The sequence below is a fragment of the Halichoeres trimaculatus genome, unplaced genomic scaffold, assembly GCF_033239565.1.
Source record: "Halichoeres trimaculatus isolate MK-OKI-2021-1 unplaced genomic scaffold, fHalTri1.1 fHalTri1_scaffold_3, whole genome shotgun sequence".
Lineage (NCBI taxonomy): Eukaryota > Metazoa > Chordata > Actinopteri > Labriformes > Labridae > Halichoeres > Halichoeres trimaculatus.
This window is the reverse complement of record NW_027437181.1, coordinates 33342889-33486160: the sequence shown is the minus strand read 5'-3', so window position 1 is coordinate 33486160 and position 143272 is coordinate 33342889. Positions and strand designations below refer to the sequence as shown.

The 143272-nt window shown below is 42.4% G+C and overlaps 5 protein-coding genes and 1 long non-coding RNA gene across 15 annotated transcripts; 3 read left to right on the top strand and 3 right to left on the bottom strand.

Annotated features, from left to right (window-relative positions):
• Positions 1-33048: 33048 nt before the first annotated feature.
• LOC141788155 (lactoylglutathione lyase-like) lies at positions 33049-49948 on the bottom strand. The gene is made up of 6 exons (XM_074667007.1): positions 49798-49948; positions 45312-45394; positions 45041-45181; positions 44049-44116; positions 35360-35449; positions 33049-34111 (listed from the first exon to the last, which is right to left on the bottom strand). Exons 1-6 carry the CDS (start codon positions 49864-49866, stop codon positions 34020-34022), a joined length of 543 nt encoding a protein of 180 aa, XP_074523108.1. The 5' UTR covers positions 49867-49948; the 3' UTR covers positions 33049-34019.
• A 1567-nt stretch (positions 49949-51515) lies between these two features.
• eprs1 (glutamyl-prolyl-tRNA synthetase 1) lies at positions 51516-76945 on the bottom strand. Of its 3 annotated transcripts, XM_074665874.1 has the most exons (36): positions 76722-76945; positions 74555-74639; positions 74334-74433; positions 74094-74250; positions 73661-73797; positions 73197-73291; positions 72981-73107; positions 72644-72836; positions 72374-72545; positions 72052-72285; positions 71814-71898; positions 71128-71187; positions 69251-69271; positions 67327-67437; positions 67087-67223; positions 65611-65818; positions 65411-65523; positions 65113-65230; positions 63900-64073; positions 63133-63300; positions 62575-62817; positions 61522-61743; positions 60861-61091; positions 60503-60777; positions 59069-59120; positions 58740-58949; positions 58559-58631; positions 58376-58455; positions 58127-58228; positions 57813-57968; positions 57153-57350; positions 56826-56999; positions 54892-55052; positions 54054-54132; positions 53896-53960; positions 51516-52528 (listed from the first exon to the last, which is right to left on the bottom strand). In XM_074665874.1, exons 1-36 carry the CDS (start codon positions 76762-76764, stop codon positions 52378-52380), a joined length of 5010 nt encoding a protein of 1669 aa, XP_074521975.1. In that variant the 5' UTR covers positions 76765-76945; the 3' UTR covers positions 51516-52377. The 3 variants fall into 3 exon arrangements, with proteins under 3 accessions (XP_074521975.1, XP_074521976.1, XP_074521977.1); XM_074665875.1 differs by lacking the exon at positions 69251-69271; XM_074665876.1 differs by lacking the exon at positions 62575-62817 and having other exon boundaries at positions 76722-76944.
• An 80-nt stretch (positions 76946-77025) lies between these two features.
• Positions 77026-88157, top strand: tdp1 (tyrosyl-DNA phosphodiesterase 1). 2 transcript variants are annotated; one of them, XM_074665878.1, is made up of 16 exons: positions 77026-77172; positions 77955-78566; positions 79556-79599; positions 81310-81365; positions 81572-81668; positions 81792-81826; positions 82423-82515; positions 82740-82910; positions 83025-83103; positions 85550-85726; positions 85876-85924; positions 86136-86202; positions 86660-86767; positions 87305-87407; positions 87532-87640; positions 87928-88157. In XM_074665878.1, exons 2-16 carry the CDS (start codon positions 77957-77959, stop codon positions 87999-88001), a joined length of 1872 nt encoding a protein of 623 aa, XP_074521979.1. In that variant the 5' UTR covers positions 77026-77172; positions 77955-77956; the 3' UTR covers positions 88002-88157. The 2 variants fall into 2 exon arrangements, with proteins under 2 accessions (XP_074521979.1, XP_074521978.1); XM_074665877.1 differs by having other exon boundaries at positions 77026-77219.
• Positions 88158-93040: 4883 nt separating this feature from the next.
• Positions 93041-126178, top strand: LOC141787694 (homeobox-containing protein 1-like). 7 transcript variants are annotated; one of them, XM_074666321.1, is made up of 10 exons: positions 93041-93260; positions 102443-102946; positions 105615-105700; positions 105812-105922; positions 110628-110784; positions 110944-111026; positions 114700-114795; positions 115656-115744; positions 116662-116745; positions 117432-126178. In XM_074666321.1, exons 2-10 carry the CDS (start codon positions 102444-102446, stop codon positions 117735-117737), a joined length of 1515 nt encoding a protein of 504 aa, XP_074522422.1. In that variant the 5' UTR covers positions 93041-93260; position 102443; the 3' UTR covers positions 117738-126178. The 7 variants fall into 7 exon arrangements, with proteins under 7 accessions (XP_074522422.1, XP_074522419.1, XP_074522421.1 ...); XM_074666318.1 differs by having other exon boundaries at positions 115656-115753; XM_074666320.1 differs by having other exon boundaries at positions 115653-115744.
• Positions 126179-131181: 5003 nt separating this feature from the next.
• Positions 131182-133202, bottom strand: LOC141787866 (uncharacterized; the record flags this gene model as incomplete). Its single annotated transcript, XM_074666560.1, has 4 exons — positions 132954-133202; positions 132492-132560; positions 131362-132276; positions 131182-131280 (listed from the first exon to the last, which is right to left on the bottom strand). Coding segments are annotated over exons 1-4 (1332 nt in total), but the record flags the coding sequence as incomplete, so codon positions are not given.
• Positions 133203-139068: 5866 nt separating this feature from the next.
• Positions 139069-140914, top strand: LOC141788153 (uncharacterized). Its single transcript, XR_012598111.1, has 2 exons — positions 139069-139395; positions 140039-140914. It is a non-coding gene; the product is annotated as an uncharacterized LOC141788153 (long non-coding RNA).
• The last annotated feature ends 2358 nt before the right edge of the window (positions 140915-143272 follow it).

Here is a 143272-nt window from a genome sequence, read left to right as displayed (position 1 = left end):
CGCTCCTAGTGACCTGACGGACGCACCCAAGAAGTTTCAGAGCCCTCGGGCTACGTTTTGTGGAGTTACGGCCAGTTAAATGAGAGGCTAAATACAGGCTTAATTTCCTATGAAAACATGCCCGCGGAAAATCGCGATTTTCCAAAAATCGGACCCCGAACCCGATTCTGAGATAACCCACTGGGGACGCTCCTAGTGACCTGACGGACGCACCCAAGAAGTTTGGGAGCCCTCGGGCTACGTTTTGTGGAGTTACGGCCAGTTAAATGAGAGGCTAAATACAGGCTTAATTTCCTATGAAAACATGCCCGCGGAAATTCGCGATTTTCCGAAAATCGGACCCCGAACCCGATTCTGAGATTACCCACTGGGGACGCTCCTAGTGACCTGACGGACGCACCCTAGAAGTTTCAGAGCCCTCGGGCTACGTTTTGTGGAGTTACGGCCAGTTTAATGAGAGGCTAAATACAGGCTTAATTTCCTATGAAAACATGCCCGCGGAAATTCGCGATTTTCCGAAAATCGGACCCCGAACCCGATTCTGAGATTACCCACTGGGGACGCTCCTAGTGACCTGACGGACGCACCCTAGAAGTTTCAGAGCCCTCGGGCTACGTTTTGTGGAGTTACGGCCAGTTAAATGAGAGGCTAAATACAGGCTTAATTTCCTATGAAAACATGCCCGCGGAAATTCGCGATTTTCCGAAAATCTGACCCCAAACCCGATTCTGAGATTACCCACTGGGGACGCTCCTAGTGACCTGACGGACGCACCCTAGAAGTTTCAGAGCCCTCGGGCTACGTTTTGTGGAGTTACGGCCAGTTTAATGAGAGGCTAAATACAGGCTTAATTTCCTATGAAAACATGCCCGCGGAAAATCGCGATTTTCCAAAAATCGGACCCCGAACCCGATTCTGAGATAACCCACTGGGGACGCTCCTAGTGACCTGACGGACGCACCCAAGAAGTTTGGGAGCCCTCGGGCTACGTTTTGTGGAGTTACGGCCAGTTAAATGAGAGGCTAAATACAGGCTTAATTTCCTATGAAAACATGCCCGCGGAAATTCGCGATTTTCCGAAAATCGGACCCCGAACCCGATTCTGAGATAACCCACTGGGGACGCTCCTAGTGACCTGACGGACGCACCCAAGAAGTTTGGGAGCCCTCGGGCTACGTTTTGTGGAGTTACGGCCAGTTAAATAACGGCTAAATACAGGCTTAATTTCCTATGAAAACATGCCCGCGGAAAATCGCGATTTTCCGAAAATCGGACCCCGAACCCGATTCTGAGATTACCCACTGGGGACGCTCCTAGTGACCTGACGGACGCACCCTAGAAGTTTCAGAGCCCTCGGGCTACGTTTTGTGGAGTTACGGCCAGTTTAATGAGAGGCTAAATACAGGCTTAATTTCCTATGAAAACATGCCCGCGGAAAATGGCGATTTTCCGAAAATCGGACCCCGAACCCGATTCTGAGATAACCCACTGGGGACGCTCCTAGTGACCTGACGGACGCACCCAAGAAGTTTGGGAGCCCTCGGGCTACGTTTTGTGGAGTTACGGCCAGTTAAATAACGGCTAAATACAGGCTTAATTTCCTAGAAAAACATGCCCGCGCAAAATCGCGATTTTCCGAAAATCGGACCCCGAACCCGATTCTGAGATTACCCACTGGGGACGCTCCTAGTGACCTGACGGACGCACCCTAGAAGTTTCAGAGCCCTCGGGCTACGTTTTGTGGAGTTACGGCCAGTTTAATGAGAGGCTAAATACAGGCTAAATTTCCTATGAAAACATGCCCGCGGAAAATCGTGATTTTCTGAAAATCGGACCCCGAACCCGATTCTGAGATAACCCACTGGGGACGCTCCTAGTGACCTGACCGACGCACCCAAGAAGTTTGGGAGCCCTCGGGCTACGTTTTGTGGAGTTACGGCCAGTTAAATGAGAGGCTAAATACAGGCTTAATTTCCTATGAAAACATGCCCGCGGAAAATCGCGATTTTCCGAAAATCGGACCCCGAACCCGATTCTGAGATAACCCACTGGGGACGCTCCTAGTGACCTGACGGACGCACCCTAGAAGTTTCAGAGCCCTCGGGCTACGTTTTGTGGAGTTACGGCCAGTTTAATGAGAGGCTAAATACAGGCTTAATTTCCTATGAAAACATGCCCGCGGAAAATCGCCATTTTCTGAAAATCTGACCCCAAACCCGATTCTGAGATAACCCACTGGGGGCGCTCCTAGTGACCTGACGGACGCACCCTAGAAGTTTCAGAGCCCTCGGGCTACGTTTTGTGGAGTTACGGCCAGTTAAATGAGAGGCTAAATACAGGCTTAATTTCCTATGAAAACATGCCCGCGGAAAATCGCGATTTTCCAAAAATCGGACCCCGAACCCGATTCTGAGATAACCCACTGGGGACGCTCCTAGTGACCTGACGGACGCACCCAAGAAGTTTGGGAGCCCTCGGGCTACGTTTTGTGGAGTTACGGCCAGTTAAATGAGAGGCTAAATACAGGCTTAATTTCCTATGAAAACATGCCCGCGGAAAATCGCGATTTTCCGAAAATCGGACCCCGAACCCGATTCTGAGATAACCCACTGGGGACGCTCCTAGTGACCTGACGGACGCACCCTAGAATTTTCAGAGCCCTCGGGCTACGTTTTGTGGAGTTACGGCCAGTTTAATGAGAGGCTAAATACAGGCTTAATTTCCTATGAAAACATGCCCGCGGAAATTCGCGATTTTCCGAAAATCGGACCCCGAACCCGATTCTGAGATAACCCACTGGGGACACTCCTAGTGACCTGACGGATGCACCCTAGAAGTTTCAGAGCCCTCGGGCTACGTTTTGTGGAGTTACGGCCAGTTAAATGAGAGGCTAAATACAGGCTTAATTTCCTATGAAAACATGCCCGCGGAAATTCGCGATTTTCCGAAAATCGGACCCCGAACCCGATTCTGAGATAACCCACTGGGGACGCTCCTAGTGACCTGACGGACGCACCCAAGAAGTTTCAGAGCCCTCGGGCTACGTTTTGTGGAGTTACGGCCAGTTAAATGAGAGGCTAAATACAGGCTTAATTTCCTATGAAAACATGCCCGCGGAAAATGGCGATTTTCCGAAAATCGGACCCCGAACCCGATTCTGAGATAACCCACTGGGGACGCTCCTAGTGACCTGACGGACGCACCCAAGAAGTTTCAGAGCCCTCGGGCTACGTTTTGTGGAGTTACGGCCAGTTAAATGAGAGGCTAAATACAGGCTTAATTTCCCATGAAAACATGCCCGCGGAAAATCGCGATTTTCCGACAATCGGACCCCGAACCCGATTCTGAGATTACCCACTGGGGACGCTCCTAGTGACCTGACGGACGCACCCTAGAAGTTTTAGAGCCCTCGGGCTACGTTTTGTGGAGTTACGGCCAGTTTAATGAGAGGCTAAATACAGGCTTAATTTCCTATGAAAACATGCCCGCGGAAAATCGCGATTTTCTGAAAATCGGACCCCGAACCCGATTCTGAGATAACCCACTGGGGACGCTCCTAGTGACCTGACGGACGCACCCTAGAAGTTTCAGAGCCCTCGGGCTACGTTTTGTGGAGTTACGGCCAGTTAAATGAGAGGCTAAATACAGGCTTAATTTCCTATGAAAACATGCCCGCGGAAAATCGCGATTTTCCAAAAATCGGACCCCGAACCCGATTCTGAGATAACCCACTGGGGACGCTCCTAGTGACCTGACGGACGCACCCAAGAAGTTTGGGAGCCCTCGGGCTACGTTTTGTGGAGTTACGGCCAGTTAAATGAGAGGCTAAATACAGGCTTAATTTCCTATGAAAACATGCCCGCGGAAAATCGCGATTTTCCGAAAATCGGACCCAAAACCCGATTCTGAGATAACCCACTGGGGACGCTCCTAGTGACCTGACGGACGCACCCTAGAAGTTTCAGAGCCCTCGGGCTACGTTTTGTGGAGTTACGGCCAGTTTAATGAGAGGCTAAATACAGGCTTAATTTCCTATGAAAACATGCCCGCGGAAAATCGCGATTTTCCGAAAATCGGACTCCGAACCCGATTCTGAGATAACCCACTGGGGACGCTCCTAGTGACCTGACGGACGCACCCAAGAAGTTTCAGAGCCCTCGGGCTACGTTTTGTGGAGTTACGGCCAGTTAAATGAGAGGCTAAATACAGGCTTAATTTCCTATGAAAACATGCCCGCGGAAATTCGCGATTTTCCGAAAATCGGACCCCGAACCCGATTCTGAGATTACCCACTGGGGACGCTCCTAGTGACCTGACGGACGCACCCTAGAAGTTTCAGAGCCCTCGGGCTACGTTTTGTGGAGTTACGGCCAGTTTAATGAGAGGCTAAATACAGGCTTAATTTCCTATGAAAACATGCCCGCGGAAAATCGCGATTTTCTGAAAATCGGACCCCGAACCCGATTCTGAGATAACCCACTGGGGACGCTCCTAGTGACCTGACGGACGCACCCAAGAAGTTTCAGAGCCCTCGGGCTACGTTTTGTGGAGTTACGGCCAGTTTAATGAGAGGCTAAATACAGGCTCAATTTCCTATGAAAACATGCCCGCGGAAAATCGTGATTTTCTGAAAATCGGACCCCGAACCCGATTCTGAGATAACCCACTGGGGACGCTCCTAGTGACCTGACCGACGCACCCAAGAAGTTTCAGAGCCCTCGGGCTACGTTTTGTGGAGTTACGGCCAGTTAAATGAGAGGCTAAATACAGGCTTAATTTCCTATGAAAACATGCCCGCGGAAAATCGCGATTTTCCGAAAATCGGACCCCGAACCCGATTCTGAGATAACCCACTGGGGACGCTCCTAGTGACCTGACGGACGCACCCTAGAAGTTTCAGAGCCCTCGGGCTACGTTTTGTGGAGTTACGGCCAGTTTAATGAGAGGCTAAATACAGGCTTAATTTCCTATGAAAACATGCCCGCGGAAAATCGCGATTTTCTGAAAATCGGACCCCGAACCCGATTCTGAGATAACCCACTGGGGACGCTCCTAGTGACCTGACGGACGCACCCTAGAAGTTTCAGAGCCCTCGGGATACGTTTTGTGGAGTTACGGCCAGTTAAATGAGAGGCTAAATACAGGCTTAATTTCCTATGAAAACATGCCCGCGGAAAATCGCGATTTTCCAAAAATCGGACCCCGAACCCGATTCTGAGATAACCCACTGGGGACGCTCCTAGTGACCTGACGGACGCACCCAAGAAGTTTGGGAGCCCTCGGGCTACGTTTTGTGGAGTTACGGCCAGTTAAATGAGAGGCTAAATACAGGCTTAATTTCCTATGAAAACATGCCCGCGGAAAATCGCGATTTTCCGAAAATCGGACCCCGAACCCGATTCTGAGATTACCCACTGGGGACGCTCCTAGTGACCTGACGGACGCACCCTAGAAGTTTCAGAGCCCTCGGGCTACGTTTTGTGGAGTTACGGCCAGTTAAATGAGAGGCTAAATACAGGCTTAATTTCCTATGAAAACATGCCCGCGGAAAATCGCGATTTTCCGAAAATCGGACCCCGAACCCAATTCTGAGATAACCCACTGGGGACGCTCCTAGTGACCTGACGGACGCACCCAAGAAGTTTCAGAGCCCTCGGGCTACGTTTTGTGGAGTTACCGCCAGTTAAATGAGAGGCTAAATACAGGCTTAATTTCCTATGAAAACATGCCCGCGGAAATTCGCGATTTTCCGAAAATCGGACCCCGAACCCGATTCTGAGATTACCCACTGGGGACGCTCCTAGTGACCTGACGGACGCACCCAAGAAGTTTCAGAGCCCTCGGGCTACGTTTTGTGGAGTTACGGCCAGTTTAATGAGAGGCTAAATACAGGCTCAATTTCCTATGAAAACATGCCCGCGGAAAATCGTGATTTTCTGAAAATCGGACCCCGAACCCGATTCTGAGATAACCCACTGGGGACGCTCCTAGTGACCTGACCGACGCACCCAAGAAGTTTCAGAGCCCTCGGGCTACGTTTTGTGGAGTTACGGCCAGTTAAATGAGAGGCTAAATACAGGCTTAATTTCCTATGAAAACATGCCCGCGGAAAATCGCGATTTTCCGAAAATCGGACCCCGAACCCGATTCTGAGATAACCCACTGGGGACGCTCCTAGTGACCTGACGGACGCACCCTAGAAGTTTCAGAGCCCTCGGGCTACGTTTTGTGGAGTTACAGCCAGTTTAATGAGAGGCTAAATACAGGCTTAATTTCCTATGAAAACATGCCCGCGGAAAATCGCGATTTTCCGAAAATCGGACCCCGAACCCGATTCTGAGATAACCCACTGGGGACGCTCCTAGTGACCTGACGGACGCACCCAAGAAGTTTCAGAGCCCTCGGGCTACGTTTTGTGGAGTTACGGCCAGTTTAATGAGAGGCTAAATACAGGCTTAATTTCCTATGAAAACATGCCCGCGGAAAATGGCGATTTTCCGAAAATCGGACCCCGAACCCGATTCTGAGATAACCCACTGGGGACGCTCCTAGTGACCTGACGGACGCACCCAAGAAGTTTGGGAGCCCTCGGGCTACGTTTTGTGGAGTTACGGCCAGTTAAATAACGGCTAAATACAGGCTTAATTTCCTATGAAAACATGCCCGCGGAAAATCGCGATTTTCCGAAAATCGGACCCCGAACCCGATTCTGAGATTACCCACTGGGGACGCTCCTAGTGACCTGACGGACGCACCCTAGAAGTTTCAGAGCCCTCGGGCTACGTTTTGTGGAGTTACGGCCAGTTAAATGAGAGGCTAAATACAGGCTTAATTTCCTATGAAAACATGCCCGCGGAAAATCGCGATTTTCCGAAAATCGGACCCCGAACCCGATTCTGAGATAACCCACTGGGGACGCTCCTAGTGACCTGACGGACGCACCCAAGAAGTTTCAGAGCCCTCGGGCTACGTTTTGTGGAGTTACCGCCAGTTAAATGAGAGGCTAAATACAGGCTTAATTTCCTATGAAAACATGCCCGCGGAAAATGGAGATTTTCCGAAAATCGGACCCCGAACCCGATTCTGAGATAACCCACTGGGGACGCTCCTAGTGACCTGACGGACGCACCCAAGAAGTTTCAGAGCCCTCGGGCTACGTTTTGTGGAGTTACGGCCAGTTAAATGAGAGGCTAAATACAGGCTTAATTTCCTATGAAAACATGCCCGCGGAAAATCGCGATTTTCCGACAATCGGACCCCGAACCCGATTCTGAGATTACCCACTGGGGACGCTCCTAGTGACCTGACGGACGCACCCTAGAAGTTTCAGAGCCCTCGGGCTACGTTTTGTGGAGTTACGGCCAGTTTAATGAGAGGCTAAATACAGGCTTAATTTCCTATGAAAACATGCCCGCGGAAATTCGCGATTTTCTGAAAATCGGACCCCGAACCCGATTCTGAGATAACCCACTGGGGACACTCCTAGTGACCTGACGGACGCACCCTAGAAGTTTCAGAGCCCTCGGGCTACGTTTTGTGGAGTTACGGCCAGTTAAATGAGAGGCTAAATACAGGCTTAATTTCCTATGAAAACATGCCCGCGGAAAATGGCGATTTTCCGAAAATCGGACCCCGAACCCGATTCTGAGATAACCCACTGGGGACGCTCCTAGTGACCTGACGGACGCACCCAAGAAGTTTCAGAGCCCTCGGGCTACGTTTTGTGGAGTTACGGCCAGTTAAATGAGAGGCTAAATACAGGCTTAATTTCCTATGAAAACATGCCCGCGGAAAATGGCGATTTTCCGAAAATCGGACCCCGAACCCGATTCTGAGATAACCCACTGGGGACGCTCCTAGTGACCTGACGGACGCACCCTAGAAGTTTCAGAGCCCTCGGGCTACGTTTTGTGGAGTTACGGCCAGTTTAATGAGAGGCTAAATACAGGCTTAATTTCCTAGTAAAACATGCCCGCGGAAAATCGCGATTTTCCGAAAATTGGACTCCGAACCCGATTCTGAGATAACCCACTGGGGACGCTCCTAGTGACCTGACGGACGCACCCAAGAAGTTTCAGAGCCCTCGGGCTACGTTTTGTGGAGTTACGGCCAGTTAAATGAGAGGCTAAATACAGGCTTAATTTCCTATGAAAACATGCCCGCGGAAATTCGCGATTTTCCGAAAATCGGACCCCGAACCCGATTCTGAGATTACCCACTGGGGACGCTCCTAGTGACCTGACGGACGCACCCTAGAAGTTTCAGAGCCCTCGGGCTACGTTTTGTGGAGTTACGGCCAGTTTAATGAGAGGCTAAATACAGGCTTAATTTCCTATGAAAACATGCCCGCGGAAAATCGCGATTTTCTGAAAATCGGACCCCGAACCCGATTCTGAGATAACCCACTGGGGACGCTCCTAGTGACCTGACGGACGCACCCAAGAAGTTTCAGAGCCCTCGGGCTACGTTTTGTGGAGTTACGGCCAGTTTAATGAGAGGCTAAATACAGGCTTAATTTCCTATGAAAACATGCCCGCGGAAAATCGCGATTTCCGAAAATCGGACCCCGAACCCGATTCTGAGATAACCCACTGGGGACGCTCCTAGTGACCTGATGGACGCACCCCAGAAGTTTCAGAGCCCTCGGGCTACATTTTGTGGAGTTACGGCCAGTTTAATGAGAGGCTAAATACAGGCTTAATTTCCTATGAAAACATGCCCGCGGAAAATCGTGATTTTCTGAAAATCGGACCCCGAACCCGATTCTGAGATAACCCACTGGGGACGCTCCTAGTGACCTGACGGACGCACCCAAGAAGTTTCAGAGCCCTCGGGCTACATTTTGTGGAGTTACGGCCAGTTAAATGAGAGGCTAAATACAGGCTTAATTTCCTATGAAAACATGCCCGCGGAAAATCGCGATTTTCCGAAAATCGGACCCCGAACCCGTTTCTGAGATAACCCACTGGGGACGCTCCTAGTGACCTGACCGACGCACCCTAGAAGTTTCAGAGCCCTCGGGCTACGTTTTGTGGAGTTACGGCCAGTTTAATGAGAGGCTAAATACAGGCTTAATTTCCTATGAAAACATGCCCGCGGAAATTCGCGATTTTCCGAAAATCGGACCCCGAACCCGATTCTGAGATTACCCACTGGGGACGCTCCTAGTGACCTGACGGACGCACCCTAGAAGTTTCAGAGCCCTCGGGCTACGTTTTGTGGAGTTACGGCCAGTTTAATGAGAGGCTAAATACAGGCTTAATTTCCTATGAAAACATGCCCGCGGAAAATCGCGATTTTCCGAAAATCGGACTCCAAACCGGATTCTGAGATAACCCACTGGGGACGCTCCTAGTGACCTGACGGACGCACCCAAGAAGTTTGGGAGCCCTCGGGCTACGTTTTGTGGAGTTACGGCCAGTTAAATGAGAGGCTAAATACAGGCTTAATTTCCTATGAAAACATGCCCGCGGAAATTCGCGATTTTCCGAAAATCGGACCCCGAACCCGATTCTGAGATTACCCACTGGGGACGCTCCTAGTGACCTGACGGACGCACCCTAGAAGTTTCAGAGCCCTCGGGCTACGTTTTGTGGAGTTACGGCCAGTTTAATGAGAGGCTAAATACAGGCTTAATTTCCTATGAAAACATGCCCGCGGAAAATCGCGATTTTCTGAAAATCGGACCCCGAACCCGATTCTGAGATAACCCACTGGGGACGCTCCTAGTGACCTGACGGACGCACCCAAGAAGTTTCAGAGCCCTCGGGCTACGTTTTGTGGAGTTACGGCCAGTTTAATGAGAGGCTAAATACAGGCTTAATTTCCTATGAAAACATGCCCGCGGAAAATCGCGATTTTCCGAAAATCGGACCCCGAACCCGATTCTGAGATAACCCACTGGGGACGCTCCTAGTGACCTGACGGACGCACCCAAGAAGTTTCAGAGCCCTCGGGCTACGTTTTGTGGAGTTACGGCCAGTTTAATGAGAGGCTAAATACAGGCTTAATTTCCTATGAAAACATGCCCGCGGAAAATGGCGATTTTCCGAAAATCGGACCCCGAACCCGATTCTGAGATAACCCACTGGGGACGCTCCTAGTGACCTGACGGACGCACCCAAGAAGTTTGGGAGCCCTCGGGCTACGTTTTGTGGAGTTACGGCCAGTTAAATAACGGCTAAATACAGGCTTAATTTCCTATGAAAACATGCCCGCGGAAAATCGCGATTTTCCGAAAATCGGACCCCGAACCCGATTCTGAGATTACCCACTGGGGACGCTCCTAGTGACCTGACGGACGCACCCTAGAAGTTTCAGAGCCCTCGGGCTACGTTTTGTGGAGTTACGGCCAGTTTAATGAGAGGCTAAATACAGGCTTAATTTCCTATGAAAACATGCCCGCGGAAAACCGTGATTTTCTAAAAATAGGACCCCGAACCCGATTCTGAGATAACCCACTGGGGACGCTCCTAGTGACCTGACGGACGCACCCAAGAAGTTTGGGAGCCCTCGGGCTACGTTTTGTGGAGTTACGGCCAGTTAAATGAGAGGCTAAATACAGGCTTAATTTCCTAGAAAAACATGCCCGCGCAAAATCGCGATTTTCCGAAAATCGGACCCCGAACCCGATTCTGAGATTACCCACTGGGGACGCTCCTAGTGACCTGACGGACGCACCCTAGAAGTTTCAGAGCCCTCGGGCTACGTTTTGTGGAGTTACGGCCAGTTTAATGAGAGGCTAAATACAGGCTAAATTTCCTATGAAAACATGCCCGCGGAAAATCGCGATTTTCTGAAAATTGGACCCCGAACCCGATTCTGAGATAACCCACTGGGGACGCTCCTAGTGACCTGACGGACGCACCCAAGAAGTTTCAGAGCCCTCGGGCTACGTTTTGTGGAGTTACGGCCAGTTAAATGAGAGGCTAAATACAGGCTTAATTTCCTATGAAAACATGCCCGCGGAAAATCGCGATTTTCCAAAAATCGGACCCCGAACCCGATTCTGAGATAACCCACTGGGGACGCTCCTAGTGACCTGACGGACGCACCCAAGAAGTTTGGGAGCCCTCGGGCTACGTTTTGTGGAGTTACGGCCAGTTAAATGAGAGGCTAAATACAGGCTTAATTTCCTATGAAAACATGCCCGCGGAAATTCGCGATTTTCCGAAAATCGGACCCTGAACCCGATTCTGAGATTACCCACTGGGGACGCTCCTAGTGACCTGACGGACGCACCCTAGAAGTTTCAGAGCCCTCGGGCTACGTTTTGTGGAGTTACGGCCAGTTTAATGAGAGGCTAAATACAGGCTTAATTTCCTATGAAAACATGCCCGCGGAAAATCGCGATTTTCCGAAAATCGGACTCCAAACCCGATTCTGAGATAACCCACTGGGGACGCTCCTAGTGACCTGACGGACGCACCCAAGAAGTTTGGGAGCCCTCGGGCTACGTTTTGTGGAGTTACGGCCAGTTAAATGAGAGGCTAAATACAGGCTTAATTTCCTATGAAAACATGCCCGCGGAAATTCGCGATTTTCCGAAAATCGGACCCCGAACCCGATTCTGAGATTACCCACTGGGGACGCTCCTAGTGACCTGACGGACGCACCCTAGAAGTTTCAGAGCCCTCGGGCTACGTTTTGTGGAGTTACGGCCAGTTTAATGAGAGGCTAAATACAGGCTTAATTTCCTATGAAAACATGCCCGCGGAAAATCGCGATTTTCTGAAAATCGGACCCCGAACCCGATTCTGAGATAACCCACTGGGGACGCTCCTAGTGACCTGACGGACGCACCCAAGAAGTTTCAGAGCCCTCGGGCTACGTTTTGTGGAGTTACGGCCAGTTTAATGAGAGGCTAAATACAGGCTCAATTTCCTATGAAAACATGCCCGCGGAAAATCGTGATTTTCTGAAAATCGGACCCCGAACCCGATTCTGAGATAACCCACTGGGGACGCTCCTAGTGACCTGACCGACGCACCCAAGAAGTTTCAGAGCCCTCGGGCTACGTTTTGTGGAGTTACGGCCAGTTAAATGAGAGGCTAAATACAGGCTTAATTTCCTATGAAAACATGCCCGCGCAAAATCGCGATTTTCCGAAAATCGGACCCCGAACCCGATTCTGAGATAACCCACTGGGGACGCTCCTAGTGACCTGACGGACGCACCCTAGAAGTTTCAGAGCCCTCGGGCTACGTTTTGTGGAGTTACGGCCAGTTTAATGAGAGGCTAAATACAGGCTTAATTTCCTATGAAAACATGCCCGCGGAAAATCGCGATTTTCTGAAAATCTGACCCCAAACCCGATTCTGAGATAACCCACTGGGGACGCTCCTAGTGACCTGACGGACGCACCCTAGAAGTTTCAGAGCCCTCGGGCTACGTTTTGTGGAGTTACGGCCAGTTAAATGAGAGGCTAAATACAGGCTTAATTTCCTATGAAAACATGCCCGCGGAAAATCGCGATTTTCCAAAAATCGGACCCCGAACCCGATTCTGAGATAACCCACTGGGGACGCTCCTAGTGACCTGACGGACGCACCCAAGAAGTTTGGGAGCCCTCGGGCTACGTTTTGTGGAGTTACGGCCAGTTAAATGAGAGGCTAAATACAGGCTTAATTTCCTATGAAAACATGCCCGCGGAAAATCGCGATTTTCCGAAAATCGGACCCCGAACCCGATTCTGAGATAACCCACTGGGGACGCTCCTAGTGACCTGACGGACGCACCCTAGAATTTTCAGAGCCCTCGGGCTACGTTTTGTGGAGTTACGGCCAGTTTAATGAGAGGCTAAATACAGGCTTAATTTCCTATGAAAACATGCCCGCGGAAATTCGCGATTTTCCGAAAATCGGACCCCGAACCCGATTCTGAGATAACCCACTGGGGACACTCCTAGTGACCTGACGGATGCACCCTAGAAGTTTCAGAGCCCTCGGGCTACGTTTTGTGGAGTTACGGCCAGTTAAATGAGAGGCTAAATACAGGCTTAATTTCCTATGAAAACATGCCCGCGGAAAATCGCGATTTTCCGAAAATCGGACCCCGAACCCGATTCTGAGATAACCCACTGGGGACGCTCCTAGTGACCTGACGGACGCACCCAAGAAGTTTCAGAGCCCTCGGGCTACGTTTTGTGGAGTTACGGCCAGTTAAATGAGAGGCTAAATACAGGCTTAATTTCCTATGAAAACATGCCCGCGGAAAATGGCGATTTTCCGAAAATCGGACCCCGAACCCGATTCTGAGATAACCCACTGGGGACGCTCCTAGTGACCTGACGGACGCACCCAAGAAGTTTCAGAGCCCTCGGGCTACGTTTTGTGGAGTTACGGCCAGTTAAATGAGAGGCTAAATACAGGCTTAATTTCCCATGAAAACATGCCCGCGGAAAATCGCGATTTTCCGACAATCGGACCCCGAACCCGATTCTGAGATTACCCACTGGGGACGCTCCTAGTGACCTGACGGACGCACCCTAGAAGTTTTAGAGCCCTCGGGCTACGTTTTGTGGAGTTACGGCCAGTTTAATGAGAGGCTAAATACAGGCTTAATTTCCTATGAAAACATGCCCGCGGAAAATCGCGATTTTCTGAAAATCGGACCCCGAACCCGATTCTGAGATAACCCACTGGGGACGCTCCTAGTGACCTGACGGACGCACCCTAGAAGTTTCAGAGCCCTCGGGCTACGTTTTGTGGAGTTACGGCCAGTTAAATGAGAGGCTAAATACAGGCTTAATTTCCTATGAAAACATGCCCGCGGAAAATCGCGATTTTCCAAAAATCGGACCCCGAACCCGATTCTGAGATAACCCACTGGGGACGCTCCTAGTGACCTGACGGACGCACCCAAGAAGTTTGGGAGCCCTCGGGCTACGTTTTGTGGAGTTACGGCCAGTTAAATGAGAGGCTAAATACAGGCTTAATTTCCTATGAAAACATGCCCGCGGAAAATCGCGTTTTTCCCGAAAATCGGACCCCGAACCCGATTCTGAGATAACCCACTGGGGACGCTCCTAGTGACCTGACGGACGCACCCTAGAAGTTTCAGAGCCCTCGGGCTACGTTTTGTGGAGTTACGGCCAGTTTAATGAGAGGCTAAATACAGGCTTAATTTCCTATGAAAACATGCCCGCGGAAAATCGCGATTTTCTGAAAATCGGACCCCGAACCCGATTCTGAGATAACCCACTGGGGACGCTCCTAGTGACCTGACGGACGCACCCTAGAAGTTTCAGAGCCCTCGGGATACGTTTTGTGGAGTTACGGCCAGTTAAATGAGAGGCTAAATACAGGCTTAATTTCCTATGAAAACATGCCCGCGGAAAATCGCGATTTTCCAAAAATCGGACCCCGAACCCGATTCTGAGATAACCCACTGGGGACGCTCCTAGTGACCTGACGGACGCACCCAAGAAGTTTGGGAGCCCTCGGGCTACGTTTTGTGGAGTTACGGCCAGTTAAATGAGAGGCTAAATACAGGCTTAATTTCCTATGAAAACATGCCCGCGGAAAATCGCTATTTTCCGAAAATCGGACCCCGAACCCGATTCTGAGATTACCCACTGGGGACGCTCCTAGTGACCTGACGGACGCACCCTAGAAGTTTCAGAGCCCTCGGGCTACGTTTTGTGGAGTTACGGCCAGTTAAATGAGAGGCTAAATACAGGCTTAATTTCCTATGAAAACATGCCCGCGGAAAATCGCGATTTTCCGAAAATTGGACCCCGAACCCAATTCTGAGATAACCCACTGGGGACGCTCCTAGTGACCTGACGGACGCACCCAAGAAGTTTCAGAGCCCTCGGGCTACGTTTTGTGGAGTTACCGCCAGTTAAATGAGAGGCTAAATACAGGCTTAATTTCCTATGAAAACATGCCCGCGGAAATTCGCGATTTTCCGAAAATCGGACCCCGAACCCGATTCTGAGATTACCCACTGGGGACGCTCCTAGTGACCTGACGGACGCACCCAAGAAGTTTCAGAGCCCTCGGGCTACGTTTTGTGGAGTTACGGCCAGTTTAATGAGAGGCTAAATACAGGCTCAATTTCCTATGAAAACATGCCCGCGGAAAATCGTGATTTTCTGAAAATCGGACCCCGAACCCGATTCTGAGATAACCCACTGGGGACGCTCCTAGTGACCTGACGGACGCACCCTAGAAGTTTCAGAGCCCTCGGGCTACGTTTTGTGGAGTTACGGCCAGTTAAATGAGAGGCTAAATACAGGCTTAATTTCCTATGAAAACATGCCCGCGGAAAATCGCGATTTTCCGAAAATCGGACCCCGAACCCGATTCTGAGATAACCCACTGGGGACGCTCCTAGTGACCTGACGGACGCACCCTAGAAGTTTCAGAGCCCTCGGGCTACGTTTTGTGGAGTTACGGCCAGTTTAATGAGAGGCTAAATACAGGCTTAATTTCCTATGAAAACATGCCCGCGGAAAATCGCGATTTTCCGAAAATCGGACCCCGAACCCGATTCTGAGATAACCCACTGGGGACGCTCCTAGTGACCTGACGGACGCACCCAAGAAGTTTCAGAGCCCTCGGGCTACGTTTTGTGGAGTTACGGCCAGTTTAATGAGAGGCTAAATACAGGCTTAATTTCCTATGAAAACATGCCCGCGGAAAATGGCGATTTTCCGAAAATCGGACCCCGAACCCGATTCTGAGATAACCCACTGGGGACGCTCCTAGTGACCTGACGGACGCACCCAAGAAGTTTGGGAGCCCTCGGGCTACGTTTTGTGGAGTTACGGCCAGTTAAATAACGGCTAAATACAGGCTTAATTTCCTATGAAAACATGCCCGCGGAAATTCGCGATTTTCCGAAAATCGGACCCCGAACCCGATTCTGAGATTACCCACTGGGGACGCTCCTAGTGACCTGACGGACGCACCCTAGAAGTTTCAGAGCCCTCGGGCTACGTTTTGTGGAGTTACGGCCAGTTAAATGAGAGGCTAAATACAGGCTTAATTTCCTATGAAAACATGCCCGCGGAAAATCGCGATTTTCCGAAAATCGGACCCCGAACCCGATTCTGAGATAACCCACTGGGGACGCTCCTAGTGACCTGACGGACGCACCCAAGAAGTTTCAGAGCCCTCGGGCTACGTTTTGTGGAGTTACCGCCAGTTAAATGAGAGGCTAAATACAGGCTTAATTTCCTATGAAAACATGCCCGCGGAAAATGGCGATTTTCCGAAAATCGGACCCCGAACCCGATTCTGAGATAACCCACTGGGGACGCTCCTAGTGACCTGACGGACGCACCCAAGAAGTTTCAGAGCCCTCGGGCTACGTTTTGTGGAGTTGGTCAGTTAAATGAGAGGCTAAATACAGGCTTAATTTCCTATGAAAACATGCCCGCGGAAAATCGCAATTTTCCGACAATCGGACCCCGAACCCGATTCTGAGATTACCCACTGGGGACGCTCCTAGTGACCTGACGGACGCACCCTAGAAGTTTCAGAGCCCTCGGGCTACGTTTTGTGGAGTTACGGCCAGTTTAATGAGAGGCTAAATACAGGCTTAATTTCCTATGAAAACATGCCCGCGGAAATTCGCGATTTTCTGAAAATCGGACCCCGAACCCGATTCTGAGATAACCCACTGGGGACACTCCTAGTGACCTGACGGACGCACCCTAGAAGTTTCAGAGCCCTCGGGCTACGTTTTGTGGAGTTACGGCCAGTTAAATGAGAGGCTAAATACAGGCTTAATTTCCTATGAAAACATGCCCGCGGAAAATGGCGATTTTCCGAAAATCGGACCCCGAACCCGATTCTGAGATAACCCACTGGGGACGCTCCTAGTGACCTGACGGACGCACCCAAGAAGTTTCAGAGCCCTCGGGCTACGTTTTGTGGAGTTACGGCCAGTTAAATGAGAGGCTAAATACAGGCTTAATTTCCTATGAAAACATGCCCGCGGAAAATCGCGATTTTCTGAAAATCGGACCCCGAACCCGATTCTGAGATAACCCACTGGGGACGCTCCTAGTGACCTGACGGACGCACCCAAGAAGTTTCAGAGCCCTCGGGCTACGTTTTGTGGAGTTACGGCCAGTTAAATGAGAGGCTAAATACAGGCTTAATTTCCTATGAAAACATGCCCACGGAAAATCGCGATTTTCCGAAAATCGGACCCCGAACCCGATTCTGAGATAACCCACTGGGGACGCTCCTAGTGACCTGACGGACGCACCCTAGAAGTTTCAGAGCCCTCGGGCTACGTTTTGTGGAGTTACGGCCAGTTTAATGAGAGGCTAAATACAGGCCTAATTTCCTATGAAAACATGCCCACGGAAAATCGCGATTTTCCGAAAATCGGACCCCGAACCCGATTCTGAGATTACCCACTCGGGACGCTCCTAGTGACCTGACGGACGCACCCTAGAAGTTTCAGAGCCCTCGGGCTACGTTTTGTGGAGTTACGGCCAGTTTAATGAGAGGCTAAATACAGGCTTAATTTCCTATGAAAACATGCCCGCGGAAAATCGTGATTTTCTGAAAATCGGACCCCGAACCCGATTCTGAGATAACCCACTGGGGACGCTCCTAGTGACCTGACAGACTCACCCTAGAAGTTTCAGAGCCCTCGGGCTACGTTTTGTGGAGTTACGGCCAGTTAAATGAGAGGCTAAATACAGGCTTAATTTCCTATGAAAACATGCCCGCGGAAAATCGCGATTTTCAAAAAATCGGACCCCGAACCCGATTCTGAGATAACCCACTGGGGACGCTCCTAGTGACCTGACGGACGCACCCAAGAAGTTTCAGAGCCCTCGGGCTACGTTTTGTGGAGTTACGGCCAGTTTAATGAGAGGCTAAATACAGGCTTAATTTTCTATGAAAACATGCCCGCGGAAAATCGCGATTTTCTGAAAATCGGACCCCGAACCCGATTCTGAGATAACCCACTGGGGACGCTCCTAGTGACCTGACGGACGCACCCTAGAAGTTTCAGAGCCCTCAGGCTACGTTTTGTGGAGTTACGGCCAGTTTAATGAGAGGCTAAATACAGGCTTAATTTCCTATGAAAACATGCCCGCGGAAAATCGCAATTTTCCGAAAATCGGACCCCGAACCCGATTCTGAGATAACCCACTGGGGACGCTCCTAGTGACCTGACGGACGCACCCAAGAAGTTTCAGAGCCCTCGGGCTACGTTTTGTGGAGTTACGGCCAGTTAAATGAGAGGCTAAATACAGGCTTAATTTCCTATGAAATAAATGCCCACGCAGAACGCTGATTTTCCAAAAATCGGACCCCGAACCCGGTTCTGAGAAAACCCACTGGGGACGCTCCTAGTGACCAGACGGACGCACCCTCGAAGTTTCAGAGCCCTCGGGCTACATTATGTGGAGTTACGGCCAGTTTAATGAGAGGCCAAATACAGGCCTGATTTCCTATAAAAAAAATGCCTGTGCAGAACGTTGATTTCCCAAAAATCGGACCCCGAACTAAGTTCTTAGAAAACCTTCTGGGGACGCTCCTAGTGACCTGAAGGATGCACCCTAGAAGTTTTGGAGCCCTCAGACTACGTTTCTTGGAGTTACGGCCCTTATTATGAGAGGCTAAATACAGGCCTTATAACCCTGGTGAAATGGCCCGCACAAAATGCTGATTTTCCGAAAATCGAACCCCAAACCCGGTTCTGAGAAAACCCACTGGGACGACCCTAGGGACCTGACGGATGCACCCTAGAAGTTTTGAAACCCTCGGACTACGTTTCTTGGAGTTACGGCCCTTTTTATGAGAGGCTAAATACAGGCCTTATAACCCTGGTGAAATAGCCCGCACAAAAATGCAATTTTAACAAAAATCGGACCCCAAACCCGGTTCTGAGAAAACCCACTGGGGACGACCCTAGGGACCAGACGGACGCACCCTAGAAGTTTTTAAGCCCTCCGGACTACGTTAAATACAGGCATAATTTCCTATGAAAAATACAGGCCTAATTTCCTATGAAAAAATGCCTGCGCAAAATCGTGATTTTCCGAAAATCGGACCCCGAACCCAGTTTTGAGAAAACCCACTGGGGACGACCCTAGGGACCTGACAGTCGACCCTAGAAGTTTTGGAGCCCTCCGACTACGTTTCTTGGAGTTACAGCCACTTTAATGAGAGGCTAAATACAGGCCTTATAACCCTGGTGAAATAGCCCGCACAAAAATGCAATTTTTACAAAAATTGGACCCCAAACCCGGTTCTGAGAAAACCCACTGGGGACGACCCTAGGGACCTGACGGACGCACCCCAGAAGTTTCAGAGCCCTCCGACTACGTTTCTTGGAGTTACAGCCCCTTTAATGAGAGGCTAAATACAGGCCTTATAACCCTGGTGAAATAGCCCGCACAAAAATGCAATTTTTACAAAAATCGGACCCCAAACCCAGTTCTGAGAAAACCCACTGAGGACGCTCCTAGTGACCAGACGGACGCACCCTAGAAGTTTTGGAGCCCTCCGACTACGTTTCTTGGAGTTACAGCCACTTTAATGAGAGGCTAAATACAGGCCTTATAACCCTGGTGAAATAGCCCGCACAAAAATGCAATTTTTACAAAAATCGGACCCAAAACCCGGTTCTGAGAAAACCAATGGGGACGACCCTAGGGACCAGACAGACACACCCTAGAAGTTTTGGAGCCCTCCGACTACGTTTCTTGGAGTTACAGCCACTTTAATGAGAGGCTAAATACAGGCCTTATAACCCTGGTGAAATAGCCCGCACAAAAATGCAATTTTTTACAAAAATTGGACCCCAAAACTGGTTCTGAGAAAAACCACTGGGGACGACCCTAGGGACGTGACGGACGCACCCCAGAAGTTTCAGAGCCCTCGGACTACGTTTCTTGGAGTTACAGCCCCTTTAATGAGAGGCTAAATACAGGCCTTATAACCCTGGTGAAAAAGCCCGCACAAAAATGCTATTTTTACAAAAATTGGACCCCAAACCCGGTTCTGAGAAAACCCACTGGGGACGCTCCTAGTGACCAGATGGACGCACCCTAGAAGTTTTGGAGCCCTCCGACTACGTTTCTTGGAGTTACAGCCCCTTTAATGAGAGGCTAAATACAGGCCTTATAACCCTGGTGAAATAGCCCGCACAAAAATGCAATTTTTACAAAAATCGGACCCCAAACCCGGTTCTGAGAAAACCCACTGGGGACAACCCTAGTGACCTGACGGACGCACCCTAGAAGTTTTGGAGCCCTCCGACTACATTTCTTGGAGTTACAGCCACTTTAATGAGAGGCTAAATACAGGCCTTATAACCCTGGTGAAAAAGCCCGCACAAAAATGCTATTTTTACAAAAATCAGACCCCAAACCCGGTTCTGAGAAAACCACTGGGGACGACCCTAGGGACCTGACGGACGCACCCTAGAAGTTTTGGAGCCCTCCGACTACGTTTCTTGGAGTTACAGCCCCTTTAATGAGAGGCTAAATACAGGCCTTATAACCCTGGTGAAATAGCCCGCACAAAAATGCAATTTTTACAAAAATCGGACCCCAAACCCGGTTCTGAGAAAACCCACTGGGGACAACCCTAGTGACCTGACGGACGCACCCTAGAAGTTTTGGAGCCCTCTGACTACGTTTCTTGGAGTAACAGCCACTTTAATGAGAGGCTAAATACAGGCCTTATAACCCTGGTGAAATAGCCCGCACAAAAATGCAATTTTTACAAAATTCGGACCCCAAACCCGGTTCTGAGAAAACCCACTGGGGACAACCCTAGTGACCTGACGGACGCACCCTAGAAGTTTTGGAGCCCTCCGACTACGTTTCTTGGAGTTACAGCCACTTTAATGAGAGGCTAAATACAGGCCTTATAACCCTGGTGAAAAAGCCCGCACAAAAATGCTATTTTTACAAAAATTGGACCCCAAACCCGGTTCTGAGAAAACCCACTGGGGACGCTCCTAGTGACCAGATGGACGCACCCTAGAAGTTTTGGAGCCCTCCGACTACGTTTCTTGGAGTTACAGCCCCTTTAATGAGAGGCTAAATACAGACCTTATAACCCTGGTGAAATAGCCCGCACAAAAATGCTATTTTTACAAAAATGGGACCCCAAACCTGGTTCTGAGAAAACCCACTGGGGACGACCCTAGGGACCTGACGGACGCACCCCAGAAGTTTCAGAGCCCTCCGACTACGTTTCTTGGAGTTACAGCCCCTTTAATGAGAGGCTAAATACAGGCCTTATAACCCTGGTGAAATAGCCCGCACAAAAATGCAATTTTTACAAAAATCGGACCCCAAACCCGGTTCTGAGAAAACCCACTGAGGACGCTCCTAGTGACCAGACGGACGCACCCTAGAAGTTTTGGAGCCCTCCGACTACATTTCTTGGAGTTACAGCCACTTTAATGAGAGGCTAAATACAGGCCTTATAACCCTGGTGAAATAGCCCGCACAAAAATGCAATTTTTTACAAAAATTGGACCCCAAAACTGGTTCTGAGAAAAACCACTGGGGACGACCCTAGGGACGTGACGGACGCACCCCAGAAGTTTCAGAGCCCTCGGACTACGTTTCTTGGAGTTACAGCCCCTTTAATGAGAGGCTAAATACAGGCCTTATAACCCTGGTGAAAAAGCCCGCACAAAAATGCTATTTTTACAAAAATTGGACCCCAAACCCGGTTCTGAGAAAACCCACTGGGGACGCTCCTAGTGACCAGATGGACGCACCCTAGAAGTTTTGGAGCCCTCCGACTACGTTTCTTGGAGTTACAGCCCCTTTAATGAGAGGCTAAATACAGGCCTTATAACCCTGGTGAAATAGCCCGCACAAAAATGCAATTTTTACAAAAATCGGACCCCAAACCCGGTTCTGAGAAAACCCACTGGGGACAACCCTAGTGACCTGACGGACGCACCCTAGAAGTTTTGGAGCCCTCCGACTACATTTCTTGGAGTTACAGCCACTTTAATGAGAGGCTAAATACAGGCCTTATAACCCTGGTGAAAAAGCCCGCACAAAAATGCTATTTTTACAAAAATCAGACCCCAAACCCGGTTCTGAGAAAACCACTGGGGACGACCCTAGGGACCTGACGGACGCACCCTAGAAGTTTTGGAGCCCTCTGACTACGTTTCTTGGAGTTACAGCCCCTTTAATGAGAGGCTAAATACAGGCCTTATAACCCTGGTGAAATAGCCCGCACAAAAATGCAATTTTTACAAAAATCGGACCCAAAACCCGGTTCTGAGAAAACCCACTGGGGACAACCCTAGTGACCTGACGGACGCACCCTAGAAGTTTTGGAGCCCTCTGACTACGTTTCTTGGAGTAACAGCCACTTTAATGAGAGGCTAAATACAGGCCTTATAACCCTGGTGAAATAGCCCGCACAAAAATGCAATTTTTACAAAAATCGGACCCAAAACCCGGTTCTGAGAAAACCCACTGGGGACAACCCTAGTGACCTGACGGACGCACCCTAGAAGTTTTGGAGCCCTCCGACTACGTTTCTTGGAGTTACAGCCACTTTAATGAGAGGCTAAATACAGGCCTTATAACCCTGGTGAAAAAGCCCGCACAAAAATGCTATTTTTACAAAAATCGGACCCCAAACCCGGTTCTGAGAAAACCCACTGGGGACCACCCTAGGGAACTGACGGACGCACCCTAGAAGTTTTGGAGCCCTCCGACTACGTTTCTTGGAGTTACGGCAGCTTTAATGAGAGGCTAAATACAGACCTTATAACCCTGGTGAAATAGCCCGCACAAAAATGCAATTTTTACAAAAATGGGACCCCAAACCTGGTTCTGAGAAAACCCACTGGGGACGACCCTAGGGACCTGACGGACGCACCCCAGAAGTTTCAGAGCCCTCCGACTACGTTTCTTGGAGTTACAGCCCCTTTAATGAGAGGCTAAATACAGGCCTTATAACCCTGGTGAAATAGCCCGCACAAAAATGCAATTTTTACAAAAATCGGACCCCAAACCCGGTTCTGAGAAAACCCACTGAGGACGCTCCTAGTGACCAGACGGACGCACCCTAGAAGTTTTGGAGCCCTCCGACTACGTTTCTTGGAGTTACAGCCACTTTAATGAGAGGCTAAATACAGGCCTTATAACCCTGGTGAAATAGCCCGCACAAAAATGCAATTTTTTACAAAAATTGGACCCCAAAACTGGTTCTGAGAAAAACCACTGGGGACGACCCTAGGGACGTGACGGACGCACCCCAGAAGTTTCAGAGCCCTCGGACTACGTTTCTTGGAGTTACAGCCCCTTTAATGAGAGGCTAAATACAGGCCTTATAACCCTGGTGAAAAAGCCCGCACAAAAATGCTATTTTTACAAAAATTGGACCCCAAACCCGGTTCTGAGAAAACCCACTGGGGACGCTCCTAGTGACCAGATGGACGCACCCTAGAAGTTTTGGAGCCCTCCGACTACGTTTCTTGGAGTTACAGCCCCTTTAATGAGAGGCTAAATACAGGCCTTATAACCCTGGTGAAATAGCCCGCACAAAAATGCAATTTTTACAAAAATCGGACCCCAAACCCGGTTCTGAGAAAACCCACTGGGGACAACCCTAGTGACCTGACGGACGCACCCTAGAAGTTTTGGAGCCCTCCGACTACATTTCTTGGAGTTACAGCCACTTTAATGAGAGGCTAAATACAGGCCTTATAACCCTGGTGAAAAAGCCCGCACAAAAATGCTATTTTTACAAAAATCAGACCCCAAACCCGGTTCTGAGAAAACCACTGGGGACGACCCTAGGGACCTGACGGACGCACCCTAGAAGTTTTGGAGCCCTCTGACTACGTTTCTTGGAGTTACAGCCCCTTTAATGAGAGGCTAAATACAGGCCTTATAACCCTGGTGAAATAGCCCGCACAAAAATGCAATTTTTACAAAAATCGGACCCAAAACCCGGTTCTGAGAAAACCCACTGGGGACAACCCTAGTGACCTGACGGACGCACCCTAGAAGTTTTGGAGCCCTCTGACTACGTTTCTTGGAGTAACAGCCACTTTAATGAGAGGCTAAATACAGGCCTTATAACCCTGGTGAAATAGCCCGCACAAAAATGCAATTTTTACAAAAATCGGACCCAAAACCCGGTTCTGAGAAAACCCACTGGGGACAACCCTAGTGACCTGACGGACGCACCCTAGAAGTTTTGGAGCCCTCCGACTACGTTTCTTGGAGTAACAGCCACTTTAATGAGAGGCTAAATACAGGCCTTATAACCCTGGTGAAAAAGCCCGCACAAAAATGCTATTTTTACAAAAATCGGACCCCAAACCCGGTTCTGAGAAAACCCACTGGGGACCACCCTAGGGAACTGACGGACGCACCCTAGAAGTTTTGGAGCCCTCCGACTACGTTTCTTGGAGTTACGGCAGCTTTAATGAGAGGCTAAATACAGACCTTATAACCCTGGTGAAATAGCCCGCACAAAAATGCAATTTTTACAAAAATGGGACCCCAAACCTGGTTCTGAGAAAACCCACTGGGGACGACCCTAGGGACCTGACGGACGCACCCCAGAAGTTTCAGAGCCCTCCGACTACGTTTCTTGGAGTTACAGCCCCTTTAATGAGAGGCTAAATACAGGCCTTATAACCCTGGTGAAATAGCCCGCACAAAAATGCAATTTTTACAAAAATCGGACCCCAAACCCGGTTCTGAGAAAACCCACTGAGGACGCTCCTAGTGACCAGACGGACGCACCCTAGAAGTTTTGGAGCCCTCCGACTACGTTTCTTGGAGTTACAGCCACTTTAATGAGAGGCTAAATACAGGCCTTATAACCCTGGTGAAATAGCCCGCACATAAATGCAATTTTTACAAAAATCGGACCCAAAACCCGGTTCTGAGAAAACCAATGGGGACGACCCTAGGGACCAGACAGACACACCCTAGAAGTTTTGGAGCCCTCTGACTACGTTTCTTGGAGTAACAGCCACTTTAATGAGAGGCTAAATACAGGCCTTATCACCCTGGTGAAAAAGCCCGCACAAAAATGCAATTTTTTCAAAAATCGGACCCTAAACCCGGTTCTGAGAAAACCACTGGGGACGACCCTTGGGACCTGACGGACGCACCCTAGAAGTTTTGGAGCCCTCCGACTACGTTTCTTGGAGTTACAGCCACTTTAATGAGAGGCTAAATACAGGCCTTATAACCCTGGTGAAATAGCCCGCACAAAAATGCAATTTTTACAAAAATGGGACCCCAAACCCGGTTCCGAGAAAACCCACTGGGGACGACCCTAGGGACCAGATGGACTCACCCTAGAAGTTTTGGAGCCCTCCGACTACGTTTCTTGGAGTTACAGCCACTTTTATGAGAGGCTAAATACAGGCCTTATAACCCTGGTGAAATAGCCCGCACAAAAATGCAATTTTTACAAAAATTGGACCCCAGACCTGTTTCTGAGAAAACCCACTGGGGACGCTCCTAGTGACCAGATGGACGCACCCTAGAAGTTTTGGAGCCCTCCGACTACGTTTCTTGGAGTTACAGCCACTTTAATGAGAGGCTAAATACAGGCCTTATAACCCTGGTGAAATAGCCCGCACAACAATGCAATTTTTACAAAAATTGGACCCCAAACCCGGTTCTGAGAAAACCCACTGGGGACGCTCCTAGTGACCAGATGGACGCACCCTAGAAGTTTTGGAGCCCTCCGACTACGTTTCTTGGAGTTACAGCCCCTTTAATGAGAGGCTAAATACAGGCCTTATAACCCTGGTGAAATAGCCCGCACAAAAATGCAATTTTTACAAAAATCGGACCCCAAACCCGGTTCTGAGAAAACCCACTGGGGACAACCCTAGTGACCTGACGGACGCACCCTAGAAGTTTTGGAGCCCTCCGACTACGTTTCTTGGAGTTACAGCCACTTTAATGAGAGGCTAAATACAGGCCTTATAACCCTGGTGAAAAAGCCCGCACAAAAATGCTATTTTTACAAAAATCAGACCCCAAACCCGGTTCTGAGAAAACCACTGGGGACGACCCTAGGGACCTGACGGACGCACCCTAGAAGTTTTGGAGCCCTCCGACTACGTTTCTTGGAGTTACAGCCCCTTTAATGAGAGGCTAAATACAGGCCTTATAACCCTGGTGAAATAGCCCGCACAAAAATGCAATTTTTACAAAAATCGGACCCCAAACCCGGTTCTGAGAAAACCCACTGGGGACAACCCTAGTGACCAGACGGACGCACCCTAGAAGTTTTGGAGCCCTCTGACTACGTTTCTTGGAGTAACAGCCACTTTAATGAGAGGCTAAATACAGGCCTTATAACCCTGGTGAAATAGCCCGCACAAAAATGCAATTTTTACAAAAATCGGACCCCAAACCCGGTTCTGAGAAAACCCACTGGGGACAACCCTAGTGACCTGACGGACGCACCCTAGAAGTTTTGGAGCCCTCCGACTACGTTTCTTGGAGTTACAGCCACTTTAATGAGAGGCTAAATACAGGCCTTATAACCCTGGTGAAAAAGCCCGCACAAAAATGCAATTTTTACAAAAATCGGACCCCAAACCCGGTTCTGAGAAAACCCACTGGGGACGACCCTAGGGACCTGACGGACGCACCCTAGAAGTTTTGGAGCCCTCCGACTACGTTTCTTGGAGTTACGGCAGCTTTAATGAGAGGCTAAATACAGACCTTATAACCCTGGTGAAATAGCCCGCACAAAAATGCAATTTTTACAAAAATGGGACCCCAAACCTGGTTCTGAGAAAACCCACTGGGGACGACCCTAGGGACCTGACGGACGCACCCCAGAAGTTTCAGAGCCCTCCGACTACGTTTCTTGGAGTTACAGCCCCTTTAATGAGAGGCTAAATACAGGCCTTATAACCCTGGTGAAATAGCCCGCACAAAAATGCAATTTTTACAAAAATCGGACCCCAAACCCGGTTCTGAGAAAACCCACTGAGGACGCTCCTAGTGACCAGACGGACGCACCCTAGAAGTTTTGGAGCCCTCCGACTACGTTTCTTGGAGTTACAGCCACTTTAATGAGAGGCTAAATACAGGCCTTATAACCCTGGTGAAATAGCCCGCACAAAAATGCAATTTTTACAAAAATCGGACCCAAAACCCGGTTCTGAGAAAACCAATGGGGACGACCCTAGGGACCAGACAGACACACCCTAGAAGTTTTGGAGCCCTCTGACTACGTTTCTTGGAGTAACAGCCACTTTAATGAGAGGCTAAATACAGGCCTTATCACCCTGGTGAAAAAGCCCGCACAAAAATGCAATTTTTACAAAAATCGGACCCTAAACACGGTTCTGAGAAAACCACTGGGGACGACCCTAGGGACCTGACGGACGCACCCTAGAAGTTTTGGAGCCCTCCGACTACGTTTCTTGGAGTTACAGCCACTTTAATGAGAGGCTAAATACAGGCCTTATAACCCTGGTGAAATAGCCCGCACAAAAATGCAATTTTTACAAAAATCGGACCCCAAACCCGGTTCTGAGAAAACCCACTGGGGACAACCCTAGTGACCTGACGGACGCACCCTAGAAGTTTTGGAGCCCTCCGACTACGTTTCTTGGAGTTACAGCCACTTTAATGAGAGGCTAAATACAGGCCTTATAACCCTGGTGAAATAGCCCGCACAAAAATGCTATTTTTACAAAAATCAGACCCCAAACCCGGTTCTGAGAAAACCACTGGGGACGACCCTAGGGACCTGACGGACGCACCCTAGAAGTTTTGGAGCCCTCCGACTACGTTTCTTGGAGTTACAGCCCCTTTAATGAGAGGCTAAATACAGGCCTTATAACCCTGGTGAAATAGCCCGCACAAAAATGCAATTTTTACAAAAATCGGACCCCAAACCCGGTTCTGAGAAAACCCACTGGGGACAACCCTAGTGACCAGACGGACGCACCCTAGAAGTTTTGGAGCCCTCTGACTACGTTTCTTGGAGTAACAGCCACTTTAATGAGAGGCTAAATACAGGCCTTATAACCCTGGTGAAATAGCCCGCACAAAAATGCAATTTTTACAAAAATCGGACCCCAAACCCGGTTCTGAGAAAACCCACTGGGGACAACCCTAGTGACCTGACGGACGCACCCTAGAAGTTTTGGAGCCCTCCGACTACGTTTCTTGGAGTTACAGCCACTTTAATGAGAGGCTAAATACAGGCCTTATAACCCTGGTGAAAAAGCCCGCACAAAAATGCAATTTTTACAAAAATCGGACCCCAAACCCGGTTCTGAGAAAACCCACTGGGGACGACCCTAGGGACCTGACGGACGCACCCTAGAAGTTTTGGAGCCCTCCGACTACGTTTCTTGGAGTTACGGCAGCTTTAATGAGAGGCTAAATACAGACCTTATAACCCTGGTGAAATAGCCCGCACAAAAATGCAATTTTTACAAAAATGGGACCCCAAACCTGGTTCTGAGAAAACCCACTGGGGACGACCCTAGGGACCTGACGGACGCACCCCAGAAGTTTCAGAGCCCTCCGACTACGTTTCTTGGAGTTACAGCCCCTTTAATGAGAGGCTAAATACAGGCCTTATAACCCTGGTGAAATAGCCCGCACAAAAATGCAATTTTTACAAAAATCGGACCCCAAACCCGGTTCTGAGAAAACCCACTGAGGACGCTCCTAGTGACCAGACGGACGCACCCTAGAAGTTTTGGAGCCCTCCGACTACGTTTCTTGGAGTTACAGCCACTTTAATGAGAGGCTAAATACAGGCCTTATAACCCTGGTGAAATAGCCCGCACAAAAATGCAATTTTTACAAAAATCGGACCCAAAACCCGGTTCTGAGAAAACCAATGGGGACGACCCTAGGGACCAGACAGACACACCCTAGAAGTTTTGGAGCCCTCTGACTACGTTTCTTGGAGTAACAGCCACTTTAATGAGAGGCTAAATACAGGCCTTATCACCCTGGTGAAAAAGCCCGCACAAAAATGCAATTTTTACAAAAATCGGACCCTAAACACGGTTCTGAGAAAACCACTGGGGACGACCCTAGGGACCTGACGGACGCACCCTAGAAGTTTTGGAGCCCTCCGACTACGTTTCTTGGAGTTACAGCCACTTTAATGAGAGGCTAAATACAGGCCTTATAACCCTGGTGAAAAAGCCCGCACAAAAATGCAATTTTTACAAAAATGGGACCCCAAACCCGGTTCCGAGAAAACCCACTGGGGACGACCCTAGGGACCAGATGGACTCACCCTAGAAGTTTTGGAGCCCTCCGACTACGTTTCTTGGAGTTACAGCCACTTTTATGAGAGGCTAAATACAGGCCTTATAACCCTGGTGAAATAGCCCGCACAAAAATGCAATTTTTACAAAAATTGGACCCCAGACCTGTTTCTGAGAAAACCCACTGGGGACAACCCTAGGGACCTGACAGACGCACCCTAAAAGTTTTGGAGCCCTCCGACTATGTTTCTTGGAGTTACACTCACTTTTATGAGAGGCTAAAAACAGGCCTTATAACCCTGGTGAAATAGCCCGCACAAAAATGCAATTTTTACAAAAATCGGACCCCAAAACTGGTTCTAAAAAAAACCACTGGGGACAACCCTAGGGACCTGACGGACGCACCCTAGAAGTTTTGGAGCCCTCCGACTACGTTTCTTGGAGTTACAGCCACTTTTATGAGAGGCTAAATACAGGCCTTATAACCCTGGTGAAATAGCCCGCACAAAAATGCAATTTTTACAAAAATTGGACCCCAGACCTGTTTCTGAGAAAACCCACTGGGGACAACCCTAGGGACCTGACAGACGCACCCTAAAAGTTTTGGAGCCCTCCGACTATGTTTCTTGGAGTTACACTCACTTTTATGAGAGGCTAAAAACAGGCCTTATAACCCTGGTGAAATAGCCCGCACAAAAATGCAATTTTTACAAAAATCGGACCCCAAAACTGGTTCTAAAAAAAACCACTGGGGACAACCCTAGGGACCTGACGGACGCACCCTAGAAGTTTTGGAGCCCTCCGACTACGTTTCTTGGAGTTACAGCCACTTTAATGAGAGGCTAAATACAGGCCTTATAACCCTGGTGAAATAGCCCGCAAAAAAATGCTATTTTTACAAAAATGGGACCCCAAACCCGGTTCTGAGAAAACCCACTGGGGACGACCCTAGGGACCTGACGGACGCAACCTAGATTTTTGGAGCCCTCCGACTACGTTTCTTCGAGTTACAGCCCCTTTAATGAGAGGCTAAATACAGGCATTATAACCCTGGTGAAATAGCCTGCACAAAAATGCAATTTTTACAAAAATCGGACCCCAAACCCAGTTATGAGAAAACCCACTAGGGACGACCCTAGGGACCTGACGGACGCACCCTAGAAGTTTTGGAGCCCTCGGACTATGTTTCTTGGAGTTACAGCCCCTTAATGAAAGGCTAAATACAGGCCTTATAACCCTGGTTTAGCCCGCACAAAAATGCAATTTTTACAAAAATTGGACCCCAAACTCGGTTCTGAGAAAACCCACTGGGGACGACCCTAGGGACCTAACGGACGCACCCCAGAAGTTTCAGAGCCCTTGCTTTACGTTTTGTGGAGTTACAGCCAGTTGAATGAGAGGCTAAATACAGGCCTAAGTTTCTGAGATAAACAGCCCGCACAAAACGCTGAATTTCCAAAAAATCTTCTTAGAAAACCCACTGAGGACGCTCCTCGGAAACTAACAGACGCACCTTAGAAGTTTCGGAGCCCTTGGGCTACGTTTTGTGGAGTTACGGACCATTTGGTGAAAGGCTAAAACCAGGGCTAATTTCACCAAAAAAATGTGTTTTTCTGCCTTTGGGGCCACGTGCTTTTGTGAATCATACCTGACTTCAGTTTTCTCCACTTGAAGGCATGAGCATGAGAAATGGATGTATAAACTGACAGCACATGGCTGGCATAACTAAAGAAGAGGATTTTTATCACTGAGGCTACAGCTAAGAAAAGAAAATGAAGCACTGAACAATGCCAAAAGATAGCTGAATATTTTGAAGTCTAAATGAAGTTTCTATGTGAATGTATGACTGAATGAGAAGAGTTTGAAGCAGGCCGAAAAAATGTCCAGAAGGGAGAAAAATCTGAAAATTACGCATTCATCCCTATGGGATCAAAAATGCGTCAATGCAGGAAATGCCTGAAACATCTCTGAAAGTATACGTGAACAAGATGTGAAAAGTAAATGGACCAGTACTTATATAGCGCTTTTCTAGTCTCTCCACCCACTCAAAGTGCTTTACACTGCTAGTCTCATTCACCCATTCACACTGATGGTGGAGGATTTCCTATTGGAAATATTTAATACATTCACACCCATCATCACACCACCAACAGTGGGAGCAATTTGGGGTTCAGTGTCTTGCTCAAGGACACTTCGGCATGTGACTGCAGGAGCTGGAATCAAACCCCCGACCTTCCAATTGAGAGGCGACCACTCTACCACTGAGCCACGCCGCTATGACAAAAGTATGTCAAAAGTCATAGTAGAGTGGTCCTAAAGGAGACATACGTTTTGAAATTTGAACGCTGACTATCAGCTTAAATGTCAATGTCTGGAAAGATTATTTTAAAATAGGGAAATGTACAAAAAGGGGAATGTACAAAAAAAAGTCTTACACTTTGCTCCTAAATCAACTAAAAATGCCATTCCTTTGAGCAGAATTCAATGAAATTACTACTGGCAAAATGTTATTACGTTTTATATAAAATTTTACACCCCTATGAAGAAATAAGGTGCGTAGTCCTAAGTACAAATGCATACAGATGTAGTTTGTTAATTTTTGGAGTGAGCTGAATTTCTGCATAAAGTGGTCATAAAATGTGTTCTGCTCTTCATCTAAGTCACATTAACACACAAGCACAGTCTGCTTAAACGGAAACAATATAAACAGTTACATATGTACATGTCTTATTAAATACACAAGGTAAACATTCTCAGTGCAGTGTGGAGAAAGTATGTGAACCCTTTAGATGTAATCATTCGTGGACCCTCCTTTGGCAGCACTAACCTCAACCAAACGTCCATGTAGATGCAGATTAGACCCTCACAATGATCCACAGGACTTCTGGACCATTCCTCTTGACCAAACTGTTTCAGTTCTGTGATATTCTTGGGATGTCTGGTCTGAATTGGTCTCTACTCTCAGCATCTCATTCAGGTTGAGGTTAGGATTCTCACCGGGCCGCTCCAGATGGTGTATTTTCTTCTGCTGCTGATTTACTTTTGTGCTTTGGGTCATCATCCTGATAAATCATACATCTACTGTTGAGCTTCAGTTAATTGACATATGACATGAGGTTCTGCAAAATGTCTAAAACTGAGGATTCATTTTTCTGTTGATGATAGCAATCTGATCAGTCCCTGAGGCAGCAGCGCAGCCCAACCACAATGAGCACCATAAAATAAACAACCATACTTAACAGTTGGGAGGAGGTTTTGATTTTGGTGTCCTCAGTCGTTTTTTTCCTCACACAGTGTTGTTTGCTCTGTCCAAACAACTCAACTTTGGTTTCTTCTACCCACAAAACCTTTTTCCAGTAGTGCTGTGAAACATCCATGTGCTCGGTGGCAAACTTCAAATGTGCTAGAAATGTTTCATTTGGGCAGCAGTGGCTTCCCGAGTGGACTCCTCTCATGAACTCCATTCTTTGTTTGACGAATCATAAATTCCTAAACAGAGATGTTAGCATGTGTCAGAGATTTATGTACGTCTTGAGATGAGGTTTGAGGATTTTTCTTCACCTCATTGAGCATTCTGCACTGTGCTCATCTTTACAGGACAACCACTCCTAGGGGAGCAGTACCAGTGCTGAATTTTCTCCATCTATCGACAGCCTGTCTGACTGTGGACTTATGAACATCAAGGCTGGTCTCATTGGCTGGGCTCTAGGTCAGCTGACTCCTGACTCAAATAATGTCCTGGAGAAGTCATAGTCTCAGGGTTCATATACTTTTCCCACTCTGCTCTGTGAATGTTTTCATGGTTTGTTCAATAAAAAACATAAAAACAAATGATTGATTGTGTGGTTTTATTTCAAGCCGACTGTTAATTGTTGAGACTTAGATTAAGATTAGAACACATTTTATGCACATTTTATGACCAGTTTATGCAGAAACCCAGGTAAATCCAAAGGGTTCACATACTTTTTCTTACAACTTTATTTACCACAAAATCAGGATTAAATGTATTAATTTTATGACTCAGATTCTTTAAACGCTTTTTGCACATATTCTTTAGCTCTAATGAAATCTGATTGTTTGGTTTGATGCTCCAGTCCCTTCACATTAAGCAGGATGTTTTAAAAAATGTATCATTGTGAATTTTTCAAATATAACTTCTCTTACAATGATTCACCAAAACAGAAGTACATTCAAAGAAAAATACAGCTTGTGACTTATTTGAGAACAATCATATTTTATTTTTCAGCATGAACGTCAGAATTTCTTTGTAAACTAAGTCAGAAAAAGTTTTCTGATGGAAAATGTGAATGTTAAAAATACACTTTGGAAAACCATGCATAGTTGTTGTCCCATGTTTCGCAGTCATGGCCGAATAGAAATTAAGACACATTTCATTATCACTTCCTTTATAGTCATTGTGATTTATTGACCTTGATTAGTTGAAAAAAAAAAACTTTTTATGTTTTTACTTTATTTTTCCAAACCAAAAGAAAATACAAATTCCTATAAACGGCGGGTTCCACATGTATTACAGTCATACAGCTTTGTTTTAGCATCACTTTGTGAGACAAACTGAAGATGATGGTGAGGACAAACTTGAAAGCCACAGGAGCTGACATCCGCAGCGACAGCTCAGGTTTCTAATTTATCTGCTCTTTAACTGTCCAATAACAGTCCAGCACATGCCTGGGCAAACAAGTCACTGCTCTCTGTTTTCCCTCAGCTCTCAAGTTCATGTTGCTAAATTTGTTACACTAAACCTTGACATTCTGCTCTCCAGGTCAAGCCAAAGCAGCAGGCAGCATGTTGTCCAAGTTTTAGGAGGTTATGGAGACCATGTTGTTGGGACTCAGGATCTCGATCCAGTAACCATCAGGGTCTTGGATAAAGGCCAAACCTTTCATTTTACCTAAGGAGAAAAAAAGAGTGGGGTGCAAGATTTAGAAGCCGTGTGCAGTGATGTGCAGCCTGTAAGTTCTGTAAGGTCAAGAGTTTGTCCTGTGCACTCAGGTTATTAACTTCTGCACATTCAGCAGCAGTAATAATCTCACATCCCTGAAAGGCAAACTGACAGGGAAAGATTTTTCATATGTGACATAAGCGCCCCCTGCTGGACAGAGTTGAAGGTGCGTCCGGCAGATGTGATGGTTTGCAATAAGGACAGAAAAACATGTTCAATCCAACCTTTTTTGTCTTATGGTGAAAGAGCAATTAATCCAAGGGGTATGTTTGAGAGACTTTCTTTCAACACGTCAGTGTTCATAGGGATTTGCTGTAGAGTGTCTGTGGCTCAACGGGTTATGATTTTGTTTGCTACATGATATTTCCATTATTTATCCCTGCAGTGTAACAATGCTCACCAACAGTGAGTATCAGGTTTTTTCTATTCAAGCGTTTATTTTAGCATATTACCAATAAAGTGATTGTGAAAGACCAAATATCTGGTGGAGCCAGACTAGAATGCTTATGCCTCGCTCATCACTCATGGCAAAGGACAACATACACAGAATGACTCTTATCTTTTCAAGGATCAGTTTCTAATAACTAGAAGATATTTACCTGTGTGCACAAGAAAAAATGATCCCCTTCATATCAATTTTTAAAATACATGAAAAAAAAACTAAAGTACCAATCAGTCCATTGACTTAAATGAATATAGTAACAGAAATTATTTCATAATACAATACTGTCTGTGGAAAAGCACAATTAATACAATGCAACACCTTTTCAGCACCTGTCTCAATGAGCCACATCTAACAGGTGAAAGAATAGATGTGTGTGCTTTCACATTTAAGTCATTGGGGAGTACGAGTAGTAGAAATGACGAGCCAGATCTTAGTCCAATCAGAATCTGTGAGATGTGCTCATCAGAAAAATCTGATCCATGGAGGCCCCACCGAGCAACTTAAAGACTCTACTGCTAACATATTGGTGCTAGATACCACAGCACACCTTCAGAGATCTACAAGAGTGACTGACCTGATGGAAAATGTACACAATATGAAGCAGGAGGGCATAATGTTGGGATGTGTAGAAAACAAAAGTTAGCTTTGCTTTGGCCTACAATTTTCATCAGTAACCTCAAGTTTTCCTATCCCTTAAAAAATGTATTCACAGTAAAAGGAACTGCTGTAGTAATAAAGACAAAACCTCTCACCGTCGTCTGGCTTCTTGACAAACGTGACCCCTTGCTCCTCAAACAGCTTGCATGCTGCATAGACGTCAGGAACGGCAATTCCAATGTGTCCTGTTGAATGGCAGAGGAAGAGATACTGTTCACTATTAAAACTATAATCATTCAGTTGGCAAACAATATGTTTGTAATGGCCATTTTACTGTTCCATGTCTTTTGATGGGTGTGACCCCCAGTATATCCACTAGAGGGTGCTATGGCACTGGGGGGCCATAATTGTAATTGTATATAGGTAGGAACCTTTGGTGGGAGCGTGTGTTGCTAGGCGGTAGGAGCACTGACGATTTCTGACTGCAGCACCGCGAGGCCAGTGCTCTGTAATGCCTTACATGTAAGACGGATTTAAAAACTGTGTGAAACTGATTGTATAGTGGACTATTATTCGGCATTATTCATACACAGTAAAGGTGTGGAGGGCACAGCGCGTCAGTTACCAAGCCTTTTATTTGCCGCCAAGGTAGCTAAGCATTGGGCTTTAGCTATTACACAAAGTCAGAAATCTGCTCTTGGAGGCTGAAGTTAACCACGTCATGGAAAAGTTTGACCGCGGTAGGATCCTGAAGAGTGGAGACGTGAGTTTTATACACATTCACCGGAGCTCACCTGCAGCCAGCCGGTTGGTCATCAGCAGCGAGGACTGGCGAGAGGACGCTGACGTTTGCTTCCAGTATGGCCTTATGGGTGTGTGCTTCTTGGAGGACAACTCCTCCAGCGTAAGGACAACAGGATTTACGACTCGACATCCACTGAGGAGGATCTGATATCCACTCAAAGGATCGGGATCTATGGCGCCCAACGAGAGGTATGTGTAGCGCTACAAATCAATAATGGCCATTGGTTTGTGTGCACACTTTGGCGTAAATCCAATGCATTGGTGGTTGAGGGTAGATGACAATTGACTTAAAGGTCGATGTTTTCTATTGCGATTGTTAGCGTTTGTATGAACTGAACAATGGATACGAGTGAGTTAAAGGACCAGCCCGTGGAGTTTATTGCGCAATCGACCGGCGAGCATGCTACTTCTGCTATTAATGACACTGACTCTCAAGCTGTAAAATCAAAGCGTGTTGTAAAATTAACTGCTAAAGCACTCACTGAAAAAATTCAAAGGTTGCAGTATGAAAGAAAAGCTAAGCTAAATAAGACCAGTGATGTAAGAAAAAGGTTAAGAGAGTTAATACAAGAGGGTAAAAACACAGAGGTTCAATGTTCTCTTGATTGTCTTGTTAAACTGTGTGATGAAGCCACATGTGTTCATAATTCTTTGATGGGTTTGTTGGATGAGGTTGGAAAGGAAAAACATGACATTTAGTTTAAAGCCAAAATGATCAGTAATATTGAATGCATTTCTGAGGTCAAAAATTGGGTAACAGGTGTTGAACATAAAACAGAAATGGGTATTGATGATGATCATGATGTTAAAGATGGTGTTGATGATGAAAATGATGGGGTAAATCCAGAAGATAGTGTGTCTAATGTTTCAAAAACACATGAATGTAAAAGGAGTGCATGCAGTGGACACTCAAGTACCACCTCTTCTGCCAGAGTTAAAGCAGAGGCTGAGAACGCTGCTCTGATGGCACGAGCAGCTGCCTTAAAGAAACTACATGCTTTGGAGGAGCAAAAGCAAAAGCTAAAAATGCAAAAGGAACAACTGCTGGAGGCTGCAAAGCTGGAGGCTTTGCTTGCAGAATCAACAGCCAAATTATCAGTTCTGCAGGCTGCTTATTTTCAAAGTGTCACAAAAACGTCAACAAACGGAATGAATTCTTACCTATCTAAGGAAAGAAAAGGACAAATCAAACCTGTTACAAAAAGTGAACCACAACCAAAGGCAAGCTGGTCATATTCACCATCAAAGAACCCAGCGGAATCAAAACCACTGCTACAGGAGGATATTCTGCCACAATCAACCAGACCAAGCATACAGACAAATTCAAGAACTGAAGAACAAACTCTCAATTCACAAAGGAACATTAATGCACAGTCACAGCTCTTGGAAACTTCATGGCTCCCAGCCCCGTCTGTTGAGGAGACCAACCACCATTTTGAATGCCCAGTCACTGGATGGCAACCATTTTGGAGACATATGTGACATCATGCAAAAACAAAATGAAATCACAGCAGCACTTGTTCAACAGCAGCCCTTAATGATTTTGCCGGCAAGAGAGATCCCCATATTTGATGGAGATCCCCTCCAGTATATCTCATTTAAAAGAGCTTTTGAACAATGTGTGGAGCAGAAGGTTAACAATAGCGATTGCTTGTACTACCTGGGGCAGTTTACCAGAGGCCAGCCGTTGGAATTAATATGCAGCTGCCAGCATATGGAACCTGGTCAAGGGTATGTTCATGCAAAGAGGCTGCTTCATGAGCATTTTGGCAACAAATATAAGATTGCTCCTGCATATTTGGAAAAGGCTCTAGCTTGGCCCTCAATAAAATCAGAAGATGTAACTGCTTTACAGGCCTACTCTCTTTTTCTACGCTCATGTTGTAATGTCATGGAAAGACTGCAGTACATGCAAGAGTTGGACATGCCCAGCAATATGAGAGCTATCTTGTCAAAGTTACCATTTAAGTTGAGAGAGCGATGGAGAACAACTGCACATGATATATTGGAAACCCACAATCGCAGGGCGGTGTTTAAGGATCTGGTTTTGTTTATTGAGAGACATGTCAAAATTCTGTCAGACCCTTTATTTGGCGACATTAAAGATGCACCAACAGGAAGTTCGCAGTTGAGATCTTTTAACAGGACAAAGTCACAAACAGGAATCAAGTTTAAAGGAAACAGTTTTTCCACCACTGTTGCTTCTGTGTCACCAGCTACAAAAATTGGAGATATAGTGAAACCCATACACCTTCACAACTGAAAGGGGGGATTGACTTGTGTTTGTTGTGCTCGAAGTCACTCATTGGAGGATTGTCAACAGTTCCAAAGGAAAAAGCAAAGAGACAAGATAAGCTTTCTAAAGGAAAAGAAGCTTTGCTTTGGCTGCTTACGTGCTGGGCACATGAGCCTTAGCTGCTTTAAACGGTTGACCTGCAGGACTTGTGGTGAAACGCATCCAAGTTCACTTCATATTGACAAAGATGACAAAGCCAACACCAACACAGAACCACCCAAGAAGCATGTTGCATGTAACACCTCAGCACCTCATGAAACTTGTGGTCAAACAGGGGCCGGTAGAGATTGTTGTTTTCTTTCTATCTTGCCTGTTCAAGTTAAATCAATCAAAGCAGACCAGATAATACAGACATATGCCTTCCTGGATCCTGGTAGTACTGTCACCTTCTGTTCCGAGCATCTCATAAGAAAACTCAATTTGGTTGAAAGAAAAACTCACTTTCTACTGCAAACTATGGGGCAGGAAAGAGTTGTTCCCTCATACGAGTGTGCAGATTTGGAAGTGTCTGGTTTGGAGACAAACATGTTTTACAAGTTGCCAGAAGTTCTCACACAGAAAAGGATGCCTGAGTGCAGACAACATAGTGACTGATGTAGATATTGAAAAGTGGCCGGATCTGTCAAAGGTGCGCATGCCTCATATACAGGCTTAAGTGGATCTGCTTATTGGGAGCAATGCACCAAAGAAGTTGGAGCCGTGGGATGTCATCAACAGCCGTGAAGATGGTCCATATGCTATAAGGACAGCATTAGGATGGGTCATAAATGGACCTCTGCACACTTCTGACAGCACTGTGGCATCAGATTTTCCTTCTGCTTCGGTCAATAGGATTTCTACGACAAGGTTGGAAAAGTTGTTGTGTGAGCAGTACAACCATGATTTTAATGAGAGAGCTTCAGAGGAAAAGGGCTTTTCAAGGGAGGATGAACAGTTTATGGAAATAATGGAAAATTCTGCAACATTGGAGGATGGTCACTACGGTTTAAAACTGCCCTTTAAGAAGGAAAATGTGTCCATGCCAAACAACCTCTCTGTGGCAAAACAAAGGTTGCTAAGCCTAAAGAAAACATTTCTCAGTAAGAAGAAATTTTTTGAGGAGTACAAAGCTTGTCTCAACAAGTTGATTGCTAAAGGTTATGCAGAGCCGGTACCTACAGAGCAGCTGGATTGTTGCACTGGGAAAGTTTGGTACATCCCACATCACGATGTATATCACCCAAAGAAGAGGACGCTGAAGGTGGTATTTGATTGTGGTGCGACATTCAAGGGAACATCTTTGAATGAGCAGCTGTTGCAAGGGCCCAATCTCACCAGCACTTTACTGGGAGTCCTCCTCAGATTCAGACAGGAATCATTTGCAGTCATGGGAGACGTAAAGTCAATGTTTCATCAGGTGAAAGTGCCCAAGGATGACAAAGATTTCTTACGGTTTCTATGGTGGCCAGAAGGAAATCTGACCAAGGAGGTGTCTGAATTTCGAATGACTGTTCACTTGTTTGGTGCTGTATCCTCTCCAAGTTGTTCTAGCTTTGCTCCGAGGAAAACCACGGAGGACAATCAGTCCAGTTTTTCATCTGAAGTGGTTCAAACCATCAAGGAAAGCTTCTATGTGGATGATTGTTTAAGGAGTACAGGCTTGGAAAAGGAGGCGTCACTCTTGGTCAAAGATCTCACTGCTCTTTGTTAGAAAGGAGGATTTGTTCCGACCAAATGGATGAGCAAAAGTCGCCATGTGCTGCAAACTGTTTCTGAAGCACATCGAACTAAAGATCTGAGACAGCTCAATCTTGATCGTGACAATCTTCCTGTGGAACGAGCTCTAGGTTTGCTGTGGTGTGTTGAATCTGACAGTTTCAGATTCAAGATGGACATTCCTCAGAGGTCTTGTACAAGACTTGGAATGTTATCAGTTTCAAGCTCTGTTTATGATCCCCTTGGGTTTCTTGCCCCAGTTGTGCTGCCTGCTATAGGATGCTATAGGAGCTATGCAGGAGAAGCATTGGATGGGATGAAATCATACCTCGGGACATGCTGCATCAATGGAACAGGTGGTTTAAGGACCTGGAGGTTCTTTTTGAGTTTAAGGTGGCAAGATGTATTAAGCCTAAAGGATTTGGTGACTTGAAGCATGCTCAACTGCATCACTTCTCAGAGGCTAGTGAAGCAGGATATGGAGCTGGGACCTACCTCAGGATGCAGAATGACAAAGGGGACGCCCATGTTGCATTCCTAATGGGCAAGGCCTGAGTTACACCTCTTAAGGCCATTACCATTCCTCGTTTGGAGCTCACTGCTGCTGTGCTGGCTGTTCATGTCGACTTAATGTTGAAAAATGAGCTAAGGCTTCATCTGCAGGAGTCTGTCTTTTGGACCGATAGCACTTCAGTGCTGAAGTACATCTGGAACAAAGACAAGCGTTTTCATACATTTGTGGCGAACAGGCTCACGACAATCAGAGAAGCCACCATACCTTCCCAGTGGCGTTATGTTAGCTCAAAAGAAAATCCAGCAGATGATGAGGAGTAAGGGCTGGAAATTTCCTCCAAAACTGCCGATGAATTGAGGGTCCCAAGTTTTTGATTGGAAAAGAGGAAAGCTGGCCAATGAATGTTGTAGAGACTGCTCTCAGGAAAGATGACCTGGAGGTCAAAAAGGAAGCCTTGGTAAATGTCACCATTGCCGACAGCTTATTGAATGCAACCAGTCAACTAATGGCTTACTTTTCAGATTGGAGGAAGCTGAAAGTAACAGTTGCTTGGTTTCTCAAGCTAAAAAAGACTCTATTGGAGAGGAGTCCCAGAAGAGGTGCATCAGTGGCTCAGGTGGAGCAACAAAGGCAAGAGCCAAAGGGCCAATCTTTGACAGTGGAGGATCTTGTGGAGGCTGAGCTTGCTATTATCCAGTACTGTCAGCAGCAAAGGTTTCCTGAAGAAATTGCTGCATTGAAATCTGGGACAGGTTCAGTTAACAAGCAGAGCTCAATTTACAGGTTGGATCCATATTTGGATAATGGACTTTTGAGAGTTGGAGGACGCCTGACTAAAGGTTCACTGCCAGAAGAAGTGAAACACTCCCTCATTCTCTCAAAAGATCAGAATGTAGCTACACTCATTCTCAAGCAAATTCACCAACAGCTTGCTCACAGTGGTCGTAACCACATGTTGTCGTATGGTGAGGAGGATTCTTAATTCACTGCTTCAGCAACAGGTTTTGGATGACGATGGTCTTCATACTTCATACAGTCATATGTGAAGCAGAAGCAATTTTGAATGATCGACCAATCACTAAACTGTCGAATGATCCAAACGACTTGGAACCCCTCACTCCCAATCACATTCTTCTAATGAAGGGAAAGCCTGCACTGCCACCTGGATTGTTTGAGCCCCACGATCTATATGTCAAGTGTCAATGGAGACAAGCTCAATACATACCAGATATATTCTGGAAGCGATGGATTCATGAGTATCTGCCTCTGCTGCAAGAAAGGCAAAAATGGAACCAAAAAAGGAAAAATCTTAAAGTTGGAGATGTTGTCATCATCATGGACTCCTCTGCTCCTCGAGGCTCTTGGTTGCTTGGGAAGGTCTTGGAGGTTTTTCATGATAAAAAAGGATTTGTTCGCTCAGTGCAGCTGCAGACAAAGTCAGATGACATTGAGCGGCCTGTCGCAAAACTTTGCTTAATACAGGAGGCTGCTGTTTAGCAGATCATTAAAATGTTGAGTGGTACAAAAAAAAGGGTGGTATATGGCATTTGTCATTCTGAAAATGGCCACTTGTTTGTAAATATTGGAATTGTTATGCCTGTTTGTCATCACAATTAGGGGCCTGTGTGTAATGGCCATTTTACTGGTCCATGTCTTTTGATGGGTGTGACCCCAGTATATCCACTAGAGGGTGTTATGGCACTGGGGGGCCATAAATGTAATTGTATATAGGTAGGAACCTTTGGTGGGAGGGTGTGTTGCTAGGCAGTAGGTGCACTTATGATTTCTGACCGCAGCACTGCGAGGCCACTGCTCCGTAACGCCGTACTCATAAGACGGATTTAAAAACTGTGTGAAACTGATTGTATAGTGGACTATTGTGAATGTTTGTGGAATCCACTGGGTGAGACAATAAATCTGAAGAAATACAAGTCATAAAGTCGGGCATTATTCATACACAGTACAGAGGCCTATATCACGCAGCAGTCAACTTATCTATCTTATCTTAACTCACATCTATCCAGGATTGAGCAACCGTAACAATGGCAATCAGGATAACCGATAGCACGACGCAAGTTATCAACACGGTAACTCAACCCAGGATTGTCTCATCAAGAGCCGTGAACGCGCACGTAAAAGAGGAGGGCTCAGAGGCAGCTGACCAATCACAATCATGAGCGACAAAGAAAGTTCTGTACTTCACCGCTGAAGAGCAGCGGCTGATAATGCAGCAATACGGGGAGGACAGAAGCAATAACTCGGTAAGGGAGAACACGGTAGCAGCGGCCAACCACAGGCAAAATGCATGGCATTCTCCCAGATGTAATCCCTCTGGAGTCAGAAGAACATGGGAGCAGATAAAAAACAAGAACATCATCACGTCTGATAAGTCTGTTTCCAGCAGTGGTGATTGCTCAAAGACTACAAGGAAAGCTCAGCTTCCCCTAAAATGTTCCTAAAAAGTTGTGATATGTACTGCTGTGTGTACATTTCATTGACAAAATATGCGCTAGAATTTCTTCATCTTTTGTTCAGAATCAGCTACCTATCACAGGTAACTGGCTCCACCTCCTTCTCATTCATCCTGGGAACGCTATGAATTAATCCCTAAGTTACGTGAGGGCAGCAGCCAACATGGGATGCCGTAAACTTGCTCAGCCGCTCCTCATCCCCGACAGAGTACATGTAACTGCCCGTGGCAAAGAATGGCAGGGCGATGCACAATGTCTGTGGGACAGTCAGTGCACTGCTCCTGTGGGTTGCACGGGCAATGTACGGCTCTAATATTTCACAGAGGTAGAGTAGTCCGGGCCGTCAGAACCTATAACTCTCATACAGGGAATCGTTGCTTTGATCGAGTGGATCTGATCGATCTTTAAACAAACTTTCTCTTCGTAAAGCTCTTCTTACAACTTGTGTGCCTCTCTCCACCGGGTTTGGGAGTAAAGGGCAGGCCATCGTTTCGGAGAAGCCGATTGGCCAGTGGGAGGGGCTTTTTAAAGGATCTGATTCAACCTCCAACTTATCCTGCTCCAGAGCAGGATAGCCGTTCAGAGTAGGTCACCATGGTGATCTACTCTGATGAAAAAGGAACCGGCTTCGTGCTATCGGTAATCGAGAGTTAACCCTGAAGTTACCTCGCTCAGACACTAATCCTGCTTCGTGATATAGGCCTCAGGTGTGGAGGGCGCAGCGCGTCAGTTACCAAGCCTTTTATTTGCCGCCAAGGTAGCTAAGCATTGGGCTTTAGCTATTACAATGTTTAATCTCTGTATGAGCCAAGAACCAAACTGCTGGAGGTGTGAAAGAAGCAGTAGATTTATGTGCGAAGGAGGAACAAATGTGTTCGTAAGGGTTTTGAAAATTTCTTGTAATGCATACACAGTTGAACAACATCTCTGTTAGTTTCTGTACACAGAGCTGAAACAATCATATCTGTTCATTCGAGTAAGGGAGAAACTTTTCTGATGGGATGACAAAATGTCTTCTTCTATGTGCCTGTCAGACCAGTATGTAAGCAGAAAACGAATCTTACCAAAACCTCGTGGATCTGAGTTTCCATTGTGATAAGACTGACTCTCATCAGACTCTGAGCCCCAGTTACTGAAAGACAAAAGGAGGAATCTAAGAGGAAAGATGTCAGATGAGTTAAGAAGAAAAAAAAGAACTTATACCATACCAACTGAAATCAAGTCTTTTTTCTATTAAGAGTCTCAGTCTGAAATTTCTTATTTTAGCTGCTGTCTCTTCAATCACAATCTGAAATACTTGACTGATCCCTAAGGGGGAATTTCTTTTTGCTAACAGCTACTCCCATTCAAAAAATGTTAAGATATAGGGGAAATACAAAACATATGCATCAGTTTCATATAAAAAATTACATATAATCATGTATGTTGCAATCATAATGTGTAGGGAAATGTATTTAAGGTTCCCACTCCACAAAACCCCTACCCTCCGATTGGTCAGCCCTCTGGAGGCCTGCTGAGGACAGAGCAATGGGCAGACCTTGATGTTTGAGGCCCACTCCTCCAACATGTCATGAATCAGTTAGGAGATCCTTATGGGATCATTTAAGCAAGATCTCATGCTTGGTGATTTTTAAAATTCTGCTTACTGTCAATTTGCTTGTATGACTTATTCATATTGTTCATATTTTCCTGTTTTTTCTTAAGGTGTTTTTTTTTTAACCTAAAGACAGAAATGACATTCTACATTTAAATAGAACTACTGAAATGACAAAGAAGCCAATTAAAAAGTGGAAAAGAATTAGAACTTGTACAGTGCACTGTTTCTGAGTGGATTCCAGTCATATATAGGACAGTTATCAATTCCTTTCAAGTTGGGAAACTGCACGGTCAAAGACAAACTTGACATACTTTTACTTCTCTACCTTTTCCCAAATAGAAAAGGTAGGGAAGTAAAATTTCATGATGTGAGATTAAAACCTCAGGAAGAAAAATAAAATGTGTCAGTGGTAATAACTCTTCTCTGTGATTAAGCTGATCCAAGGATCTGGAGTCTTACTGCGTCAGCTCTATGGTTGCTCTCCTAGAAAAGGTCCACGCAGTCTTTTCCTTCACGTCTGTAGGAATCTCCTTCTTGTCCTCGTATCCCAAAAAGAAGAGAGAGAAACGCATGGAGGGGAAGTCAAACTTTTGTAGGAGCCTGAAAGATTTAGCACACCAGAGAGGAAAATCCAGATTTGTCGTCAAGTCAAAGTAATGAATGAGAAGCAGCCTCAAAACACACAGACAAAGGTTTACAGGTCATCAACCTAAAGCACAGTAATACTCACGTCATGCCAAGGATTCTGGTGTAAAAATCCAAAGATTTAACTGGATCTTTAACCCGCAGCATCGTCTGCTGCATCATGAAATCCTAAGAGACACAGACATAAATACACAAGTCAAGCACCTAATGAGACAGTTTAAAGTCAGGACACAGGGACAACACAGAAATCAGTGAGATACAAAACAAATAGATATCCTGTTTGAACAGCAGAGGGCGCTTTTTTCATTTCATAGAGATCACAAACTTCTATCAAAAAAACTGTTCACAGTCTGTCCCCCCCTTTCCCACACATATGGAGTACCCGTTCTTTACTGTTTTCAGAGGATTATGTTTGTGTCCTGACTAAATAAAAGCATCCAAAATACTGTTTCATGAAGCAAGCATGAGTGCGAAAGAATTCAATTGCAATATTGCAATTGTGATTTAGCATGCAATTTTTTTATTATTATTATTATGTTTCATTCTATAGTATGACCAACACGAGGAGGATACTGTCAACATTTAAACAACTCTGTCCTGTAAGCCAGGCCTTATTATAATGAAATGAATCGATGAGATGAATTGATGCACAAATTGATATGAATAACACATCTTCATTTTACGATTACAATCATAGTAAAATGTGGACTGACTGATTTAACCTCAAGCCTTTTAGATGTGTAATATTTTGCCAGAAAAAAACAGGACATCGACTTTTGCTGGTTTTGAGGAAGAACAAGTACAAGTTACTATATTCCCTCCAGGTCTGTGTTCATGAAACTTTTTCTTTTTTTTTTTTTAAATGAGATTCTCTTTTACATTGCGATGTTGGTTTCAATACAATTAATTGTTCATCCCTAAAAATTGCTGGTGTACTTAAAGACTTTGTGCTCGGAGAAGTCTTGTCAACTTGTTTCTTCGCAGGGTGAAAGCTCTTCTCTGAACTGTCTGAACTCCAGCTGGAGAAAATGTGTATCCTGGTACTTGCCTGTGAAAAAATGTTTGAGCCAAGTGCAGCTCTGTGAAACTTTGAACTGAGTAATCATCACAAAGCTGTGAGAAGTGTACAGGTCACAGTTACCGTGGAGCAACATGAAGGCCTGCTTGGGATTGTTTTGTTTATCTCTAGTTTTACACAGCTCACAAACTCTTGTGTCCAATAATAAACTTTTTCTGCTCAAAAGCTCTTTCTGTTGACTGATTGGTGAGCTTTACTTACTGGCATGTGACTTGCCGCTCTTGCTCTTGCTTGGGCTGGCAGTATGGTATGTATTCACCACATATGGGGCCCAGTGCAAATTCACTAACAGGAAGAGAAATGTCTTTTTCTGTTGCAGAAGCTGGCCCCTAGTTTCCACCACAACCAAGATATTTTTCCAAGTGTGTGACAACCCAACTTTTCCTGAGTGTGTGTGTTTCACAGTACAGCGTTATCTCTGTGACGAGCGACTGTCCCCTTTTTCCTGCAGCCTTCCTCTAACTGTGTCAAGTCGTCAAGGCTCACTGTGATGCAGCATCTCCTATTCCACCGGCGCTCACGACTCAAACATTTCAGGATAAGTTTATTTTTTCCATCAGAGCCTCAACCCAAACTTTATTTTCAGTTCTTGAACTTGTTTTTCTTAATCACTGTGATAAATGTGATGCTTGACTAAAAAGCTGTAAACATGATGTGTAAATTAGAGCTGCGAGAAAATAAAAAGATGTATCATATCAGGATTTTTTGTTAAACAATTTGAAGTTGAGATATTTTGTTCAATTTTTTTTTCAAAATTTAAGTCCTTAACTTTAGTCTTAGTTTATAAACTTGACTGAAAAAAAGTTGAGATGTCAGATCCCCTGAATAAACCCTAAAAACTGACTGAAATAATTCAACTTTTTCCATTGGTCTGATGTTCAGAAAAGCAAACCAAAAATCAGAAATAGAGGAGAATCACAATTTCAATAGAATTATCTCACAAAAATTGTAAAAGAATCTAATCAGAGAAAAGCATATCGTCCGCGCCCTGGTATAAATGTTGGAATCAGAACCAGAAAACTTTATTGATCCCCGCGGGGGAATTACATTTCAGTTACATTCCATCCAGGACATATAGGACCTGGCTGGGACAGTATGCTTTCTACCGATTCTTTTACAATTTTGGGGGTGCCGATTCTATTTAAATTGTGATTCCTTGATATTCTTGGTTCTTGCAATTTTTAGTTCACTTTTTGAACACCAAGTAAAAAAGTTATATGCTGATGTCTACAGACTATATCAGGAGCCATATTTTCCCCAAAAATGCTCATCACATATGAGCCAGGTTTTAGAATTATTCAGGGGATCTGACGGCTCAACTTTTTTAAAATCAAGTTTTTGAACAAAGACTAAAATTAAGGACTCAAATTTGGATTAAAAAAAAGATTTTTTTTTTTCGAAAATCATGATTAAAATTCCTGATACTACCATACAACTAATTTTTTACTCCCACCCCTAGTAAATATGTATATCAAGTTTCATACGTCTATCCGAGCATACTTTAACTTTGTTCACCAGAATTCTGTATTACATATAAAGTTAGTCATATCCGTCAGTTGTGTGCCCCCTATAAATTCCACTTATTTTCATTTGGAAAGTCCATCAGAAATTTTCTTCCTCTCGTTTAGAGCTCACATTAAGGCCCGTTGGACTGTGGTGTGTGGTGAATCTATGATGATGTGGTGAACTCTCAGACACAAAAAAACAGGAAACAGTTCATGTTGCTGGAAAAGAGGAACTGATTAAAGGTGCAGTGTGGCGAAATTCGGATTAGTAGCCAGTGAAGACCAGTTTTCCTCCAGTGGCTGATACCAGAGCCAAAACTTAGACTCTAACAATAACGCTAACATCAAGTCGTTGCTGTTGATACATAGCCAGAATCATCTTTCAGACTGATTCTTATTCATTCACAAAGTGAAATTACATTAGGTTATGCCATGGGTGTGAGAAAATGACTGATTTGGACACCAGAATAAATATTAAACTGCATCACTTGAAACAGGATACTTTCTAAACAGCAGTCAGTTACTGTTCTGGATTTGATCTGCTGCTGTTTAGGAAGGAGTAACCCTGTCATAGTGTGGACAATAACACTAGGGAGGCTGCCTGCAGTGTCTGCAGACGTTTTGCTTTAGATATACCAATTTGTCCCTTCTGTACTTCTGTAGAATCATGATGCTATAAACAGAGATAAATGGCTATGCTAATGCACTTTCTAGGCTAATAAAAATACAACAGTTCTCTATGGTCCACTTCTTCCAAGTCTGTTGTGTTTGCGGTTAAATACTGCACGCTGTATCTGAGGGGTCTGAACTGGATGTTTTCCCAGTATCATGAAGTGTCTTTTATTACTTTCATTAAATTTAAGTACAATGTGCACTTTGATCAAGAATCCAATCCAGTGTCCTTTGTTTAACATGGTCACAGTGACGGAAGTGATCTATAGTGCGGGTAAATCCTTAGACTTTACTAATTTCACATTTTCTCATGTTTTTCAGTTTTTAAATGTCAAAAAAGACACAAAAATTAGGAATGTACCAAACCAATACATATTCAGATATCAAAGTTTAATATATTTGTATTACAGATTAGTGTGCTAAGGTAGAAAAGCCTCAAGTTACCAAAACCAAATCCTCAGTCTCATCCTCAGATTAAAGAATAGAGATTGTGAAATTAAAACTGTTTTAGGATTGGATAAATATCAGAAACAGCCAATACTTTAGCTAAGGTATCTGTATCAGGACTTTTAACAAAGTAAGTACTTGTAGAAAATGCTTGAAATTGACCCAGATATCAGATTTATGAACAAAAGCCTGCAGAATAAAGAGAATACCTGGCGCCATGCCTTTTTGGGAGGGTTGGTCAAATTGGCCTGGTTGTTTTTTTGTCTGATATTACTGTAGGATACTATGACTTGACCTGAACGGCAGCTGTAAAGGTGTAAATGTTCTCACAAATCTATTTGATTTAATAGTTATATTAATTAAAGTAAGTAGCATACTAAATCAAACTAAAGCAAAACTGGAGCACGACTCAACAGCACTAATTTCATTCTTGTCCCAAATAAATACATAAAATAATAATTTTAAAAACTTGAACAATTAGTATGTCCGGCTTTTATCATTGCCAACTTTAGCCATTCCCAGTCTGCAGCTTATTGACTCAGCAAGTGTAGCCCCGTAAATTCAGGTCTGGCCGCGCCTTGATACCAACTTTACATGTGTATGAGCAGACTTTGTACACATGCTTTGACAAACTTTTACTCTGCTACCCCGTTAAGTTTACAATGAACGAGCATTGGCAGTCCTTAAGACTCAACTTAACTATTTATTTGACCAAAGTACATTTTGGCGAAGACGTGCCCCAGTCCGATAATGGGCGCATTACGTTTAGCGGGTTAACCTGTGAGTGAGCCGCTGGCCTGTTGGGTTAGCATGTGTGGACAGTTTAAAGAAGATTATCTTAGCTTTTAGAGTTTAAACAGTTATCTTACCTTTGTTATTGGGTCTCCATCCTTGCAAGCCGTTTCTGCTGCCTCGTCTGACAGACCTTTGTCGCTCATTTTGGCTAACAGACGGTACTATGCTGGACCGTAGCTCGGCGGACTGCCACACAGGGAGAGGATGGGTCGGCTGTCAGAGTCAACTTCCGGCAACAGTTTTCAAAATAAAAGCTGCACGGCAAAAGAAAAAACAACTTTTCTTAAAGGTAGTAACTTAAATCCATCTTTTTGACCCTCTTCTTTCATAAAAATGCATTTACACCCTCATTTTGACGGGATAGCTCAATGACTGTATTATTATTATTATTATTATTATTATTATTATTATTATTATTATTATTATTATTATTATTATATCTAAGTAATAAAATGCTTCACATAAAGTGCAAGACAGGTAAAGTGTAAATGTGGGACTAGAAGTCACTTGTCATAGGCTTTCTTAAAAAAAAAAAGTGAGTCCGTGGTTGATTTCTAAATGAGGTAAGATAGTCAGAGATGTGGATGACTGGAGCAGCCAAGTTTTGACCATATGTAGTTTGTAGAGGTCAGTAGAGGGAAGCCATAGTGGATGATGTAACAGTCCAGTATGGAAATTATGAAGGTGTTGATGAGTGTTTATACTTCAGGCCATTTATGTTACAGCATCTGTTGTGCTTGTGTTTTAGTCTGCTTACAAATCAAATTGACCTGAGAAGATGGCAACAGTGGCTGACATATTGAACATATCTGGTCAATCTTACTTTTTGTCATCAGACACACAAGCAAAGATGAGAAGCCAAAGCAGACTTAGCCCCCAGGGAAACAACCACACCTACCACTGAACTCAGTTATTCTCATTTTTGCAAATTTTATGCATTTAATTTTCTCAAAGGTTTCATTGCGAAAAAAAAAAAAAAAAAAAAAAACTCATCCCCAAAAACAATTTATAAAGTTAAAAGAAAAAAAGCAAGAGATCAATCTATGAAGATGGGACTCAAGTGGGTGTCCTCAGCTCTTGCAACCTGCCTTGAGTGGATAGTGAAGGAGCTAGACTTGTAAAAATAAACCGGCAGAGCCTGTCTTAAACAAATGCTAAGGAAATATTCAGATCATTTGACTCATGAAATGCCCAGCAAAAACAGTAAGACTTTGTCCGTACTTTAGTCCTGTAACCAATTATTGCAATTATATATTATTATTATTATTATTATTGTTGTTATTGGTCATCTTTAAGGCAGCTGCGAGAAAGCAAATTGGCCTATGGTCTTACTTTGAAAATATAGACAGGATGTGTTGGTCTTTATCTATTGGCTGCACAAGGCACACTATTACATAACCTACAAAGCCTTCAGTTCAATGCAGTCAAGCCTATTGTTACCCTGCATATTTTAAAACACTGACAGTCATCAGCATACTATATGCACCTGCATGATTTAATGTATTTTAGTAGAATAACTCTGAAATGTTTCAACATTTTACAGCCCTTAAGTCCAACATGGTGCCTGATTTTTTGCAAGTGAAAATGCTTTGAAAAGACTTAATGAATATCACTATCAGCCAGAATTACTCCCTGACTCTCTTGTGTTCTGATGTAATGCATAACATTTTTTTCTGTCACATAGTTATCTCATACTTTAGTCCTGCATAAATAATAAATGATCCATTAAGTAACTTCCACATTCCCAATCCATTTTGGCACTTAATCAAAACAACACAGGACAATTTGCCATGGAAATTACTTTATTATTGACAAATTTAGAGTCTTTCAACCGGAGGGAAGAAACAATGGGTTTCATTTTAATATCTTAAACCCACACAGCTTATTAGAGCTGTCAACAGTTAAGCTCTGAGGTATTTGAATTAGCTGTGAACAACAAGCCACATAATGTAACCACTCTTACAAAGAGAGGAGGGCTGAGGAAGCAGTGAGAACAATGAGACAACTACAAGCCTGAGTATCTGCAGAGGTCCTGAGACAGTATGGCTGCATGAGATGAGACTGCTGACAAACACACAGTACACTTCCTCAGGTGGCAGGAGACACTTTGGCTCTCAGAAGATTTATCATGATTTTCTATGGGTTTAATTCAATAAATACATGAATGAGAAACATCAATAGAAGGAAACAAAAGCTGTTTTTTAACTCAACATTGGGTGGATATAAAAAAAAAGTCAATTCAAAAGTGGCTTTGAGAACAGGTGAGCTAGAGTTGTCATTTTAAGTGCCATGTTTCAAAGACCTGTAAAGACCACTCATAAGGTGTGCTCCTTGTCTGGTGGTTTTCCCTTTCCATCAGGAAGCACTTACAGACAATAAGTTCATTTTACGAGCTGATGACAGAGTAGACAGCCATGTGGTCACAGAATGATGCCACAAATATTTTCACTCTCACCCCAGCTTTTTCTTCTCAGTTACCAAGATAACAATGATATCACTCGTTAAAAAAAAGAACAAAAACAACATATTCTCATTTGAATCCCACAGTCAAGTCACCTAAATACCCCCAAACAACAAGAGGAAAAGATGTAAATAAGATAGGAGAGCCCTTTTTGACTACAATGGTCATCCGTGTGGTCCAGCTCAGCAGCTCTTTAGTAGCTGCGTCCAAACAGGGTGTAGTACTTGGCAGCTTCCTTGCCGCTAACGCACATCTGGCCGGGCTGCAGTGTCTTCAAGGGGGAGAAGGGGATACAAAGACTCTTTGCCCCCATGGATGGAGCACCAGGCTCTAGGTCCTGGTCCCTACAGGGAACAAAGAACAAAGAAGTTTTAACTTTTTGAAAAAAACCTGTAAACTTTTTTGATGGAAATCAACCCTAACCAGGGATGTGTGCATCAAGCTGAGTACACAATAATTCGGGCAGGCTACTATTGCTAGTTGGTTAAAAATGAAAGTCAGGTCATATTTTTGTTGTGGTAGGTTCAAAACAATAATGGTCTGATTAACTCTTCGCTGCCATTGATGTATATAGACGTCATTTCGACGCCGAATGTCTTTAGATGTAAATAATGTTTGACGGCTGGCAGTATGAAGCTCTCTGCTCTGAAAACGGCTGGCAGTGAATGAGTTAAGCTGGCATATCATCCACCAGAGCAATGTGTAACCAGTTCAGGCACATTGACCTGTCAGAAGGACTGGAGGTTGGAGCACTGGTAGAGGCTAGTGGTCTAGGCAAAGCCCTCGAGCAGGTGGCCTTGATTTGAATCAAGCCTTCCCGGATGTCAATCCTCACTCTCACCTGTTTCCTGCACTATCCACTGTCCAAACCTTGCTGATTCAAGGCATAAAGCCCCAAAAATAACTTTAAAAATCATGGTAGAATGGCTGAAACTGTCATACAGTTTATTTTAAACTTGAAGGTAAGGAAAAGTTTGTTATTCATTCATAATCTATTTTTTATTGTACTAGCTGTGCAGTTCCATAGCCAGATTACTGCACTATACTATGTTTACTGTAGCAAAAACTGCTCAAAAATCTACCCTCCGGCTGAACTTTATCACACAGAGTGACTGGATATGAAGAATAATGATGGGAGGCACTCCGCTGCCTTTTGCCTTCTCAAAGACTAGAAAAGCACTCAGAGCGCAGACCTCCGTCAAGCATATTGTGATTGTCACCAACACTTGAGTCCTACTTTAATGCTATACTCCCTTCAGCAGACTGTCTGCTACAATTTGGTGCTAGTTGCAGGTTTGTATGATAATTTGTTACCTAACAGTGTTGAAAATGATGATGACCCAGTACATATTTCATATTCCAGATCTTAGTATCCAGAATGAGCCTTGTCTTGTATTGTTTTTCAAAGCAAACCGACCATTTATTGTGGAGTTATATACACATATGGTGAAAACGGCCCTATCTCACAATGATAAAGAATTCTTTAAAAAAGTCCTGGATTCAGACGGTGATCCAGATCAGCTCAGTGTTTAATAACTACATCCTTATCCCATTTTGAACATTTCCTGAAAATTTCATTGAGATCTGTTCGTCACTTTTTGAGTTATGTTGTTCACAGACAAACAGACAAACTCCTCCAAAAACATGTCCTCCTTGGCAGAGGTAATAAACAGCTCTAGTATATAGTAAGACAGCAGCATGTCAGACGTACTTGGCAGTGGTTTTCTTGATCCAATCCTCGCACTCGATCTCTCCACAAAATGGGATCTGAACAATCTATGACGTGATAGAAAGGTATCAGAAAGAAAGGTATTTCTTGAGGCAAGCACAAACACTGATATTCTCAGGGAATGCTGGGAAGTTTCTCACCCTGCCCTGATCCAAATCTTTCTGGAACTGTTCCATTGTGTCTGCAGCCACCATGTTTGAGTTCAGGTCATCTGAAGCTCTGAAAAACACAAACACACAACTCATTTCAACACATGCTCTTACGTTGAAGACATCTTTTGGTTCACTATTATTGAGGATTTCCCAGTTCTAAACACAGACTAGGAGACAAAACCCACTGCAGCCATTTTGCGAGATTTGATTGGAAATTGGACCAAACTTTTTCTTGCTCTTACATCCTCTCAGCGATGTCACTGTTTTTCTGGGTTTTTTTTCATTACTATAGTGATGAACCACGGCCAAACTATCAGTAACCACCCTTCACCATTGAATTGAATCTTATTCTAAACATGCTTATCTGGCTGGAACACGTTGGAAAAGGCTTTTCTAAGAGACACTTTACCTCTTACTGTTTGATTCCTGGGAAAATGAACCATTGGACCTTACCTAACATCCTTTTGGGTCAGGCCGACTAAGTGTAAACTTCTAAAGCCTTTTTCAGTGTCACTTCAAGACAATCTGAGCAAACACTTGTTTCCTGTTAATTGATCATTCCTCTTCAACAGCATTGCCTCCTCATAGAACATTGTTTCTGTCCCAATGTCGCCCTCTACTGGTGGTATTGACTCCAAGCCTGCAGATTCAGTTTCAGTTACTAATTGGATGCTGTGAAAAAGGGGTACAGCATTTTGATTGACAGCTCTGTGGACAAATTGTGAACTGGATTAGCAGAATACAGGAAGATTTTCATTCTTCTTTGTGATTTTTTTTGTACAAAGTCTTGCACGGTGTGTCCCTGCTGCTTTGTGCTGTCTCTTACTTCTTGAACAGGTTGTTCTGGATATCCTCCAGCATGGTCAACAGATTCTTGTCCACGTCAGCCTCTGGAATCGTTGCCTTCACTCCGGTGTCTCTCCTGACAGCGACACACTGACGCTGCTGCATATCCTTAGGACCAACCTCCAAACGGATAGGAACCCCCTGAATAAGAGGAAAAAAGAAAGAAACAGGTTAGTATCACTGCTTCTCCCAACTGTTCCCTTTCTTATTCAGAACAAGAGGGCATTTCTGTACATTGTGTTGGAGTATTAATCGGTCAGATGGGTCTGGTTCAAATTTTACATCTCCAAAGTTTGTGTTGGTGATTAATTTTGAGCACTGAATCTGTAAAATCCTGGATGTAACTCACGCTGGTATATAAAATTCAGTCTCTCTGAGGAGCTCTCAGTCTGGCTGTCTCTCCAGCATGCTTAACTATACACTGAATGATACATGGATGTAATCTCCATTAGGGTTGCATGATACATTTTGACTCAGGCAAATTTTGAGTCTGCAGCCACTGAGCTGGGTCCTCTCTCCTCTCTGAGGAGTGGGCGGAGACTTGTTCTCTTTCCAAAGTACGTGTGTTGTTGTGAAGTTAGACAGTGAGCCTGTATCAGCTTCACGTGTCAATGCTTGGCTGTTTTCAGTGTGACAAAGTTAACGTGCATCTTAATCATCCGATCTCATGCTGACTACCTCACAGTTTGATTTCTTAACTTGCAAACGTATAAACGGAGATACAGACATTAGCTTTAAGTTCCAGCGCTCCTATGAACCATATTGAACCATAATTTTGGTATCTTGACAACACTAGTCTCCATGAGGTCACCCATTTGTTTCTGAAACATAGTTTGGAAGCACATAGTTGGCAGGGGCTCTTCTGAAAATGCTGAACTGGCCAGGCTTTGTTCAAGTTTGGATGAGGTGAAGAGGCAGGTCTCTAGAGTCTTTGCTGACAGCTGTCAACAAGGAAAAGAGGTACTCAGACCCAAAAAGTTTTCTTAAACCAGGCTGGAAACATGTTGGCAAGTCTAAAAATTGTCTTTTTGGTCTTGCAGTTTTTATCAACTCCGCCTAGGCTTCATATTTTATGACCAGAGGTTGCAGTTGTGCTGATCATTGATTTTTATGTTCTTATATAATACTGGCTATTCTCCTGTGCATTTTATATCCATAAGGTAACTATTTTTACTAGGGCTGTCACTTTAATGCGTTAATTAGATCAATTAATTACACCACAAATCAATGTGTTATAATTTTTTTTTCTATGACTATGTAAATGCCAAAACTACCTAAGAAGAGTGGACTCTCTTCTTTTATGTCTCTCCTCCCGTTTTTGATCCAAGAAAACAGACACGCTCTGAGACGTTCATCTCGTTCATCCTCTACATGATCTCTGTTGTCTTACCTCATGATTGCACCGTTCTTTCTCTCTGAACTTCCGCAACACATCCTCAGTTGGAGCGTGAGCTGAATGAACTTTTCTGACTTGCAGCGTCTCGCTGTGTCCCTGTCATCTCACATCCTCTCCTCATATCCATGCTGATTTCTCATTCAAAGAGTGCACCACTCTCACCCACAGTAGTTTATGAGCATGATTTTGATTGACAAGCTCCACCAGACCCCACCTCCCCCCACTGGAAAACATAATTAACTACTAAAGAAGCAGTCAACAGTTGCATTTGAATTGGGAAAAAAAAATGCAGGTTCACAAATTTTCTCTTCTTCGTGTATTCACTTGAGTAGTCATGAACTACAATTTTGTAATGTCCTTGAGTTCAAATTCTTTATTTGGTGACCTTGAGCAGATATGAGATTAAAATGTGTTTGAGTTAATTAATTAAAAATCCTGTAATTAGATTAATTTTTTGTAATTGTTAGACAGCACCAATTTTTACCTCTTATGATCATTGCAGTAAAACAAAAACTGACCTTGAGCTCCCAGTGGTTGAACTTCCACCCAGGTGAGTAGTTGTCTCGGAGGTCAGTCTTCACCCTGATTCCAGCATCCAGCAGCCTGCTCTGATATTTGGAGCACTGAGCCAACAGAGCTTCCTTGTCCTGCTCTGGCAGTGAGGCAGTGATGCCACATGGGATGATGACAACCTAGAGAACGAAGAAATGAAAACAGTTGGTGTTTTTTCCCTGCAGGTATCAGTGCCACTCATTTGTACGTTTTCTTCTATATTCACAGCACATAATATGGTGTAATATCACAGGGCCCTTCAAATATCAAGAATATTTTTGGGGGGTCTGTACCTGCAGGCAGGCCACCCTGGGAGGCAACACTAATCCCATGTTGTCTCCATGCACCATGGTGAGGACTCCAATGGTCCTGGTGGTGATTCCCCAGGAGTTCTGGAAAGCCAGCTGCTTCTCTCCTGGCCTCTTTGGATCTTCAAACACAATCTCAAACATCTTGGAGAAGTTCTGCCCCAGGTGGTGGGATGTAGCACCCTGAGATAGCACAGAGAAGTAAAGCAAGTGAAGCAATGAAAACTTTGCTCTTTAACATCAACTCCATTTGCATGAGGAATAAAAGTGAGTAATAAAAAACATCTTTAAGAAAAATTGACTTGACTTCTTTTAAATGTCCAAAAAATGTCAGAAAACTAAAAAATACTGGCACAGCACTGACTGAGGGCACACTCAGCAGATACCATCAACCCCACACACTTCTCTTGGACTATAAGAGGAAGTGTTGAATTTTGGGTTCCTTAAGAAAAAAAATCTTCGGGATTTGTTCAGTGACTTTTTGTCCAGCATGATGTACAAGTCACTTACAAACCCTGCTGGGGGTGAAGACCAACTTGACAACCGAAACAGGAGTTAATACTGCTTGATTTTAGTTGTAGTTGCATAGTTCTTGTATGAATCCTCCTCAGGATTCAGAGTAAACAGATTTAGTATCCTCAGTACCTGAATGGCTCGGCCGCTGGCAGAGATGAAAGCCTCCACAGTGGTGGTATAATCTCCACCTGCAAACTTCTCCTTCTCCGTCTTCCTTCCCTTCACAACAGGGATGGCCATCAGCTCTTCATACACCCTGGCGTACAGATCCAGGATCTGAAGCACCTATCGAGCACACACAAAAAAATTGTTTTGTTTCTTTCACACACGCTAAAGTCACTGCTACCCATGAGTAGTTTTAATGCATTACTTTTAGATAGCATTAATATAAACTTAAAGGAGTGATTGTGGTAGTTTCAAAGCAGCATTTCCTCATCTGTTACCTCCTCAGCTGCCTCCTCTTTGGTGGCAAAGGCTGTGTGTCCCTCCTGCCATAAGAACTCTCTGGTCCTGAGGAAAGGCTGAGGATGTTTGAACTCCCATCTCTAGAGAAACAATGAGAGGGAGAGGTGAGAGCAGAGAAAGTAATGGTGGCAATGAACTGCATCTAAGTTTCCTCTTATAAAGTTCATCATCACCGTGTGAAGACGTTTGTAGGTGAAAAGAAATGAAAGTAGGGCGAGGATACTTACCACAACATTACACCACTGGTTGAGTTTGATTGGAAGGTCTCTGTGGGACTGGACCCATTTAGCATAGGCAGGGTACATCACTGAGGAAAAACAAACAGACCACATTTTTTTTACAGTGAAAAGCAGCTTTAAAAAAGGTGACTGCACTGAAGTCATATGGGGCCAAAGAGCTTTGGTTCACACCTGTCTCACTGGTGGGTCTCACAGCGATGGGCTCAGCCAGCTCTGTCTTTCCTGACCGAGTCACCCAGGCAACCTGAAGGAGCCAACAAACACCAAAAGATAACTACCCACATCTTACAAAACATATTTCAGTTTAAATAATCAGTGAGAGTGTGAAATAGGAGGAAAACCTGTCTTTTACCTCTGGGGCAAAGTCTTCGATGTGGGACTTTTCCTTTTCCAGAGCAGCCTGAGACACAAACATGGGGAAGTAGCAGTTCTCCACACCCAGTTTCTTGATCTCCCGGTCAAAGAATTCTTTGATGGACTCCCAGATGGAGTAGGACCAGGGACGCAGCACATAACAGCCGCTGACATCGTAATACTCGATCATCTCTGCTTTAGTGATAACCTGGAGGGGAGGAGCGGATTAAAAAAGGACAGACTCTTGTGAAAGCTGTCCTTCAGGTTCTAAGAAACGGTATATTGGGAAGTGAAGTGATCAGTTTAGTTTGTTTGCGTCAGACTCACCTGAGAGTACCAGTCAGCCAGGTTCTCCTCTTTTTTGGCCTCTAAGCCCAACCTGTCAGGACAAATACAGCAAAGTTAGTGTGATGCACACCATGGTATCTCATTATAAACTGTGCAAATGTATGCTCTGGTATCTTATTTTTTTCAAACATAGGTTCAAAGTGTAATATTTATTTTGGAACCAAATCTAGAAAAGTAGCAAAGGGATCCTTTAAAAAACAACACAAACGGGAGCAAGTTACTGGTTAGTTTGTCTTGGTATAGAAACAAAATCGTCACAACAACACACACTTGTCACACACAGCAGTCTGCAGTTCAGACAACCATGCAACTCAAAGCCAACATCTACAGCCATAAAACCAGAGTCCTGATGACTGACATAACAGAGAAATTTAGTCATACTGTGATGGCAGAAACGTAATCTCAGCTATTGTGTTGATTTCATGATCTGTTCATCCAGTAAAGATGAGTGATCTCAAGAAGTTCTTATTTTACATTTTGCATCTTTTCTCAAAAACTTCAGCAGGACCTCAGGCTTAAGAGCAGACCCCATGCTAACACACAGCATTACTGCATCATGCAGTATAGATCCGTACATGTATTAGTGATGCAGCACTTTTAAATTCAATCTTTAAAGCTGACAGCAGGACACAAACACTGATCAAGCTGATGAAAAACCCACCAACCATTTCAAACTCACCAACTCTCTGTATAAAATCAAAACGCTGTTGTTTAACTACAGCAGCAGACAGCTTGGATGTACAGACGATCCATCTTCAGAGTCCAAGTAACAAATCCAAGTCTTCATCATGCTCCAGACCAAAGACCAAAACCTAAAACTAACCTCCTTGTACTTTAACAGAGAACGAGTGAGTGACTAAAACCCTGCACCCTGAGTACTGAGGCTTTAGCCCTGAGAGCATGCAGCCCTTTACCACATGTCATTCCCTCACCTTTCCTCTCAGTTCAGCTCTATCAACTGTCCTCCCCACATGAAGGCATAAAAGCCTAAAAACATACTTGTTTTTTTTATTCTTATCTGAAAGTAGTCAGCATAGTGCTGTAAAAAATGTCCTGCGTTTTGTTCCCACTTCAGGTCTTTTAACAACCTCATCACCACCAACACCTTTCCCTCCATGTGCCTATTGAAGATTTCTTTATGCCTTAGAGTCAAGTTGACATTATGAAAATCCTGAATTGAGGTTCAATCCGAGCTTAAAAACAAACTGTAAATCAGTAATGTGAATTTTTAGATGCAAAAAGTAAAACAAAATGTTTCTCCTTGACATCACAAAATCTGTGAACTTTGTTATGAGGTCAACAGTGATCTTTTTTATTTCAGGTCAAATGTTTTTTTTTTTTAACTCTGATGTCTGAGGACATTTCAAACATCTAAATCGTCCTGTCTTCTTTCATTTGTCTCCAGTCTCTCACCGAGTTTGTTTCTTCGGTCCTTGACCCTCTCCTGCTCCTCCTGCTCCTCCGGATGCCTCCTTGCCCTGGTTGCCTTTTTCTCCTTTACCCTTTTTCCCTCCTCCTGCACCTCCTCCTCCTCCCTGTTTCTCAGACTTGTTCTCTCTTTCTTTACGGTTTTTGTCTTCTCCTCCACTGGCTCCAGCAGCAGCCACTGGTTTGTAGTCCTCTCCAGTAAGCGTCTTGTACTGGCTCTTTAGGTTCAGAAGGGATTTCACAGCTTCATCCACCTGGTCCTGGAATGGAGAGACAGCAGATGCTTTCAAGCCCTTTGAAGGGCTGGCTGTGTTTCATCCCTCAGGTGTGGTGGGTACCTTACCTTGGGGGCTTTCTCAGTCTTTAACTTCCTCACCAGCTCCCCCTGCTGGGCCACTTGGGAGAACAGTTCCTGGGCCTGTGGAGACATGCTGGACTTGGTTGTTGGAGAGCTGGACTGGGTCTGGGCAGGGCTAGCTGGGGCTTGTAATCCTGGCTTGTACTCCTGTCCAGTCTGCTGTTTGAACTCTGCTTTCAGGGCCAACAGCTGCTTCACTGCTGCATCCACCTGATCCTGAAGAGCAACAATGTAGAGAATATTACAGCAGCAATAACAGTTTCAGGAAATATTCTACTAAAAAATATACTCTTAATAAACCCAGGACCCAACAGCACCTGGTTTAGATTTCACTACATTTCCCAGGAGAGCGGTATCAAACATGAAAAATGAACAGGTCGTTTCATATTTTATGCAAGGGCCATGATAAAGTAATTAATACATTGATCTTAATCTACCACTCAAAGAAATATCAACATGATAGAACAGATTTACACAGAGTATTGTCATTTACCTTTGTTTTTTAAAAGAGAGCTTATCGTTTACAATTAGACTAAAAAAAAACATCCTCTACTAATGTGATGGTTTTCAGTGAATTAAAAATTTGAGGAACTCATCTGGGGTCTGGTGATTTAGCCATGTTTAAATCAAGAACATGTTTTCTCACCTTGGGAGCTTTCTCAGCCTTCAGTTTCCTCACTACCTCTCCCTGCTCAGACACCTTTTCATAGAGGCCAGAGGCAGCAGGAGCTGGAGCTGGAGCAGGAGCAGGAGCGGGAGCAGGGCTGTTCTGGACAGGGGCAGCTCCAGGCTTATAGTCCTGCCCTGTGACCTGTTTGTACTCTGCCTTCAGGGCCAGCAGCTGTTTCACTGCTGCGTCAACCTGGTCCTGGAAACACACCAACAAGGACACTTGTATTTAATTATGTTTCAAAGAAAGTGTGATCTTCTGTTAAACAGTGTTTGAAGAAAACAAGGGGATAACACAATGGCATTTAATTAGATAATCAATATTGGAGTCCATTATATCAGTGAATTTCTTGATACTGTCAAAAGAATCACTTTTTGGGAATTGCATTAACTTTTTACACCCTTGCTCGGCAAATATATACCACCTGGTGTGTTCTCAGTGGTTCAAACCAGCTGCTGTTGATTCACACAAGATCTTATTTCAACCTTGCGCCATAAAAAATAATAATTTGTGATTAGTGCTTCAATTTTTTATTATCCTAACTACATGAACTCATTCAGGATTTCTTTTCCTGATTGCCTACAGAGACACAACTTTTGTATTAAATTTCAAAGGTAAGACTAGAAACATCACTCTGTGCTGGTTAGGTTTGACCACCTCAGTAAATCAGATGCTATCCTTTCCAAGCTGCAGCAGCTGGAGGAAAATATAAGTTTACAAGAAACATTAGAAATAGTCTGGGGCATGAAAGTGATCAGCCGGATGTTGAAATCAGCTCAGGAGTATGAAAGAGAAATTACTGGATCCAACTGATCAGTTCAGCAGCTCGTCCCAAAAACATGCCGTTACAACTTCAATGATTCTCCAACAATTTCAATATTCCTCACTAAAATTTCAATGATAAAAGTCAATGTCATTTAGTTATCTTAGTGGTTTTACCCTTCATATCTGCTGGGTGTGATAAAATTACCAACAGTCACTAAATTGAATTGCAAAGGTTTTCAAAGCCTGATTAATGCACAAAAATACCTTTGGGGCTTTTTCAGACTTCAGTTTCCTCACAACCTCTCCCTGTTGTGCAACACGCTCATACAAGGCTGAAGAAGAGGAGGAAGAAGAGGAAGATGCAGAGGAGGAGGAATTGGTAGCAGGAGAAGGAGCAGAGGAGGCAGGAGTGGGAGGGGCCATCCCAGGTTTGTAATCCTGACCGGTCAGCTTCTTGAACTCCGCCTTCAGAGCCAAGAGCTGCTTCACTGCTACGTCAATCTGGTCCTGGTGCAATCAATAATCCAGTTTATTGTCGTGACTGATTGAACAAATTTTGGCATGCAACTGACATGTAAATATGACCAACAAATGGAAGTGACAGCTGGACAGTTTACTCATTTTGGAAAATGAGCAATGAGAGATGGGACAGTTTGGACGCAGGAACTTTAGAGACAAAAAAAGAGAACAGCTGAAAGGCCTTGAAGTGACAGACTGGTGATGTGGGAGGAGTTTAGTGAACAGTCAAGCGATGTGGGAGGTGAGTGATGACTGGACCAACAGATGTAGGTGTGGCTCATCCATAGGTAAATGTTAGAGTACCTTAGGCGCTTGCTCTGCTTTGAGTTTCCTGACCAGCTCCCCCTGCTGGGCAACCCGGGTGAACGGACATGCACCAGGGTCCACTGATGTGGCAGGTGGGGCTGGAGACGAGGTGGGAGGAGCCATGCCTGGCTTGTAGTCTACACCTGTCTGCTGCTTAAACTGTGCCTGTAGTAAAGAGAAAAAGGGAGATCATATGTGGGTTAAATGGCTTGGGTTCCTGAAAAATAAACATGCAAATCATTTGCCTGGAGGACCAAAAATTTCAGTCAAACATCTTATTTGCATGTCTTTTGCATGCTTTTTTGTTGGAAACAAAACAATGGAGGAGACACAGCAAGGCGGGGGATCAAATTAACAAAGTAGGAAAAACAACCTTTAATGATCATTCCTTTTACAAGAAGCTTAATCAGTCTCAAAATTCCCTCCCTCTGCAAAGGAACATACATGAGGGTAAAAAAGCTTAGCTTAGTTTTGGCCAGAGATTTTTACTAAGAGCCAAAAAAACACAAAGGTTTCTGTTACTCTCAAAAAGCCCAAATAATCAAAACTTGGTAATAAATGTAGCAACAGTTGGACAGTTTCAAATTAAAAAACAGATAAACTCATCTGGACCTTGGTGGGATGGGAGCCAACCTGCTCTTAACTTAAAATCAGGTTGTTCGGGGTTTTGTTCCCCCTGAGACCTGATGACTTAAATCCTCGTTCTAGTTGAATAACAAACAAAAATGATCCTGTTGCATAATCTTTAACAATATGGGACATACCTTCAGAGACAGCAGCTGCTGAACTGCTTTGTCCACCTCTTCTTTGGGGGCCTTGGCGGTCTTAAGCTGACGCACAGCTTCACCTTGTGCTACAATACTGGTGAATAAATCTCCGGCTGAGGCTGAGGCAGGGGCTGAGGTAGAGGATGGGGCAGCCCTTGAAGAGGCGGCAGGCTAAGAGCAGAAGGAGAGCAGATATGAACACAAAGAAAGAGAGCAGAAAACTGACATCAAGGATCAACTGGTGCCTATAAAAGAGACCTGCAGCTTTCTCTTTGCCTTTCTTTGAAACCACTTCCCTTCTTATAAAGCCCCAATGCTCCTTTACCATCTGGGCTCAAAGTCAATCTATACTAAGACTATCTTACATTTGGCCGACCTTTGTATTATTAGTCAGAGTAAATTATCTCTATCTAAACTTTTTGTTTCAGTTTTGATGTTTATTGTGGCTTCACCTTAGATGTAATGAGGATGAAAGCAGTCACTATACTTGGCCAGAGCCTTCACACCTTTATTGGAGGGAACTTTGGACCCATCATGTGCTTGAACTTCCTCTTTAATCAGATCAAAGTGGTTTACGCATTTCTTTTCACTCTCAAAATGAGTGGATGTAAGAAACAAACCATAAAGGGGAATTAATCTTTGAACAATCCACAGATTGACCTGAAGGATGGGGAAGGTTTACAGGTCAGGTTCTGGTTTATGGCTGAGTGCTGCTGTTAGTTTCAGTGTCCAGTGTCCAGGGTCTCAGCAACTAATCATTACTGTCCATCTTAACCTTTTTTTTATCCTTAAGTAGGTGACGGAGATTAAACATAACTTTGAACACTGGCTGAAATGGTTGCTGACATTTTAATAACTTAGCAATAAAAAAGTAACTCTGTTCTCTCTCCTCCTCTTGTGTTTCTACTTTCCATGCAGGTGTTTACAGCCTCTTCAGCAGCATAACAAAAAGAAAATCTGACTTATGGAATCAGAGGATTTCAGGTGGATGATCACATGCCTACAAAGGAAGGTGAAAATATTATTTTTTGACACTGCTAACCAGAGAACTCTTTCCTTCAACCAGCACAATAAAATCCGTCTGATTTCAAAAACAAATCATGATCACAACCATGGCACAGAAGAACAGACCAACATTACCATAACATGCAGCAGCAGTCCCTAACAGAGGCTTGAAACATCTAGACATGTTTTCTTGAGGGTCACTCACTGCATTGTTGGAGGCCTGGTTCTTGCTCTTGTCCTTGGATCCAGCAGTCGGCATCTCTTTGACGTGTCCATCAGGAATGTAGAGCAGGACACACGGACTCTCCTTACAGCTGTTGGGACTGCAAACATTAACAGGAGTCAGTCAGAGATAGTGCGATTTCCGACATGTTCAGACACACAGACGGGATACAAGTCGTGGACATAGCTACACAGAGAGGTTTTGCAGAGTATGACTTCCTTTGCACAGTCTGTGGTTGTACTCGGTCAATTAAAACAAACTAACTGGTCCAGTTTCTCACCTAATTGGCTCGTAAGGCTGGTCACAGATGTAGAAGCCTCGTCTCTGGAGCTGGATGATGTCTCCTTTCTTCAGGTTCTTCAGACAGGGATCTCCAAGCATCTTCTCCTCCAGCTGAGAGACAGAGACAATCAGACTGTTAAAAGAATACAAACATGTAACAAGAGATAAATATACAAAGTCACAAGTTGCAGAGCAGACCTTGCTGTTTTTGTTGATGTAGTCTTTAAAGTCGTCATCTTTAGTGATAACAGGTTTGGAGATGAGAGGCTGGTAGTTGATGCAGATGGTGGGCAGCAAGGGGGCGCTAATTGTCTCAGCAAGCCATGTGATCTTTGCAGTCTTCTTGAAGTCTTTGTTGTCCAGGTTCAAGCGAGCCTCCATGGACACTACCTTCCCATCAGACCCTCTGAGAAAAGAGAGAGGATATGAATAAGAATCATTTTACTTTTACCCACTTGTGAATTGTGAAGTGTCCAGTGAATATGATTGCTGAGCATTAGGAAGGACACGTCTAGACAAAGGGGCAACATCCAGTTTGGAAAATGAGGCCAGTGTGGAAGTGCTAAAAGTTGCAGAATCTATTTTGCCATTGGCACAAACTGTGTGACTCCAGATGGGTAAATTTCTTTCGAACTCAGTGATTCAGAAGATGGAAGGATCACCTGGTTGTCCAATCAGAGACACAGCTCAGCTCACGTGACTGACAGGTGCCCTATAGCCGTTAGAAAGAAAGCTCAAAGCCTGCATCATAGCCAACATGACCCCGTCCAACAATCAGCTTCATTTCACTGTATCATTTACAGACGTGACGTTATTCAGGTTTAACAGTCCTTTATTTTCAGGTTTTATGAAAAAATGTCAAAGTCTGAGTCAGGGAATCTGTATTTTCAAAGTGAGTGTCCTGATTTTTGTTTGTAGTATGCTTATACCCAGTAGCACTGACCAGTCAGGTGCCAACGGGCTCTGGTGCTGATGGTACCGATGTCTTGAGTCTTGTCTGAGGCAACCTGGCTACAGTTTATGTCTCTCTGCAGCGATATATCTAGATCTGAGTGTAGGCAACGATCTAGATCTAAAATTTTGAACTTGGTGTGCCAGTTTGGCCACGTTGTAAAAGTGTGTACCATAATTACAGCGGTTACAGTCCTCTTCGCAGCAGTCAATGGTTAGACTTCAAACCATAACCCTTTGCTGCAAGTCATCCCCTGCTTCCCGTATTTCCTGTATCTCGTGATCTGTCCTGGCTAAAACAGGCAAAAATGCCCTTAAAAGTAACTTTAAACAAATAATTGTTTCAGTTTGAGCGATAAATCTGCTGCCCACTGTGGGGTTAGAGATCAAACACTGTAAAGATATCCCAGCTTCCATGAAGGCATCAGAAATCAATGACCAGACCTCTGTTCATGAAAGAGCCAAGACCCCTCTCTGTCGACTGCTGAACGGACAAACAGATACCGACAGAAACTGAAGTGACAGAGTTGATGCTGCAGTCATAAAAGCTGCATGGAAAAGAGGTCAAAGAATTATTTAACACTTAATGCTAGCTTCAATGAGATTGCAGAAAAATTGGCTTCTGATCTCCTTCTTTTCTTGTAAAAGACTGAAAAGAACTTTGCCAGATGACACAAAGAACAAGAAGATCACGAGGAGGAGCTTGGTGGTTATTCTACATACTTGTTGATTTTGGTGATGACAAGGTTGCCCCAGTTGATGAAGGTGACCATTTCTCCCTCTGAAAATGTCTCAGCATCGGCTCCCTCAACCAGAACACGAGGTCCGTACCAGACTTCCTTCATGCCAACCTCTGCGTTCTGAAAACAGGTTTAAAACGTGTGATTTCCTTTATTACAGGAGGAGAAATTATACAAATGGTAGAAAAAACAAATAAACTTATAAAAGTTAAAAGGCTCCTACCTTTGGGTGTTTTGCCACTTCCTTCATCTCCTCTATAGCCTCTGCCACAGAAACAGGAACCACGTAGGAACTGGACAGAGCCGTGTACCTGGGAGCCACTGGGTCAATAACCTACCACACACACACACAGGTGAAAATAGACACACAGATAAACACCAACACAGAGAAAAAGTGTTCAGTAAAGGCAGCTGGAAGTGTTCGCATCAGTCTCAACAAAGGCTGAGTAATGACAGGACAAAGCTGTGAATGGTGCAAATCAATTTAAAAACAGACTTTTTGATAAAAAGAGAAAAGCAAAGAAAACAGCCCGGCTCAGTGTGAGATAAGGAGAAATAAAGATAAAAATGAAGCATGGGGAAAGAAAAGCTGTTTTTTAGTGGATGAGTCATGATTAAATGCAGGTGAGGACTTGGTTGCTTTTTTTAGACACCCTTACTGTCACCATGTCTTCTTAAGACTTTTTGGACTTTACCCCACAGTACACTGAATTTCTTTTTCCTCTGCTGCATCAATGGCAGTTACCTGAAAATCTGCATCACAGCATCTCCCCAGTTGTTGAATAACTTGGCCTACTTTGAAACCTCTTTGTTCAAGACAACAATTGTGTTTCTCTCTATAATCCCTCTGAGTCTATCCCTGTGATTGACGGCTGGCCTCAGTCTACAAGAGTGCACTTGCTTTAAAAATAAGAGGCACCATCCGCTGATGTCAAAAAGACCATAAGCCGAACTTTTGTTAACTGACACCAAGTTGTTATATAATTTTTCTTTTTGCTGTAACCTCATTGAAAAGCGAATAAAATATAAGTATTAAAAAAAGACTATGAGCCATTACTTACTGAGACACTTTTCAAAGATGTATTTCAAGGGGGAAAAAGTTTCATATTCTCTGGAATATTTAAAAGCCACAGCGAAGTATTGTTCAACTCTTCATCACAATTTGGTTCAAAGTGAAACTGAGATATTAATCTTTTGCAGGGCACAATGGAAACAAAAACCCTCATCAGCTCAGTTTCCACAAACTGTCCACAAAACCAGTAACCAGTTATTTCCTTGTTATTTTGACCAACAGGCAGGATAAAAAAAAAAAGGTAAATTACCTTTTCCCTCTGCAACTACGTGCACTCGCATGTAACAAACTTTGAAGTCTGACACAAATGGGTAATGGTGTGATTTTAAGTGAATATTCTCAATAATTGAAGAGGAAACGTTTTACTGCTCATTAAAATGCTGTAATGGACTAAATGATGAGGGAAAGAGATGAAGGAGAAGACTGAAGGGAGAGCAGTTTGACTCTGGATATGAACGCCTGTCAAAAAGTGAAACCCGAGAGATGTGATTTGATTTGATATTTTCTCTGGTGAAAGATTTTTAACTTGCAGTTTAATGAGACCAGCCTGTCCTGAGGAGCTTTTAAAGAATCATTTAAAGATGCTCCCTGTAACGTGCGACCCTCTTTAGTCCTAAACAGACTGTTCACCACACGACCTCCAGCTAAATGAGAGCATGGTGATCATCTCCCACTGTGTGGTCAGTTAAGATATTATAAGAAGTCAGATTTAAAATTTACATGATCAGAGGTGTTGCTACTTCAATTGACAATTAAAAGCTCACCTCAGTTTCACTTCTGTGTCTGTTTCAAGGTTAGGAGAAAGTCAGGCTGAGTCAGCATGTCATTTTGGATTTCAGAACATCCTCTCAGGAACCAATGAAAAGACAGAGACTATATTCATGTTTTCTACACACTTCATTTCTTTAACCGCTTCAACACAACCCTGCTTCTCTTCACTTTCAGCTCATAAGAATGAAAAAAGAGGTAAATTAGTGAGCACTGTTGGTGGACGCTGAGATAAAACAGCTTTGGGTGTAAGCAGGGAGTGGGTGAAAATGAGCAGGAGGGGGTGGAGGAGGTGGAGGAGGAGTACCTTCAGACAGCTAATTGGCAGCTTGGAAACAGAGGAGTGAGATGCTGTTTTAATGTCAGATACAACGAGGGAGGAAGAGAGAGAGAATAGAAAGGTAGAGACACATTTACAGAGAGAATGGAAACTTTGCAAAATTTACCTGGAAGGCTTTTTTTTATTTATATGTCTGTCTGTCTGTAAATACACTTCATCCTAAGCTAATCAAACGTCTTATTTCTTTGGTGTTTGTCCTTTAGAGCATTTTTCAATGCTAAGTGCACCTGTGGCTTTTTGATGACTTCTTTGTGAAGTTATTGATCAAACAGGTTTTAACAGTTTAAATAAAGTAGTTTGGTGAGTCACAGGTAGGTACATGACTGCTCATACTTACAATGAAAATATACCCACTGACTGAGATATGTTGCCCTGAAGCCACTGGTGGAGGAAACACGTCTTTTTCTCTTCTGTCAAACTTCTCTGTTCGCCCTGGATTCTTCTCAGTTATCAGTGGTACTGACTAACATGACTAAAAAACATCTGTGAACACATTAAAAGTATGAGTTGCTCTAAAAGCAATTTAAATTCTGTAAGCTAAAGTAAAAGGAGCCTTGGGACCTGAAACTGCCTGAAGAGGGCAGGGAGGAGGAGTTAGTAGATCATGCACATGACGCTCTTTGCATTAACAGAGGTGGATGTTTGCTCCTGATTTGGGTCTGATGTACATTGACAGTCTTGTGAGGGCAGCCTTTGAATAAAAAGGCACTATTTAAGTCCAAACTTTATTCTGACACTGATTAATTGCACTTTGTAATATCAGCTTTAATATGTTTGTCCTGACAAACCACCTACTTTTGAATTATTAATCTTGACACCAAACTGACCTGGGGATGAAGCAGCCAGTGCCAGCAAGAAAAACCACACAGAGGAAGCAACACTTGGGTCCAGACGGATGGAAAAGGGTAAAACAATGAACACAGGCAAGCTTATGACGTGAAATGATGCGGCTGGTTTAGCTTTTTGAAGCTTGAGGGTTATTGGGATGTCAAAAGAAGGCAAGGGCAGGGTGAGACTAGAAAAAGTGGATGATGAAAGTGTTAAACAGAATGAGAACAAGCAAAGCAGGAAGAAGCCATGCCAGCAGTGAACCACAGGCAGCTCTGTCAGGTACAGGCTGAAACCTGCAGGTCCTTTTTCCTCACACATACTTCACAGAGCTAAAATACGTCCTTACCCCTCTATGACACATTTCACTCATGTTGGCACATCAAAATGGACTTAAGTTGTATCCTGTGAGATACAGCTCTACATCCTGATTCTAAGCAGTGAAGCATCCATCTCATATCTCATCTGAAAACACTCCAACACAGAGGCACAGAGCTGCATCAGGGCTTGTGAAGTCTAATGCACGCAAAGAAATGGTCTCTGTCTCTAACAGTGTTATTATATTTGTGTCAATATACACAAACCAGTTTTTGTAAACAGGCTTAAAGGGATAGTTTGTGTTTTTAAAGTGGAGGTGCTGCAATTGCCTGACAAAATTCTGATAGCAGTGAGAAAAAAATTCCCATTATAGCAGAATAGATTAGCATTTCTATCTGACTCTCTTTAAATCAGATAATAAACTACAAACCTCTAAACTTCAAAAAGAAAAGGGAGTAATCAATTCCTTTAAAATCAGATTGTTAGAATCTTCTTCAATGTTATATATCCAAGGTGGGGTTACATCAGCTCTTTGGTCAAAACTTTGATATAGATAACATCCTACAGAAGAAAACTGTGGGAGTATTTCCAACTATTTCCTCTTCTTTACATTATGATGGGAACAATTTAATGTCAGAAACATTTGTATTCACTTGTAAACAGCTTGGTTATTTCAGCCATATAGGAGAAATATTCACCTTCTTATTAAAGGCCCAGATCTTGTCCCACTCCATGTTCACCACTGATCTTGATCCACCCTGGAGGAAGCCAGAAAAAAAAAATTCAAGAAACATTAAAGCTTTTTTAATGCAATGCATTTCACAGGGAGCTATGATCACATCATTCTAACAAAGCTGGTATTTGGAGCGCAGACTGTGGCACCTTGTACCAAACCAAACTGGACAATTTAAACTTGTAAAGATCTGAAATGTGCTACATTTGTTCTTAAGCCCTGATTTTTATTTTCCCCCAAAACCGTTTTTTGGACGGAGCTCTTGGTAACCTGTTGAGTGAGCTGCTAATTTTTCCCCTCTGCCTAGTCATCAAATTTCTAAGAAAAGAACAACGAAGCTATCCGCACATCCATCCATTAAATGGAAACATTGCACGGTGGCTTGATAGCGTGCTTTTGATATTATACCCTGCCCCCTAAAACTCATACCTACTTACTCCTCGTCTTACAGAGAAAGCTTTGAAATGTTTGAAATACATGAGCAGGTACATTTGAATCCTTCAGAGGCAGATTCAGACAAATTCCAGGGGTGCAACTATCTCCAAGAGGATGATCTTATCAATTTAACATCTGTGATAATCAACTCTTGACTTAATTAAAAAAAATCCAGACTAGTCCCCCTCAGGCCCTCTCTAGCTACAACAGATGTACCTGTGCTGCTATGAACTGTTTCAGACCCTCGACTGTCATTCCTCTCCTCAGGACTCCTCTGACAGTAGGGAAGCGAGGGTCATCCCTGAAAAACAACATGAAAAAAGACAAATAGGATCAAAAACAGATAAAGTAGAGAGACCAAAGAGGCTTTAAGACACTGAAGTGTAGTTGACCTCTTTACTCCTGACTGATACAATACTATAATAAATCATCTGACATATCAAACTAAACCCACCATCCATCTACGTAGCCCTGGTCGACAAACCAGGTGAGCTTTCTCTTGGACAGCACTGTGTTGTTAAGGTTGAGTCGGGCGTACTCCCAGATGTAAGGCTTTCTGAGACGCAGGGCATCAATGAACCAGTAGAACTGCTCATCCCGATCGTGGTACTCTGTGGTCCTCAGAGCATGAGTAACTCCCTCCAAACTGTCCACGATTGGGCAGGCAAAGTCGTATGTTGGATAGACCCTGGGAGGAAGAAGGAGTACGTTTTAGAGCAGTTTTTGCTTTCTCTAATCTATGATCAAAAATCTAGTTGTCCATCAAACTCAAGTACTTGTAGGTGTTTCCGGTGCGAGGGTGGGGGGTGTTCTTGCAGCGGTACAGGGTGGGGTCTCTCATGCAGCCGTTGTTAGAGCTCATGTCAATCTTTGCTCTCATGCAGCATGTCTGACCGAACTCTGTCCCAGCTTTCATCTCTGCCCACATCTTCATGTTCTGTTCCACCGCTACAGGAGAGAGTGAGGGGCGTCAGATGAGAAATCTTCACAGTGTTGCTCTGAAAGTCACTTTGCCTGGTTGTCATTTGGTGTTTCCTAAGGCTTACTGTTATTTCTGCATTTGGAGTCAGCGCGTTGGTCCCTCTCCTGCTTCATCTGCTCAGGAGGAGTGTTATCGATGTAGGCTTTGCCCTCAGAGAGCAGCTGTTCGGCAAATTTCATGATGGTGGGGAAATGGTCGCTGGTGTAGGTGAACTGGTCTGGGTGGATCTGGAGCATGGCAACATCTTCCAGGATAACCTGAGCACAAAATGCTATTATCAACTTTTTTTTTAAATATTCAGACTGGACTTTTTTGGAGTCTTATGGGAGGTTTATATAGAACAACTTCTCCACCTTGAAGATTCATTATTCCTCATTTGCTCTGACACCTGAATGTTTTACCTTCTCAAAGTCCTCCTTTTCCTTCTCTGGGTTGGTGTCATCAAAGCGCATGATGAGCTTTCCTTTAAATGAGACCTGGTAGTGCTGGTTGAGCAGAGCAGCCTTGGCGTGACCGATGTGCAGGTATCTGGTCAGAGACAGACATAAAATGATCCCTCTTAACTCTGCAAAACCATGAATTGGCTAAACATTACCTAAACTTGGATGAAGCCTTACCCACTGGCCTCAGGAGGAAATCTAACCACAACCTTGCCCATCTCAGCTCCAGGCAAATCCACAAACTTTCCGACATCCTGCTTCTTCTCATCTGACTGTGAAACGCAGAGACAATCGGTTAGGGAACAACATTTTAAAATGTCCTGCACACATAAAGACTCCATACTCAGGACTCCTAACATACTCATAACCATGTTTAAAGAAGATCTCATCTTTGAACTTAACACCTTGTTACACGTGTTTTAGTCTGCTTGACAGCTGTTTAAAATAAAATCTCTGCCTCAGTTGTTGGTTCTTGTCATTCTTTTTAACTTCTTCGTTACCACACAATCCATGTACCTCTCCATCTTTTATCCCCCTGGCACTGTAGTTGTGAGTAATAGCTAGCCTCAGTCATACTGCTTTACAGATAAGGGGACCATCTACTGTTATCATGAGTGTAGGTATTTTGTTACTGCACTTACATTAGATTTGCTCATTGGAGGGTTCTTCTTGGCATACTTGTTTCCCACAGCCGTGAAGGGAACCTGAGAGCTCAGGAAAGAAAACCAGCGAGTGACATGGGGGAAGGATTTCCCCTGGCCTGGCCATTCACCATGACCTAAAGATAAACAACAACCTATTTAAACCACAGACATTACACAAAAAACTCTACAACATGATGTTAGATACCAAAAGTGGAGCAATGATATAATGGCATGTTTTCTTCATAGGAAAAGCACTGATTGCAAACAGTTTGATTAACAAAACATTCAGTCACAGTTGTAGTTTGTTTGGGTAACAACTATGGGTTTTGGTTAACCGAAACATTTGCTAATACCTACCAGGTGGTAATAATAACACTGGTATCTTAATTGGCACCATTCTACCATATCCTTGAACTCCAAAACTTCTAACCTTTAAGTGAAGCCCAGACAGAGAGGTCAGCAAGAGTGACGGCATGTCCAACCAGGAAGGTCCGGAGGGAAAGAGCCTTATCCAGATCAGCCAGTGCTGCAGCCAAACCAGGCTGACCACACAGGCGGCGAACGCTGAATTCCAACCAGTGGTCAACCTGCAGACACCAGGCAGCAGCTCAAATGATGCAAAATAACAATCTGTGAAGATTCTTGTTTCTAAATATTGACAAACACACACCTCAGTCTGCTCCATCATGTTAGCTCCATAGAGACCCAGAGCGGGAGCCACCCGAGCCAGGTATCGGCTGATGGAGTTAGCATCACTGAACTGGATCATACTGAGGGAAGGAGAGAGAACCCAGAAATGAGATACACTGAAACATTTTTAAAAATCCTGCACCTTCAAAAAGTGTATTTGTACACTGCGGTTCAAGGTTATTATGTAATGCGTTCACATACTCTGAGACATGAAGCCGGGTGTCTTTGCCCTCCTCCACTGAAACCTGCACACTGTCTTTCACATGTTCGGCTGCCAGAAGTGCTCCTGCGGGACAGAGGAAAATAATTATTTTGTGTAAAAAAAACAGGCCTAACATCATCTAATACCCTCAGTAAACTTCAAAGATGTTGGTCTAGCTTTACATTCAGAAACAAACATTGCTTTCATAGTTTGAAACAACCATGACCTAAATAATTGGTAATCTTTACAGGCCTGTTTGCTAGAAAACCAGTTGAGCCAGACCTGAGATAAAACATCTGCATACACTTCTTGGCATACAGCTTTAGAGATTTTTCTTCCTGCTTTAACAGCTAAATCCTCTGGAGAAGTACAGCTTGCCCTTTGCATCGTTTTTTTCCATATCCATGCTTTGGTGTAGGCTTTGCATAGCTTTGCTAAGAATACCATGGATTTGCTTTGAATTACAAGATGAGTTGGGTGAAAAAACGGCTTTGTCAACTAACACATATTTTGCTTTAGGAAGTTTTTAAAAATGAAAATCTAGATTTTCTCTTCTATTTCATTTGCTCCTCTCCCCTTATTTTAGTGACACACAGAAACAACAGCATGGCTGCCAGCACAAATAAAGAGTTGTCTCAAATATTTAAAGAAACTATCTCATCAATCAGTTATTTTGGACTGTTTTGGTTTTGTTATGTCAGACCATGAACCAACCACAGTATGCTGACAAGCTTGTTCGACTGCTGTTGCATCTCACTGTTCCTCAAAGCAAGTTATTCAGATATTCTGTTCTGGATCATATTTTTTATCACTTGCAGTATTTTTCTTTTTTTAAGACTGCAAAAAGTGCACTTAATATAACTTCAGTTTGGTGGATAGAAGGATGTTTTATTTTAAGGCCATACTGATCTTGCCCTTATAATGCGTATGTTACATCAGCACGAAGAAAACAAAAAACAAGATCTATCTTTCATAATTGATGGTTCATTTATCAATGTGAAGTGAGTGGATGGTTTTTGCAGTCCAAACCACTGACTACAATGCCCAGCAACAAACATTCAAGGGCTGGGGCCGATAAAAAGAACAAAACCATGGTTCATAAAAACGATTTGCCCTCCACAAAAATTTGGTACAATTTCAGCAAGCTTGCATCAGCCTCTTGTACCAATGCAAACACAGAAAGGCGCTGTTTAGCTAGTGTCACAGCTAGAGACGTTGTTAAAAACAATTGGCACGATAACCCTAGAAAAACCCTGTCAACGGTGTGCTGAAACGTCACAGTATTACATGTCAGCCTGTCAAACATTTTGCAATTAAAGTCTCAGACTTAATCCCCCAGCTAGGCTAACCCGTTGTAGCCTGCCTGTGTCAGCTCCACATGTTGTGGTGTAGAGCCGTGCCACGACGACACGCTAGCTAAAGTTAGCTTACAGGCGACGGTGTTCTGTCGAGATGTGCCGCCTTGTCGAAACTAACGCCTGCCCAAACAATCACGTTCGTTTACAAGGACTAGTCTCTCCTTTGCTCTGTGAGAAATAGGATGCATGTTTGGATACGCCATTATGAAATATTGTAATATACTTTGAGGAAGAGAGCCTTTATTAGTGACAGAAGTGACCCCGTGGCTATGCACATTAAATGCAAATGTGCCGTATGGGAGCACATCCCGAGAGGATGCACAAGTGAGCAGAACACCAGGCTAGCTTGTAGCGCCAATGCTAGCTGCCTAAACACGCCCCATTTTTACTTATATGGACATAGCATCATACCAATTTTAATACAAATGTGGGTCAAATTACTTACGTTTGTTAAGCGCAAAACTAATTCACCGGGAATTTTTTTTTATCTCGGTCATTAGACAATGAAGCTCATTAATACACCAAATGATTTACTGTTACACTATAACAGAAAAATGAAACTTAAGTATTGTCTTTGCAAAGGAAAGCGGTGAGCTTTGATACATCCGTCAAAAAAACTATATGATCAGACCAATATCTTTAAATCCTATTAGTAAAATTACAAATAGGTCAACAAGCTTTAAAGGTGACACTCTCAGACAGTTAGTCTTATTTGTGAGGACGACACGTAACAATGCTAACAGCTCACGATAGCTCCCCAGCTGTCACTTCATGCACACGACTCACTAAAGAAGATATATTTACTCACCTAGAGGAGGGTTGCTCGAGTTAATGGTAAGGTTCAGAGCCATACTGTTAAATCCTTCTTCCACACAGGTAGGGAAGCGTTTCCAACTCTTTAAATACTCAGCACAACAGTTTGACAACAGCCAAGGCTACTGTCCACACCGAGCACCCGGCGAGAGGAAAGCAACGTGAAGACGAGAAGACACACCACAGGAGAGGACTTCTTCTGTTTTTATCACTGCTGAGTAATAACTCAGTCTAGTATTACTGCCACCAAGTGTACAGCGGCATGAACTGGTGGAAGTAAAAGAAAAACAATTCGGAAAAGTAGTTTCCACCCGGACCCGTTTTCCTCCTGCACCGCATGCACTGTGCATCTTTTCGTTGGAGGTGTGTGAAATCAACTTTGTGCAGCACACGAGTCAGCGTTTACAACATCTGTATCCTGAGCGGCTGCCCATTTTTCTGACTCGGTAAACAAAACATCACGACAACAATTGCAACATTGTTGTCTTAACGAGTAAGAGTTTCTGTATTGCTTCCATGTCATAAAACTGCATGGTCCGGTTGACCGATTTCCGTGTGCTATACTCAAATATTCAATACACACATTTTTAAACGGCTGTTAAACACATTTTTTATAATTTTCTACCATTTAATCTAAACATGCCCGCTGTTGTTGCGCATGCATGTTGCACGTTTGTGGATATTTAGCCTGTAAAGTTTCCTTGTGAATGAACTTGTTTACTCTGTTTCTTGTCTCACTTGAACCAAAACCCCTTCAACAATTCACGTCCACGATGTTCCTTATTAGAAACAATGTAAAATGAACCAGAACCATTACAAGCTATAATAATAGACTTCAAAGGTTGGAGTCCAGGTCTTATCTTATCTCTCATTGTCTGTAGAGAAAGTGTTTCCATTCAATATGTTGTTTATGAATATGTAAAAAAATATGCTCACAAAAAAATAAGGTAGCATTGAAAAGAAAGTGTAAAACTGAATAAAAATATTTCATTTCCATGGTTTCATTTGACATAACTATTTTTTAGGATAAAAATTGAAATACATAAAAAAAGAGAGAAAATGCAATTTCTAAGAATAAAAACTTTTACTTTTGGGAGCCTTTCATGGAAGGTCCTATAGTGTGAACGGCTGAGTCAGTACCTTGGAAGTTTGTCATGCCCTTAAATTTCTGTCAGTACAGTTTACATTCAGATTGACTGGTATTTTTCCCCCCTGTATCTGTGATCAGGCATGTCTCAAGACAGTCAACACGGCAAGTGGACTGTCTCCAGCAGCGATGATGATGATGGCGAGCTTCCTCCCTCTGGGACTTCAGCATCCCAGCCCAACCCACCTGCTGTACCTAGTGAGAGCTCCATTCGGTCTGCCTCTCCTCCTGGTCCCAAACAGGAACCAGAAGAACCCTCTGTCGAATTCAAACCAGAGCAGGACAACACCCCAGTAACCTCGCTTGCTATTGGCTCTGAAGCTAGACGGTCAGCAGCAATGAGCCAGTTAAACCCTGTTAAATATGAAAACACTCCATCATTAGCTGGGAAGAGGAAGATGGAAGTGTCTGAAAGCTCAGGCTGGGCCCTTTCAGATAGTGACGATGATGAAGATGTGAAGGGGAAGAGTCTTGCTAACCCGCCAAAAAAAGCACCCCCGAGCCCAAAAACAAAGAAAGCAAAGGTGACAAACGAGCGCCCTCCGAGTCCTCATGGAAGAGTTTACTACATTGATGAGCCTGAGGATTTCTTTGAGTCCAGTATTCCTTGTTCTAATGACCCCTTCAGGTTTTACCTCAACAAAGTGACAGGCCTGGACCGGAAGTACAACACTGGAGCTCTGCACATCAGAGGTGAGGAGGGTTTAATTCACTAACAGGTGGTGCAGACAGTTTTCTACATTTGACCTGATAAAACTATGAATTTATCAAAAAGTTTGCCATCCCAGATCAGAATGGGGCAGTCAAAACAGAACCTTGAATATCTGCCTTAATTTCCTTTAGATCTTCTATGTAATACAACAACACAATGTGTAAGAGCCAAAGAGAAACACTGTGGGTCCTTTGAAGGTATTGAACTTTAATTTGTGTAAAAACTGAGATTAGTTTTATGAATAATTTTAACGACGATCAAGTGTGGCTGTGTGTCCACAGTGACTTAAAGGTTTAATATAGTAGTGAGACGTGTTTGGCAGCATTTATCATGTTGGAAATGGGTTATAATTTTCCTTAGTGTGTATAATCAAGTGCTAAATCAACCGAAAATAAAAAAAATCGTTCATTTTTTTGTGTAGATTGAACCTTTTGTAGCAGAGGGGCCCCTCAATGGAGGCTGCATTGCCAGGTTTCTACAGTAGCTCAGACAAATTTAGTCAACTATAAACAACTATGTTTAATTAGTTTTTATGTCTTTGCACAATTAGACCTTAGACCTTGTCTTTGCACAATTAGACCTTATTGATGGTAAATCTGGAAAATAGAGGATCATATACATCATGCATCACAGGAGCCTCTTGTCCTCTAAGGCTAAGGCCATCATTGCCTCTGGCAGAGGGCTAAGGAAGGGAGTGTTTCTATAATCTGACTTCTACACACTTTACCTTTACCCCTCAGACACATTAATATTGATGTTAAACTACTTCAGAGCACATCATTCTTAGGATTGAATGTACATATACAAAGTTAATAAAGTCTTGTTTCTTTCCCTAATACCCCACTGGAAGCTCTTCTACCTACAGCTTCCCCTCTTTGAAATCAGTACAGTTTAGTTCCCACCTCAAATTGATTTTTCATAGAATATTGCAGAATTGTACATTCACCTTTAACTGTTTTCTTTCATCTAGACATTCTCTCTCCATTATTTGGGACCCTGAAAGAGTCTGTTCAGGTCAGTAATGATCTTTTTTCTGTCCCATTAGCAGCATGGCCCTTGTGATGGCAGTGTTGGTCCATCAGTTGGCCTTAACACTTTAATGCAGACTTTGATTTATTGAGGAACTATGGCGTGGACCAGGGCCAGCCAGGGAACAAAACAAGTGCCTTGACATTTTCCTCAAAACTACCCCACATTGACACACCTTCAAATCTTTCTTTTTGCCATAAACGCTGCAACAAATGATTCATAGACTGCTGGTGTGATGTTTATTACTGAAACTAGACTGATTTGGGTCTTTTTGATGTATGTTTGTACGAGGCACTTCAACAGTCAGTGTATCATCCAAAGGGGGTTCTGGTCACCCTGGGCCCTTTGATGAGAAACAGACACAAATGCTGCTGACTGTGTTAACTCTACCTTAAAATAAATCTAATTTTGGAGAGCTCAACACTAATGTTATAAGAATGTGCTCAGTTTGGAAAGGTATTAGCACTTTACTTTGTTGTCTGGAGGTACCTTGGTTTTATATATTGCCAGAATCTATTGTCCACATGCCATGTTTGCTTTATCTATATCCACTGAGTTAGCTTGGTAATGTTCAGCATTTGCTGCTTAAAATCGTGTTATCTGTGTCCTGGAGCCAAAGTCAAGTAAATAGATCAGATTTTCTTGAGAGTATTAGATAGATTGGGTGATTGTTTATTAGATTTTAGAGGTACCTGTATCTAAATTCTCGATATTTTTCTTGTTTTTGAGGTCTTAAATTGGCTAGCTCCCCCCCACCAGGAACAAATATATCCAGAAAAAAAAAGTTGATAAATGGTATAGCACAAATCAGATGACACTGTGATATATCAGATGTAAAACTTGCCTGTAAGATATACATATTCCTGGAACAAGAGAACTACTTAACCATTAATGTTGGTTAAAAACAAACAAGTCATGCACAAATGAATCATAACCAGTTCCTCCTTTGATGCCCATTCCTGGGTGCTTTGGGCTCACTTCTCATTATTTGTGGATCTAATTTTTATTTTGCAACCAAAGTCTATATTTGTGATTTCCTAGTGAAGGGTACATTTAACATTTGAACCGATATGGTACCAATGCCTGATACCTGGCAATCGGTATTGGTACTCAATGGTACCAAATTTTGGTACTCTTGTGTGTTTATATGGTAATAAATATATATTTTTAATGATAAAATCTCAAAGTTTTCAATGTTCAGCATGGAAAATCACCTACTCTTGCACTTCCTCACAGTCGCAAGGGTGGGTTTTTATGTATCCAAACAAGGTGCTGTTTGCTTTTTCGTGAAGTAGTACTTCATAGTATAGACAGACTTCAATTGGTACCTATAAAAGTACCTAATTCAGTACCCAACCATATCCCTTAGCCAGAGTGCTTATTCCAGTATATTTACATTGCTGTGTACTACTGAAATGTTCATTAATGTGCATAAATCTAAAGTTAACTAAATAAGGCATCAGAGCTGTACCAACTACAGTGGACAGGGGCCTTGCTGTCATGTTGGCTGTGTAGATGTTTTTTTAACAAAGAGGCAGAACTGATCAGTATGTCCGGTGGCTAATACACTTAAAACCCCCTCTTGAAATACACCACCCCCTTTAAGAGCTTTCTTTTAAACCATAGCATGCTGTATTGAAGACATATAAATTCAGGAACAACTAACATATATCAGTTTACTCTCTCTCTCTTTAGTTTAATTACTGCTTTGATATTCCCTGGATGGTACAGCAGTACCCACCTGAGTTTAGGTAAGTTCTGCCTCCTATTTTCTCCTAAGACATCCTAATATGTCATTGTCCTCATCACACTATCAGGGCTCTAACTTGCATGACCACCTGTTCACTAAACACTGTACCTTAACTCACTGTTTCCTTTCCTTTAGAATTAACAATGTCTGTTTCAGTCCACTGACTCATGCTCAGTCTCCTTATTTGTTTGGTGGTTTTGGTTACAGGGATCGTCCGGTTTTGATTGTGCACGGTGATAAGAGGGAGGCCAAGGCCCGGCTGCTTCAGCAGGCCAAGCCTTTCCCACATGTTCGATTCTGCCAGGTACACTCTCACCAACAAAGATAACTCTTTGTTTAAATTACAGTTATAGTGTAACTCTACTGATGGTATGAACACTCAGGATGTCCTCTCAAATGAGCTTTCTATATGTTGTTATCCATACAGGCTAAGCTGGAAATTACTTTTGGGACTCACCACACGTAAGCATCTCTTCCCTCGTTAATATCATTTATTGTTTATTTTTCAGTTCTTGATGTTATTTTACCCCCCATGCCAAGCTGCACTGTCCAACTCTGTAGTCCAGAACAACACACTGTCACTATTAAATATATCAGTTTGAAAAAATGTAGATTCCAGGTCCAAGAAGATGACTTCTAATTTAATCTCTCTAATTTTAAGACACTTTAACCTATACCAGGCGGGGTGGGCTGGATATGGTACAAGGAGACATCATATATTGCTTGGTTGTATGAAGATTCAGCATTGTAATAATGATAATAAGGTCAAATTCAACCTGTGTGCCTACATTTCAGTTTTTATACCTTTCAGTACATTTCAGTAAACTACAATGATTAGAAAAGTCATTGATGTTGAAAATTAAATTAAGAAACATAAATATTTCCAAATATGTCCAGTTGTGATTCACTTACAACTACCGTAATTATTTTTTTAATTCTCTTTATTTTCTAAATTAACAAAGTCTTACTTCGGTATCTGGATGAAGATATTACAGCACTTTTTTTATATTTGCGGTTGATCAAAGCAGTTTATAGAGCTGATCTGTGCTAACTTGCAGGAAGATGATGTTGCTGTGGTATGAGGAAGGCTTTAGGGTCATCATTCTGACTTCTAACCTCATCAGAGCTGACTGGTACCAGAAATCACAGGGGTGAGTCTGTCTGCTGTGTAACGCACAACCCCAGTCTCATATGATTTGGGATGTTGTGTAAAATATAGGATAAAACATGTTGATCCCATGCAGTGATTTCCACTACAGAGTCATGTATGTTGTAAATGGTGTGCCACCATTACATTTAAAAAAAGAGTCTAAGCTGAGACGGACAGAAGTTTGTGTCTGTTTATGTCAGTAGATATTTTTTGTTCCCAAACCAGGATGTGGATGAGCCCACTGTTCCCACGGTTACCAAAAGGCAGCAGCGAAACTGCAGGTGAGTCCCCCACCTTCTTTAAGAGGGACCTGCTGGAATACCTGGCTTCATACAAAGCACCAGAGCTGGAGGAGTGGATCGAACGCATCAAAGAGCACGACCTGTCAGAGACCAGGTAAACATGAGACACACGCACACGCACACATGCTCACACACAAAAAGTGCTAAAGTCTAATTTATTCAAACTTAAATTAGACATAACCCTTAAAGTCATGTCTTTTGTCATCAGAGTCTATTTGGTCGGCTCAACACCGGGGAGATATGTTGGTTCAGACATGGAGCGCTGGGGCCACCTGAGGCTGAGGAAGGTAAAAGTTTGCTTTCTCCCAAGTCAAAGCTTTTGTATGCAGTGTCTACTTTTAATGCCAAGACACGACAGGCAGGGTTATTTTTATAGATGTATAAAATATTTAATCTCTTGTCCCTAACAGTGGTGGTTTTGCTACTCATTTAGCTTTGAGAAACAGACAAAATCCATATATTTCAGACCTGTTTCATGGTCTTATAGTGTTGCATTGAAAGGAAATAGTCAAATTGAAAACTCACTTGCTTCAAACAAAAGCACCAACATCTGTAATGTTTGCATTCATAAGCATTGTTGGAACTTGAGTGTCAGAAACAAAGAGGAAATATTTGAGGAGCGTTTTTACATACATGCCTGTAAATCACCCCTGTCATCACATCACAGGAGCAAACTTTAAGCACATCTTTAAATCTCTGTTTCTTCTGTTAGTTGGCTCCAAAATCAGTGCAGAGACTTTTTTGCTTTTAAATTCTCAGAGTTGCGAGTCTGAAGATGACTTCAGTATCTATGTATAGGCAAGGTAACACTTCTTTATTCAAGGTATAGGACCTTTGAAGAAAAGTAAACTCCTAATTGCTAAAATTAGAAAATAAAAGAGGATAACCAAAAAGGACAAAGACCCAGCTTAAGTGAACGAGAGATGTGAAGGTGCTGTGTCAAACCTCTAGCACCTCCCTCTTCAAATTCATTCATTCATTTTATTATTTTGTCCCTTGAAGGGCAATTTGGTTTGCAGCAAATTCACATTTGGACATAAAAACATAGAAAACATGCATGATAATATGAGCAGTATAGAAATTGGTGCATGGTTAGTTCAATTACAGGAAAGTAGATTAACAAGGTGGACTAATAAAACCAAGCTGTGCTCCTAATCAAGAAGAAGGATGGGAAATGACAGACTACTGGTCAGCAAATATACAGTAGCTGCATAACAAGGTGCACGGTTTACAGTACAAACACAATTACCTCCCCTTCTCCTCCATGTTTAAAGCGCGGATGGAGAGAAGCACAAAGGAAAACTTATATCTATTTTTAGTAGCTGGAGGAACAGTAAAGGGGAGGCCGGATGGAAGAAGCTTATACTCCTGGTTCAGAGGGTGAGTTTCATCTCTACGAATGGACTTTCCTTTCTTAAGCACCTGAGTGTTGTAAATTTCCTCCAGGCTGCTGAAATTCACCCCAGCTACTTTGGAAGCAATGCTCAATCCTGGAATTTGGTGAGCTTCCTCAGACGAAAGAGGCGTTGTTGACCTTTTTTACAGAGCATATCACAGTTCACATCGAACTTGAGCAAGTTATCTATTATAGTGCCGAGATATTTGTAGCTGCTCACCAGTTCAACTCGCTGATTTTGGGCGATACTACAATGAGGAACCTGGGACGTACATCTAAAATCAATACACACTTCCTTTGTTTTAGGAACATTAATTTGTAAGAAAAATGTATCGCACCAGGATACAAAATCATCAAGTACCTGGCCGTGACTAACCTCCTCATCTGCCTGCTCTTTATTATTGATGAATAGAAAACTAACTTGAATGAAAGGCCAATACCTAGACCACATGTGGTCCCATGGCCAAACAATAACCTAAAATTTTAAACCAAATTCAGAATTTTGACCTTCAACCCCTATCAGATCACACAAAGCTGTTTGTATATAAAGGAGAGAAGCATCAGATTTGTTGCCTCATCTCCAGGAGAAGATCTCGAGTTCTTCAAGTTCATCTCCACTATCTAGGGACAGCACTTTTGTAGTGCTTGATGCAGTGAATACAACTTTCTTGCCATTTTAGTAGAGAAAAATGATCTGGGAGCTGCCAGGCCTCTTTACAACCTAACCCGTAACCTAAGCCCTGGCTGCACCTGAATAAACATGTTTATAAACAGTGCCAGAGATTTTTTTTCTCTTTCCTCAGTTGCTTTATCTTTGACAAAAGAACAAAGCATCTTGTGTTCTTTCAACATGTACATCAAAGCCAATTTGTCTCAGAAACTGAAAAAAATCAAAAGACCTGCATGTTTAACAAAAAAATACCAGTCACTCTGCATTATAATACACATTTGTGCTGCAATTTCACATGAAAAATGCAAAATCATTGCTTGGCATCCATCAGATCACACCTAGGTCAAAATTGTGCCATTGATTTTCTTCATTGAAGTGCAGCAAGCCACTAACACCCCCTACTGGAACCTAACGGTATTACATGACCTTGCTCCTTTAACCAAAAATGAATTAATGACATGAGCTGGAAAAATACTATAGAACCCACAATTTTCAAGTGTTGAGTTTATAATAAAAGAAATGTATTAGAGTTACCTGTCTGTCATTCAGAATTAAGTCTCTGTTACCTGTCTGGTTATAAGGTTAAATCATATTTATAGCTACATCATGAAAAATATAATTATTATCACTTAAAACCCTTCTCTCTTCTGCTTCTTCTCTCTGTCAGCTGTTGTATGACCACACAGATCCTGTCCCAGACGAGGAGAGGTGGCCTGTGATTGGTCAGTTCTCCAGTATCGGCTCCATGGGGCTGGATAAGACCAAATGGTTGACAGGGGAGTTTCAGCGCACCATGACTACACTGGGGAAATCGTCTCTTCGTCCAGACCCCCCCATGCACCTGGTACAGCCCTTCAACACACACTCTCTACCTCTGCACTTCAGATTCTGTGGAGGAGATACAAACAATAAGATACAAATATAATTTTCCACTGATATTCTTATGATCCTGTAATATCTGAAACAGGTCACTTATGTTTGAATGTTTTGTAGTTGTATCCATCAGTTGACGATGTAAGGACGAGTTTAGAGGGCTATCCAGGTGAGTATGATCGGAGAATTACATGTTTTAAAAGCCATGTTTTGTTGAATTAAAAACAACCTGGACTAAATAAAAGTAAAAAAAGAAATGTCTCCAGCAATATGAGCTTTATTTTGACTCTTGCAGTATTCATAATCCATAATCTCTCCCAGTGTGAGTGTGTAGTTGATTCCTTTTTTTGATTATTTAATGACTGCTGTGTATGTTGCAGCGGGGGGTTCCCTACCTTACAGCATCCAGACGGCTCAAAAACAACTCTGGCTCCATTCTTACTTCCAGTAAGTTCATGTTTGTTTACCAAAAGTTACACAGATAGTATAACTACAGCTCTGTGACAGAGATTTACTGATCAGTCTCTAAAAACTTCTGTATCTGTTCACACCGTAAACCAACATATGTGCATTTGCATGTGAGATCTGGCTGTGGAGCAGAAGGACAAAAGATCACTTAATCTTGATTTTCAGTATGAATACGGACCATGAAAGCTGAGCCTCACAATCCCTCTGGCTTTTTGGGTTTTAAGCAGGAGGTGTCAGAAAAGGTACCACAGGGATAACTGGCTTGTGGCGGTTTTCAACGTTCATAGTGACATCGCTTTTTGATCCTATGATGTCGGCTTTTCCTCTCATTGTGAAGCAGAATTCACCAAGCATTGGATTGTTCTGTAATTAGGGAGGTTAGTTATATGTGCCTAAGTTTAATGCTATGTTTTATTTGTGTGTTGTGTTTATGCAGCCGTTGGAAGGCGGATACAACAGGAAGAAGTCATGCCATGCCACACATCAAGACCTACATGAGGGTGTCACCAGATTTCACCAAGCTCGCCTGGTTCCTCGTTACTAGGTGCGTGTATTAGCCAAGAGTGTAGAATACAGTAGAATAGAATAGAATAGAATAGAATAGAATAGAATAGAATAGAATAGAATAGAATTACTATTGACCCCAAACTGGAAAATTGTGAAGTTACTACAGTAATTGTCAGAGTCAGTAGAACAATATAAAAAAGATACATGAGCACTCAAAACATAAAAAATAGAATTGGAAGAAATATATACACCAACCTGTGTATAAGCACACAAAAATCCCAAAATGTCAGATCTTAATTGTGGCACCATTAAGTGTTAAACATGGCAGCCCTTATTTTGGTGCTGCACGGTCAGTGTGTTACTGTGAACAGAGGCTCCAGACTGCAGTTCATTTTTTGTTCTTTGTTATAAACAGAAGAGTAATAAAGAGCTACACCACACCTGATCAACAGACTGACTGTCCCGACAGACTGAAAACTAAACCTGAAAATCTGATATAATCGTTTCGGATCTTAAATTGTCAAAACTTAAACGCACACAGCTGAATTGAAATATAAAAATGTCTGTGTTTCAGCGCCAACCTGTCCAAAGCAGCCTGGGGGGCACTGGAAAAGAACAACACTCAGCTAATGGTTCGGTCATACGAGCTGGGAGTCCTCTATGTGCCCTCTGCCTTTGTAAGAGCTTCTCTTGATGTTTTTTATTGTTCAAAAGGTGTAGAAACAAAGTTTGACGTGTGTTTATGAACAGCAAATTGTGTATTTACAGAGGTGGTTTGGAGTAACGCTTGTCTCCTTACAGAACATGAAGACTTTTACTGTTCAAAGAAATCCATTCCCAGTCTCCCCCTCCTCCTCTTCTGGTTTTCCTGTGCCCTTTGACCTGCCCCCTACAGGCTACTCCCCTAAAGGTACAGCACTGTGTGTGTGTTTATAAAGTCTCTTTCTTGGTGTTTGAAACTTGCATTAAATAAATCTTTTTAAAGTGGAAAGCTGGTTAAAAAACTCTCATAGGTTCTGCTGACAACAAGGTTGGGGTCTCTGAAACATATTAATCACAGCTGAAGTGTGTTTTCATTTTAAGACGACAGCATATTAGACATTAATGTGAACATTTGTTTCATGTAGCCCCTCGTGTATTTATGTTAAGTCAGCGTTGATCGTTTATTTTTACTGACTGCTTGTTCTTTATGCTCAGATCAGCCATGGATCTGGAACATACCATACAGCCAGGCTCCTGACACACACGGCAACATCTGGGTTCCCTCCTGAACACACACACACACACACACACACACCTGACATAAGACTACGTTCAACCTTATTTTGTTTTTAGTTTTTGGTGTTGTGTCTAGATGTTAGTGTCAGTAGTATATATTTTTATATTTTATACCATACTGTTAACTTTTGTTACTAACTAATAAATAAGCTGCTAAATCTGTTAAACATTTGTTGTGCATTTTTCTTGTTAAATTTGCTGCACCATAAAAAATAGAAAGGACATTTAATTAGTTTTAGTTCAACCTTGATAAGACTTGTTCAACAATAGAAAAAAAGACAATTTTTTTTCAGAAATGCTTGCATCACAGATTTAATCATAATTGTAAATCTGCTGAGTCAGAAGTCAGCGTTTGTCCCTGAACATCCTCCTGCTCTTGGTTCCCTCCTGAAGAAAACTAATTTACATCCACCTGTGAATGCCTCTTTATGAAAACAGCTCAGGACATGCAGACACTTCCTGTTTTCTGTTGCAGTTACAGCATCTCCCTGTCAAAGAGCTCTGTGGCCTCTACAGGTTTCTAATCTGCCAGGTTGATAATTGTGTCTCTCCCATGTGTTAATCAATCACTGTTCACTCCCATAGAAAGCAAACAAACAAGTCTGTGTAATGACCACAAGGAGTACTGGCCAACCATGCTTGGGTTTGCTCGGTTTCACATCTGAGGAAAAACAAAGAGTTGATAGATAATTGTCATCACAGGTATTGACATTACATTACCGTTGTCCTGGCTTTTCCTAGTTTCCTCGGCTTGTTCTGAACCAAAATCCTAAATGAGAGGAGCTTCACTTCATTGATTTGTGTAAATATCCTAAAATGAATATTTGGAGTTATCAAGTGGTCACATTCTATGTCAAAACTCTCATGCTTCCCCCTCCTGTTAATGAAGCGCTGAGTAAGTATGATCCTCTATTTATCTCTTTTGAATAATCAAAAGCAACTGTAACTATAAGTTGTTCTGCACACAACAACAGCTACTCCTTTCTTTGTCTTCCAATCAGTGCATATCTCACATCAACTCACTTTTGTCTATTTCCCAACAAGACATTCTGAAGAGCTTTTGGGTTTGTCTCTATGTCTTTTGTAAAAACCAAACAAAACTCAAAACAGCTGCACACATCTATGCATATTTGGAGGAGGAGGTGTCGGGGGGCGTACAATGAAAATGTATTTTTTGTAAACCACATCCAAGTCATTTTAAGGGGATTGTGTTAGGATTTTTTTTTTTTTTTTACAAATACAAGTGCGGTAAAATGACTTACCTTCAATGTATCATGAACAAGTTAGGAGATCCTCATGTGATTACCTCATCATTTCAGCAAGTCACATGAAGATCTCATAATAGTTTTTAAATGGACCTTTTTTGATCAATTTACAGCCAGATTAAGGGATTTATACGACATATGAATGTGTAGTGGTTTGGAACATCTGGTATTGTTACTTTTTTGGCTATGTTTAAAATATGGAGAAGCAGAATTCCCCTCCTTGAGCTCATTTTCAGAGTTTTATGAAGAGCTATGATTTGGTCCCAGAGCTGATTCTTGGTCATTTTTGCAGTTTGATATACTGTTAGAAGGTTTAGGGACTTTCTCCAATATTTTTATCGTCTCAGCATTTCAACTGTATTAACAAAATTTTATTTCAGTTTCACTTTTTTTTTCTCTTAAAGTAATGAAAATAATTCTTCCTTCTCTATTTTTACTCTCATCCATGGCCCATGCATTGCTCTATACCTTGATTTCCATGTCTGTTGACATTTTAAATTAGTCTCCATTTCCTCCATTGAACAGTGAATGAATCTTTGTCTGCTATTTGTTTAACAACTATAAATGTTATACAAGAAAGTTACTCCTCAACAGCACAATAATGGTTTTTATTTTCCAAGCCTTCTGAGCTGTTTAGACCACATGATTTTGGCAAAAAAAAATAAAAAAAACTTGTGAACATAATTTTTGGATAACTGTAAAACAAGTAATAGCAGAATTTCTGGGAGATGAGTCCTTAAATAATATGTCATAAAGGCCATAGTTGGATATTTCTGGTTAGTGGTAAGTAACTAAAAGGTCTTGGAACATTAAAATATCAGCTTGGCCTCACCCAACATCTCTGAAGTATTTAAACAACATGCACTCAGACCACTCCTAGTGTCACCCAAAAATTCTAAAGGCTTAGCAAATGCTTTCATTTGTGTGAACATGATAGTGATAAAACAGGGGTGTACATTAAAACAGACTCTGTCTCCTGTCATTAACCCTTTTCAGGCTCAAATAAAGTTTTAATAAGAGAAAAAAAATCAGATATTTGGGAAAAAATATCCTGACTTTTTTTGAGCGAGACCTTCACATGCTATGCATTCTGGGATGTTGCAACATTGTAATAAAGCTACCCCAGAGGAGATAAAATCTACTAATTGGCGTGTACTGTATCCGTTCATATTCAGGATTCATCTAATGCTGTTTTGGTTTCAAATTAATGGAGGTTGGTAGTGAAACTTACATGAAATTGATGCCTTGAAAATCTGTTTCGGTGAAACCAAGGAGGCAGCCATGTTAAAAGTGACACAGCTCTACCAATTGGTGGGGTAGTGGGAAATTTTTTGTTGCTAATGCACAACTAAGTTCTGTAGTGGTAATTCTCATAAAATGTGGATTTAGAGTAATTAGGTAACTAGCAATTAGCTGTTGCAAATCTGTAACGCCTGCCTTGAGAGGGTTAAGAGCTGAAGAGATATGATGCCAAAACGCTGCCTGGCAGGGTGCTGCTAAATGACAGTGTATGATGACATATGTCTCTCTGGTGGGTAAAATCCACAGCTAAACAACAGAGTGATGATATGAAGAAGACATTCATGCTTGTGAAAAGCTCAGTATCTCTTGTGCTGATGTTTGTCATGCACTCTCTCATCATACCTCCGTTCTAATAATCTGTCAACACAGCTGCCTATCAATCATCTTTGACACCAAAAAAAAGATTAACTTAACCTTATCAGTAAAAAAAAATAAATAAATGCAGCACGCTGAGCTCTGACTGAAATGAAATAAACCACATTTCAGGGTAAATGTATGTTTTCTAATTTTCTAGTCTAGTGTTTCTTAAAGAGGGGATCACAAAATACTGATAGAAGATCACAAAGTGTCTTCCAAAACAATCAAAAAAAGCCACCATTATAATAATAATATATAATAAATAATAATTGGATGTTACATCCATTACTGATAAACCAAATTAGAGGGTAACTTTTATATAAACTCATGAAAACAAAAAATGTGTGATCTGTTTGTCACAATTTTTTGTTGTTGCAAGACCCCAAATGTGGGTCTAACCAGGGCAAAAACTCTATCAGTGGGGTAGATGAATTTAGCAAACACAGCATTATGTGCACCGAGGTTGTCTGATTTCTGCTGATGAGCTAAAACAAGACCTTTTCTAACTCACGTTTCATTTGATATGATGATGGAAAAAAGTTTTATGACCCATGTGACAGCCTGTCACCAGAGGAATTTTAACAATTTTGCTCTCACACAGGATTTATTTTATTGTGTCTTGAGTTTTCATTTAAGTCTTAAAGACTTTGAGCTTGGAGCATTTGTATGTTTGTGTTGTGCTTCGTTGTACTTTTAAGTTAAAAGATTAAAAAACAAAGTCACAAGAATTAAAAAATCTGCAAAACTTAGATTATAGTATTACAGTGTTTATGATCATAGGAAAGATAAAAAAGAACTTAAGTATGCACCTCAACACCCTTACCCTAACCCAGCTCTTTTGTCCCTAACTTAACATCTAAAGAAGACATGAGAGCAATAAACAGAGACAGTGTTGAAATTTCACACCTCCTCTTCACATCTCTCTCCGTGGTACACTGCATGTTTTGAAATGGAATTCAGGGTACTTTTACATAGCTGCCTTATTTTTCAGCCTTTAACCTCTTTGAAAAATTATTCTTGAATATGATCATTCATATCTCAAACTGGTGCAGAGTAATTAGTCCACACCTTTATTTTGATAAGGTTAGATTACTGTACCACCCTGTACTCAGAGATATCCAAACAATCTGCAGGACAGCCTCAAGATAGATAGAGCAGCCAGGGTCCTGACAAGCAGAAGTAAATTTGAGCACAGCAAAAAAACCCTTCAATGGCTCCTGGTTTCATACAGAATCAGTTTCAAAATTATATTATTAGTCCATAAAGCACTCAATAGTTCAGCCCCTCACCACAATTCTGACCTGTTCACACACTACAGCCCAACCAGACCCCCGAGGAAAACTTTTTCCCTTTACCCTCAGTCAGAAAGAAGTCCTTTGAGGAGGTCTTGAGCTAATGAGGTTCAACCGCTAGCTGACATTAGATCCATCACAACTATTTCTCCTTTTTGTAGGACAAACGTAAGATTCCCCTCCCACCCCTATTAACACCCACACTTATCTTTTTAAACTTTTACTTCAACAAAAAGTTCAACCAAATCAGTTTTCAGTGCCCTAATCCTGCTTCTGGGATCTACTACAATTCCCTTGAAGTATCCTACAGTGGCATTTCAATCACAGGAGCTCTATCCACATTTAATCATCTCACTATTACATTTCATCAATCATTTAATCACTACAATGTTTAGCTTCCCCCCACCCCACCCACCCTCACACACAGACACACACACACACACATACAATTATTCATTATTATTTTTTTTTATTCTATTTTATTTTATTTTTATTTTTATTTTTTTCTCTGTTTCTGTTCGAAGTCTAAAGTACCTTGAGCTTACCTTCAATGAAATGTGCTTTATAAATAAAAAGTGCTCTTCCTATTTTTAATGCTCGAACAATTCTGTGTGATATCATTTTTAAAAAACACTGTTTGTCACAAAAAAAACAGTTTTAGAATTAAAGTTTTATGCGATCAATGATTTTGACACAGACTGAGCTCCAGACGCAGCTCAGCCCCCCCTCGTAAGAAAGGTGTGGACACGCCCCTGGATGCACCTTTCAAACTGGCACCATTTACTGAATCCTGGCATTTCTTTGAGTACAGTAAGTTCTGTAAACTGCGTCTCCCGTCGTTCCTTGCGTCATTGTGTCAACATGGCGCCTGTCTGCCGGACAAAAGGCGAATCTGTCTGACGGAGGATAGAAACCCAATTAGAAACAGAGAAGACATTTTGGGAAAACTGTCAGTGTCCGTGTGTCCCGGTGGTCCAAGGCTGAAGATATATGGTCAAATAAACACCAGCGGAGGCTCGTAGACTGGGATATTAAGGTAATCCAAGTCCTGCAGCTGCAACTACTGCTGCCTTAAAGCGGTCCTCCTAGTCCGATCCGTTTCCTTTTCTCTGCCTGCTGATAACTGAAAACTCCTTAAAAATTTCGGCAATGCTGCGACGTTGTACGAGGTGGTTACGGTTCACAGCAGCTCAACTATTGTAGACGGTGTAGTCAGAAAACTAGAAAGTCCGCCTTTAATTCGGCACACACATCGTCTACTTGGAAACACTTAATGGAAGACAACATTAACTTTTCTTGGTGTACTGTGGTTTGAACCGCCAAGCGCGATGTTTTCACCACAATCTCGCATTAAGGCTGAACGACAGTCAAACATGCACTGTTTGTTGTTCGTGGAAGGTTTAGTTTACACAGAAATACCCGCCGAATCAAAGCATTTTTAATCATTATCCATTCAAACTCTTCAAAAACCACTTATTGTGCATGTCAGTCCTCATAGGACCAAAGAAGTACTGAAATCGTGTTTTTTCCAATGAGATCCGGTGCGTCAGGCGATCATTTTTTAAGGGGACGCTCCAGGGTAGGTGTACGCAAATTTTGGATTACAACTCTCCAAGTGTGAGAGGAAGCAGCGATTTTTGGTGAAGTTTCAACTCCCAATGGTGGTTAAAAAGTGTCCAGCTGTAATTAAAGGACTTTGTCTGCATGCTCTACTGGCTCATGTCTGCAGCAGGCGTCACTTCATGTGCCACGACGTCTGGTTAGGATCACAGGCAGGTCACTGGGTTCAGGGATGTGAGCACAGTGAGTATATATAAACTTTTATTAGAAGTAGGCCGCCAAGCACAGGAAACATGAAAGATATATGAAAAAAAACAGATGATAAACTGAACCTCAGTCTATAGATAGTTCTTGATGTTACACAGAGGAATCCTCAGAGAAGAGGTCAGAGGTCAAGCTCAGATTGACAGCAGCACCTGAAACACTAAGATAATCAGTGTCTGGCTGTTTTGTGTGAAACCTTGAAGGCACATTACTTCAGAGGTAGACAGTATCCTCCTGTTTGAGACTGTGTGTGCACTCTCATGTGTGTGTACATACTTTGTCTTGCTGCTCTGCAGAGATCCCTTCAGCTGAGCTGAGCTGTGCCAGTCAGCACTATTTGATTACTAGTTCCATCCCTGCTTGCACACGTGCTGTATTCCTGCACTGTCACATAATCATAGACACTGTAACACACAACACACACCCGTCTAATGCTTTTCACATCTAAAACTATCAGAGCTGCTGGCATGAGTTAATTTTGCTGTTTTGGTTCTAAAAACTAGGCTGTGTGTTTGGAGTATCTGGGCAGATGGCATCTTTAAGACAAAATGTGTGTGTCTGTTAGGAGAGATGTATTCTGTCTTCTCAGATATGATGCTGAAACATCTGATTATTATCTAAGAGCAGAAAATAGAAGTCTAGTTTCCATCCTTTGAAATGGCATCATTGAGCTGCAGTGCTGCAGTGTGTTATTGGAATGGTTGTATCCTTGAGTTACTAGTTAACTTGACAGATGGTTACACCTCTGTGTTTGTGTTTGTCCTGAAGACTGGTTTCATCATTAGCTAGAACGTATCTTAATCTTCTTTGCATCTTGCTATGCCTCAGTTTACATGTTATCTGTATTATTCCGTCTCTTAAGGTGTCTAAATTTTCACATGTTGCTGCTGGTGCTGGTGGAATACTACTGTATAAAATCAGGTCCAGTGTTGTCAGCCCCTTTTCTGTTTCTCCTCACTGAGCTTAAATCAGGCAGGGCTCCAGTATATGATCTTACAAGACTGCCTCTGTGTATCAGTCCAACAAAAATTGTGAGTTGATGTCATCAGGAAAAAAGGTTCCAAAAAATGCAGACAAACACACGAGCTGCTCTCACCAAGCACATGACCCAAGAAACCCCCCTTCAGACCCTCTGGGCCTCGTCGTTGTAACAAGTGAAGAACACTCCTGATAAAAGTATCATGGTTTTTCAGACAGCGGCATGAATGATAAGGGAAATATGAGGTCAAAGAAAGCAGCTTTGATAAATGTATTTGGTTTGGTGCCTCGGTAACCTTTATTCAAAGAGGTCAAGCATGAAGGATTCACAGTTTGGATATAGATAATGACCACTGCTGCATGTTACAAATTCCAAGAAGCAAAAGCAGATTTAGAAACTAAGAAGCAACTTCCGATGCTGATAAATAAAGAAGTTGTTTATCAGCACCAATGGGAAGAAAAACACAACTTGGGTCCACTTGGGGCTGACCCAAAAACCCAAGGATCCCCTTTAGGCTCTCGCTTCAGTTCAGCAGAAATAAACATGCTACAGCTACAAAAAAGTTTTTAGTATGAGCTGGTGTACTTTGTGTGTTTGTGTGTGTTAGCAGACAGGCAGTGCCAGCATTTCAAACATGGCACCTGCCATTATTGAGCTTCAAAACATCTCTCTAGAAAGCAGTGAAGAATGTTACAGAGGCTAAGTCCAAGTTTTCTACAGTGTCCGGTACAGACAAGTTATTGCCTTTGTGTTGCAGCTCTGATGGAGTCAAAGCAATCATTGCACAATCTATTGCAACATAATCAGTGTGAATGCATGTGAGGAATCCAAACACAAAGAACTCTTTGTTTCCTGCACGAAAAATCAAAAATATTGTTTATCCTCTGTATCCTTTAATCTCTATCTGTGGATCCTTTCACTCAAGGTCTATAAAAAACAATGTCTGCAGCCACTGCAGGCAGCTTCATCAGCCTGGCTGCTATATCATCGAATTCTCTTGAGCACGTTTTGCTGATCTGTCTTTTGTGATAAATTACCTCAGTTACCATCCTCATCTTCATCTGGAATGACCAAGCTCAGATCAGAGCAGATAAAACTTGAGACAGTTTTTCGCAAGAGTTTAATACAACCATGTTATGGTGGATAAAATAAAGGAGTTTGATATTCTTTCTGGCATATAATCTCAGTCTCTCTCTGAAAATCTGAAACAAAACCTAATGTATTTTTCGAATTCATAAGCTGGTTAAGAAAAAACACACATTATATTAAAATATACACGAAATGATGGGCGTAATCACAACATTTCTGTAAAAGAAAAATGCAAAAAGCATAAAGCAAATGGCACTATAGCTTGGCTATTGGCTGACCATGATTATAATCAGCAGTCAATGAGGGTTCAGCCAGGGCCAGCTGAGATTATATGTAAGAGTTCATTCATGATGAATACCTCAGTACAGCGATGAATACAAGCCCGGTCTACAACTGATATTTGGTAATCTCTACTTTGCAGTGACAACAACGCTCACGCTTTAGCGGTCAAAGCCCATTGTCCTGCCAGGATCACACACACCTGACTCAGACTGAGGACTTCCGGCTATTTATACCTCAGCTTTAGCAGCACCGCGACCCGAGGGATTGCATAAGAAACTCCACATTTGACTCTTTGATGTAGTCATTTTGGATTCAGGAGGGACAGGCTGTAAGCAGAGGCACAGGCATTGTGAGTTTCAGCTGGTGTGCACTCTTTCATTCTTGTTTTTTTCATTGTGCTTGTATTGCCATTGCAAAGCTGGACAATACAGTTGCACATCACATTTTGCATATTGTGTCGTTTTTTATATAAAACAGTGCTGCAAAGAGAAGCAAAAGCAGAAAACTTAAATAAAGAAAATGCATAAAGATGAGTCACAAAGAACAGTTTGTTTGCCTGTCAGTCAAAAACTTTAATCTCTTTTACCGGGTATGAACTGTTTGATCCCTGTATGGATGTCATGTATCTGTCTAACTTTGCACGGTGTGACTCATCCTCTGCAGCACAAAGTATAGAGCTTGGCTGCTTGTGATGTAAATTTTTCTTGGCATTTTTCCCAAGACGCTTGCACAGACACACACTTATACACACACACACACACACACACACACACACACACATACACTCGCCCTCACCCTCCCTCCCCGTTGAAGTGTTGACATGTCTGCTGACTTTGAGTCTCTGGCTGTGGCCTGTTTTTCTTCTCAGCATCAGACAGAAAAGCTTAGAGACAGATGTGTTATCTCAGTTCTCTGTTTATCTCCCTTTCTTGGTCACCCCCCCTCTCCTTCTTCAATGCAGTGTCTATTTTTGTGACTGTATTTTTTTTTTCAAATGGCACACAATCAAAGCTTGAGCAAAATACAGGGCACGTCAAAGGGAAAGAGTCGCGCTGAAGTGAGCATGTTTCTGCTTTGAGAACACACCATACATTACATGGGAACATATACGCAGTAATACAAGGGTTATTTAATCTAGAGGAATGCACTTCATGTCTGGAGAGCAGCTGCTGGGCTCTGATGTCTTACTGTGTGTGTATATGTGTGTGTATATGTGTGTGTATAGTGCTGTAAATCTGCAAGCAGGAAGGTCACAGATGTGTCTGTTCTTCCATTTTGTTCTGTGATTGTCTCATTGTTGTTTTTTTCTCTGAATGCGAGGCTTAGTACGAGTACAAAGGTCACTAATGAGCTAAAACCATATCGCTTGTTCTCAAGAAGATAATGTAGATCTATATCAGACAGCGTTTATGACCATTTTTGTTTGGTTTAATACCCGCTCAATGTGTTTGCATCCTATAATTGCCTTTCTCCTGTATGTTTTCCTGCACACTGGCATTCATATAGCACATTTATGCTTGAGGGAGTTAAAAAAAGCACTGCATGCGCATAGGGGACGTGATATGGAAGATTAAAATCTAGTGTATGCCTGCTTTTCCTTTAGTGCAGACGAGCAATGTGGAGTGGAAGAGCAATGCAGCCCTGTTGGACTGTAACATTTCTGTCTCCTCTTAAAAACGATTTAATGTAATGATGAAACTTTCAGCTTTATTTCCACCCCAGGTTGTTGATTCATTTTGTGCAAATAGTATTCTTTAAACAGTCTACAAATGTCTACAAACCTGTGGGAAATGTAAATGAAGATGGACAATACTCCCAATTTTTACAAACAGGTTTGAATACAGAATTTTGTTGTGTAAAAGTGTAATCATATTGCCATTTGGTCTGTTGGTCAACAATATATCTACTTGATTAACACAGTCAGCCATGTTTGCTGGAGGGAATCCTCCAGTGTTGAAATAGGAGCCCAAAGCAGAAGTGTAAAAATGTGCTGTTCCTCAAATGTGCTTTTGAGGCTGGCCGCAAAAGCCACACCCATATTGAAATTTCCATTTGAACCGCAGAAACAAACATGTTTACAGATTTGGGTCTGAATAGCCCGTTTCTGTCTTTATACACACTGTACAAGAGGTTGTTTCTGAGACTCAAAGGTTTTAGAGATATTTAGGCTTCAGGTCTTTCCTAATCAGACGTGATATGAAGTGTGGCTGATTTCTCAAATCAAATAAAGCAGATTTTGTTGCACCATAAATAAGCTTGGTAACACATCCTGGTAGAAAAAAAACTGTTTTGTTCTGAACAGCTCATTTCCCTTACTGCAAACATTGTTTCTTGTGATGGCCAAAATATACCAGATGTGTATCTGATCCAGCTTTGCTCCATCACTGATCAAATAAGTTTCTGTTCAAGTCAATGTGTCAAGTCACACTGGATCCACTCCATTGTGGTCCAGCTGTGTTCCTGCACCTGCAAGTTGTAGCAGATACACAATTTTTTCAGAATGCCGAAGCAGGGACGTGTCAATTCAGAAAAGCAGGTCAAGTGGGACAAGGAAGTCGTGCACGGAAGCCACTAGGGCTGGGACGGCATGCCATTCTCGTGATTCGATTCTTACGTGATTTTTGGAGGGATGATTCGATTTAAATTACGAATCTTTGAAATTTATAATTTTTGCGATTTTTAGTTTGCTTTTTAACACAAGAGCATGTGAAAAAGTAAAATGATGATGATAATGTCTATAGACTACACCAGGAACCATATTTTCCCATATAATGCTCATCACGTGAGTCAGAGAGAAACATTTCACCCTGTGCTGGAGAAAAGTGGTAACTTTTTTTCCAATCCAGTTTATTAACAAATACTGAAATGAAAAATTAGATTTGAGAAAAAAAATGTTTTTTTTTTGACAAAGAATCCCGATTATAATATTGTCAACAGAAAAAAATCCCAATATATCAATTTTCAATTTTTACTCCCACCCATGAAAGCCACCCAGAAACACCCAGTGACTTCCAAAATAATTACGAGTGCAGCCAGGTTTCACAGCTCAACCTCATCATTTGGATGGGAAGTGTGGGAACTCTTTGGTCTCCTGACCAGCTGTCTGGTGTCCTGCAAGTAGTCAGTGTGTAACAGAGCAAAGCTGGACCGACCATGCATCTGGTGTATTCCAGGCGTAACTCAGCATTTGAAAATATATCAGGATTATGAGTTGTGCACAATCAAAGGCACGGTGTAGCTGTTAGCAAAGAGGCTCAAAGCACACCTCAACGCTAGTTTGGTTGGTCACTATTTCAGTATGACATACAATGGCGAAAGTCTTCAAAAACTCAAAGTTAAAGATGTTAATAGGAATATTGGATACCACTTTTTTTCAGAGCGATACCAGTACAAGTACTCCCTCTTAAGTGCCCATCGATACCGAGCACCGATACCACTAGTTCTTTTGATACATAAAATTACAATGAACAGTGAAGGATAATTTCTAACACAGCACAGTCACACTGCCATAAAGTTCAAAATAAAATACAAAAAAATCTCTTTGAGTAAATGATTTGTTTATATTTGTTAATTAATTAACAAAAGGTGCAAAACAAAAGAAAAAATTAACAATTGTCAAAGTTTTAGTTTTTTTTTTTAACGAACTAAAGTGAAAAATAATACAGTTGGTGGTTCCACTTTGGTGGAATATTGGGTGGTTATAATTAAAAAATAATACAGTTAAACTTTTAACTCTCTTTTGTTCATTCATGTTGTCTAAACAGGACCTGGCGCCGATTACTGGCAAGGAGGGCTTACTCAACGCAAGATTTTTTTGCTTTGAGTAGCGGCTGCTGGTACTGGCAGTCTTTATGAGTACTGATACCTTGAAATAAGGCTGGTGTCAGCCCGATACAGATACCTGGTATTGGTACTTGCCCACCCCTAGTTGTAAACTAGCAGCTAGCAAGATTAGCAGTTTTAATAAAACCTGCTACCAACCAACCGTCAGTTACAGCGCTACCTGTGGACAAAGTGATGTCTCTTATCTATTGGGGTTTTTTTTGACAAGAAACAAAATTACAATTTAGCCACGAAACAAGAAATCTGTGTGTCCCGACATACCACTTGTTTCAATCAGCCATACTTACGTCACTAATAAACAGGATGCCAGTGAGAGAGGGGGTCACAGCGGTGGTTATAATTGAGCTCCATCTGACTGATACCATCCAAAATCACTCAAACAATGAAGATCTTAAACAATTCATACAGTGTTGACTGCGTCATCAATGAAGAGAGGCTTTGGACCTTCCAGCTTCACTTACTCAGTGTCATAATGACACCAGTGTGTACAGACACAATGCAAAACTCACGCCCAGAATGATGCACAGCTGGTGTATGAATGTCTGTACAAGAGGCTGCTGAGCACTGTGCTCCACGGTCAGACAGCTGCTGATTTACTGCAGAAAGGTGGACTTTAAAGCTCAATAACTGTAGAGTATCCTGCACTAACGCTTGTTAGACTTCTGGTGAGGTAAATGTCTTAGGCCAGCCATCAACAGACAGATGAATACAGTTCTGACAGATTATTGACATGAAAATCCTTCAAACAAGAATCTACCCCTACACAGATCAGATCAAGAATCAGAATCAGAAATACTTTTAATTCCAGGGGGGAAATTTGGTACACCACATGCCTGTGGCACTAGTTCCATTGAGATGAGATATCACAGAAACTTGCAGAGGACATTCAGTGTCATTAGCTGGTCATCCTTAACATTAGCAGTGATCTGTGATCCAGAAACAAAAAAATCAGGAAGAATTACGGATAATTGATAATGTTTTATTTTGTTTGCATTCACTGCCAATACTTGTGAGCTGTAACATCTAGTTGTCTGCTTCACTCTCATTGGTTAGTCCATCGAGGGCAGTCTGACCAGGAACCCTAAATATATTTAAAAATCTTAATACTTACTATTCGTGATCAGTAAGGCTCTGACATGGTCAGGAGCAGTAAACTAGTCACATTGACACCAAACTCTTGTGGATTATATGGACAAACTATCGCTTATGACAAGCAAGTGTGGCTTCCTTAAAGTCTTCCAGTGCGTTGCCATCCTCCTATGCTCTCTTTTTTAGAATGGGATGTCTGTAAAGTTAATATCACTGAAAAACAGTAAAAGCTGTGTCCTGCGTCCAGAGCAGCCAAAAGGGTTTTTTTCTCCATTCTCTGATGTATCTCGACTAGTGCTGCACGATTTGGGGAAAAGGTGCGATTTGTGATTAGGTGGACAATATTGCGATTGTGCTTGCGATTCAATGAAAAAAGTTGTGTCATGATGAGTCTACAGACTTGCTTGGTTATCATGGAGAAAAATCTGAATTGCATGTGCTGATATTTGCGATTGCGATAACCTCTTTTGCGATTACGTAATTGCATGTGCTGACATTGCGATTGCGATAATCGTGCAGCCCAAATCTAGACCAAAGGTTTTCTGCGACTGAACTAATGAAGGAAGGATCAATTCCACCGATAATACTTTTAAAGCATACACAAAGTGTTTTTTCAGAGAAAGGAATCAGATCCAGTGTCATGATTGAGACAAAAATATTAACATTTTTGTGAGTGATGCTGTTTGGTGTGGCAAAAGAAAACAGAACACCCAGAAGTGACTTCTTTTCCAGTGTTGTGTTTTTGTATCAGTGTGTAGCCCTGTCTCTTTGCAGAGTAACACTGTGTTAGGTGTAGTGCGTCTAACTGCTGCTGTACTGTCTGAAACACATCAGCTTCTCTGTGAGAGAAAATCGAGCCAAATGTGATCATAGACACAATGAGTATTTAATGCTCCACCTCATCTAATCCCATTTCTTCCACAGCAGGCTGCATGTAATGCTGTAAAGATGATATGAAATGTGCTGAGACTTCATGTTGAATCCTTTCAGCGGTAACTTTTATCTGCTGCTGTCAAACAGCCGTGGTCATTAAGAACTACATTTCCCTCTGAAATCTGGAGACGTAGAAGGTTTCTTGTAACTTTTCTCATTTTTGTTCTGCTCCCCTGCAGGATGTTCCAGCAGGGTGAGGAGCCTCGTTTCACCATCGAGCAGATTGACCTCCTCCAGAGGCTGAGGAGGACCGGGATCACACAGGTGGAGGTCCTCCACGCCCTGGACACACTGGACCACCTGGACCGGAAACATGGACACAAGCTGACCCACAAACCCTCCTACATGCCTCCCTCGTCTTCCTTATCTTCTTCCAGCGCCGTCACAGCCTCTTCCTCCATGACGTCCACTGCAACACAGACAACTTTCCCCGACAACCGACTGTCGCTGTCCCCTAGCAACAACTTTGACAACAACTCTCCACTTCTGCCCATTCCAGTCGCCTCACCTGTGGCCATGGCAGCGGTAGCCCAGAACGGGTTGGTTGCAGTGACAAACGGGAAGCTGTCACCACCCCGGTTTCCTCTGGGTGTGGTTAGTGGTGGTGTGACAGCGCCGGGCTACGGGTTTGAGACCACTGAGGAAGACATGGACGTTGATGACAAAGTGGAGGACTTGATGAGGTAAGACAGTAATCCACAGAGCGAGTTTATCATCACATTACACTGTTTGGACAAAGCCTGAAGCCCCAGTCAGAAACATCTGGTTTCATTAAACTGGTTCTGAGCTGTTGTCGCACATGAAAAGGAGCTTTACTGAGTCGTTTGACACTTCTCTTTATTTTTATGCACCAGATGCAAATAATATCATTGACTTCAGTAAGAGAAATAACTCGCTCATCAAACAAGGCTGAGCATCATTACACTCTAATTGGGACAGAAGACAGTGCTACCATGCTAGTTCAACCAATAGCTAAAATGAAGTGACAAAGGTTTTTACATTTGATCTGACCTCTTCACTTGATCATCACAGTGAACTTTTTTTACTATTCCTGTTCCTAAAAACAGGTGGTGCAGCACACAGGCACGATCACTTAATTCTACATTTCCCAGATGAATGAGCCTTTGCTGGTTGTACTGTTGGGTCATCCTTGGGGCAGTGGTGTGTACGAGGTGGGGGGTCCCACTCATGATCCAGTTGTTGAGAAATGCACTAAATTGCACTAAAACAAAGCGGAAAATATGGATTCAGGACTCAGAGATTCAGTGAATGTGATGCACTGGCCTTCAAAAACTCACACTGCGCTGGAGGATCCCCATGCCGATTGGCCATTGTGGTGAAAATGATTTACAAAAGACCAGACTTGACTCTTGCTATGCTAGCAAAACCAGTAGACAGAGTGATTATGGTGAGGAATGACATGCTGAAACAGGCCACCTGCTCAAGGTTGAACCTCAGGGGCAGGACCTAGACCACTAGGCCATCTGCACCCTGATAAACCCTTATTTGACAGTATGGATGGGTACCTTTCACATTTGAAACGATATGGTACCGATGCCCGGTACCCTTCATCGGTACCGGTACTTCACGATACCAATTTTCGGTACTTTTTTGTATTTATGTGGTAAAAAATATCAATTTGTTTAATAATAGAATATAAAAATACTTGGATTTGACATATTTATTCTTCAATATATAACCTTGCAATGCTGTGTTCATGTCCAGCATGGAAAATCACCTAGTCTTCCACTCCCTTACAGTCACAATGATGCACTTAGGTACCTGAACATGGTACCTTTTGGTTTTGTCTGAATCGGTACCCGGTACTTTTGACAGAATTCGGTCGGTACCTATAAAACTACCTAATTCGGTACCCATCCCTATTTAACAGTAAGGACTCACTGTACGACAGGACAGATCATCAGTATAAATTTCAGAATTTAAAATCTGCTTATTTAGAGTGTTATAGGCTGGGGGATTAATAGTTTTCACCCCTTAGAGCGCTCCACCCTGACTACGACACGATGCGGACAGTAGAGTAAGTACGTGTCAATGAGCTTTAGTGTTATATGAGGTCTATCTGCAGCCTCCACCACACACTGAATCTGAACATAATACAAGGATTAATATCTTAAAGTATCAACAAGACTGTACATAGCCACACACACACACACACACACACACACCACACCACACCACACACATACACACACACAAACCTCTAGTCGGCAGTCAGACGGCAGCAATCAGAGCAGTATTGATTGGAGGGTTTGTGAAAATGAAATCAAACCAGAAATAGAGCAGAGAATATTACAGCTCGACCCGTCCTCTGATTCCTGCACATTTTAAGCTGCAATCAACAGCTGCTGCTGTGCAGAATATAAATCATTCAATTTGATTGCACAAAGTGATGACAGGAGTCACTTCAGAGTGACTAAAAAACAGGCCCGGTCTGTCGTCTTTTGACAGAGGATGTGAACTTTAATAACTCTTTTCTTTTATAATTTGTTAGTAAAAAGAGTTTCAAAACAGTACAGTCTCTATTTGGTTTTATCTTAAAGCTCCAGACACACAAATGAAGAAAAATACATACAGTGATATTTTTTATCAACAAGCTAATGCAAGAAAAATGAGAGAGTGGGTTGTTGTCTATCAACATACAGATTAAATTCAGAGAGAGACAGCTCTGGTTAAGAGGACAGCAGTGAAAACTTAAAACTTTATTTTCTGACGTTTGTCATTGTGGTTACTCTCTTAAAAACGTATTAACTTGTCTATAGTCCACACAGAGGCACAGGGGGGTGCCAAGTATGTCTGTTTTCTGTTAAAATTGTTCATTTCTCAGCCTGCTGCGTGTCTCTTCTCTGCCCTGAGTCACAGCGTCTTTACTGCTAACTCTCCTCATTCACAGATCAACATATACTCACGTTTGTGAGGCTCTCAAAAAGTACAAAACATTCTTGGTGTCAGCACGCTTTCTGCAGATACACTCATCTCATCTAGATTGTTAATGATAACTCAGATACTCTAGCGAGGTTTCTGTGCCAGCGCTGTGTTCAGATTGATAATTAAAAGTCAATTTAATCATTTAGGGTGCCCAGGAGCTCATTTTTTGCCGTGGTATCAGGACAGATATCTATAAAGTTTGATTTTTCTGCTTCAGTCACAAAATTAAGAGGGTTTCATTGTTGGGTGTTGGACCATGAGCTTTTCTTGGCAATATTTGGTGACAGCTGCAAAGAAAATATTTCTTAACCAGACTTGTTGGTGGTATCTGCCACAGCTGACGGGTGTGAGTACAATGTTTTCTTTCCTTTGGTGTTAACTCCCGACTCTCCTCTCTGCTTGCAGGAGGGACAGTGCTGTGATCAAAGAGGAGATTAAGTCCTTCCTCGCCAACAGGCGGATCTCCCAGGCTGTGGTTGCTCAGGTAACAGGTGAGTGTCAGCATCATTTTGACTTCCAGGCCAGCTAAATTATCGCAAGAGCTGACCTGCAGATAAACAGACCTCCTCCTACTCCTCCTGTTTCTCCATGTCTGCCTCCAGGGATCAGTCAGAGCCGGATCTCACACTGGCTCCTGCAGCAGGGATCAGACCTCAGTGAGCAGAAGAAACGAGCTTTCTTCCGCTGGTATCAGCTGGAGAAAACAAACCCTGGTAAGATCACCCTCCACTCTCAGAGCTGCGTCTCGTTCATTCGTTCATCACTCAAGGTGTTGTAGGGCTGCAGCTATGGAATATTTCAGTATTCGAGTATCCTACTGAAAATTCCATGGAGTAATCGAGTAACTGGATAAAACACATTTTTGTTTAGTTAAAGAGCAGTTATTTTTCAAATGGAAATTTGTTTCAAGCAAGTGTAAAATCAAGTCACTTTGGGTGATAAATTTTAAAGTCTGACTAGATATGAGACATTTTTTCCCAGTGCTTTTGAAGAGCATAATATACAGTTGGGATTACCCAATAGCTTCATAGTGTGAAGCCTGCGAGGAGTCAGGTATGTCCTGTGAGTAATGTTCAGATGGATCTGCTGATGGTCCGGATTCCTTGATGTGAGTGGGACACTGTCCCTGACAGAGTCCCAGCTGAACTCTGGGTCCAGATTCGGCAAGTCATTCCTCCATGTCATGTCTAACATCAAAGGTTCATAGCTATATTCAAACAAGTACAAGTATAACTGTGATACCAGACCCCTGGAAGACCTAAAACTACTGAATACTTCATGTAAAGGGTGCATTGCAAGAGGAGTTTGCCAGGGGACCCCACAGGTTTTCAAAGATGATCTCAATTGCAAATAAAAAAGAAAGAAGTACCCGGTAAATTAAGACTCTTTCGTAAATCTTGAAATGTACGTAAACCATTCCTAATGAACAAGTCCCCCAAAGTGTGAATCCCCCTAGCACTCCAGCTCGGGAACTTAATAGGCTGTCCACCCAGGAAAAGGCCAAAATTATTGAACACAGGAGAGAGCAGATTCCATTTTAAAGAGATCTTACAAAGTTTCTCTGCAGCTTTCCATACATTCACTAGTTGGGAAACTATAGGTCCAAAATGAGCCCTGCATTGTTGAGTGGTTACATTGGAATATAAGACGTCCTTTAATTCAATGGGATGCTCCAAACTTGGCGTATAATATCACACAAGTGTTTCCCCTGGGTTAACAGTTTTGGGGGGGGTGGCGACGTTGTCGGTTGCGGGGGTGGGGGGGTGTGAGAGCAGGGGAACGAGTGTGGCATGAAAATTAGATAAGTAACATAAGGCTATTTTGTCTCTTAGATTAAAAACAAGGTATGGACCTGATTTATTGGAGAGGGAACTCTAAATCACTTCTGCTGTGATCTGGCGCTGTATGGAAAAAAAAAAACTCGACATTCAGGGGCGCGGGATGCCCCCCTATATAATGGTAGGATAAACACTGCACACTGTTAATGTGTTAAGAGCTACAAATAAACTTTGTTTGGTTGACTCTTTTTGAGATGTTAAAATATCGATCCCCCTCCACTATTCATTCATACACAGTCTCCTGCGCAGTCACACTGGCCATACAAGCCGTGCCATACTCTACCCGCCTGCACAATGAGGCGCAGAGAACACTGCAACAACTTCAGTGACTTTTAGGCTCATATTAAGTCATTTAGGTGTGACACAGCCCTCTGACACCCCCGCTATTGTTTAAAATGACTGTTGAGGGAAGTGGTTGCAGCCATCATATGTCACTGATCAAATGGAGTGTCCGCGTTTGTGAGCGTGTATGAAGTGCACCGCGCTGAAGCCCACCTCTCCTAAGGTGCCAAAGAGAAGTGAGTCTTGTGGTCACACTGGTCAAACATAATGGACTTTGAAGAGTGCATGAAAACAGTTCATGTAGCCAATGCGACCGCACTAAGAGACTGCTGCGAGCGAGACGTCTGTCTGTGATGTGTGAGTGCGGCTCGTTGACAAGCAGCTGATGCAGATCAATACATGCTTTCATATCAGTCTCCAAACTCCAGAAAAGAAGCTAGATTTGTTGTCAGTCACTATTTTGAAAAAGAGGTAACTTGAGGGGTCTGAAAACTCTCTAAATATAGCGTCAGCTCTATTTGAAATACCACTCTTTGATCTTTTTTAAAATTCAACGATTCTTTGAGGCAGAGAAAATTCCTCGAGCATTTTTTGTAATGGAGTACCTCGAATTATTCGAGGAATCGTTTCAGCTCTAATGTGTTGTTCACCTGCACTGATTTCATGACTGTCAGCTCTGAGCTTTCACGGATTCAAAAGTGTTTGAAGGTAATTTCATATATTTTCCTTCAGTATCATTAAGGACGCCAATGCTGAAGAGAAATCAATACTTCAATGTGTATAAGTGTCTGAGGGTCTTCCTCCAGTACATTTCTAACAGAAAAGCTTAACAGTTAGTACTCCTGAGTGTTTGTCACAAACTTTCTTCAATTTTTCTCCTTAAAATTTTTGGTTTTGAAACTGGTTGATTGATGAGCAACAAAGCAGCATTTTCTGAGTGGAACTCGTTTGCCCTAAAATAAAATAAAATAAAAAGTGTACTTTGATGAACCATGTATCAACTTTATTCAAATGAGTAACCAAATCCAGCGAGATGTTTATAAAATCCTGTATATGGAAAGACAGAAAGGGATGGAGTTCTACTCAGACTGAGAAAAGGAAATCATTCCTTAAACATCTGTTATTCATCAACCATTTAGACTAGCGAGTAAAACTCAAACGGCTCCTGAAAGAAGAAAAGAGCAGCTTGACGAGTATTACGGTACAGCGTAGCAGTCCGCATACAACAACGTCCCAATCACAGACAAGAATTTATGCAAGCTGTTCTCTTTACCGTAACTTTTCAACTATTTGGTCAAGGTCCTAAAAGTCCTAAAAGATCCTAAAAGAAGTCCTAAAAGAAGAGAAGATGAGCTTTCCCGGCATGATCTCTGACTCTCTGACAAAAAAAAGTCCAGGTGGCCTGTATGATACATGGCTTATAAACTTAGATGAGGGCTGTCACTTTAACACACTAATTACACGCCCTGACCTCCGTCGTCTTTTCTTAGGATCATGCCAATCTTTCTCTCTGAACTACCGTGACACATCCTCATTTCCAGCGTGAGCTGCCTGAACTTTTCTGACCTGTCTCACCATGCCTCTGTCATCTCACATCTTCTCCATCCATCCATCTCAGCCTTTCCCCTAGGTTTACAGGCTTTGGGGGACGGTGCCATCTTCTCTACAATTTTTTACTGTCCTAGAATTCAAATTCTTTGTTTAGGGACCTTAAGCAAATATGAGATTAAAACGTGATTAATTAAATGAATTAATTTTAAGTCCTGCAATTAATTGGATTAATTTTTTCAACAGCACCAATTCAGACATCAACTTTCGACAATGAGACCAGGTGCAGGTGTTGTAGCCAGGTTAAGCTCCTGTAACCCTGTTTTATTCTGTGCGACTCATGTTTGACTAAATTTTACATTTTAAACACAACTTTAGAAAATAATGTCTCATATCAATGAAAGACGAGAAATTTAGTGTGCATTCTTATTTTTTTATTTTTTTTCTACTCCGTTTCTTTATTTTCTTTGCAAAATCCAGTCCAACAGTGTGTAATCTGTGACATAGACACACTGTTCACTGCTCTGTTTGTTCTGGTCTGCATTAATGTTGGCCCACTCAATCACAGTATTAGCAGCATTCTGGCAATCTGTTCCTCAGTTCATTTATACAAACAGTTTCTTCCCGTTTTTCAGCCATAGTTTAGGCACGCCAACAAAAAAATTACAACTCTGGTACAATTTCTATAAAAGCTGACAAAGAGCTGGTTCAAAATGCTTTTATTAATCTGAAAATGGTAAAATTACCTCTGTCAAAGGCGTTTTAAAACAACTGATATCAAACTGAAGAAAAACAGCAGTGCTTTTTTCAGCTCCACATCTGATTAAATCTTTCTTCCTCGTCACCGTCAGATTGTGACATTTCCTTATATCAGTCCTTAAACAAAGCCATATCACACAGCCTGTTCTGTTTAGTGTGTCATTATTGCACCATCTATTACTTTGTACATATCGCTGTCATAATCTACAGTCCTCTGCTTTTAGTATTTGTTTCTGCCTTTTTTAATTTAATTCCACACTGTAAAAAGACAGACGTCAAATTACCCAGACCTCTCCCTGTGGATTAATACAAGAGTTCGTCCCATAAAGCCCGTTATCAGGGCTCTGACCCCAGCAAAGGTCTGAGCATGGCCTGCAGGAGCCACATAGCCGGCCTTAGATTGCTGCCATTAACCAATCAGAAGCAGGTATTTAACACAGCTGACTGCAGGTCTTAGTCTTGATGTACTTTGTGTAACCCAGAATTCAAAATAGCACATTTCATCATAACACCAACTTTCAGTATTGACTTTCATCTTAATTTTTTATGTTACTTTCAGAGTTTGTTCGATAAGAAGTTGATAAGTTGGTGATGAGGTCATAGATTTTAAAGGTTAACCTGGAAAGTTCCTGGTTACAGAAGACTGTGAGCTGCAGCTCTGTAACATGATAGACTACATTATCTTTGGTTGAGACCTTCATAGTGGAATGTACAGTGTGACACAATCAGTTCAGTCCAGTTAAATTTAGACTGTTTTTACCTTGGGGAGCAGAAAAAGCCTCTTTGATCAGAGTCCTTTGACTTCTCACTTTGTCACTTTGAAATGATTGAAAACCAGTTAGTTAAGGTTTAATATGTTTGGTGAAGACCAGGCTTCTGACCAGAGATCAGGTTTAATGTACATTGTAATCTCTACCTGAGACAGTCATGAACATCAAACTGACATTTGTGTAAATGTGTTATTAATGCTTATGGGCGTCTGTGACTTCAGGTGCCACTCTCGCCATGCGAGCCGCTCCACTGGCTCTGGATGACATGTTAGACTGGCACCAAACCCCGCCCACTTTTGGCCCCGCTCCCGGAGGCTTCCGTCTGCGGCGAGGAAGCCGGTTCACCTGGAGGAAGGAGTGTCTGGCTGTGATGGAGAGGTGAGGAGGAGTCTGGATGCTGTGAGGGGGCTGTGGAGAAGATGGGGGTTAACTGAACGGTGAAAATGTTTTTAGTTTAATCTTTACCTCTGTGTGTGTGTGTGTGTGTGTGTGTGTGTGTGTGTGTGTGTGTGTGTGTGTGTGTGTGTGTGTTTGCAGCTTCTTCAGTGATAACCAGTACCCTGACGAAGCCAAGAGAGAGGAGATTGCCACCGCCTGCAACGCTGTGATTCAGAAACCAGGTAGATCAGAACAGAGTTTATTGAGTTGATTCACAGCACATACGTAGAACTTTGAACAGAATCCTGACCCTGTACTTTCCTTTCAGCTCTTAGGTCAGTGGAAACTTGACAGTCTAAGCTTTGTCTTATTTCTCACAGGCACAAACAGCAGCTCTTCAGGCGTGTCTTTGGTTTCAGCGTAAAAAGTCAAACTGTTCAACTATAACTACATAGAAATCTATAAAATGTGTCTGGCTGGAAATGTGATTCCCTGATTACTGAGGGGATTTACATCATACCACAGGGAAACACTGTGGAGCATTCACATTGAATCAGTGTTATATTTAACCTCATGTGACTGAGGATCCTCCGTCTCTGGGTTTGTGTTTGTGAGGCTCAGTCACATGACAAGTTTATATTTTACTGTAGTCACAGACGTTATCTTACTATCTCGTGATCTGTCTCTGTATTTTACACCAAATGTTGATATTCAAACCTGTTCCCTGCATGTTGTCAATACGTTGTTTTCTCATTGCATAACCAATCACCTTAATTTATGCCTGGGGCTGTCTCACACAAAAAAAAACAAAATGTGAACCAGGATTTAGACAATAACATGACCTATGAGAGCCCATATTAGTTGTTAAATCCAAGTTTACTCATTATGATTTAAAGAAATAAAGAGGTGTTGTTGATCGAATTAGATGATATAGGATAAAGAATAATCCTTTTCAGATCTTTGTTTGTCACAGTCTTCCAGAGAAAAAGTTTAGTTGATTAAAAGTGGTAAAGGTAGAAAATGAGGGTCAGTAAATATAATATTCAATAATGATTGTAATCATTAAATTAAAATTATTCTTATATATTCCGTAATGAAATAACGCTTCATTATCACACATGGTGCACTACACAAACTGAAATCTAAGCAAATATTTCTTATTTTCAATAAAAAATGTCTGATTAGCCTTAAGATCAACCAAATTCACCTGACAAGTTTAGAAAATATCCAGATATAAGATATTACATTTAAAAAATGGTTAAAAAATGTACTCCTTTAGTTTCTCAAAATAAGAAAAATGTGTTAATTCAAAATCCTAAACAAGTACATTTTTTAACCCATTTGTTCTTCTCATATTTTATATCTAGACATTTCTCTGGACCTGTCAGTCGAATGTGGCTCGTATCAGTTCTAGTTAGACAACTTTTATTGAAAGTGAAACATAAATAGTTGCTTGATTCCAGTTTTTGTAGTGTGTGTTGCATTTTGATAAGACTGAGATCCAATAACTCTATAAAATTGAACATTGCAGAGGAAATGGTCGCACTGGTTCATGTCATGGCTGGAGTTCTGGCTCGTTAGAATTATGTTTGGACATACATTGAATTTAGGACATACATGTATCTTTCCCACATACATACTGTAAATATGACCCAGGTGTTCCAAAATAAAATACATTTAGTTCAGGATTTCTAGCATGTGACGTTTTAAACTCTGTCTTTTTAACATCTACTTGGCAGGAGGACAAAATGTCTTCTATAAACTGCCCAGCCAAAAAAAGTCGCCACCAAAGAAAAAGGTCACACACTCTGATGTTTCATTGGACAGATTTAGCTTTGATTACAGCACACATTCGCTGTGGCATTGTTTCAATAAGCTTCTGCAATGTCACAAGATTTATTTTCATCCAGTGTTGCATTAATTTTTCACCAAGATCTTTCATTAATGACGGTAGAGTCTGATCACTGTCAGTCAGAGATCAGTGAGGCTAACCAGAGAAAAAATGCTTAAATTGGCCAGGGAGCATAAAGATTGGACTCTGGAGCAATAGAAGAAAGTCATGTGGTCGGATGAGTACAGATTGACCCTGTTCCAGAGTGATGGGCCATCAGGGTAAGAAGAGAGGCAGATGAAGTGATGCTCCCATCATGCCTAGTGCCTACTGTCCAAGCCTGTGGGGGCAGTGCTATGATCTGGGTATGATCTGCAGTTGGTCAGGTCCAGGTTCAGCAACAGTCTGTGCTCAAAGAGTGAGGTCAGGTGACTGCCTGAATATACTGAATGACCAGGTTAGTCCATTAATGGAGTTTTTCTTCCCTGATGGCACGGCCATATTCCAAGATGAAAATGCCAGGACTCATCAGGCTCAAATTGAAAAAGAGTTGTTCATGGTAGAGCCAGACCGATATGGGATTTTTGGGGCTGATGCTGATACCGATACTGGGGGCAAATAAATAAATAAATAATTTACTGTATATGAACACAAATCATTATAATACCCATTAATTCAAGACAGAGTCAGAACACTATTAAATTAAAACAAGGAACTTTAATTATAAAACTGTCAACATAAGAACTGTAGTGTTAACCAATGATAAATAAGAACAAGCTGTAAACACAGTAATAAATAAAGAAGTCAAACTTCAAACACAGTAAGTAGAAAAAAAAGTCAGGCTGTGAATACACAATGAGCAACTTACACAACGTTAAAACATCGTATTATAGTCTTACAGTAGATAATGGTGGACATGTGAAATAACAGTACCATTTATCTCTGTTTATCTCTCAGAAAAGCAACTAAAACGACGTTAAAACGCCGTTCTATAGTCTTACATTACATAATGGTGGACGGAGGGGCAGGCACTCGGGCAGTGTGCAGCTCAACACACAAACACACAGGAACAGGAGTGACAGAATCTCCACGGAGCAAAATTTTTCATAATCGGCTACATTTTGGCCGATGTTGATTAATCGGTGACTGGCATAATCAGACCGAATAATCGGTCGGGCTCTAGTTTAGGGTAGAGAATGACCGATTATCGGGGCAGATATTTGGCATTTTGAGGCATATCGGCATCAGCCTTTTTTTTAAATCTGACAGCCCATAAGAAACAAATTTAAAACTGCATTGTTGCGGCTCTGATGCAGCCGCTCCGCTGTCTGCAGTCACTGCTCAGTCCCCAGCACTGCCCCACCCACAGTACCATCTGATTGGTTACAAGCAGAGCCATGGCTCTGGAAACAGCCAATCAGCAGTGCACGTATTACAGTTATTGCAGTTACATTGAAATTTTGGAAAACTTTATTTACTGTAGAAAACTTTAGCTTTTTATTTTATTAAGTTTTCATTTAACTTTATAAAACATGCTGCTGAGCCTGGGAGCTCTTTAATAAACTCATGCTTGAAGGTATTTGAGTGAAGTTAAGTGTTGGAGTTTGTATTGTTGAAAATTTTGACACTGATATTTGCACCTTGACTGCAAATTGATATCGGCTTCGAATATTGGTTATCGGCCTCCTTGAATACAAATAATCGGTATCGGTATTAGCCCAGAAAAATCCATATCCTTCTATCGCTACTTTAGGGAGCATGAGTCATCATTTTCACACATGGATTTGCCACCACAGAGTCCAGACCTTAACCCCATTGAGGATCTTTGGGATGTGCTGGAGAAGGCTTTGTGCAGCGGTCAGACTCTACCATCATCAATGAAAGATCTTGGTGAAAAATTAGCGCAATACTGGATGGAAATAAGTCTTGCAACATTGCAGAAGCTTATCAAAACAATGCTACAGCAAATGCGTGCTGTAATCAAAGCTAAAGGCGGTCCAACAAAATATTAGAGTGTGTGTATGTTTTTGAGAACATTACCAGATTTCAAGTGTTATCCTGTGTGTGATGTGATTGTGTTACAGGAAAGAAGCTATCAGATCTAGAGAGGGTAACATCTCTCAAGGTCTACAACTGGTTCGCCAACCGACGCAAAGACATCAAGAGGCGCGCTAACATTGGTAATGTCTTCCTCTGTCTCTAAGCTTATGCGTGTTGTTTTGTCAGAACAAGTGTTTGTTTTCTGAGTTGTTTGCATAATATGGCCTAGCGTTACAACGGAGATGTGATTAGAAAGTCACAGGTATTCACTAAGAACAGATCATCAATTAATCACACTGTCTCTTCTGGCTCAAGCTTTACCTCACGCCTCGGTACTAATGAGATTCAGCACTCACCAAGTTTTACAGCTCTGTGCTTTTTTTACTTTTTTGGTTATTTCAAAATTAATTTCAAGGTGACATTCGGCTTCATGACACCTCTGCACTGCAGTTTGGGAGCATTGAACTTTGATGTGATCTTTGTTAATCAGCTTGTGTCTTTTTCTGTCATCTGCACAAATCTTACAGGAGCAAGTGCATAATCCTTTTGTTAATCAGGCCCTCTGTGCGTTAGCAGAAAGGTCAGATGAAGTGTGCAGTCTCTAATAATGTCCACTCCTGTATCAAACAGCCTCAGAAGTCTTAACCCCAGATGTTTTTTTTTCTTAAAGGAACAGTGTTTTAAAGTTTCCCTCTTCCAGATTCTTGTGTCTGAGTGAATCAATGAACACATGAAACAGATTCCACTCCTTACAACAGATCTTTATTGACCCTCACCCATCCAACACACACTATTATGTTCGGTGAAGAGTTTCACACACTCTCTAGTCTCACTGAAGAACACACACACACACACCTGTCTGCACTCTGTGTGATTTTCAGTAGTAACAGGATGTGGTCCTGCAGTGAAAAAGCAGCTCCATTCAGCTCAGTTGTTGTACAGTCTTGTTGTTGTACGTGGTCGATATGCTATGATAAGGTTTGTGTTTTTGAAGAAGCAGCCATCTTGGAGAGTCATGGCATCGAGGTTCAGAGTCCAGGAGGTCAGTCCAACAGTGACGAGGTGGATGGCAACGACTTCCCTGACCAGGTAACCCAGGTGATGACAGAGTCTCTCCTCCATAGTGACAACGTGATAAATACAGGAGTCACTGTGCTCTTCAGGTGTATGAATGAATGAGTGACATTATGCTTACACAGTGACACAAAGAGTTAAAAATGACGACCTGCTGGCTTCTTTTTATTTAAATAGTTACAGTTTTCATTTATTTCAAATTTCAATAAAGTATCTTGTGGAAAAAAGACAGAGTAAAAACCAAAACCTATTTTGGCAAGTTTCTGTCCTAGAAAAACAAGTCACATTGTAACTCCCCACTTACTACCACCTTCAACAGGCCTCCAGAGGGCTGGCCAATCAGAGGAAGGGGGTTTGTGGAGCAGAGAGTCTTAAAGAGACAGCAGCTCAAACAAAGTGTTTCAGACAGAGGTTAAAATAAAGATTTTCTAAAACAGCAGTGAGAGAAAAATAAGTTTATTTCTGAGCTATAAATCATGTGAAGCTACTACAAGGGTGCCACAGGGACAGGATGAAACCATAAACGCACCCTCTTTAAAGTGAAATAAAATCAAGTTCAGGAAGCAAAGGTTGCTGTATGTTTCCTTTGAGTAGAGATGTTTAAAAATAGAAGATCTCTTCTAAAGGGTCACAGGGTGAATCCAATCTTTCTGAGAGATGACCAAGAAACCCTGAATAAAAAGCCTCAAAGTCTTCTGCTTTATTTTTTCAATCTTATATCAAAACAATAAACATTAAGCTATTTCTTTTCTGATGCTTTGTTTAATCTGAACACTTTCTGGGAAGTCTTTTAAATTGGTTGTAGAAAAGTGAGAACTGTGTTTGAACATTTGTCAAACTTATTTTGAAGAAGTCAGATGACTGTGACTCTGAGCACTTTGACCGTATTAAGACTGGAGTGTTGTGTAACACACACGTCTGCGCTTTCACAGGGCTGTGAGGTGTCCTTATTTGACAAGAGAGCTTCAGCCAGACACTTTGGTTTCAGCCGAGCTGACCTGTCCTCTCCAACCCAGGTACAGTCCAAACTCACACACACACGCAGGCGTGTTGTCAAGGTAACAGGCGGCTATTTATGAAGAAAAAAAAAAAAAAGAGCAGCCGGTGCAGGCGGCCCAGAGACAGTGTTTTCAGCTTGAGTGACACATTTAACCCAGTGCCACTACATGCATGTTCGTCTCGTTAGTTTTTGTTGCTGAAAGTGTTTTTGTTATATTTCGTCAAGTCTGCAACATCATGCCTGACTTTTTATTTAGACTTTATTTTTCATCTGGGAAAAAGGTTTGGCGACGAATATTTTTTGTTATAGTCTTAGTCGACAAATTAACACTGATCCATATCATAGTTTTTTGGAGTGTGTTGCATAAAGCAGCTGATAATAGTGAATGTTACACTCAAAGGAGTCCTGATTTCCCAGGGGGGACAGTATGAAGTCCAAGAAACACAATACTTCCTCTTTTACACGTTCAACACTGTCAGTGTTTGGGTCTGAATGAGAATGGGTTAAATGAAGCAGAGCTGGCCTCATCTGCAGTGGATGGTAGCTTTTCTGCTGCTTCATTGTTTGGCAGAGCTGCCCGTGTCTCCCGGGGCTAAAACACTCTGTATACTAAAATCCCAATAACTTGAAGTATCCCTTTAAAGAGAAGAACAACTGAAATAAGAAAAATCTCCTCTGACGCCCCTTTTGTTTCTCACACAGGTTCCCACTCTGCTCCCCAGCTGGTTCTCTGCTCTGAGTAGAGGAGCCTTGTCTGGACAGAGAGGTGCTTCTCTGATTGGTCGCTCCCTCGTTTCAGGGGCGGGCCCCCAGGCGGAAGGTGCCAGACTGACAGGCGCGTCCTGGTCCCCTCCCTCACCTGCCCTTCAGGAGGAACCCACCATCCACAGCGAGCTGTCCGAGTCCCAGGACCCAATCAGTGTGGAGAAGGCCGCTGTCAATCAGGTGGAAGGAGCAAGGTGCAGTATGGGAAACGACATCAAGACGGAGACGCTGGAGGAGGACTAAAAGGCGCGTGGATGATGTAAAGTCGGGGTTATGAATGGAACAGGATCAGAGGTGTGTTTATATGCAAACAGATTTTATAGGAATGTAACACGTGAAAAAAAATGACCAAAAGTCGAGTAAACTCCAACCCTGAGATACCTCCCAACCCTACCTCCAACCACCAACCTGCTCTGCTACACTCTTTTAGGCATTACTAGTATATTAAATAATGCTAATACTGATGATAAACGCTCATTTGTTAAAGTTGTCCTCAGACTGGGAGATGTAAAATGCTCAAGTATCAACAGATCAAAGACAGAAAACTAAATTATGAATGATTTAATCATGACATGTGATAACATGTTTTATCTCCTCTCAGAGTCTTTGTTCATGTGCATTTCTTGAGCCTTTTAAATCTTTCGTCCCGCACTGTCTAACAGGACATGTGGCATTGTACAGATTTCTTTGGAAACCTTGTTTTCACTTCAGGATTTATCTGTGGATGAAACGTGGTTCCAATAGTTTCAGGGTCTTTCACTGTGATCACAACACAACTGAACAGCCTCAAAAGAGAAATATATGAACTTCAGAGTTAAGTCCGTGCTAACTGATGTAGCGCATATCATCGCAGTTGATTACATTTTTTAATGTTTGCTGTTAATTCCTTCCAGTGAGAAGAACAGCAGAATAAGCTTGGAGTCATAGAGGTCACAGCTGTTTGCTGGAGTTTCTTTGGGCCTGAGATGATTTAAAGGTATATATATATATAAATATAAAAAAACCTCCTCATACACCACACTCGTGATGTGAGCTTAAGATATGGAAGCAAAGAAAGACCGAAAAACATTTTGCATTTTGTGAACAACTGAATACTTAAATATGATATTTAAAAACCGAATCATGCTGGTCTGGAAACAGAACTATCTGTGGAGTGTTAGGAAAAAATACCTTTTATTGTTGCCCCAAAAGAGTCAAGAAAAAATGTCTTATTTTAAGATATTTAAAAGACAAATTGTCACCTAAACTGCTTGAAAAGGGTAAAAAAAATGAGACACTAAAATCTGCTAAAATCAGTGCTAAAATCTGCTGTTTCTCGAGTGTACTCCTAGCTCGGGAAGTACTGGAAGTCACAAGCCAAAAAAGTAGTTTTCACAGCAGGTAAAAACACATTTACAGCCTGTTCCTAAAACATCTCTGAATTGGTCATTTCAGTATCGGCACGCAATTTAGGGGAGTGTGAATTGTTTTCTAACTCAGCAGTGTAGATGATATTAATATTGTGACTTCGGCCAATCAGAGGCACAGCTCAGCTCATGTGACTGATGGTGCCCTAAAGCTGTAAGTGTGGAGACTGGAAGCCCAACCCACTTCCAACATGGCCACAGACGGGTGATGACGTTGAGACCATGGCTGTTTTCCAAACTGCCTACTACACTAGCAGTGCCTACTATTTGGCCAAAATTCAGCCAGTTGTAAATAGTATGCATAAACTTGCACAGTCTGCAGTGTGCCAAAAACCCCCAGATATCCTACTGATCCATGAAATTCTTCAATAAAACTTCAATAAAACTTCACCAATGTTAGACGGTCATTGAGATAAAAGTGAAGTGAAGTGATGTGAAAGAAACAGCGGTACATCTTGTCACTTCTAGTCTTAAAGAGGCGTTTACTTCAACCAATTCAATAAAGCCCATATACACCCCTGATTCACTTTTTTAAATCATACGTGGATCATTTGGATGTGTTTTTCCATTGGCTGTAAAATAAAAAGTCAATCTCTTCCAGATTTATTCTAAAAAAAATATTTAAATTTTGGTGAAAGATTGAAAAACAAATATGATGATTTTGCTGTGATATGATTAAAAACAAAACTTCAATTGCAAGATTTACCCATTTTAAAGTAGCATACTACAAAACAGACCCAACAGAACAGTCAGACTACATACTACATGCTAAAGCAGTAAGTAGTATGCAGTGCCTTCTACATACTACATTCACATGTTGTATGCATTAGGCAGTTTGGAAAACAGCCTATGTCCATTTATTATGTAGTCTCTGTGCTATCTTCACATGTTGTGTCTGTTCAGTCATTTGCCTAGAAATTGGCGAGGGCTCACTTTAAAATTTAAGATGTTAACTTTCAATGTCTGAATCTGATGCCTTGTTTCTGTTTAGATTTTAATTTTACTTCACTTATTATTTTATCTGGTCTGGAAATGGTGGGGATAACCAGATGAATCTAAAAAATAATAGATAAGAAACAGGCGTCTCAGCTCCAGCTCTGCAGCTCCCAGAATTGAACTGAAATGATTTAATTCTTTTACAGATGCCAGAGAAGATCTGCTTTTAACTGAGAGAGTTGCAGTCACTGCGCTGCACTGCGAAGGAGCATCCATGCTCATACTGAAAACTAAGAAAATTTTATAACATCATCTAGATAAAAACAGATCAAGCTTTTAAAATTATCAGTGTCACAAAGCTGGGACTCTTTTAACCAGATGAGTTCACCATATCTTAGGTCACCTGGAAGGATCTCTGTCCAGTCTGACTGCCCTAGGCAAACATTTATCTGTTTCACTCCAGTGTCATTGTTTCCCCAACAGAGGGCATCTGTGTCGCATCATGTCCCGTCACACAAACCCTCTGTGGTAAATAAATATCAAAATAGAGTATTCAGCTGTGTGTAAAATCCAAACCAAACAGCGTCTTTTTGCTTCCATTGAAAAAACGAAAAAACTCACTTATTCAAGAAACCGTCAACATATGAGTGAGTGCTGTCATTAGTGCCCTTTCACCCCGTCATCAGGCGATCAGAGGGTCAGAACGGATGATCACTGTGAGACGATCTATAATCATACAGATTAGGTCTGTTGGAGGAGTTCTAACAGTGAAACTGTTCATAGATGCTACAGGTGTTAGAGTAAAGTGAATATATACTCAGACCACACATGTATGTATGCATATACACACATACATATATACAGTATATTATATAAACTGTGTGGGTATATATATGTACCCTGATCCATTTCTATCTACAGTATATAGACTTATTAGCTTCAGATGAGAGATACTATGAGTGTTTCTTGGTGTAAGGTGAGTGAAGCATTAGCCAAAGTATTACGTTTGAATTTGTTGTATTTTCTGAGTGTATGATAGTCATGGCTGGACGTTCTAGAGACGTGCTTATCAGAGACGCATCAGATGTGTCAAATTATTGCAAACTAAATGCATTTCTGTTTGAGGTATATCTGTGCTGGATGTACCATGTGTTCTAAACACACTGTCCATATTTAAAGTTATATTTGAAACGACACTTTACGGGGTCAGTATCATGGTGCTTTCTGTCCAAACTGTTTGAACGTTTCATAGATCAGGATTTAACGGACCAGAGAGGCAGAACAATGAGACAGAGGCATGTGGAAAGTGTGTAGTGTTTAGAAAAAAGTGTTTTAAGCTAAATGATTAATGTTTGATTGCACTCGACCAATCAAAGCAAAGTCAAAACAGCCCTTGTAGAAGTCCTTTTCTGCATTTGTGTACACCTCCATCCTCATGAGGGTTGTGAAATGTTTTCGTCTTTAAAGTCTTTTACAGAGAGAGAGTTCTTCACCAGAGTCTGACAAACGGGTTGGATGAGACAAGCTTTGTCTCTTTTTAGAAGAAGAAAAACAAAAACGCTATTAAATGACAACTCCAGCTGTAAAGTATTACCAAAACACTTGTCGTCTGGACGAAGTTGAGGATGTTTGAATGCTAAAGCTAGATTTTTTTCTCTTTGTTTTTAATTAAAAAGCCATAAATCTTCAATCCCGTTGTACTTGTTACAATGAAAATAAAGTTCTATCCTATCCTAAACAAAGCAGGGACAAACTGTTCACCTTTTAAAAAATCTTACTGCTAACATATAAGCTTAATAACATCAGGCAGAATGTGCCACACTGATGAGAAAGTAAAGCTAAACCACGTGGAGTCATTTCCACCTGCCTCTTGAATATCTGAAATAACCACGCCAAATTAAGTGGATTTAATGTATTTTCTGTCAAACACCTGAGAAGTGTTAAAAGTGTCCTTTTTAGCGGACTTCTACAACGGCTGTACACACACATCACTGTACACAAACTGATCCAATAAGCTAATCAGATGACAGCCAGCTGTGACGCGGCTTCATTCACATGGGTCATAGTTCCTCTTCACCAGGTGCTCTACAGGCTAAGCTACTAGTTCAGAGTTAACTCAACACAAATACCTCACTTCAGCCCCACAGACATAAGCTACAGCCGCAGATTCCTCCAGCTGCTTCAATGTGAATCAGAAATCAGATACAAAATTCAGAGGAGGAGAGGAGAGGAGAGGAGAGGAGAGGAGAGGAGAGGAGAGGAGAGGAGAGGAGAGGAGAGGAGAGGAGAGGAGAGGAGAGGAGAGGAGAGGAGAGGAAAAGAGAGGAGAGGAAAAGAGAGGAGAGGAAAAGAGAGGAGAGGCCGCAAAGATCTTCACTTGCTCATCTGACTCAACAGAAACGCCAGTGTTGTTTATCAAAAGGGAAATTCCTTCTAAAGTCGATAAAGGCCAATAAAGATCAGGATTGAAAGAAAAGAGGAAATTCCACTCAAAAAAAAAAAGTTTATTCCGCCCTCCTCTGACACAGTCCCTTAAAGGTGAACTTTTGTTTCCTGCTCATCCTGGTGAAAAACTAACACAACTGCTTGGTGTTGTTTCAGACTGAATGTTTGAGTTTTGAAGCTTTTTGGTGGAATGTCTCTTTAATTCTACGGCAGCAGAGCTGTCTTCAGTGTCCTTGCTTTAAGCATTTATGAAACTCTGAGGTATTATTAGTCCATTATGTAGCTTTTTGTTATCGGTGTGAATTATTTGCAGCAAATATCAAAGTCTTGTCTCCCACTAAGGGATGGAAAAAGCTTTTTATTGTTTATTTTTTATGGTTTGAATCTGCCAAGCAGAAGCCTTTCTGAAGTGAATCTGTGGATTCATTAAAGACAATGTGCTGTTTTGAGATTATTTCAGGGCTTTAAACCGTTGCGGTCGCTGCCTTCATGGTTGTCTTTAAAAATGTTCTGAGGCAGCAGATTGATTTGATGTGAAACGCAGTAGTTTATACTGTAAGAGTCATTCGTAGTTACTTAAGAGCCGAAACACCAGAGAGAAAAAAAAGGGATGAAAATGTAAAACCACGAGAGATTTAAAAAGAATAAAACAAAGTGTAAATGTTGCACATGAGGCTGCTGTCTCAGCTTCATGTGTCAGTTATGATGTTTTGGACGTGTTGAAACATGAAGCTGACTTCACTAATGCTTATTAACGAGTCGAGCTGTTAAACGGCAATAATCAGCCTCAGTTTGGTGACTTTGTTAAAACGTGTCAGAATGATCAGAAACAGGAGTAAGAAAAGGAGTAAAAGGCTCTGATGTGAGGGGTCGTTTATTCAAAATATCAACATCATGAGGTGTAACGTGTACAACAGCCAACATTTGATCCTTGTGTTTTTATCTAAAGATTCTTCAGTTTGTTTTTCCTGACTCTGTTTCATTTCACTTTAAATTTATGACCTTAAAGGTAGGGTCTGCAGGAATTTTGTATTTTGTTAGTAAATACAAATTCAAACTGGGCTCCTCCTCCTTGGCTCAGTGCCAGCGGCAGCACACACCCACAGCCTCTGACCATGACTACGTGAACACATTCACTAACTAGCCCAGCAACCGCCTGCAGCATCGTGTTTCTACGTGGGAGAGACTCCAGGGCCCTGTTCTACGAAGCAGGATTACTGCCTAGCGAAGTAGCTTTGAGGATAGGTTCCGGATTCCCTGTTCTACGACTCGGGATCACTCCACAGCGAGGCGAGTCTCCATGGCAACGTGCACTGAACGGCTATCCTGCTCCAGGGCAGGTTAGGTTCCAGATTGAACTCGCGGACTTTAAAAACCCCGCCCACTGACCAATGAGCCCTCACAAAAAAATGGCTTGTCCGTTCTTAGAGGATCCCGTGGACATCGAAGCCCGACCCACTCTCTTTTTCGGATGACCACCTTAATGAAAGGTACCGGTTTTCCAGGGAGGGGTTGGTAGTACATGACACTTTCTACAGGTAGTTAAAGGGAATGAAGAACTCTTCCCATAATAAGATCTTTAATGCCAACACTTCTGTTCCATGACAATATTTTATTGGCCGTATTAAAATTGTGACAGGAATTCATGTAGGGCTCGTGTGGGCTACATATCACACAAAAAATTTAAACACGATAGGAATGAACAAATGAATAAATTCATCTAAGAAATATGTTACATGTTACAGTAAAAGTGCATGTTGAACAGTGCTATTTCAGGATGATAATGGTACAAAAGATTTTTTTTTTTTGCACTACACCACTACACTTACGCATTTAGACTGTCAGCAATTTTCTGCCAGCTTTCGTGCTTTAGCAGCGGCGACGGTGTTGCTTTTAACGTTAATTACATGTTTCAGCTCGTCATACTTCCTCATGATCACCTCCTGCTCCTCCTGTGTGAAGTATGCGGTCCTTCTCTTCCCGGCCTGCTCTGACGCTCCAGACTGCTCCATGTTCGCGATTGGTCAGATGCAGCGGGCTCCGCCTTATATGTGTGCACGCGCCTCATTGCCTAGCTGGATCAACTTAATAACCAGCATTGTAAAACCGTGTAGCGAAACCGCCGGCTATCGCGCTCAGTTCAGCGAGGTAGCTCCAAGGCTATCTCGCTAGGCTGAACTTTCTTCGTAGAACAGGGCCCAGAGCTGGGCGTCTGACTTGGCATGTTAGCACAAGCTAATCAGGAGTATTTGACACATACTTGCTCAGCAGAAAGCAAACTTGCATTGCTCTTCATCCTGAGCTGCTCTCCAAGTGCCCGAAAGCGATTGAAAGTGTAGTCAAGCTTCACCCTTGTTTAGTGAAAAGCTTATCTGTTTGGCGTTTGGTTTCACGATGGTTGTTTTTCTTTCTCTGTGCTACGTCCACTATCGTAGCTGCTCGGGATAGCTTCCTCCACTCGCTAATCAACACTCAAAGTCACTTGCAGAGTGATTGGCTGAGGTAACCACGCTTACTCTCCACCCAGAGACGCTCTGAAACTACTATAACGTCAAAATACAGGCTGAGGAGGTGGCTGAGGCAGACAGACACTGACACATATTTGTAGAGGCCTAGAACTGACAATTGAGCAGAATTGTTCCTGTAAAAGTTGGCATTTTATTTTTTAGGAATACCCTACCTGCATACCCTACCTTTAATTTGACTTGCAAGTTGAAAGAGTCAGAGTGCTGGAAAGTGAGTGAGTTTGTCCATCAACTTGAAATGCACATTCAGACTTTGTTCAGTAAGATAGAAACATAGAAGAATATGAGTAACAAAAACAACAATAAAACTTTTGCTCTTCCAGTTCTCTTCTGAGCAGACGTACATCCATACGTTTCATTTTCTCTGTTTTTAATTCCAATCATAACAAATTAATTTTTATCCAGTAATCTCCACATGAAGCCTGTTCTCTCACAGATTTTCTGGTTGACCAGACAATCTTCTAACTCTGGGTACTCAAGCTTTCACTATCTCTCTCACAGATGAGATCTCAAGAAACACTGAAATGAATTCACTGTCAGGGTAAAACAGGAAAATAAGACGTCTGTATGCTCGTCTGCCCAGGTCTTCTGTAATCTTCAGACTCCTCATGAACTCTGTGTGTCTGGAACTGATTCTGTTTGTAGTTTTACCATCTGCCTTCATTCCTCTGTTGCCTTTTTCTATTTTATTTTGAAAGAATCATCTTTTGGTCCTTCACAGGGACAAAGCAGACTGTTTCAGGTCAGATCCAGGTCTACACTCCTGTCCAACACGTGCACTTTCTGCACGATTTCAGTCTTTGTTGTGAATTGGTGTCCTGCCATTTCAATGGTCATTTCTTGTGATTATGACGGTTTCAGAGTTCATGTTGATGACGGTGTTCTCAGGTCTGTAGAGGATCTGATCTGATCTGAGGTCTGCTCTGTGAATGAAGAGAGGGGTGTGCTGTTTCTGTGAAGATGATGCAGTTTGACGTTTGAGGACTTTTATTCCAAAGTGTTGTTTTTATGTACATGACATTTCAGCACAACATGTAAATGCTCCATAATCAGACAATGACTGTAAATACTTCCTGAAAAGAGAATCCAGTTCAAACATTTATCATGTATCAAACTTTTCATTTAAAAAAAAAAAAGAAACTTCTAAGTGGTTAACGTTTCATTTGGCTCAACAGGACGTTTGTTTTATTGGTCTGACATGATTTCTACCCTCTTGTTCTTCTCTATTTCAAGATTTAGTGCCTTTTTTGGACAGTAGACTGTTCTGTAATTGCTGTGTAGAAACTCTACATATGCCTTTTGTTACTTTTTCATCTGTTGGATAAACCTTATTTGTTATTTTTAAGGTGTGTTTTTATTGATATTCTATTTACAAGGGAATAAAAACTGATCCATGCTCTGTGAGTCCTCTGTTGTTTTTGTCTGCTTGTCGGCCAGGATCAACAATTTAAATGTCATAGTTTTGGATCCTGGGTCATTTTGCCTTGGCCCGTTAGTCTGAAATCTTTAAAGAGCTTGATGGAAGTTAATATTGAATGGCTTTGAAAGCAGTACAAGTAGTGCTGAAGTGGATTAAAACAAAAAAAAATTGCAAGAGTTGAGTGTTCGTGGTAGGTTGTAAGGACCCAAGCCCCTCAGCAAGCTGCTTATACATGAAAATATTTCCCTTTTTACCATCACTTGAACTAAATGTTGAAGGTTTAGCTCAGGGGTGTGCAACATACGCCTCTAGAGCCTCATGCTGCTCTTTGACTCTGGTAGTGGCTTTCTGTAGCTTTGAATAAATATTTTTTGTTGATGTTACAAAGGATATTAATCAAGCACAAACACCCTAACCCTATCCCCAAAACACACCAACCCTTAAGCCTGCTACCTCTCTACTTTACCTTCAGCCCACCAACTTTCCTTCTACCTGTGGCTAACCTCAAGTTGTACCCCCCTGGTAAGATCACTAAATTAACAAAAAGACAAAGCTGGGAGAAAATACAGATTTTCATTCTGTGTGAATGGATTTATTTAACTGCCAACGTGACGGCTTAATCTACTTGCTCAATGACAAGAAATCTGCAGATGCTAAAAAATAGCCATGAGAGCAACATTATCAATATAGGCTGTTATCAAATTCAAGACTTCATTTTGTATTTCTACACTTTCATTCATTAAAAAATCTTAATGTTTGGATAATTATTCAATATATTTTAACTATGTTCAAGATTTTTATACACATATGGCTTTTGTGGGCCTGGAATGACATGAATCCAAGTGAGATGAAGCAAAATGGCTCCGTTGATTGTAAAGGTTGCAGACCCCTGGTTTAGGTTTGGAGAGGAGGCTTCACAGGGACAGAAGCCTGTCAGGCACTGTCCTAAAAGTATGAAGCTCTGAGTGAGGTGGTAGTTTGAAACCCTCAGTTTGACCTGTTGGTACGGTCACTCTGAACTCTAAAACACGGATAGCTCTGTAGCAGTCAAAATTCTATAGAAGTTGACTCATTGGTATAGAACAACCATGACGATCTTGACTGTAAATTGGTCCGGGCTTGGGACCGTCAACGTGACTAATGAGACACTATTACTTTTATTTGCAGAAACCCAACATCAAGACAAGATAAGGATTCTGATCTCATCTTAACCCACCATGATAACAGACCTCTGCAGCATTTAGCAAGTTACAATGGCAAGGAAAAACTTTAACGGGCAGAAACCTCTGACAGAACCAGACTCATGTAAGACAGACGTCTGAGGAGCCTGTGTTGGAGTTAGAGTGTGTGTGTTCAAGTGAGTGTGTGTGTCTCACACACACACACACACACACACACACACACACACACACACAGAACCACACAGCCGGTAGTTCGGTGCCGTGGCGATGGTTAAGGTGAAACTTATGGGTCCAAGACAGCAGGCGGTCCACAGCAACAATCCAAAGCCTTGGCAGCTGGAGTCGGACAGGTCCACAGCAGCAGGCCGTCCACATCACTGATCCAGAGGAGCCTACAAGACAAACTCAGAGCCCAGAGAGGTGTATGGTTAGTAACTATAACAGGACATTAAGACTAGAAGTTAAACCAACAGATAAAGGAGGGAGGGTAACAGAAGCTCTGTGTGTTAGTTTCCGCTGGACAGTCTAAACCTATAGCAGCAGAACTAAGAGCTGGTTCTTAACCTGATCCAGCTCTAACTAAAAGCTTTATCAAAAAGAGAAGTTCTAAGTCTACTCTAAGAGTAGGGACCGTGTCTGTCCCCCGGACCTCAAGTGGTAGGTGGTTCCAAAGAAGAGGAGCCTGATAACTAAAGGTTCCACCTCCCAGACTACTTTTTATTTTAGAGACCCGATGAGCAGACCTGTGTGCTGAGAACACAGTGACCTGGACGGATAATACGGAACAATGAGCTCTTTAAGACAGGATGGTCCGATGCCATTAAGCGCTTTGTAAGTCAGGAGAGGAAATTTAAACTCTTTTCTAGATTTTGAAGGTAACCAGTGTAGAGACGCTAACACTGGAGAGATGTGCTCTCTACTCCTGGTCCCAGTCAGTATCTGAGCTTCAGCATTCTGAACCAGCTGAAGAGTCTGAATGGACTAATCAGGACGGAAGAGTCTGAATAGACTTATTAAGACAGAAGAGTCTGAATAGACTTATTAAGACAGAAGAGTCTGAATACACTTATTAAGACAGAAGAGTCTGAATACACTTATTAAGACAGAAGAGTCTGAATACACTTATTAGGACGGAAGAGTCTGAATAGACTTATTAGGACGGAAGAGTCTGAATAGACTTATTAGGACAGAAGAGTCTGAATAGACTCATTTGGACAGAAGAGTCTGAATAGACTTATTAGGACAGAAGAGTCTGAATAGACTTATTAGGAGAGAAGAGTCTGAATAGACTTATTAGGACAGAAGAGTCTGAATAGACTTATTAGGACAGAAGAGTCTGAGTAGATTTATTAGGACAGAAGAGTCTGAGGAGACTTATTAGGACGACCGGTTCAAAGAGAGTGCAGTAGTCCAGCCTGGAAGAAACCAAAGCATGGACTAGTTTCTCAGAATCGCTCTCAGACAAGATGTGTCTAATTTTCCAGATTTTTTGAAGATAAAAAACCGATTTTGTTGAAACCTGTTGAATGTGTAGATGAAAAAGTGCAATTTTTTCTTTATATACCAAAAAAAAAACAATCCTCCTCCTTTACCCGGGCTTGGGACCGGCAAAGTGACCAATAAGGCACGATGGCGGAGTTATTGTTTTTTTTTTGTTGTTGTTTTTTTTTGTTTGTTTGTTTCTGTTTTTTTTGTTGTTTTTTTTAGGTTTTTTTTTTTTTTTTTTTTTTTTTTGGGGGGGGGGGGTGGAATCAAGTTTTTTTGACATTAAACTTGTCTTTGTCTCTATATATCGTGCTGTCTTTGTCCCCCCCACTCCCTTTTTTGTCCCTTTTTTTCTCCTCCTTTTTTAGGCCCCCTTTCTCTCCTTTCTATGTTTTTTGTCTTCCTCAGATGTACATGCCCTCTCAGTCTTCTCTCGTTCTTTCTACTCATCTTCTCCATGAAAAGTTGTCAGTGTTGCTCGTCCTGCTCTTTTCTCTGTCTTCTCTGTTTCCTGTCTCAGTTTTTCCATTTCCTCCAGTCTTTGTCTTTCCTTTTGCTCCTGTCTCAATTTTTCCTCCTTCTCTTGTCTCGCTTTTTTCTTGCTCCTGTCTCTATCTCTTATTCCTCCTTCTTATCCTCACTAAACTGACTGGTCTCCATCTCTTGTCTTAATGTCTCCTCCTCTTCCTGTCTTGGTCTTCTTTCTCTTTCCCTTGATTTTCTTTTTGTCTTTTGTTTTCAATTTTATCTCTGTCATCCTCAGCCCCTCCTCCTTTACCTGTCTAATTTTTTGTTCCCTTCTCCTCCTTTAACTCTGCATCTTTTGTGTCTTCTCCTCCTCCTGTTTCTGTCTCTCCTCTTCTCCCTGTCTCTGTCTCTCCTCTTCCTCCTGTCTCTGTCTCTCCTTTTCCTCCTGTCTCTGTCTCTCCTTTTCCTCCTGTCTTTGTCTCTCCTCTTCTTCCTGTCTTTGTCTCTCCTCTTCTATCTGTCTTCCTATCTGCTCTGCCTCCTCTGGAAGTCTTGCTAAGTCCTCATCCTCCTCTCTGAGTCTCTCTATCTCCTCCTGTCTTCTCTCTTTTCTGATTCTCTTTTTCCCAATCATCTCCTGTCTTTCTGCTTCTTCCCTTTCCTGTCTATGTTTCTCCTCCTTTTCCACCTGTCTTTGTATTTTCTTCTTGCTCCCGTCTCAATTTTTCCTCCATTTCTTCATCTCTTCTCTCTTCTCTTTCTCTTCCTCCTGTCTTTGTCTCCTCTTCCTCCATCTTATCCTCGCTAAATTTACTGGGTTCTCCATCACTTGTCTTGTTGTCTTCTCCTCTTCCTGTCTTGGTCTTCTTTGTCTTTTCCTCCTTCTCCTGTCTTTCTACTTCTCCTGTCTTTCTACTTCTCCTCTGCCCTGTCTTAGCCCCTCCTCTTCGTCCTGTCTTTGTCTCTCCTCTTCGTCCTGTCTTTGTCTGTGCTCTTCTGGGGTCTAAGGTCTGAACCTAGCTCTGTTCAAACCACCTATATCAGAGGTGCCCAGGTTAAAACTTCCCTACGCTGGAAAGCATGCTCTCTTCTGTCTTCTTCCTTCCTTTCTTTTTTCCTCAGCCGTTTCTCCCTCTTGTGTTGGATCCTTTCCTCCAAGTCCTGCTGCTTCTTCTCCAGCTTGTCCCTGTTCCTCTGTTGCTTCCATATCAGCCTTTCCTTCCACTCTGGAGTGTCCTCTGAAAGAAAGAGAATATTCAAGGTAAGTTTGGAGTGCAGTTGAATAATTGTCTTTTCTTTGACTTGAGTTGGGCAGATTTTTGCTGAAATTGTGTCAGTGTTTGATAAAAGATTTAGAAAACCGTCTCTACCATCTCAGTAAGAAATGAAAAATCACCAAGTCATCACAGAATGTGGAAATCCTTTTTCATGACCAAGACAAAGAGTTCAAGTTGGTTTCTTACCTCCAGCCTTGATCTTGGCCTCCTTCTTGTGGGTCTTGGAGATGGCTTTGACCGTCTTGTCTCTCCGGTATTCCAGGAAGCGCAGTTTGAGGTTTGATAAAAAGCCTCTATTTGGAGAAGCTGGATCACTTCCCTTTTCCTCTTCCTTCTCTCCTTCAACCTTCATCTCCTCAACTTCTTGGTCCAGTTTCTCCTCCTGCTCCTCCCTCTCCCTTCTCTGCCTTCTCCTCTCCATCACTTTGTGTCTTTCTTCTTCCTCCACCTGTCTTCGTCTTTCTTCCTCCTGTTCTTGTCTCAGCCTCTCCTCTTCTTCCTGTCTCAGTTTTTCCATCTCCTCCTGTCTTTGTCTCTCCTCTTCCTCCAGTCTTTTTCTCTCCTCTTCTCTCTTTCTTTGTCTCTCCTTTTCCTCCTGTCTTTGTCTCTCCTCTTCTTCCTGTCTTTTTCTCTTCTCTTCTCTCTTTCTTTGTCTCTCCTTTTCCTCCTGTCTTTGTCTCTCCTCTTCTGCCTGTCTTTGTTTCCCCTTGTCCTTCTTTTTTACTATCTGCTCTGCCTCCTCTAGAAGTCTCTCTAACTCATCATCCTCCTCTCTAATTCTGTCCAATTCCTCCTGTCTTATTTCTTGTCTAATTCTTCTCTTTTCTTTCATCTCCTGTCTTTCTGCTTCTTCTCTCTCCCGTCTTAGTCTCCCCTCTTCCTCCTGTTTTTGTCTTTTCTTTTCCTTCTCCTTCTCCTCCTGTCTCTGTCTCTCCTCTCCTTCCTGTCTCTGTCTCTCCTCTTCCTCTTGTCTTTGTCTTCTTTCCCTTCTCCTTCTTCTCCTTTCCATTTTTTCCTGTCTTAGTCTCTCCTCTTCCTCCTGTCTCTCCCTCTCCCCTTCTTCCTGTCTTTGTTTTCCTTTTTCCTCCTGTCTCCGTCTCTCCTCTTCTTCCTGTCTCAGTCTCTCTTCTTCCTCCTTTCTTTGTCTCTCCTCTTCCTCTTGTCTTTGTCTTCTCTCCCTTCTCCTTCTTCTCCTTTCCATTTTTTCCTGTCTTAGTCTCTCCTCTTCCTCCTGTCTCTCCCTCTCCCCTTCTTCCTGTCTTTGTTTTTCTTTTTCCTCCTGTCTCCGTCTCTCCTCTTCCTCCTGTCTCTGTCTTTCCTCTTCCTCCTGTCTTTGTCTCTCCTCTTCCTCCTGTCTCTGTCTCTCCTCTTCCTCCTGTCTCTGTCTCTCCTCTTCCTCCTGTCTCTGTCTCTCCTCTTCCTCCTGTCTCTCCTCTTCCTCCTTTCTCTCCTCTTCCTCATGTCTCTGTCTCTCCTCTTCCTCCTGTCTTTGTCTCTCCTCTTCCTGCTGTCTCTGTCTCTCCTCTTCCTCTTGTCTTTGTCTTCTTTCCCTTCTCCTTCTTTTCCTTTCCATTTTTTCCTGTCTCTGTCTCTTCTTTTCCTCCTGTCTTTGTCTCTCCTCTTCTTTCTGTCTTTGTCTCTCCTCTTCCTTTTGCCTTGTCTCTCCTCTTCTTTCTGTCTTTGTCTCTCCTCTTCTTTCTGTCTTTGTCTCTCCTCTTCTTTCTGTCTTCCTATCTGCTCTGCCTCCTCTAGAAGTCTTGCCAAGTCCTCATCCTCCTCTCTGAGTCTCTCTATCTCCTCCTGTCTTCTCTCTTTTCTGATTTTTTCTTTCTCCATCATCTCCTGTTTTTCTGCTTCTTCCCTCTCCTGTCTCTCCTCTTCCTCCCGTATTTCTCTCTCCTCTTCTTTCTGTGTTTGTCTCTTCTCCTTTTCCTGTCTTTGTCTCTCCTCTTCCTCCTGTATTTTTCTTTCCTCTTCCTCCTGTCTTTGTCTCTCCTCTTCTTTCTGTTTTTGTCTCTTCTCATCATCCTGTCTTTGTCTCTCCTTTTCTATCTGTCTTTGTCTTCTCTCCTTATCCTGTCTTTGTCTGTCCTCTTCCTCATGTCTCTGTCTCTCCTCTTCCTCCTGTCTTTGTCTCTCCTCTTCTTTCTGTCTTTGTCTCTCCTCTTCCTCCTGTCTTTGTCTCTCCTCTTCTTTCTGTCTTCCTATCTGCTCTGCCTCCTCTAGAAGTCTCGCCAAGTCCTCATCCTCTTCTCTGAGTCTCTCTATCTCCTCCTGTCTTCTCTCTTTTCTGATTCTTTCTTTCTCCATCATTACCTGTCTTTCTGCTTCCTCCCTTTCCTGTCTTTTTCTTTCCTCTTCCTCCTGTCTTTGTTTTTTCTTTTGCTCCTGTCTTAATTTTTCTTCCATCTCTCGTCTCTCTCTTTCTTCTTGCTCCCGTCTTTGTCTCTTCTCCCTCCATCTAATCCTTGCTAAACTGACTGGTCTCTCCATCTCTAGTCTCATTGCCTCCTCCTCCTCCTTCTTTCTTTGTCTTCTCTCCTGTCTCATTCTTCGTCTCTCCATCTTCTCCTGTCTAACTCTCTCCTCTTCCTCCTGTCTTTTTCTCTCCTCTTTCTCCTTTCTTTGTCGTATTTCCTTTCTCCTTCTTCTCCTCTCCATCTTTTCCTGTCTTTGTCTCTCCTCATCCTTTTGTTTTTGGCTCTCCTCTTCCTGTGTTTGTCTCTCCTCTTCCTCCTGTCTTTTTCTCTCCTCTTCCTCCTGCCTTTGTCTTTTCTTTTGCTCCTGTCCTAACTTTTCCTCTGCCTCTCGTCTCTCTCTTTCATCTTGCTCCCGTCTTTGTCTCTTCTCTCTCCATCTTATCCTTGCTAAACTGACTGGTCTCTCCATCTCTAGGCTAATTGCCTCCTTCTCCTCCTTCTTTCTTTGTCTTTTCTCCTGTCTTATTCTTTGTCTCTCCATCTTCTCCTGTCTCTGTCTCTCCTCTTCCTCCTGTCTTTGTCTTCTCTCCCTTCTCCTTCTTCTCCTCTCCATCTTTTCCTGTCTTTTTTCTTCTTCCCTGTCCTGTCTAAGCCCTTTGTCTTCCTCCTGTTTTGGTCTTTTGTCTGTCTCCTGTATCAGTGTCTCCTTTATCTCCTGTCTCTCTCTGTCCTCCTCCAGTTTTAGTTGTCTATCCTCTACCCCATTCACCTGTCTGTCCTCCTCTTCCCTGTCCTGTGTCAGTCTTTTCTCTTGTTCCTGTCTCTGTCTTTTCACGTCCTCCTGTCTGTCCTTTTGGTCCTGTCTAAATGTCTCCTCCATCTCCTGTCTGTCCCTCTCCTCTTGCTCTAGTCTCTGTCTCCTGTCTTCTGGCCTAGTCTCCTCCATACTTACGTGTCTTTCTTCTGTCTCCTGCTCCTGTAGTGGTTTCTCCCTTTCCTCTTGGTCTTGATCCCTGCTTTCTCTCCTTGTCTCCTCCAAGCGTACCTGTCTTTCTTCAGTGCCCTGCTCCTGTTTTGGTTCCTCCAGCTCCTTTGGCTCTTGTCTCTTTCTCTTGTCTTCTCTCCTTGTCTCCTCCATACTTACCTGTCTTTCTTCAGTGCCCTGCTCCTGTTTTGGTGTCTCCATACTTCTAATGTCTCTCCTCAAGCCTTTCCTGCCTCTCTCCTCTCCTCCTTCTGTCCTTCCCTCTCCTTCCACACTTACCTGTCTTTCTTTTGTCCCCTGCTCCTGTTGTGCTCTCTGCTTCTCCCCTTGCTCTAGTCTTATGTCCTCTCTCCTTGTCTCCTCCATACTTACCTTTCTTTCTTCTGTCTCCTGCTCCTGTCTTGGTGTCTCCTTCTCCATTTGTTCTTGATTCCTGTCCTCTCTCCTTGTCTCCTCCATACTTACCTGTCTTTCTTCAGTGCCCTGCTCCTGTATTGGTGTCTCCATACTTTCAATGTCTCTCCTCAGGCCTTTCCTGCCTCTCTCCTCTCCTCCTTCTGTCCTTCCCTCTCCTTCCACACTTACCTGTCTTTCTTTTGTCCCCTGCTCTCGCTGCGGTTTCTCCTTCTCCTCTTGCTCCAGTCTTATGTCCTCTCTCCTTGTCTCCTCCATACTTACCTGTCTTTCTTTTGTCCCCTGCTTCTGTATTGGTGTCTCCATACTTTCAATGTCTCTCCTCAAGCCTCTCCTGCCTCTCTCCTCTCCTCCTTCTGTCCTTCCCTCTCCTCCTCCTGTCCTTCCCTCTCCTTCCACACTTACCTGTGTTTCTTTTGTCCCCTGCTCTTGTTGCGGTTTCTCCTTCTCCTCTTGCTCTAGTCTCATGTCCTCTCTCCTTGTCTCCTCCATACTTACCTGTCTTTCTTTTGTCCCCTGCTCCTGTCTTGGTGTCTCCTTCTCTTCTTGCTCTAGTCTCCTGTCTACTCTCCTTGTCTCCTCCATACTTACCTTTCTTTCTTCTGTCTCCTGCTCCTGTCTTGGTGTCTCCTTCTCCTCTTGCTCTAGTCTCATGTCCTCTCTCCTTGTCTCCTCCATACTTACCTGTCTTTCTTTTGTCCCCTGCTCCTGTCTTGCTGTGTCCATACTTTCGATGTCTCTCCTCAAGCCTTTCCTGCCTCTCTCCTCTCCTCCTTCTGTCCTTCCCTCTCTTCCTCCTGGCCTTCCCTCTCCTTCCACACTTACCTGTCTTTCTTTTGTCCCCTGCTCTTGTTGCGGTTTCTCCTTCTCCTCTTGCTCTGGTCTCATGTCCTCTCTCCTTGTCTCCTCCATACTTACCTGTCTTACTTCTGTCCCCTGCTCCTGTCTAGATGTCTCCATACTTTAAATGTCTCTCTTCAAGCCTCTCCTGCCTCTCTCCTCTCCTCCTTCTGTGCTCCTCTCTCCTTCCGATGGTGTTTTTGAATCAGTTTGGTTTTGAGTTTCGCTCGCTTCAGTGTTCTGAATCATCAATCAATCATAATATTTGTTTAATTGAAATGAAAAAAAATAACTTTTCAACATAGCATGTCTCTATCTTCAAACTTATTTACAGTTTACTAAAGGACACTTTGTCCTGAGATTAATCATTAAGAGGAAGGTGCAACTTAAGGACTGTGTATTTTAAGTTCTGGCTGATTAACACAAAGTTGTGATGAAACAAAATGGTAGTTACAGTCATAATAATAACACCAAAATTCACTTCACTTTGACACCACTGTAAAGCGTGATACTTTAATCTCTTGGCAAACAACAGAAAAAAAAGTCTTTTTATTCAAGTGTTACAGAAACAGTCTCTGAAGACATGTCAACATGTTGGTATCAATCATGAAGGCTTAACAAGGAGGATTTTCTTACACAATTTATAGACCAACTGTAGTCATCACAAGAATAGAAATTCACTTTTCATAAAATGAAGTCAGCATTTTTAAATCACCATCACTGTCATAGGTCAAATTCATCCACAGAATTGCTGTAACACATTTTTTTAAGTAGGAGTTTAAAAAGCCGGATGTTGGAATGGGAAGAAAATTAATCCTGTATCCATCGTGTTGGTTTTAGAGTTATACTGCTTCCATGGTTATTTAATTAGTCTGTCAACAGTAAAACAGAATCTATGCTAGCTTGCCCCTGGCATTAATTAAGAGCTGTGTGTGAGCTGTTGTGGTATGAGACAAATTGGGCTGACAACATTAACTGGTCAGACTTATTTAACTCTCTGGCCTGAAAAATAACACCACAAATGACACCACATTTTCTTCAAGATTGTCCCAAAAAGGCCCACCTACAGAGTGATCCAAATTATTTTATTTTATTTTATTTTGTATGTTTGTTGCTACTTTTACTGCATAATGTTATTAAAAATCTGTGCTTGTCATAAAGTATGAAATATTCACTACTTTTTATTTTTCAACCCTTCAGATGCCAATTTGTTTACATGATACACCTGTTGGAAAAATAAAGCTTCAAAGTTCACATTTTTATATACTCTCAGTGCCAGCAAGTCTTGCGTAATAATAATACAGTCTGAAAAATTTATTGATTAACAGCAACACTGGTTGAAATTAATTTATATTTTTTGTGCAGTGATTGAAAAACATCAAAACTCCCTTCCTTCATGAAAGTCAGCCAAAATGGCCACATCTTGTTAACATTCTGATAATACTATAAAAGTCATGAATTGCAAAATATTTAACTTTCACCACTTGATTTTTTAAAGTTTGTTGCAGTCTTTGTCATCAAAGTCAAAATTTCATTTAAATTTAATAATACACATTTGTGCTTTAATTTAGCATTAAAAAAATCATACACAAACACATTATTGCTTGGCATCCATCAGATCACACCTGAGTCAAAATTGTGTCATTGACTTTCTCCATTGAAGTGCAGCAAGCCACTTACACCCCCTACTGGAACCTAACGATATTACATGAACTTGCTCCTTCGACTAAAAAGGAATTGATGAAATGAACTGGTAAAAAATATTAGAAACTACAATTTCCAAGTGTTGCGTTCAAAATAAAAGTTAATTCATCTAAATTTTATGATTTTGTACTGCAAATAACAAGGAATGAAAACAGGTGGTTTAAATGGGCAAAGATGGAGCTATTCATGAAGGGAGGTGGTATTCAAAATAATAGTATATTTTTGATAAATTTTGGGCGCTGAAGCTGAAAAAATTAAATTGGAGGGATTACCCGGATTCTGGGAAAGTTTCAGCCCAGCAGCATTAACTCAGCTAAAATGGTCGCAAAAAAAAAAAAGAGTGTCATGAGCACAAAATGCCAGGTTCAGTGACAGAGGGGCAACTGTTGTAAATGTATCTCCGCGGTCCATAACTGTACACACCACTTACACGTTGTCCTTAATCTATGTTTAGGACTGTAGTGCAGCAAATTATAGTCAAGGAACGTGCAAATATATCGGAAACTATCTTTTGTTGCCGTGCCAACGGTTTTGCGACAACCAAGTTTATGTTGCTGAAGTTGTTTTTTCTTAAAAGTCCCGTTTTCAAATAATTTGATATTAATTGGTAAAAAGGGGAATATAACAAAAACCTCCATGAATTTAGTAATTTAAGCACAAAAATCTTCTTGATTTTAACACAAATTTGTACGATTTAGGAGCTGTATCTTGTTATGTTGACACTTCAACACAATCAGAAACACGGCCTTCTCACAAAACCTTACCATCACTGTCGTTTGGCAAATTTATCCACACAATTGCTGAAACACATCAACTGAGAGTTCAAGAAGCACGATGCTCAAGTGGGAAGAAAATAATCCTGCATCCATCGTGTTATTGTAAGAATTATAGCACTTCAGTGGTTAATTGATTAATTCGCCAATAGTTAAACAGAATCTTTACTAGCTAGCACTTGACATTAATTACGAAAACATGCAGCCGTGTGTGAGCTCTTGTGGTATGAAAAGCTGCGGACGCCTCGGCTGACAATATTACTCGGGAAGACTTATTTAACTGTTGTGAATGTCCCTCCGAGGTCCATGATTGTACACACCACTCACACTTTGTCCTCAATCTATGTACAGCACCGACATGCAGCGAGTTAAAGCTAAAATATTAGCCAAAAACGTGCAAATACATCAGAAACTAGCTTGAGTTGCCGTGGCAACAGTTTTGCGACAACTGAGTTAATGCTGCAAAAGTTGTCCTTTTCCTATTAAATTCATATTAAAAGGAGAAAATACAAACACCTTATTAATTTTATTAAATTAATTGACGTTTTCTTCAAATCTGTGGACTTTTGAAGCTGTATCTTGTTTTTTCACATGATCTGAGACAAATCAGTGCGGAAAATGTCAAAAACTGAAACTATCACAGTTAAAACACACAAAACTGCATTTAATTACTAAATTTCCACTTATTTTCACATTATGTAGTCAAACCAAGCACCCATTTCATACAAATCATGGATTGACTAAGGTCCGTATCGTCGCTGATCACTAAAACTCCGTCAAACCTTGAAAACGAACCACAATCCTCAACAAGATACACAGAGAAACATTTATTTGATAGCCAACAAGAAGATTATTACGACTAAAACAATCCATATTTTAAGATAGTGCATTAGCCTAGCTTGAGTCTCAAAAACTGCGACAAACCTCTCCAATTGCATTGGTGAAAAAGGCGGAAGGAACGCTCGACGTGCATTTATACCCCGATGGAATTACCAGCTTCTAGAATTCATTTGCACCAATCAAATTCAGACGCAACCTGTGCGTGTTCTGTGCGTCCATGGCGTAGCCGAATTAAAAGAAAAATAATTATTAAAAATGAAAAAACAAGTCAAAATCATCAAATGAATACTCAGAAACACGTCTAAATCATGGAACATAAATTCTATTACAGTGAGATGGCAGAAGTGACAACGAGCAGTTTCTTGCTATGTGCGGACTACGCGAATGCACAGGGCACCCCGGACCACTAGGGGGCCCCAAAACTGCATGTTCAGTCTCATCTGAAGAAGCACGAATTAAAACGACCTATCTTTAGCAGCTATCCCATGTGTTTATTATTTCCCTAAATGCTAAAATTCTCAAAAGTTAAATATAGGATACGGATAAGAATGTCTGTAGTAACTATTTGTGTTCGTACGTAGTGATCATATGGGATAAATTGAGTCACCTTCGTGGGATGCACTGAGTAACGTGCAAGCCGCTGACAGGCAGGGTATCCTGTTATTAATCACTTCTATAAAGCAATGATTAATAACGGGACATAATTCTAGTTAGTGAGGGCGAACAGCGTTTATTTCAGCGGAGGAAGAAAACGGAGGAAGAAAAACGGTTTCAGGATAAAGGTAAGCCATTGTCCGTGTTTATTTGTGCAACGTTGTGTTTTTAGCAAGTTTGCTCACTATTTGTCCTGCTAGCTGGCTCAGGTAGCCCTAGGTAAAGTTGGCTGGTTAGGATTTGCATGCATAAGCTGCAGTGTTCACGGACTGACTGATTGACTGACTGAAATGAGTGAGACCAGACCCGTTTGACAGATAACAGAAGCAGAGTGTTGTTGTTATCATGCTTGTCATATCCAGTGACAGCTGTCTGGCAGATATTTGCCACCAAATGTTACTTTATAATCATTCAGTATTATTTAATTAAATTGAATTTACAGTGTATTTTACAGGCCCGTAACTAGAAGTGATGATGCTTTATAAATAATTCTAAGTATTGGTTAATATCTAAGGGACTTATGTATGTTAAAGGTTTTGGACTTTTGCAACTGGATGAATTATCTTTTTTATTACTTTGACTACATTATGTGAATAAATGCCGAAACCTTGACAACTTTCTAACTGGGTACATGCTTTAAAGGGACTCTGTACACTTCAGTATTTAATAAATACTACTTCTATAAAGTGCAACATCACTGTAATTAATGTAATAGGAATGTCTTCTTATAATCTAGTTTGCCTGGTAACCTCAGGAGCTTTGTCTTTGCAGGAGCGATTTCAAAATACTTTGGAGATATAGAAGCAGAGGAGTCTTTAGAGCATCCTGACCAGGAAACTCCAGGAACTTCATATTCTTCAGGAGCTCCGCCTGACCAGGAAGTAGCAGGGCTGCTTTCATCTGCAGACTTGCATGTTCAGCTGCCTGTTTTTTTTTTTGGCCCAACCAGTGTGACGAGCTCTGAAGGACATTTAGCTCTGCAGATGAAAGTGACGTTGATGGAAAAGAGCTGGCTGTGGAGATGAAACAAAAATCCTGCCAACACTGCTCTCTGATGACATGACTGCTCAAGAGCTTCTCACTTTCATCCACAAAAACATTTGAAGGAACTGTATCCCAATCTGTGGATTGTCCTGAGAGAGTTTTCTCAAAGCTGAAGCTCATCAAGAACACCTACCTTAGGTCACCCATGGGACAGGATCGCCTCACTGAACTTGCCACAATGGCCTCTCTGTGGCTTTTTGTGATAAATATTGTTAACACAAAGTAGATTAATAAGTGTAATAGCATCTGTTTGTTTCTCTCAAATACAAATAGACCTAGCTTAATCATATTGTTAGATTAGTTGGAAATGCATATCACATTAACCATTCATACAGCCAACAGTACATTAAAAATATAAAAAACAAAGTAAGATCTAAAAAATCTAACTTTACATGTATGAATATAGTTGCCATGTACAGTTTGTGTGTAGAGGGGCAGTAAGTTAGTGGATTTTGCCGTTTTATAAACATTTTTAGCTCTAGCTCTGCTGGGCGGATGATGGTTTTGAAGGAGAACGGTGGCTCAATTGAGAGTTTCAAGTTTTTATGGCCTTTGTTGTCCTTGTTCATTACGGTTTATCAGTTAATTAAAATATTAACAATTGCTGAGAATTAATTTGCCTCTATTGGAGTCAGACAGAATCCCTTTGTATGGATTTCTATGAACTGGGTAATGTCAATATCTTGGGGTATTATTTATTTGTTTAATCTTTTCATTACTTTTAGACGTCTCTTTTCTCAAACCTCCGTTTTCCCTGCTTTACTCAAGCCCCATTTCCAGTGGTCCGGTTTGGATCAAACAGTTTGATATGGGTTGGATCGGTAAAGCCTGATCCTGTTTGCGTTTCCACAGCCAACCATGCCCTCTTCTTGGTAGGCGGTGTGTAAGCTGGATGCCAATAGCTGAGTCAGCTGCATAATAGATGACGTAATAGAAGTGTGAAGCTAATAAATCCAAGGAAGAAGAGAAACATGACACAGTAAACAAAGAGCAACAATGAAGACATTCAGCAATTCCCGGAGTTACTAGTCACTCAGCATTTTCACTAGCCACAATTTTGTTGTTGGATAATTATGTTTAATATGATTCAAGTCAACACCGACATAGTAACGTTTACGTGAACTAGATTTAAAGCCTTTTTATGACCCCCGTTCACACTCACATCAAGGCTATGTAGGTTTAAAGGTACAGGTCTTGATCAGGTATTCAGTTTTGAAACAGTTGTGTGTAAGGCTGTGCTCCTTTAATATGAAAATATGCAGTCTATTGAGACAAAGTCATAAAAGGAGTAGTTTATTGTTGCATTTAATGAAAGTTGTTATGCTTGAAGGTTAGATAAAAAGATAAAAACAAAACAGAAAAAAATAGCTAGAAACACCATCTGCTTAAATATTTATTGACAACAGTAATTTTTCATTACTAAAGTAAGCACCATACTTTCTTTGTATCAGTCAAAAAATGCCTCATGAAGAGGAAAACAACACATACAAGTCACACTGGACTACACGTTGCATAATTGTTTCAAGTATTTCCAGGAAGGAACTTTTTACATCAACCTTTGATAAGTGTTTGTATATTAGGAGGTTTAAATACTGTTCCTACAGCTCCTCATATCTGTGACCAGCAGAGATGGGTAAAGTAGCAAAAAATTGTACTCAAGCAAGAGTACTGTTACTTCAAAGTGACATGACTCAAGTAAAAGTAGTCCTCCAAATAATGACTTGAGTAAGAGTAGGTAAGTATTCAGTGAAAAAAACTACTCAAATACTGAGTAACTGGTGAGTAACTTCTTTATTTTTTAATGCAGAGCATATGAGCGTGAAATAGCCAAAAATATAAAATAGGAATGTGCAAATTCAGATATTGCCCAACAATATCACTTTAACTACAGCAGTGATAGATCAAATCTCAATAAAAAATTACATAAATAAAGGCACATTCAGCCACAAAAAAATGGTCTAACACAAAAATCACAAGTCTTTAACACTTGTGAAACAGCACAATTGTTGTGGCTGGCAGAGATTAGAAAAACTGGAACAAGGCAGTCTGTACATACAGCACTCCGTGTGTTCATGCACCTTTTGTGTGTATTGTATGTGTTTGTGTGTGTGTGTGTGTGTGCACATGCTGCAGAAAATGTGTTTTTACATATTCTGTCCCGTAGATTCACTCAGTGGAGTGGCTGTTGAGCTTCAAGGTTCTTGCAGAGTAGCTGGGATCTTTTAGAAGTGAACAGCAGTCCTGTGTGACTAAAAAGTCTCTCATATGCTGCAGACGCTGGAAGACTTGTGTTGACCCTGAGAGACAGTTTTTTGATTTAAGGAAAAGAATGCAAGAGATCCATACCTCCAGCAGACGGGCATGAAAGGAACCTCTCCAGCTTCTGATTTTTCTGCCCTCGTGGATGCAAAGAAGTCATCTTCATCAGACTGGCTGCTGCCTGTGCGGGCATCATCCAATTCCAAGTTAGAGTCCAGATGATTTTTGATGTAGTCCCGGCCTGTGACAAGAAAAATTGTTTTCCAAAAAATGAGGTCAGCACACTCCTTTCACCCTTTCAACAGTCTAGGCTGCCAAGCTGTTGGTTTTTGATAAGTATGTATACTCACTGGACACTTTTTGTGATACCTGTGTAGTACAATGCAATAAACTACAAAAGTTTTATAATGAACCCTACTTTTCCAGTTTCTGTTTACACTGTCAAAAAAGAAACAATTCTACTATACGTTTATTATTGAAGTCTTGGTGGGGGTTGTTCTACTGTAGAATTTTGAAGTAATTTTTGAAGGCAGAGTTTGTAGCAATCAGCACAGGGTCATTCATGATCTTCCCACGTTTCTTGATTCCACCTTGTAAGGCATCAATGAGAGGTCCACACACTTTGCAAGTTAACTCCAGCTTCTTCAGCTTGTCCCGCAACTGATGGAGGATTGGCGAAGGAAGCCCATATGCACAGATGAC

Excerpts from the sequence above, each read along its gene's own strand:
- LOC141788155 (XM_074667007.1), bottom strand. The coding sequence starts at position 49,866 with ATGAGCGACAAAGGTCTGTCAGACGAGGCAGCAGAAACGGCTTGCAAG. Across the intron at positions 45,182-45,311 it reads ACCAGAATCCTTGGCATGAC|GCTCCTACAAAAGTTTGACT; the intron begins GTGAGTATTACT and ends TAAATCTTTCAG. Across the intron at positions 44,117-45,040 it reads GCAACCATAGAGCTGACGCA|TAACTGGGGCTCAGAGTCTG; the intron begins GTAAGACTCCAG and ends TTTGTCTTTCAG.
- tdp1 (XM_074665878.1), top strand. The coding sequence starts at position 77,957 with ATGTCTCAAGACAGTCAACACGGCAAGTGGACTGTCTCCAGCAGCGAT. Across the intron at positions 82,911-83,024 it reads CACGACCTGTCAGAGACCAG|AGTCTATTTGGTCGGCTCAA; the intron begins GTAAACATGAGA and ends TTTTGTCATCAG. Across the intron at positions 83,104-85,549 it reads GCCACCTGAGGCTGAGGAAG|CTGTTGTATGACCACACAGA; the intron begins GTAAAAGTTTGC and ends TCTCTCTGTCAG.
- eprs1 (XM_074665874.1), bottom strand. The coding sequence starts at position 76,764 with ATGGCTCTGAACCTTACCATTAACTCGAGCAACCCTCCTCTAG. Across the intron at positions 74,640-76,721 it reads CTCGAGCAACCCTCCTCTAG|GAGCACTTCTGGCAGCCGAA; the intron begins GTGAGTAAATAT and ends TCTGTCCCGCAG. Across the intron at positions 58,229-58,375 it reads ACCAGTGGTGTAATGTTGTG|AGATGGGAGTTCAAACATCC; the intron begins GTAAGTATCCTC and ends TTGTTTCTCTAG.
- LOC141787694 (XM_074666316.1), top strand. The coding sequence starts at position 102,444 with ATGTTCCAGCAGGGTGAGGAGCCTCGTTTCACCATCGAGCAGATTGAC. Across the intron at positions 105,923-110,627 it reads GCTGGAGAAAACAAACCCTG|GTGCCACTCTCGCCATGCGA; the intron begins GTAAGATCACCC and ends CTGTGACTTCAG. Across the intron at positions 110,785-110,943 it reads TGTCTGGCTGTGATGGAGAG|CTTCTTCAGTGATAACCAGT; the intron begins GTGAGGAGGAGT and ends GTGTGTTTGCAG.